Genomic DNA, 140,684 nt, shown 5'->3' with positions numbered 1-140,684 from the left:
GAGAAACCGCACAGACACACTGAGACACTAACATCAGCATACAGGATTAAGAAGCCTGAAGACAGTTTGTTACATAACACTGCTGAGAGCAGTTTGTGTTTCTTTCTCTCTGTGTGTATTGGAGTACAGTATGGCAGAGTGCAACACAGTGAACCCGCCATGAAAAGTCACGCACAAAGCCCTGAAACACATAATGCATAAAACCCCTTTCAGACAGATTTTCTAATAAATTGCTTCATAAAAACGTTTCTTCATGCGTCTTGCCAGCAAGGGTGCACTGAGGAGGGGTTTCCCCACAACCACATGCTGAACACTGTTGGCGAAAGTTACTTTTATGTGTTACAATGTTATGTTATTTTTAATGAAAAGTAGTGTTATATTACGTTACTTTTTCTCACCTGGCTGAGGCTCACTCTTTTCCAGGCCTTGCAGGTTTTTTTTTTTTTTTTTTTTTTTTTTTTGCAATTGTTTAACACAGTAATGCATTCATCAACATAGCCTATATACATACTTCATTTTCTTTTAAAAACACATTTATATTTCCTACCGTACAACTCTGTTTATTGAAAGTAGTAATTTTGTACGTTCCTGCGGACGCATACGTCATGAACAAGAAAGAGAATTTTATTTCAGCAAAAATATTTAAGCAAATGAATTAAAACTGCATTTTAAAAAGTAACTCAATTAATGTATACATTTATAAAGTAATGTGTTACTTTCAAAAATGTATATAAAAAAAGTAATTGACTATGTAACTTGTAATGTATTACTCCCAACTCTCACTCTCTCTCTTTATTAGCATGACTGTGTATCAATGTTGCCAAAGCATTAACATAGTATATATAAATAATTAAAGTCCCACAGTAGTCAATAATTGTATCCCTTAAAACTCATCTTCGATCACCAAAATGAATGGATTTTGAACGAAAATTAACGAAAAAAATCTTCATGCCTTAAAATAGCTTGAATGTAACTCTACACATTTTGCCGGCAGGGAAATGGAGTGAGGCAGGGCTGCAGTCTGAGTCCGACTGAGTCCGAAAATGAATGTAACTCTACACAAACTCTATACTTCATTTAGTATATGTGGTTCTATGAATATGCAAATTAGCCCCGCCTCCACTCACTCACACCAGCTCAGAGATCCACTCGTTGACGATCACACGTTGACCTGATTGGTTACAAGGTAGTTTGTGACACTCAGCATTCAGCAGTGGTGTTGACTTATGAATTTGCACATATATTAATTAATTATTAATAACACCACGTAGACATATAAACAACATTAAAAGCTTGACTTTCACCACAGAGGGACTTTAAAAAACATATATGAGTAGATTATGTCATATATTGTTAATAAATAAATAAATAAAATTGATTTAGTGGTTCTATGTGGGTCAAGTAACATTGGAGTTTATTTTGGAGGTCAACATGTGTTTTTAGTGATTCATCGTGTCTTTTAGATTTGTGTCAATTTCTTCAATAATAGTTTTGGAGTTGGAGTTGGAGTCAGTCAGGAATTGAGTATCACGTTGAAGAGCGAGTGTGTTTAGAGGATGAGATTCTGCTGAGTTTTCATTGGCGAGGAGGGCTTTATATTGGTCTGAATCAGGATCGGACTGATGGCGGTGATGCCACATCTCTTCTGGACCTCAATGTTCAGCGGGTACAAGCCTAATTCAGCCCTGCAGGTGTCATTGGACCCCTCTGCTTCTGTGGACCCCTAAAATGTTTTTGGCAATTTCAAATTGTTTTTCGACAGATGTTTTATCACAATTTTTTACATTTAGTACTGATCCCCAAAGAATAAAAATTTGAACACCATGACTTTGGTTTTGTCCAGATTGAATGTCTGTTACAGCAGGGACAGGTTCAGCTGTGCTCGACAGCAGGACCAGATCATCCGCGTACATCTGACCTCTGACCTCTGTGTAGATTGAGGCCGGGGACAGTAGAGTGTTCCAGCGATGATGCCAGATCATTGATGTAGATGTTAAATAGAGTCGGACTGCAGCCCTGCCTCACTCCACTTCCCTGCTGGAAAACGCTGTTCTGTGATTATTGATTCTCTCTCTCTCTCTCTCTCTCTCTCTCTCTCTCTCTCTCTCTCTCTCTCTCTCTCTCTCTCTCTCTCTCTCTCTCTCTCTCTCTCTCTCTCTCTCTCTCTCTCTCTCTCTCATATATATATATATATATATATATATGGTCAAACTTTAGATAGGGTCCAATTCTCACTATTAACTATGACTTTGCCTCAATAAATTCCTAATTACTGCTTATTAATAGTTAAGGCAGTTGTTAAGTATAGGTATTGAGGATTAAGGGATGTAGAATATGGTCATGCAGAATAAGGCATTAATATGTGCTTTTATTGTACTAATAAACAGTAAATAAATGGCATGCTAATAAGCAACTAGTTAATAGTGAGAATTAGACCCCAAACTAAAGTGTTGCTATTGCCAGAGCAGAAATTTAAAGAGTGTTACAGGTCGAAAAAGGGAAGTAAATTTATGGGGATACTTAAGGGATGTGAAACGATCCATAATGTTAGCTGTTATGATCCCACAGGTAAAAGTGATCACCTTGCAGGAGGGGCTTACTTCCTTCTTGACTATTACTGGTTGTGTGGTCATACTGCATATCCCAGTTTGCCTGCTTCATGGCAAGGTATCTGTGCATTAGTTCAGCTCAGAGCAAGAATTAGAGTTGGCTATGTGGGGAAGCAGAAAAGAGGAAGAAGGGCCTTGGAGAGAAAAGGGGAAGATACTTGGTGGAGACATGACATTTCTGATATCCCTGAAGAAAGCCTTGTAATTGCCAGAACATCTCAGTTTTGGAAGGCTTTTCTTATCCATAATGCTGTAACTGACTCAATGAACTGGATTAATAGAATCCATTATGAATTATACCGATTTGCAAACGACACTCAATTGGAAAAGTGAAGTGGGGGCTCTCAGACAAATGACTCTGGAAAACAGAATGGTATTGGATAGAATTCTTGCAGAGGAGGGGGGTGTCTGTGTGAAACTTGGAAAAGAATGTTGTACTTTCATCCCAGCTTATGACGAGGATGGTAGTTCCGTCTCAAAGGTACTGGACGATATGACAAAGGTGCAGAATGATTTGTGGCAGGATGAACAGCCAAAGAACAAAGCAACAGGATGGGGTTTTGATTGGATTGCTAATGCCTTCCACAATGCTTTTGGTAATATCTTCGGACCCATACTCTTGTTACCAGCAATTGCTGCCTTGCTCATGGCAGTAATTATGATTGGATGTTTGATCAAATGTATCCGAGCTGGTCTGGAAAGGTTTATCAGAAGCATTGTCTGGGGAGGGATTGGAAGGAGAGATAATGTAGAGGAAGAGGAAGAAGAGGAAGACTCTCAATATGAGCGGTTGCACCCGGCCCACCGGGGCCCGTTGCCCCCTGTCGCCAGAGGACCGTTGCCCCCGGTCAACATGGTGCAGATGCGCTTAGCTGAGCGATCAGGTTTAGTGAGCACTTACCGTAATGTTTTTGTACCATATCAGCCAAATACGGTTGCTGCCAATCAGCCGATAAGGGAGTAACTAATGTGATGTTTAAGATTAAACAATTCGAATATTTGGTCGTGAAAGATTTACGACCAGAGTGAGGAATTGCAGTAGAATTAATTAGATAAGATTAATTATGTTACTAACCATGAAAATCTGAACTTAGATTTTCATCTTATGATAAGCTTTTTATTACACTTCCCATTTCTATGTCTGATGGTGACTAACTTTCCATTCCAGATCTAACAATAAAACAGGATAACTTTTACTTCCTTTTATTTAGGATGTAGCCACCAGACGAACTTTCGATATGATCTAACCTTCTAACAAACTTTTGACTCAATGTAACCTGGGTCGAATGGAACTTTTAGAAAGGACTCAATGTTCTGTTTATTTTGACTGTATTGTGAAATGATTGACTGAAATATTAACCCCTTACAATGTTTTTGATATTTTGCTGATGTAGCTAACAAAGGGTAATGACAAGGGGGGGGGGCTTGCTTTAAACAATTCAACCAATCATATTGATAGCGCATGACATGTTAGTCATGATGATTCTATTTTGATATGTCTGGCTTTACCCTATAAAGCCTATTGTATTTTTATGTTGGGCCGAGAATCTCTGAGTATTGCTCGAGAACTCCCGGCCGTTTTGAATAAACCATCTGAGGGACATTTACTGAAGTCTGTCTCATTTGTTTTTATGCTGCGCAGCAAAGAAGTTAGGTTAGTAAACTCAGCCAGTTGTCGATTGAAGACGCAAGAGCTAGAGTATAAAGGGTATTAAGTGTCGATTAGTAGACGCTCTGTGTCGACAGTAGACGCAACAGTTTTATTTTAGATAGTCAGATTTAAGAATTTTCCATCACACTATACACTCTTAAAAACAAAGGTTCTTGATTGGCATTGATGGTTCCCTGAAGAACATCCATGGAACCTTTCCATTGAGGTTCTTTATAATCTAAAATCTATTAAAATGTTCTTCACACTAAGAAAAAAAATGGTTCTTTTAAGAACTATTCACTGTAAAGTTCTTTAAGGAACCCACAAAACCTGCACTGTAAAAAATTATCGTAATTTTAACGGTAAAAGACTGTAAAAATGCTACAGTGAAAAACTGTTAATTGGTTAACAGAAAGTTTCCGTACTATATACGGTAAATAACTGTGATAGATCTAACGGTACATTTAATGTAATTTTACTGTAACATACCGTTAAATTTACAGTTTTTGAAAGTGAAAAAACAACTCATTGTATCATTTACAGTGAAATACTGTAAATTGACATTCCCACAATTCCATGTGACACTTCACATTTGATGTATTTTTGTTGAAATAACTATGTTTGTTTCTTCATAGTTTTCTTCGTTTTTTCTAATCAGTTATGTACATTAGGGGTTTATGTTACATTTAATGTTGTTAAATTAATGTTTATTGCATTTTTAAAATTTCATGTGTTACCATGATGGTGTTTAATGTTTGTGTGAATGACACTGTGCAGCTTCTATATATATTAGTATTAACTCTCTTGTGGAAGAACTGCTTATGTTGAGCTTTGATTGATCATGTGACTCTCATCACTGCTGTGATTGGTGGTTATCAGTGTAAAAAACAGATATTAATACTTCAATAGGATGGTAAATTAACATTATATCATATTACCGAAATCCAATGTTAAATATACAGTTTTTTAATATACAGTTTTTTTCCGTAAAAACAACGGGAAGAAAGACCATTTTTTTTACAGTATTTTTCCGTTTTTTAACAGGAATTTTCTGGCGCCCCAGCTGCCAGAAAATTACCGTTTTTTTACGTTTTTTTTTTTTACAGTGTGACTTTTGGAACCTTTATTTTTTATGAGTGTATAATAATGTTGATTATTTCGTATAGGCCATATTTAACAAATCTTCTTCTTAAACCAAAATTGCTCATTAATATTTGAAAAACTTTTATCCTTAAAATCAGTCATGGTGTGACTTAACCCATAATATATTAAATGTATTAGCCTAATATATGAAAATATATTTTTTAAAAACTTTTTTGAAAATAATAATTAAGATGTGTACACCATTGCCACGTTCATGTTCAGTCAGTGTAACCTATATGGACTTTTAGTTTGTTTGTCTTCAGTCACATGTTTCTTTTGTTCTATTTTCCCGCCACTCATCAGTCACCACGGACACTAATCCTCCACAACAGCTGCTCATCATTCAGTTCGTTTTCTCTGTGTATAGTTCCTCTGTTTTCTGTCTTCTGTTGTCTGTCTGTGTTTGTGTAAGCGTGTGTGTGCATCAACCCCCCCCCCCCCCCCCCCAATTATTTACATACACAGCAAGTACACTTGTATTCACCGTCAATAAGCATTTATAAAAAAAATTCTAAATCTGCCTGACTCAAAAGTCTGAGGAAACGCTGAATGTGCCTGATAATTGTGAGCGTTTGTGTGAAGATGACTGCAGCATGAGCTCTCTGACCTACATTTCTCAAACAGCATTGGTGCGACAAACAGACCTTTAAATTACAGAAGCCGTGAAAACATCCCTCAAGCGCTTTAGATCGGATATTCTATTAATAATTCATTCATTTATCACAGTGTGAAAAAAAAGAAAAGAAGAAGAAGCTGAAAACAGCAGAACATAAAAGGAACTGGGGTATCCCAGATTTAGTTTTGCTGCATAAATCCTCCGCAGTGTTTCAATGTGTGTGTGACGCTCTGGAGCTCTGCTCAGTGAAGAAGAACATCCTTTCCTATCATTTATGACACAGAGCCTAAGTTCAGGAAAGCTTCCCCGGGAAAACTGCAGATGGGGAGGGTGACTGTCAGCTTAACAAAGAGGGAAGAAAATAAAAGACGTGAGCAGTTTGCAGAGGGATCCCAGGGCTTTTCCACATCAGGAGGAAACCCTCAGGCTCATCTTTTATTCTTTCCTCCTTTTACTGTATCCCTGTCTCTCTTCCTTTTTCTCAAACAGAAATGTACACTGCGGAGCAATCTAATCTAGTATTCTCAAACTCGTCTTCAAAGAGATCATTTTTGACAGATTTCAGACATATTAAAGGCATAAAAAACTGAAATAATGAAAGAAGACTGTTCAATGGGGTTGGGAAGATTTTGTAATGTTTTTGAAATAAGTCCTTTATGCTCATCAAGACTGCATTTTTTTAAATCAAAAATACAACAGAAAAATTGTGAAATATTTTTATAATTTAAAATAGGCTACTTGCTTTCGATTATAATATATTTTAAAATGTAATTTATTCCTGTGATGTCAAAGCTGAATTTTCAGCATCATTACTCCATCATTACTCATTAAAAATTACAGATATCCTTCAGAAATCATATGATGATTTGATGCTCAATAAACACTTATTATTATTAGCAATGCTCAAAACAGTTGTGCTGCTTAATATTTTTGTGGAAACAGTAATATTTTTTTTTCAGGATTCTTTGATGGACAGAAAGTGAACAGAATTCATTTATTTAAAGTAGAAATGTAATACAATGTAAAATGTCTTTACTGCCACTTTCACTGTAAAATGTTATCGGTTGAATTGACTTAAAAAAAAAAGTGAGGAAACCCGTTGCCTTAAAATTAAGTAAACAAACCTCATGCCTAATTGTAAAAATTAAGTTATGTGGAATTGTCAAGTTCACATAGCTTAATTTTTTCAATTACGCATCAAGTTTATTACTTAATAATTTTAAAGCAACGGGTTTCCTCACTTTTTTTTTAAGTTAAATCACTTTTTACAAGTGTTTGATCAATTTAATGCATCCTTGCTGATTATTCATTATTAATTTCAGTATTTATAAGTATTAATTCCTTTAAAAAAAATCTTACTGACCTAAACTTTTGAGTGGTAATGTATATGGCAGTGTTTATTGTTCATTCAATTAAAGGGATACTTCACCGATTAGCATTAAGCTTTGTATCAGTAGAAACCCGGAAAGTATTTTCGGATGACCATGCTTCCCTCCCTCATGTCCCCCTGAGACGAGAGATTTCTGTATTGTGTGTCTGGAAAAAAACCTCCAATGATGCAAAAAGGAGGCTTTTTTGTCCAGAGGCTAGAGACTACAGCCAGTAGTAGGAGCTAGTTCTGCATGTTTTCAACATAGGGGGTGGGATCTCACGATAAAACTGCGTTTTTTCAGTTTCGAGTCAACTAGTAGCCTAGTTGTATCATTTCTTCCGATACTGCCCTCTGTAATCGGTAGGCGTGGTTTGGGAGTGGCCTCGTAGGGCAGCGAAGCAAGTGCATTCTGGGAGTTGTTGTCTTTCATCCACATGAGCCAAAAATACATTTTCTGGCTTTTCTCAGTCTAGAAGGCACCAACTTCTAAAATAATTTCACATTTCTACTACATAAATGACCCAATTTAAATACACATTCATCTTTCCAGCGGTGAAATATCCCTTTAATATCAGTGGGTGTTTTTTTGTATGGCCAGATGGCCTTTTTTTACAGTGTAGTTCTATCATGACAACTCTGGGAGAGTTTAGCATGGTAATGGATATGACAATGTTAATGTATTTAGTTTTGGCAGAATAGATCTGCTACACTGCTGCTGCAGAGCAAGTACTTGCTACTGCTAATTTATACACAGACACACTGCTGTAAGCATGTAAGACATACTAATAGCATATATTAAATTACTCATAGCAAATCTATACAGGTGGAGCTGGGGAAGTTGGAGGGTTTCAGAGGAACTTTGAAAGCTCGCTACAAGCTGATACATCAAACACTGACCAACTATTTGAATGTAGAGCAGCAAGCTCACTGACTGCAGATGCAAACAAGAACCAATCAGCTTGTGCCATGTAGTTAACGATGTAATTGACCAGCCTGCCCCCTTTCATGACAGAACTTGTTATTTCACTGTTATATGTGTGGTTTATGCAGTGTGGGGTTGCGGATGTAACATGGGTGTCACGGCTCAAAGAGGAAGTCTGAGTGAGGTGACAGTTATGCCTACTGCTGAGAGAAGGCAAAAAAAAGTACACTGGACAGAAAAGAGACATTGCTGACACTGTGGACGGAGACCACCAGTCTAGGTTTAACTCACAAGTCATGGTGCATTGACCACTGTGGAGGTGAGAATGAGGGATTGCAGCAGCGTCAGCACGCTCAAGAGAAAAAGTGCTGAGCTGGGATCCTCCTGCCAGGGATTTCCTCACTCTGATGTACATCCCCCCCCATCCCGCGCTGTAATCTTGGATTTATGCCACCTGAGCCGGGGAATGCTGGGACACAACGCTGTTCTGCATAACTGACTGCAGAATGAGCATTTGGCTATTAGTGGGAGTGACGGCCAGAGCGGTGAATGCTTTGCAGTGGCGATAAAATGCTAATGTTAAGCAGCGCTCACGTGACATTGTGAGTGAAATGGAGCAGCAAGATATTGCTGTTTATGATGGGGGAGACGGCCAGATGCAATTTCCTACATGTATAGTTATAAACCTGCGGTAACGCAATCAAACCCGAGGGGAATGAAGTATATCAATTTATGTTCACGTCCTGCAGTCTAATTAAACTGAGCGGATTGTGTGAGTCTTTCCGAGAGCTCTTTTATAGGCTTCACAAAAGATTGGCCCATTTTCCTGCCAGTTCCTCTGGTATTGATGGCGTCTGCAGATCTCTGGAGCACTGAGGCATACGGAGCTGACGCTGCCTTTTGATGGAGAGACGACCTGACGCATTTTCTGCAGTGCGAAAGGGAGGAGAAGTTCTTGTGTCTTAATGGCTAAAGGGGATATTTAGACAATGAGTAAACAATGCTGAATGTTCTAATGTTTACTGCTGAGAGATTAAGTTACTTGTTTAAGCTCAGCGATAACCCTACAATTGTGTCCCATGACTTTTTAAGCATTTGAGGTTTAAATCCCAATTTTGTTGTAGGAACTATTGGATGTGTCAGATAAATTATTACATAGTTAACCTAGCATGAAAAGTAACTTTACCATTTTGAATTCATTGTAGAATTGAATTAACTGTAGTAAACTCATTTTAATTATTAACCCTGTGCACTTGTAGTGTACATGCAAGACTTCAGATGCAAAAGCCTCTAAGTGCCATCTGAAATTTTCTTCTAAAATGAGCATTTTTTTCAAGCTCATATATTTAAGGTCAGTAATTTCACTTTAATGACAATTAATAGGTAATTTTCATTGCCATTAAAGTGAAATAAGTGAACATAAACATACAAGCTTGATAAAAATGATCATTCTAGAAGGAAATTTCAGATGGCTCTTCACATCAAAAAACCACTTGAAACATGTGTTGTGTTGAGGTATTCCAATTACTTTTGTTTGATTTGTTCATTGCAAACAGCTGAAAGTCTGTACATTTTGCCAATCAATCTGATTTGCAATGGGGGTTGAATATTTTTGACTGCACCTGTAAATAACATGCACATATGTCTCGAGTTTGTTCTGTTTTGTTCAGTTTTCCTGGTCTGTTCTATTTTGTCGTTTGTTAATTGGTTCCGTTCTCTCAGTTTCCCTGCCTGTTTGTCTCCATGGTTATATATTAATTAGAGTCTTCGGTTCAGGTGTGTCTAGTTAGTTTCTCCCTTTTTTTTGCTCTGTGTATCTCAGCTAGTTCCCTGTCCTGCATTGTTTATCGTCTATGTGTTAAGCTATGTGCTATTTAGCCTCTCCCCAAATTTTCAAGTACAGCTCGCTGCATCCTGCGGTGGATATCCAACCCGGCCCACATCCAAGTGTGACGTCAGAAGCCACGCCCATCCAAGTGTGACGTCGGAAGCCTCGCCCATGTCCAAATGCGGCACGTGACTCGATTTGTTGTTCGCATGCGCAAAATGGCGCTGCTTCCTGTCGGAAATATATTTACGGTTGTTATCATAGTTATTGGTTTATAATAAAGATGAGGTTATTGGTGTAGAGGTGTGATGCAACAGATTATTGGTGCAGTTAAATTGTGACGCTTTGGCAAGCTTGGAATGGTCTAATTCACAATTACTCCCTCAACAGCTGTATTAGACAATACGTTACCTCTGCATTGCCCACTGGTTTTGTAAGTTAATGACATGGTAGTACAAGTAAACAATGTACCTTAAAATGATATTTTTGTATTTCTCTTGTATTTCTGTTACACAAATGGTAATCAATAATCATGGTTTTGCTATAATAAACGTATAAGGGAGCATCTATACTTAAACTAAAACGAGTTTTTGTCACTTTCTTAATTATATGTACTCCAAACTGCACTTATAGTTACCCCTTCTAAATTAAAAAAAATGTGGTTATAGAAATATTGCATTTTTACAACCAAATTAAGAATTCACTTATTAGTTAATGCCTGTTATAGCAAATTACTTTGAAATCAAATAATAGAACAGCAGAATGGAATTTATGTAAACCTTAAGTTAAAGAACCAATATGGTGAAACTCGAAAAATTAGAATATCGTGCAAAAGTTCATTTATTTCAGTAATTCAACTAAAAGCTGATACTAATATATAATATAGTCTCATTACATGCAAAGTGAGATATTTCAAGCCTTTATGTGTTATAAATTTGATGATTATGGCTTACAGCTATGTTGAATTACTGAAATAAATGAACTTTTGCACAATATTCTAATACATAAAACCAGTTAATCTCTCGCTTCCCCTTCTGTACAGGTTTTATGAGTTTAACATATCAAAATATAACATCAGAATATCATCATAGTTCAAAATATCTTGGTCACAAATTAATATTTTAATTTAATATTTTGTGTTAATACATCAAGTTTACACACATGGGTCTAAAATGACCCATCTATGCAAGCATGATAACTTTTTCTTAAAATAACCAATGTCACAGTTGTTCAGAGCAACACATTCACTATACTACTTAAAATCAATAGTATATTCCTGCACAATCGGAGGCTGCAGCTCGTTTATATACTGTCTATGCTGCAGCTTTAAGACCCCGGTAACAGGACCCTAGTTTTTTGTGACAGCGCCACCTACCGAACTGGATGATATAGCAATTTGGGCATGGGCGTGGTGGCTTCTGACGTCACACTTGGATGTGGCCGGGTTGGACGTCCACCGCAGGATGCAGCGAGAGGCTACTCCAAATTTTGGCAACAGGGTTGCAATGCAAGCTCAATAATAATAATAATAATAATAATAATAATAATAATAAAGACTAGAAAATTCAACAGCTCACATATTTTGATCTCCTGAGGCTAACAGTTTTCTTTTTCTGAAGGTTAAGCAGCTCCATGACCAATTGTAAAGCAAAAAGTATTAATTTTCTTAATCTTTTTAGAGTTTCAGGCCCTATTTTGTGACCTGTTCATACCTTTGACATTATATTCCATTGTGGAAACAATGAGGACACACAAACTTTGAAAGGCAAATTCTTCTGCATTGCTAAGGCAAATGGAATGACTTAATTTCCACATGAAAAAGTGGAAACTAAAACTAAGTTGGAGGATTATATTGCAGAAAAGCTTCACCTTAAGTGTGTTGAAACTGGCAAGTTATTAGACAACTTAAGCCCTATTCAGACGGGACTAGTTTTCTAACCGACGTTTGAGTTACAGTTTTATCACTCGACGTCTGTGATTTCATGTACAGATTCGGATGGGACTAACATCTCGGTGTTTATTACAGAGGCAGAGTGTGTGTTTTCTAGACGTGGGCGTTACAGAAGGTCATGTGCTGTGCTTGCGTGTCTCAAGTTTATATTTACTGATATCATTTTTATATATTAACCCTGTTTAAGTAAACTTTACATGTTTATAGAAGTGGCTTTTTATATTAAACCCACATAAGTGAGCAGCGAAATCTAAACGAGCATCTTACTCTTACCTGACACTGATATTAAAATGGATAGTTTTCACTATAAGTTGACCAAAATTTTAACCAAACATGCCTTGGATGAACAAAATCCTTAGTTGCGATAAGCAAACTCTTCCATTTCTCTTCCCGAGAATTTGACTTTTCATTACATTCTACAGCATTTATATTCTCTAACATCACAAATACAGTGCGATTCAGAGCCGAAGTGTTGCAGCTAAATCTCTCCTGCATCCTGATAACTTGCAAAGATATTTGACTTTCAGACAAAGTGGAATGGAAATGTAAAGCAACCCTTTTTGTTCTAGACCTTTGTTTTCGTGCTCAGCTCCTCATTTCAGTAGCTTTGAAACCCCTCTGTTCTCGAAAGCACCTGAACATGCTCTCCGGCTTATAAATAAAAGAAGCCGATGTAGCGGTGGGGCAAGCAACCGAGGGAAAACCCGAGCTAGCAGACTGTAACACACACCACAGTCTAATATTTCTGCTATAGTGTGCTAGTCAGATTTCCTTTAGCCATTCGTCTTTCAAAGTTTACGAGCTACAAATAGATAAGTGACACTGTTCTGTGCTAGGCTGGTATTGGCGCTAATAACCGAATGGCCTCATCAACTAATGAGTCATTGGATCCCAAAAGATACGTTTATAGGTTGCCGGTTGATGCAATCTACTCAATAATGCAGAATTTGGACCTTTAAGCTACAGACGTGTACATTTGAAGAGCTATATTTACAGTGAGTGTACGCTGTATCCCACCTGAGACCACTGAAATGGAAATTAGTGACTCATCTGCTGCTCTTTGACTCACCGTGTAACATTCACTTGATCTGGAGGCTGCATGTTTAGTATGGAAATGGAGAGGGTAAAATGAATATGTTCAACTGCGTCTAGCAATGTGTCATTTCAGAGCAGTGGTCGAGCTTGTGTTTTCAATGTGAGTGCAGGTGAGAAAGTCTCTGCATTTGGTGCTCAAGAAACTGAATAAAGAATATGCTATATGTGCAAGTCATATTTCATATCAACACATATTTCTTGATGTGTACCTGAGTGTTAAGGGGGGTTGTATCACATGGTATTTTGCAATCTAAACTAGTATTGTCATGTTATTGGTTTTTTTGGGGCATGTTTCTGACCAACATTTGACTGATTTTGAGGAGAAGGCTTTTCAAATCAAATTATTTGACTATTTTATTACAAAATTATATCAAAATGAATTTTAATTCAGGAATAAAACATGCTCATCATAGAAGAGGTGTATTCAAGTCATTGTATGTGTGAAATGCATTAATATACTTTATTAATATTCAAGACCGGTCAAGACCACAACTGTGGTCACTAAATTGATTTTATACAAACATTCAAGAAACAAAATTTTAGTTTTAAAACATGAATGTCAACAGTATTACGCAGTTGTAATTGTACCAATTCAGATGCAACTTCTGTGGCACCTCTGCAGTGCAAAGATGAATTTTCTTAGTGATTTCAGTTGATTGTTAACAGCTCTATATAGTGTCTTATTCTAATTGTAATTGATTAAATATAAGATGTTTCTCAGGTAGTAAATGTTGATGTTTTAGATGAATTTAAGTAATGCTGGTCTGTTGTTGGTCTTTACTTAGTCTCGCCACACCTTGGTCTTGTCTTGGTCTCAACCCCTGAATGTCTTGTTTTTGTCTTGGTCTCAACACACACTAGTCTTGGTCTCAACACCTCTAAGTCTTGGTCTCGTCTTGGTCTCAACACCTCAAAGTCTTGGTCTCAACACACACTGGTCTTAGTCTTGACTCGGTCTCGCCATGCCTTGGTCTTGGTCTCAACACCTCTAAGTCTTGGTCTTGTCTTGGTCTTAATCACCTCAAAGTCTTGGTCTCAACACACACTAGTCTTGGTCTCGTCTTGGTCTCAACACCTCTAAGTCTTGGTCTCGTCTTGGTCTCAACACCTCAAAGTCTTGGTCTCAACACACACTAATCTTGGTCTCAACACCTCAAAGTCTTGGTCTCAACACACACTAGTCTTGGTCTCATCTTGGTCTCAACACCTCAAAGTCTTGGTCTCAACACACACTGGCCTTGGTCTTGACTCGTTCTCGCCATGCCTTGGTCTTGGTCTCAACACCTCTAAGTCTTGGTCTTGTCTTGGTCTTAATCACCTCAAAGTCTTGGTCTCAACACACACTGGCCTTGGTCTTGACTCGTTCTCGCCATGCCTTGGTCTTGGTCTCAACACCTCTAAGTCTTGGTCTTGTCTTGGTCTTAATCACCTCAAAGTCTTGGTCTCAACACACACTGGTCTTGGTCTTGACTCGGTCTCGCCATGCCTTGGTCTTGGTCTCAACACCTCTAAGTCTTGGTCTTGTCTTGGTCTTAATCACCTCAAAGTCTTGGTCTCAACACACACTAGTCTTGGTCTCGTCTTGGTCTCAACACCTCTAAGTCTTGGTCTTGTCTTGGTCTCAACACACACTAGTCTTGGTCTCAACACCTCAAAGTCTTGGTCTCAACACACACTAGTCTTGGTCTCGTCTTGGTCTCAACACCTCAAAGTCTTGGTCTCAACACACACTGGCCTTGGTCTTGACTCGTTCTTGCCATGCCTTGGTCTTGGTCTCAACACCTCTAAGTCTTAGAATGAATAGAATAGAATAAGGCATTTATATAGCGCTTTCATATGTACTACTGTACACCCAAAGCGCTTTACAATCATATCAGGGAATCTCTCCTCAACCACCACCAGTGTGTAGCATCCACTTGGATGATGCAACGGCAGCCACAACGGCGCCAGTGCGCTCACCACACACCAGCTATAGGTGGAGAGGAGAGAGAGTGATAGAGCCAATTCAATGGAAGGAGATTATTAGGAGGCCATGATTGGTTAGGGCCAATGGGTGGAATGTGGCCAGGACACCCGGGTTACACCCCTACTCTTTACGAGAAGTGCCATGGGATTTTTAATGACCACAGAGAGTCAGGACCTTGGTTTAACGTCTCATCCGAAGGACGGTGCTCTTTGACAGTATAGTGTCCCCGTCACTACACTGGGGTGTTAGGACCCACACAGACCACAGGGTGAGCACCCCCTGCTGGCCTCACTAACACCTCTTGGTCTTGACTTGGTCTTAATCACCTCAAAGTCTTAGTCTCAACGCACACTGGTCTTGGTCTTGACTCAGTCTTGCCATGCCTTGGTCTCGTCTTGGTCTCAACACCGAAAAGTCTAATAATCCTAATAGTCATAATCCTAAACTACTTCTATATAAACCAGCGCAAAATAACCAATAGAAAAATGCATCCTTAAGTCATATTAAACCCCTAGAGTTGATTTATTTCATTCACAATGTTTACTATATGCTAATACCACCAATACCATCTGATTCCCAGAGGCAAAAGTTACAATAATGTACTTACATTCATCAGCATATCAAAGCAGCCCCATTCCACCATTTTGTTTGAACTATGAAGACTGTTTTAGACAACTTTTTTGAATGTATACTTCATTTCATGAACACATCCAATTTGATAAATATAATATAGATTGGGAAATTCTGAGCCCATAAATAGCCTTTCCAAACTATAAGGCATGCATTAAGTTCCTGGAATATAGAGATATTTCATTCCATTCAATTCAATCCAATTCAGCGTTATGCTTTTACACAACAATTTCTGTCTTCCTGTGAGTCTAACATGGCCTAAAAATGGAATCCGTAAGCATTGCGGCATTCACACCAGTTTCACTCTCTCTAAGCATTTCCCATTCAAAAAAGGGATGTGGAGTTCTTCCTCTATTCAACTGCAGGTTTGAGTAAACACAAAGCTCTGATCCAGCCTGTCTTTGAGCGTGTGCTTCTCGGCGGCAGACTGTGGGCTTCCTCCTGCCCCGGAGGCCAGCCAACACTCAAACAACCAGGTGAAGAAGGAGTTAGCGAGGGATGAGTTTTCTTTATTTCTTGCTTCTTTTCTGTCAGGCTTATGTAAGAGTCTGAGGCACATGCAGGAATGTGCTGATGCTGCCGGGGGGCTTCAGTGGGCTGTATGGGATGGGGGTGGGTGCTGGAACAGTGTAAACAGTTAAACCCCCAGGTTTTTTTTTCCATTTCTATAGAGATAAACAGTAAATGTTAAAATGTTAGACATATACAGTGGGGTCCAAAAGTCATGCTTAATATTTGGGATATATATCATCTAAATTTAACCGAGATATAAACAGAATCTTTTAGGATTAACCAAAAAAGTTATGACATAAAGTGAATAATAAATATTCTGCACTAATTCTAGGTCACTAATCAAAAGTATTAAAGTAGAGAAAATCTAAATGAAAGTATTTTACCATATTTTTTGTAAGATTCATTCTGTGAAGCCGTAAAAAATTAATTACACTTTATTTTAAGGTGTAGTTGTTACAGTATAGTACTGAGAAATAACATGTACTTACTATAGGGTTAGTTAGTCTGAGAGCTCCGACTTGTACCATGTGACCGCTGTACCACCTGACCGCTTTAGATCCATTTAGGTGTTGATAGTGTTGAAAGAAACACATAATTCCCAGTCCAAAGACGTGAACATCTCCAAGTATAACGTCATGTGTTGTCTTCTTGTATGGCAATTACGACATGCCGTGAATGCAGCAACAGCCAGATTTTTCTAATGAACGCTCAGCTTGCACAACCTTGAGGGTGTTTTTTGTTTGTTGCTGCACTAATTAGTTTGCCAACAAGAAGCAACACTTTAAGGGCCAGTTGTTTTTTACAGTCAAAAAGAAACAACTGAACAACAACAACAAACTACCGGAGATGGCAACAACAATAGATGCCCTGGAAACTGAGTGATCAGGAGTTTCGCGTGAAGGCGAAGAAGTTTCCCATGCAGATTTCGCCGTGCCGACCAACAGAAAGTTGCTTGGTTATGAAAGTGATTTCTGTTTGAGCAGTGCTTTATACATCTCTGCATTATTAGCAATGGAAAAGGAACCTTTTTGCCCGTAAATTTTGGCTACATTTCGTTAATGTGACCGCACCTTTAGAGATACTAACGTAGAGTTTAGAGAGAGTTAGTTATATTATATCACATAACTTTTGAAATAAATAAATAAATAGTGCAGACACTGAAAAAGGATATATTTTTCAAGTGCACTTTTGTGTTGAATGCCTGTGTTTGCTGTTTGGCTTCAATCCGGCCACATGGCTGAGGCTAATGTGCTAACTGCAGTTAGCATCTCAACATCATCACTTCCTACTTCACAACACATTGGGCAAATGAATGTGCTTATTAATGTACTGCGGTGTAAACTGAATATATTGAACCAACACATTTCACCCAAAGATCTAGGGTTCTATCAGATGAAGTATACTTTGAAGGGATGTGCGTTTGGCTGTACGCATAATATGGTAAGTACTTTGGGTAATTCTTTTTGTGTGTGTGTGTGTGTGTTTGTTTGTTTACCTCCCTGGTTTGCTCTCTGTTCCAAAAGGTTTGTCAGCAGTATATCTTTATCAGCAGACTGGGGGACTGTCCAAGCGCCGTGGGGTGTACTGTGCCTTCCCTCCGGCAAGATACAGTTTCAACATTTTCAACAAGTTTTATATTGTTCACGGGCCATGGCTCATCTTATCCGGCCTGACTGTTTGACCCTGGGTTAAACTGGAGATTAAATGTTAATTAACTCTCTATTTTGGTATCCCAATGCAGCCTGGCTGAACAATTCAAACCTTTTGGAACAGACGAGGCCGTTTATGAATAATCAATGTGCTGTGCTAGAAAGGGGCAAAGCAGGAATGTCTGAAATCATCTTGAACTTTCAGTCTTTTTTTGCCAGAGAAACCAACCCAGCAGGATGGAAAATGCTAACCGTTTGACTGGCAGGTCTTTTCAGACATACACAATTTTATACATACATAACCTTGTGGGAACTCCCAACATGCATTGTTCTTAATATAAGGTAATTATTATTACCATTTCCTAACCTTGGGGTGTTCAATCTCAAGCTGTGTTCGACTGACAGGGTCCCTACCTACGCTCCGAGCACGTGATATATGTCGAAGACAAAATGCGTTCAATTGGAACAATCTGCAACATCGCTCGACTGGAATCTCTGTAATCTCACTTAAGATGGCAGAATTCTTCAGGGCACTTACGGTTGAATGTAATGTATCTTTGAGATCTTCATTCTTGCCAGTGAGTTCCAAAACACTTTCCTGTATCTTATTGTGACTTGAAGACCTTGATTAGCAGGTTCAGGTTAGAGTGGAACTTCAGGAAGGAAGGTTGAATAGTTTGACCTTACAGTAAACCTTTATGTATATATACACACACACACACACACACTTTTTGTTACATGAACTGCAAAATTGCTCTCTCTGCATTTTCTTCACATTTGTCAATGAGGAAGTGACTCCCGTGTAGATTGCCATCTCTAGTTTAAGTCTGGTTAACATTTCTCATAAAAGATTCTCATCCAGTGTACATTTCCCTCCCGGATTGCTTGCTTTGCATTTGCCCTTGAAGATGTGATGTGTTTAAATGAAGCTGGAACAGACGCAAATGATCTCACTGAGGTCAGGCTGGCAGTATTAGCAATTAGAATTAATGAACAAATATATACCTGCACTGGACAATAATGCCTGAAAATTTGCAAACAATCAATGACATTTTCAGGGCAAGGTAGCAAAACAGGGCAAAGAAGTCAGCAAAACACATCCAAAATGAAACTGAACATGCAAGTGCTTGATCTCACAAAAAAAGTGTCTCAGTCAGTTTTCAAAGTCAAACCACATGAGGTCCCATGAGCTGTATGCATATTTTTTCTCTTCCGGTTGGAACACAAATAAAAAATGTTCAGTCTGGGTCAAGTACACTAAAAGATTATATGATCAATAAGTTATGACAACATATGTTTTTTTCAAGCACTTTTTTTTTTTTAATGTTATACAAGATTAAACTAATTTCAACTAAAGTCAGTCTAATTTAATTATGTTGAAATGACTTAAACATCCAAGTTGATTGTACTTAAAAAAATTAAAGACAGCATTTTTTTTACAGTGTGGAGTAGACTAGACAGAAGTCTGAAAAATGAATCTTTTCCTGGAGCATCTGAACAAGTGATTGGAATGTTAGTAATGTGACATCATTTTCTCTTAAAGACACATTCCTGATAAAACCAAAGAAAGGTGCCTAGTGCAATCTATAGGCTACTTTTGAGGAGCTCTACAAAAGGTTGGCCGTTGATGATTTCAATATCATTTCCATATCAATTTCTCTAAACGGCATAACAGCAGCGACACCTCCACGTCCCTGGCCTGCTTTGAGTCTGATGGATATCAGGTACGAGGACAGGTGTCGCTTTACATACCTCAGTCAACTCGCTGAGAAACCGCCTGCCTCATTTGTGTGGGGAAACTTGACAACAAACCTCAAGTGTCTGCCAAAATTTGAGTCATAATGGTTAGGAACACTGCCTAATATGATTATATTGTAACCTAATGATATTATATTAGGCAATGTTCAGTGATACTAATCGCCTACATTTCTTCCAAGTGCTGTTCATTTTTTAGAACCCTTTTCTCTGAGAGTTTAAACCTGAGTTGAGTGAGTTGATATTTCAGTTACATTATTATTATTATTTGAAGAGTGTGTCGTTTTTTTCGATGTTAAATTATTTGCCTTCTAACTTGATGTACAGAGACTGAAACCACAGGTTTGTGCAACACTTTGGCTTCACATCGCTTTCAGAACTCCAGCTCAGTATGGCAACGTTTACTCAACCAATGCCGTTCGTTTGGGGGCGTGGCTACCTGTTTTTCCGACCAATAAAACACGGGGGGAGTGTTCTGGGAAACCTGTGTGTTACTTTAGCAGTTCTATTTGGTTATGCTAATGAAAGCCAACACTTCAGCTTTAATTATTTTTGTTGCGTTTGCAGGAAGTCGGTTCTGCTCTTGGCTATGGACACTTTGCTGATGTAGTGTTTTTTTTTTTTTTGACCACTTTTTCGACCACATCAGTAGCATCAGTTCAGGCAGTTTTTTTTAAGCTACCATTTCATAAAAGTGTTCTTTGTCTTTTGCTCGAGCTCATTAGTCCTCTGGCCCTCTTGAAGTAGTGTCAGGTTCTTTTGACTTATAAACAATTCATTATGAGTACTACCATTAGTCATGCTGACTGAAGAGAATTTGCTGGCTTTAAAAACTATTAAACATCAGTCGAGAAATATTACAAAGACATTTCACCAGCCACAGATTAAAAAACAAAAAAACAACAACAAAAAAAACATGTTTTCACAGATGAGCGAATGAGATTTTTGAAGAGAGACAGCAGCTGTGGTGCAGCAATACAGTAGATGCTCCACATGCAGAGACAGAGAGAGAGAGAGAGAGAGAGAGAGAGAGAGAGAAAATAAACAACTGTAAGTCTGTACTGCCTCTATATGGTCATAGAGAGACACTGCATTTAAAAATGGTAAATAGGCAATCATGTCTTAAAATATTAGGGCTGTTAAAAATGACTAATCATGATTAATCTCGTTCAGTTGCTTTTTTAGGGAAATAATGGGCCTAATTCATGAAACTTGAGCTGCAGGATCGAATATAAGTTTGTAGATTTCATTCATAAATCTATGTGTGCATAAATGTCCCAAAGTGAACACAAAATAAGATATTTTAAATAATGTTGGTAACAGACAGTTGATGGTAGCCATATCCATTGACTATTAGCCTATAGGCCTAGATTTTTTTTCCTACTATGGAAGTCAATGGCTATAACGTTACCGTCAACTTTTTGATTAGAAAGGTTAATTGGAACAACAAGGATGAGTAAACACAATTTTAATTTTTGGGTGAACTAGCTATTGCTTTAAAAGGAACCCGATTGTGATTTGGTGGTGTCTACGAATAGTCAGCCGTTTTTTATGGGGCGCCGCGTTTGTAAAGCGGCTCACGCTGAAAATAACAGCAACATTTTGTCACATTTACCGGTAGCTTAAAAAAAACGAATTTTTGACGGTCACTTTTTTTTTAGCACATTTACAACAATAGGCTATTTGTCAACTTAGAGATATTTTAAATAGTTAAATCTAAATATTAAATGTTACACCTAAATGTTAAATCTAAATGTTAACTCTAAATATTAAATGTTACACCTAAATGTTAAATGTTTTCTAAATGCTAAATATAAATGTTAAATCTAAATCTTTATCTAAATGTTAAATCTAAATGTTGAATCTTGAAATGTTTCCGGTGAAACTAAATATTTAACTAATATGCAAATTCAAAATGCCGGTAGATTTCGATTCAACATTTAGATTTCGATTTAACATTTAATATTTAGATTTAACTTTTTAAAATATCTCTAAGTTGACAAATATTGTTGTAAATGTGCTAAAAAGTGACTGTTTAAAAAACTGGTATACATTTTTGACGTTGTTTGAAGCTAAATGTGACAAAATGTTGCTGTTATTTTCAGCGTGAGCCGCTTTACAAACGGCGCCCTATAGTTTTTATGGGAGTAGCCTAGTAGGCTAGCTACAAAAATAACTAAGAAAGGTTCGTATTTGGAAACATTACGACTTTTTACATTCTAAAACAGCACAGGATAAATACAAAAACAACACAATACCATGCAAAAGCAGCTTTATATGAGAACATTACATTTCCACTGTAAACTTCTGAACAAAAACTCAGTGTAGAGTAGCCTACAGCAATATTAGCCTACTTGTTCATTCACTCACAGTCCTGTCAGAGCTGCTTCTGAATATCGCAGTAAGATCTTTATCTGCTACAGAAATGATGTTTTTGTGGGTCACATAACACTCAGATTTTACTAACATGAGGAGATTTATTTTAAAGCTGTAAATTTCATTAAGGATGTGTTGGACACGTGACTTCAGGAAGACATGGTTATTTTGGCAAGATCGGTGTAGTGTTTGGTACTGCATCAATTAAAGCATTTTATATCAGTTGTTAATAAAATGAATAAAAGCACTCAGACAATTTCAAATCATGTAACTCAGTACACAATTACAAACCACTCAAGTGCTGTACTCTACTGTACTCAAACACTGTTTCACAAGTTCACATTAACATATAATCAGATAAAGATTATGCCAATATGCTAATTATATGTAAGTGTGAAAGTATATGTAACCCCCCAACAGAGGTACATCAGCTGTATATATACCTCTTATCCTATTAATTGAGCTCCTCCCAAACTTTGCTAACGAAACATCATAAAATGGATGTGAACATGTGATAAATACACAACAAGCAGCATTCAGTACAACTGTATGAACTGTAATAATTTCATAGTCTCTAGCTGATGATTGGGTTCTAAAAATCCAATATGTAACAGAAATAGTTTTTTATATAGCCAGACACGAATCACAAATTTGATCAAAAGCTCAGAATATGCTACATTCAGTTGGCTTCATTGAAAATACTAATGGTTACAAAACAAGAATATGACTCGCACAAGGCCTGTAACATTAATACACCTTTTAGAACCTTTACGAGTGACAAGTTATTGTGTATTATGTTTTGAACACGTACAAAAATAACACTAGCCCAGCGGAGCTTAGTGAACCGTTCTGTTGTTTAAAACATTATGTATCTCACAGGCACAGAACAGGATACATGGCACTAACTTGTTTCAGAACAAAGACATGCTCCATAAATCTACAAATAAAAATACTGACTCTGTATTTAATAAAAAGCATGGAAACTGTCATGTGTTCAGTATCAGCAATACCAATAAGTTGAGCTTCATTGCTCTTCTGCTTTGAACAAGGCTTAACTGGTTTATCCTTGTCATCAAGGCGCACGCGCACACACACACACACACACACACACACGCACACACGCACACACACACGCACGCACACACGCACACACACACACACACAGTTTCCTTGGCAACCAGGTGTTTGTTTAGCAGCTCTAACTTATGAAGTGCAAACATGTGGTACATGCATGTAAGACCCGAGTCCCTCCAGCATGAACGAGCAGTCATGGTGACAAACGGAGAACAGAGTTGAACCAGCGAAGGTTTGGTTTCCACAAGGGAAACGGGGGGCAGGGGGAAGATAAGAACACTACTTATGAGTGTTTCATGGTGTATTTGCCTTTCTGGAGCTGAGAGATGTAAAGCTTTGATTTGCTGCCATCCAGACGTTTGTACCAAACCTCATCTTGGTTAACATTGATTATTGTGGCACTGGAGGGGGAAAAAAGTCAAGCATTAGACATGAAAGACTCAAGTAAAGTAAAATGATCTTAAAATGATTGACCTATTTGATCTTCAAGCTGTCATTGTGCTTCCCTGTGACCAAATATTCACTTCTTCTGATTAACTTGATTAATGTGTTCATTTTCTAACACTTGACATGATCTAGTGATTAGTTATTTTTAATGCTTTATCTTGTTTTTGTTACACATATTACACGTTACTATATGAATATCAAGAACTGTATAATTACAAGTAGCTCGAAAAAAGGCAACACTTTTTTAGTGTCCTTCTATAGTAATTACTATAAATTATGCATAATTACATGCAACTAACTAACCCTAAACCAAATCTAATCTTAACCCTATAGTAATAGTAAATCCTAACCCATGTAATTAATTAGAATTACTCTATAATTATTTATGTAATTACTTGGCAACATACCACTGTAAAGTGTGACCAAATGATAAATTAATTGAAAATATATATTTATTTATTTTTATTAAAAAATGTGCATAGTGGAAAATCCTAAAAATAGACATTCTTGCTAATTTAGAATTTTAACAAATTTAACAAATTTTTATTAGGAACATGCAATTAAAGATGCAATGAAGTATTAGGCTATTATAATACTAGTATAAAATAGAATTAATTATAGTATATAATTAATATAATAATATTATACATACGATTTTTGAAATGATATAAGATCACAAAGGCTATTTGATGTAAAAAACAGCAATATTGTGAAATATTATTACAATTTCAAATAGCTGTTTACTATTTTAAAATATTTTAATATGTAATTTATTCCTGTGATGCAAAGCTGAATTTTCAGTCTCATTACTCCAGTCTTCAGTGTCACATGATCCTTCAGAAATCATTCTAATATGATGATTTGTGCTGCTTAAAACTTTTGTAGAAACCATAATACATTCCCCCCTAGAGTTCTTTGATGAATGGACAGTTATTTATTTATTTTTAACGGAATTTGTAACATTTTAAAAGTCTTTACTGTCACTTTGTGATACATTTTAAGGTGTCCTTGAAAAACAAAAAAATCTAATTTCTTTCTTTAAAAAAAGAAGAAGCTATTTTAAAGATAAATCACCCTCAGGGACAGAAATGTTTATGAAATCACTCATATGAGTAAACACACACACACACACACACACCTGATAGGATATTCGTCCTTCCTGTTGATGCATATGGCCTGACCCCGACTGTACCAATTGTTGTCATAGAACAGACGTCCATCTTCTGATCGGGCAACATGATGGTGTCTTTCTGGCTTCAGAGGGACTGATAAACACATACCGTTAATTCACCTCAGACCTGAATGCTTTTCCACAAATCACTTAAGGAGTCTTTACAGTTGATACACGCCGATATAGAGAGAGTGAACTTTCGGTGCGATGCTTTACATGCAAAAACATGCTCAAAATCCTTCTTACCATCTACTTTTACCCTATGAGGACCCATTGAAGCCATAGCCTACAGAAAACAATGTAGTTGATCAATGCTAGAGATCTTCCAATAGCTCACTTGCAAAAAATAAAACTGATTAAGGTGAAAAATAAAACCTTTCTTATTGCAGTCCAGTCTTCAAGTATATCCAGGTCTTGCAACATGTAAACAATGTATGGTCGTGGGACGGATCAGGAAACTAATGTCTTCTTTTGCATTACAGAATAAGGCTGCTGCCACAAACAAATACCATAAAAAGACGCGCAAACGACTACTTTACAAAGGATATCTGACACAGCGACAGGTTTTTTCTTCTTTCCAGGACTGAGGGGATCCTTCTTTTTATTCTTCTTAGACTGCAGACCATCATTCCACAGTTCTGGAGCAAGAACACATCAATGCAGTGAAAAGGTAAAACGTCACATTTAAATTCACAGATTACACAGTACGAGTTGCAATCTGTACTTTACCTGAAGTTATATCTATACTGTGTCTGTCCTCCTCCAATCGTCTGATCTTCTCTTCCAGTTCGCTCTGAACCGTGTCAAAAAGCAGGAGCTTCTCACTCTGAGGAAAAACATCATGAATGTGGTAAATTATCTAAGTAACAAATTGAACATAAAGGCCCCAATATACTCATGGCGAAGGTCTTTTAAATTCTTTGCTTTGAGGTAAAAAGAATTTCAAAATTCATGAGCAGCGATTTACTGTTAGCGAACATCCCAAAGCCTTCCACGCTGCTGAGAGCGAAGTTTAGATGAATATGTAAATATGTGTGCTTGCTTTTCATTTCATTAATAAAAATAATGACAGCGGTGAGAAAACAGAAGTTAGGCCGTGTGTCCACCAAAGCGTTTTTTCACGTGGCTGGCGTGTTTTTTAAACGCCATGAGCGTAACGAGGCACTGAGCGTTATTTTCACGCAGAAGCGCTCAGCGCTCAGCGTTTTTTACTGGTCGCCGAGAGTTGAAGAATGTTCAACTTTGGGTAAAACGCAGCGCTCATCACTGTCACTTTTTACCCAACCGTCCAATCACAGTGGAGGAGGGGCGGGACTAATACCACACCGACCAACCGCCACATTCTGCTTGTACAACGTCAACAGATGACAACAACAAGCATAATAACGGAACAAGAGCCAGAAAAAATATGTTACATTGTATCAACATTTGTAGAATCAACACAGTAACAAAATATGTGTGAAATGAGATACTAGCAACACTTTCGCGGATATTCCGTATCATAACAAGCAAAGTGTCTCAACTGAAAAAAATGCTGCGCTGCCAAAACGCTCTCAAGCGCCCATAGCTAGGTGTTTTCGGCAGAGCGCCTAGCGTCTAGCGCAGAGCGTTTGTTGGACACACGGCCTTAAGAAAGCATCTGATGAAGTGCTTTGCAATTCAGCACTCCAGTAGTCACGTCACATTTATTTATATACCACTTTATACTATAGATTTTTTAAAATCAAGCAGCTTTACATTATTAAACATGAAAAACAGTGTTAGTGTCTCTAATTAGAATTATAACTTCATTTTCTACTTTAAAGAAGCTCTCCAGGGTGTTCATGTTTTTACTCGTGGACATCCGACCTCGACAGACTCAACAGAAGAAATAAACTGGAGATGATTTCCATGTCAAAGAAGGCGGAGCCTCAGAGCCACACCTACGTATGACATCATCGCCACAGACCAGCAGGAGCGAATCTTTCCAGAACTCCCGAAACGAACAGAAAACGAACTTAATTTTTGCCTTGAAGGATATGGGGGCCTTTAGGCTGTGAGTATATTAGTAGCAGGGCTGTCTTCAAAGGGAAAATAACTGGGAATGTTGTAGTGGTGTAGCCTACTCTTTGTGAATTTAAGCCCATTCCCATGCCTGCATGTTACCTCCCAGTGCTGGCTGGCTGCTTGCATCTCACAGTCATATTTGTTTCTGACAGATTCCAAGCAGAGTTCACGATAGATACCTGCAAAAAATATATATGAGCAAAACGTGACTAAGGCCATCATAATATAAGCATCAGTAAATCAGACCACAAACTGACAATTGTAGGAAGAGAAAGTAATCAAATGCAAGCTCTCTATTGTAGGCTATTAACATTCCTTTATAGCAGAGGTCTTCTATACATTTTTTTATAATATCTAATTTGTAGACATTTATTTATTAGGGCCCAAGCCCCAAAGGATTTTTGATATATTGAACGGTTTGGCCACTGTGACGCAACAAATTTATCAGCTGTATGTTCATTGTAAGAGGCCGATCACATGGATGTGACTATTGTGAGTCAAAGTTATGGCGCCACCAACTGGCAACCGTAAGTGTGTCGCTTTCAAAACGCTTTAAAAAATCACCATCTTATTTTTAGCCAATTTGCAAGGCCTTGTCTTTTTTCTAAGTTTGAATGACAAAATAAAGGCAAGAACTAGTTTATTTGTAGTGCACTGACAACAATATGTACAAATATATATATAAATATAAAAAAAACTTAGGCTAAATACTTCTGGACTTTTGGGAATTTTGAGCTGCAAATGAGAACTTCTCACTCATTTAAAAAGTGACCTACTACATCCTGACATTATATTAATCTAAATTTAAATGATCTCATGGATGTGGCTGTTGTGGTTCATGGTTATAGTGGCACCAGCTGCTGCAGTAAATGTGGCGTATTCAAACGATTTTGACGTAGTTCTTTTACATTTACCTGCTTCAAATGTGCACGTTTCCTAAAGCCACCGGGGCGGCGGTTGCGCCGAGGCTTGGGCCCATCATCGCTGCTTGCAGCTATATTTTATTTTTGAATTTGTAAAAAAAAATATATATATATATACAGTACTGTTCAAAGGTTTAGGAACAGGAAGACTTAAAAAAAAATGGTATATACTTTTATTCAGCAAGGATGCATTAATTTGATCAAAAGTGAGAGTAAAAGACATTTCTAAAGATATTTATAACGTAACAATGCTGTCCTTTTTACATTCTGTTCATAAGAGAATCCAGAAAAAAAGTTATCACCGTTTCCACAAAAATTTCTTATGATACCCAACTGTTTTCAACATTGATAATAATCTGAAATGTTTCTTGAGCATCAAATCATCATATTAGATTAATTTCTAAAGGATCATTCAAATAGAAAACTGTTATTTTAAATTGTAATAATATTTAACAATACTGTATTTACAATCAAATAATACATGCTGCCTCGGTGAGCATAAGAGACTTCTTAATTATTATTATTTCTTTTTTTAAATCCTATCGACCCCAAACTTTTGTTTTGAACGATGAAGAAGTAGATGGAAAATGTAGATGGGAAATGCGTAATCCTTTATTTTTTAATTCTTTTAAAATTTAAATGGTAATAATAGGCCAGGCTTTAAATGCAGTACTCCTGACCTGAAATAGGTTAGACCTTTGCTTTACAGTATAATTGATCAAACATTGGCGTGATGATTGTAATCCCTGTAAACTACATCAGCTGTATCATATGTGCATATATAATATAATCCTAGCATTAACTGACCAGCGACTTTGGTTCGGATCTGCATGTTCTCCTGCAGGTTGGCCAGGGGTTCGAGGTATTCTGCAGCACTGCCAGCCATCACTTCTTGCAATTTAAGATCCATCTGACCGAGCCTCTCCTTATACAACCTACAGAGAGTTCAGAACACACCGGCTGGAGTCTTCACCTGGACATATTTTTAGGCTTAAATGATGTGCTGCTCATCACTTACTGATCCTTCAGGTCTGTGAACTGCTTCTCGAGAGTTGTCATCTCATCTAAACACTCCATTCGCCTTCTTTCACAGTCTTCATCATCCATGTCTGCAAGAAATTGACCATTCTCTTTATCGTCGCACGAAATGATTCTGGTGTTTCTCATAAGTCTCTGTCTGTAACGTTACCTGAAGTGTCTCCATCCTCAGAGACGGACGAGCTCACGGACTCCTCTTCGTCGGAGGTGCTGGCCTCTTGTTCTGGATAGTCCACGTCCATTTCTTCGTGGTTATTCTCTTTTCTATCACGCGGATGCACTGGCATCCTATATTAAATCTTTAATACAGTAAACAACCCACTAAGACGAAGACAACAACACCGGCCAGCGAAGAAAATCCACGTTTCAAACATGGATTCGTGGACGACCAATCAGCAAGCTACTAGACACGTGATCTCACAGAAGCTGCGAATTCATTGGACAGATTTTGTTTACGCATGATGCGGTGGATGGTGGGATCTGTAGTACTCCATTATATTTTCATTTTATGTACTTTATTGGAAATTTGGAATGATTGTTTTGCATACCAAATTGCCATCAGTAATCACATACACACATATATAATTTAATAGAGATATGTGTGGCAGCCAGATTTCCATTTTCCGTCAGGTGACAATGATTTAAACATGTTTAAAACAATAACACAGCAAGCATCCTGATGTGAATGTGGCTTAAAGTCGGCATGAAATGAAGTTGCAATAATGTTTTCTTTCCTATTGGGACCCATGTGTGTATGGCGCCGGCAGCCATTTTGGGCCCTATGAAAGAATATGAGGTTGTGCTCCCTACCGCACCCATTCCATTAATAAAATCGATCTCTGGGGGCCCCAAAAGTGCATGGGCCCTTAGAATCATTCTAACTTTCACCCCCTTAGCGGCGCCAAGTGAAAGCGGCTTCTCGAACAAGAAAAAATGTAGGGCACGACTTGATTTGTTCAAGGAACTGATTGGATGATTGTGGTTTGCTATGGACTATAGCCTACTTGATCTGAGCTTCGTGACACACTTACGTTTTGAAATAGTACATCTCACTTATTTCCGGTTATGTAGCCTATATTTTCAATGTAATGTAGTCATTTAGTTGACTAAACGCCACCTAAAATGAGTGTCCACAAGAAGATTTAAAGATTTGGACATTTTCATAGACAGGAGAAGGGCTATTCTGATGATTATTGTGTACAGAATTTTCCAAAACTCATCGGAACATGAAGTTTTAATCCAACCCAAGCCGATCTGAGAAAGCAGTGGCTGTTTAACATACGCCATTGGCTGATCTCACATGAGTGACCGGTTGTCCCACCCTCACGCCAGTCAACACATCATCAGAGAAGATATGTTGTTACAAGCGGAAGCGGAAGTTGATTTAGGATTATGAGGGCACATGAATAAAAAACAATAATAATAATGATGTGCACGGATAAAGTATTTATAATAAATAGTGCAAAAATCGAAAAAATAAGATTTTTATTTCTTAATAATTTTAATTTCATGGTGGTTTTCAGCGCACCCTGGAGGAAGAAACGTTTGTTTGGAAGAAACTTGATTCTCAACCAACAGAGGGCGCTGTCTGCAAACATATTATATTCATGTTTATTCATTGACATTCCTTACATTGAAACAAATGAGTCTGAGGCACTGATCTATATAATGTCATTATATAGATCAGTGGTCTGAGGGTGGGCCTATCAGTCACCATTAATAGTGCACTGCAGAGTAGGCCTAGACATAAACGGCCATTTTAAAGATCCAATGAAATCCAAAATCACTCACTCATTCAGAATATAGCATATAGATCCCTCTTTCTTTTCTATTACTTGTTTTCATTATAGCTTAAATATATATATATTTTTTTTTCAGAGAAGCCCAACATCATTAATATTCATTTTGAATCTAAAAGTTCAAGAAGATGCTCCAATTATTTGGCCTCCACAATCCCTGAAACATGTTGAGCAATCAAGTTTTATTTGTTAGATCAGTAGCCTATATTTTACCATTGATGAAATGAATCCTGAAAGTGCATCTTTTAAAAGCTATCAAATAGATGCATTTTTGCATCATTAAAAAAAACAAAAAGATTTATTCAATCTCAAAAGACTGTTAGTTTGAAGACTTCAACATCTATCCAACTATACTTTTTGGGGAAAAAAATGTCTTCCCAAAGTGCTTTATCTTCAGGTAAGAAAAATTAAATTAAAGATAGAAGCCTGAAGTTGATAACACACAAATGTATTATAAATATATGTTTAATTTTATAATAGGCTACTTGATTTGAATACATGTAAAGAGACATTTTGACTCCAAGGCCTACCAGTATCATACACAATTATTCAGAGTCAGTCGGCTATGAAATTTCTTCAATTTCTGCTGTCCCTTGCTGAAAACACTGGATGTTTAATATATATATATATATATATATATATATATATATATACATGGTTGAGAAGCACTGATCTAATGTTAAAGATTTATTGGCAATTCTGGTTGTTCCCAGTAGTTGTCACTGGCGTCCCGGTTTACACTGTAGTAAACTCTAGCAAATATCACCTGTCCAGCCATCAGACTGATTCGAGGGCTTCATGCTCACCTGTCATGTTTATGATGAATAACTCAAGCTCTTATGTGTATGTCATCTCAGGTAAGACCTAAGAACTGTACAGCATTCAGTTACTGTCCTTCAGTCCCTTCATACATCATGCTGTATATGCATGATTGTTTATATATTGTTGTTTTCCTCAGACGGGTGCTGCTCTCTTCAGCCTAAGGATCAACCTGTGCCCGAACTGGTTTTCTCATTAGAGAGTGAGAGCGAGTCGATGTGAGCACAAATGCATCAAGCATCCTATAATGTGTATAATGTACTTTTGTGTGTTGAACTTGGCTAGTGAACTGATGTTAATATCATGTCAATGCATCTTCAGCAGCTCAGAGGAGAAACAGATTTCTGAAGAGGGCGGACAAACAGCCTGAGATGTATCGCTGTGTATGACATTCACCTGGATATATCTGTACATGATATTAAAAGTCGAAGCTGAACACATTTTACCTTGCCGACTGCAGATGTTTTTGCAGCAACTGAGTGATAACGCACATTAAATAATATTTACATTAGGCACCTGCATAGGTGTCATGGAGGAAATATAAAATATAGTTAAAATATCTAAAATAATATTTAAAAAAATAAATGTTAACTGAAATCAAATAAAATATCATTTGCAAGGCAACATTTCTAGTTTTAATTGAGTGAACTTGACTTACTTTAACTTGATGAACTTGAAATAACAAACAAAAACTGAAACAAAAATGAATAAAAGGTATATATAGACATATTTTTAAAATATATAGGCCTATATTTAAAGCCTCCCCGTGTTGAAAATCAAGCTTTTAATGTTGTTTATATGTCTACGTGGTGTTTTTAATATGCTTTAAGGCAAATCATGTGCAAATTCAAAAGTCAACACCATTGCTGAGTATTTTCTCTTTAAAACTGCAGTGAACCAAAGACAGTCTCAAAAACGGTTTGAAATCGCTGCTGTTTCTTACGTCACAAACTATACCTTGTAACCAACCAAGACAACTTGTGATCGTCAACGAGTGGATCTCTAAGCTGTTGTGGGTGAGTGGAGGCGGGGGCTAATTTGCATATTCATAGTAGCCTACCGCGTATATTAAATAAGGCAAGGGTGTAGAGTTACATTCAAGCTATTTTAAGGCATGCTAAATTCTTTTCAAGAAAAAAAACAAACATTTAAATATGTAATTTCAGTAATCAAAGATGAGTTTTAAGGGATAAAATGATTGACTAAGGGGGACTTAATGTAGCCTATATTATGACATTGTAAGTATAACCTTGCAAAAATTAGAGAATTTGTAATATACTATAATTCATATATATATTACAGTTTACTTATTTTATTATACACTAAAACCAATTTCATTACCCAAACAGGCTATACAATTATATATGCACACACATTTATTTTTATTGTATTTGTACTCTATATGGTTTTATGTAAATTGTAGAATTACTATAGTAGGCCTATACATCATTTTTTTATACATTTTTATTATGTTGCATGGTGTTGCAACTGAACAAATGTTGTCAAAGGGACTTCTAGAGAAATTCTCAGAAATTCTGTAGGGTGCAGTGAGACCCTGTGAATGGAAACCATCTTCATGATCTTTCCACAATACATCATTTACTGTATAATCATAATAACAGTTGACATATGTGAAGCCTTTTCTATCGTATGGTACGTCAATCATAAGATCTGGTCTTGCTGACTCAAATGTAGACGCATGGCAGGCGTAAAGTGTGGAAAAGGCCACTGGGTTTTGTTGTGTTATGTAACACTGTACAGAGAATACTCAAAAAAACAGAGAGTAGATCAGAACTTGTGACGTCATGAATGGCAGTTGTCAATTTTGCATCATCAGACTATTTACAGGAAACTACTGTCCATTATGAAAGAATGACGAATTGCCTTGAACTGTAAACTGCATAGAATAGAAAAAGAATACACAGTGTCTAAAAATATAAATTGAACAAATAAACAGAAAGGTTTAGGATTTTGAAATACTTTAAACAAAGAAAAGTCAACATAAAAGTTGAATGAAAAATAAATTAAACTGATTTACATTTTCAAATTAAAATTTTAACCCAGTGTATAATAATAATAGCCTAATAGTTACACTTTATTTTAAGGTGTTTATAATAAATAATATTAATAAACTACATGTACTCAACTAGTACTGGGTACTAGGGTTAGGGTTTGGGGTTGCACTTTATTTTACAGTATGTGTACCTACAGTGTACTTACCTAAGAAAGTATTGGGTAATATAAGGTAACTGCATGGGTTAAAGGCAGGGTAAGCTGGTTGAAAGTCTCTTCACATCCTGATAGCAATCACCAATTTATTTAAATGGTGGTCTAAATGTATTTATATGTATATATACACACATCATCTGTGGAAGGCGAAGGACCATAAAAATGTCCGTCCAGTCATTGCATTAGGTCCGAATGCAATGATACGATGTCCTACCTGCCTGTCAACGTATGTACTTCCAAACCCCCGCACACCTGCTCACGCAGACTTCACACGTCATCCGCGCGTTTAATGCTGTACAGAACTAGACAGACGTCAGTCACTGAGCACCGCAAACAAAACAGCAGCGGCCTTTTACAGTTCCTCCTGAACCAAAACAACCAGCTTATGCTGCGTTCACAACATATCTACTGTCATTTAAGAGATGTAAACCTGTGACGTTACACTCGGAGCGGTTCGTGACTCCAGTTTATGTGTTTCAATGGCAACACTATCAACGCCGAAATGAATCTGCAGCAGTCAGGTGGTACATGTTAGAGCTCTTTAAGTTATGTTCATTGTTATTGTAATGTTATGTGCTTTAAGACATGAGGTAGTTTAACGGCGTCTCTCGTGACGCTTTTCTTTGGTCCCTGCTGTGTGCGTTTATGTGTTTTGAAGGTGCATGGCTTTGAAGACGCTCTGAAGGGAGGGTGGGATCTTATGCTTTCAAAGCTAACTTGCTATTGCTAGCCTCTCCGAAAATGACCTACCCTACCTTATTACCCTACCCTACCTTAATAAAGGTTATGGTTTAGGGTTAAGTTCAGGGTTAGTACCTAGTTATTGCAATTACTATAATAACATAGTATGTACATGGGGAACAGGACTGTAAAATAGTTGCATGTAATTATGCATAATTTAGTGTTCAGTAAGTACATGCAAGATATGTAACAAGGACACTAAAATTAAAATGTCACCATCCTTTTTTCACCAACAAACATAAAGTCTCCCTTCCCCTTATGGGAAGAAATAGGGGTGGTTTCCTCTTAACCCACACTGAAATTTATATTTCAGAAACTTGCTAAAATTCCACACAAAAAAAAAAGAAAAAAAAAAGGAGTTAGCTGACAGTGTGAAAGAGCAACATTCTACATTCCTCAAAAATGAATAATGTTACATAATTAGTTACTATTAGTAACACAACATTGTTGGTTGTTAGGAGAAGGCAAACTTGAAATGTGGGAGGATCTTGCAAATCAGGTTCTGGAACAAGTGGTTTAGGGTTTTCCTGGTATGCGTATTCTTAAACATTTGAAGGATTCTTGCTCTTTGTTTATTCGTGGCCTTGCGTAATTTGGAGAGTCTCGGAGACACCCCGAATACCACCGTGAACAGAAGCTGGATCATGACTCACTGTTCAGGCTAAGAGCAGGTCTACCCCAGATTAACACATGCAGCCCACGCTCTGCTCTTTAAAGTCTTGTCAGAGTAAGAATATAGTGGGTCAAACTGTCGTCCCACACAGGGTTACAAATTAGAACCCGGACCTCCCAAAACTCCCTCCATTCAGAACGGAACTGAATCCTCTGCAGCATGAAAAGACAACCAGGTTGAAACAGTAAATAATTCATAGTACCGTACATTCAGTATAGAAGCTACTGGCGGATATAAAAAGGAATGTAGCCAAATTTTCCTCTTGGAACATTATGTGCATTCAAGTTCAAACCTGCATGCGTAACAATTCAGGGAATGTTCTAGTACTTTCTGTGAATGTCCTTTCCCTGAACTCAAACTGAACTTCATACGCATCATTTCAATTGCTTCGTGACAAAGCAGGCGAGACACGACAAGGCGTGATCCTGACATCCATCTTTTACGCATGTCACAGTATCGCCATGGTGACATAAGCGCTGTTGGTAGAAACGGTTGCTATTGTTATGGCTCCTCCTTTATGCAAACAGAGCTTCAGTAGTTTCCAGTGCAAGCGTCAGGTGAAGAAAGGCGCTGTAGCAGGACCACACTAACCTTTATTTACCTGGAGTTTCCTTTTTTTTTTTTTTTTGGGCCTGTCCACCTGTCTTGCTGTTTGAAGAGGTGGATATGAAACCAGACAGATACTACAGTTCATACAGAAGACAAATGCTTGTTTTTAATCATGCAATTGAGGATAAATTAGTCTTATGTGATTTTTTAATTACATTATATTTCACCATAAAAAAAGTTGCTGCCTTAAATTTTTAAGTACAATCAACATGGATGTTTGAGTCATTTCAATTTAAATTAAGCCTATTAAACAGACTTAAAAAATTAGTTTAATCTTGTAGTAAAAGTTGAAATAATAAAAAATAAAATAAAAGTTTAAAATTGCTTAACTCATTTTGAATGAGTTAAATCAATGGAAAAACACATAATTATCATAACTTGTTTTTTGTGTTCTTTTAGGGACACTACATTAATGTTGTCATGGAAAATACTAAAAAGACATAAGAAATAAGATGGTTGCCGCTAGAAAATTTGAAGGGGGAGCCCCGGAAAAAAATGTGCAGGGGAATATCGTGGACCCCCCAAACCTGAATCATGTGGAACATTGAGGGGCCTTCCATGTGGGATGTTTCACTTTGGTTACCTTAAACTGACTCAGCCCTTCTTAACCTCTTCACATTATTAATTCTGAAAAGGTTTCAGCATTTAGTGGAACATGTTGCACTAATAAGAACTTTACATTCTGCAAGCAAAAAACTGATGTCAAAGTTTTTCACAGAATTTAAATACACATTGTTGCAAGTACATTGAGGAACCAAGCCTGCCTTGATCAGAAGACACCTTACATCTGAAAAAAAATTCCAACGTTTCTAAGATAAAGAATTTGTGTCGAGGTGATTTTTAGTGGATATAATAAAGTCAGTTCCCCATGTAAGTTCCCACTTGTGTGCATGTGTGTGTATATATATATATATATAAAGCTTTGCTCAACAAGTTATATTTACATTATGTAACAAATTATAAAACCATATACTTTGTTACATAATCATTTTTGGAGCCACTATAGGCCTTCGTATAGCCTATACAAAAAATAAACAAACAAAAATAATGTAGATATCAAGTGCTATTTCCAGCTGCATATATATTTCCTGCATTATTAATAGACCCCTTCCACATGCCTTTCATTCATGTTCTCTTGTCATTCATTTTACCCGTGCGTTTGGTTTATACTGCGAACCAGGTACATTTGAATGTGTAATAGGAAAATACAGATTTTCATTCTTACTTCGCGGAGTCATCTTGAGGGAAATTCTCTAAATAAAAGCCCGCCACGAGTTCCCCTTTTCAGAGTAAAGTAAAGATAAGTTGCGGATGGAAATCCCCCGATGAGCATGGAAGCGGAGGCGCGGCTATAAATGCGAGTCGCACCGCCCTTCGGCACACTTCACTGCTGACTGAGAGCGAGCGAGCGTCGCGATGGATGTACACAGAGCTGCCAGAATCAACTATATGGATTGTGATCTTAACGAAATGGATACGAAAAACAGGAAAATGCAACACTGCGAGGATCGCGTCGATAGCGGCGTGGATTCGCTAAAGGATGACGAGTATAGGAAAATTGTGGAGGAAATGGAGAATTTGTCATTGCCAAATCCAATTGGAAATCCAAAGGGGATGTGTGAACCTTGGACAGAAGAAGTCACAGAGGACGGAGACACGTAAGTTTAACTTAAAATATTAATAATGCAGTGCCAGCTTTTCTAGCGATAAAAGAGCGTGCATAAATTAACCCATTATATGCAACGACAATTCACCAACATTTACTTCAGTTTGGAGGGTCAAAAATGTATTTCATTAAATAAAACAAAGTTCAATTAAAAACAAAATGCATTTATTATTAAATTCTCTTTGCTTTATGAAAAAAAAAAAAAAAAATCAGCAATTTTGATTCTGCAGTTATAATTGTAAGCAGGCGACAACAAGTTCTAAATAACTTTTTAAAATTTGTTTAAAGAAGTTATGCAAATAGTTTAACTCACGAGATATCGCTAAAGTGCGGAAGTAAACAAATATCGCTTTTTGGAGCAGCGCCCAAAGTGGGCGGAGCTTGAGAAACAAAGTGCGCAGGCAGGAAAGTCCCTGGCGCGCGGCCAAGCGCATAGAATGCATCAGATGTGTGGAGCCACACTGGTTGGAAATAACCTTAAAAACTCCATTCTTGCGAAACGGCCGCCTGCTTTTACTGTGTGTCTTTCTAAACCACATCCTCTCAGAGTGTTCTTAAAATATTTTCTAAAAAAAAACCCTCCCACATTATTTTCCAGGTATCTTCACCTTGCCATCATTCATGAGGCGGACGATTATGCCATCCAGATCATCAAACAGTGTCAGAATGACCCATTCCTGAACAGACAGAACAACCAAAGACAGGTAATTGAACCTCCCTGAAGAAAGACTCGCTTGAACAATTCACCAAAAAAAACTGAAAAAAAAACTAATTCACTTCCAATTACCATCCGCAGACTGCACTGCATCTCGCCGTCATCACAGAACAGCCAGCCATGGTGGACCGACTGCTAAAGGCCGGCTGTGATCCACGACTGGTCGATCAAAGTGGAAACACGGCCCTCCACATCGCCTGCAAAAGAGGGTCGCTGTCTTGCTTCTCAGTACTCACTCAGATTCAGACTCAGCATCTGCGCTCCATTCTCACCTTCCCAAACTACAGCGGTAAGTCAAAGACCCCCCCTGACCATTTGAGCTTGTGACTTTTTGAAGTACAGTTTTTAAAGTATCATCCTTCTTTTTTCATCACAGGACATACATGTATCCACATAGCAGCCGTTCACAATTACCTCTCAATGGTGGAAAGCCTGGTCCAGCTTGGGGCGGATGTAAACGCAAAGGTACGTCACTTGCCATTTCTACACCAATTTTTCTTTTTATAATACGTTCCAGCTACATAAATGACTCGCTTGAATGCTTGTAAAGAGAACTGACCGTGGTTTTTCTCACGTTCAGGAGCAGTGCAGCGGCCGGACATCGCTTCATTTGGCCGTGGACATGCAGAACCTGGAACTGGTGCACACGCTCATTGCTTTGGGAGCTGATGTCAACAGTCTCACCTATGGCGGATACACGCCGTACCACCTGACCTTCGGCCGACACAACAGCGAGATCCAGAGGCAGCTTTACAGCCGGACGGCCCAAGAGCTCAGGCCGATGCCGGAGAGCGAGTCGGAGGAGAGCGAAGAGGAGCTTTCGTCTGATGATGACTGTGTAAGTTTTCTTCCAAAACGCCATTCCATCTTATTGTTGTTATTCATGTGGGATATTGCGTGAAAGTCATTTGAAAAACCCGTATTTATATTTATACATGTATCTTTTTATAGATGTATGACGACATCCAGTTCTGTGGGAGATAGTCTGGCTATCAGGACAACATTTCCCATAATGCAAAGCAGCTAATGCTGTAGGTGCTGTCTCAAGGTCTGTGCCGGGGTGTGCACTATCCCAGGACGCCAGTCCTTTGGTGGGACTCCACAACGTGGAAAAGAGCTGCTCCCCCTGCCCTCGGGGACGTGATCGCGGTGGTGGAAAGAACCCCAGATACAGCTGGACCACAACATTTACTAATGTTTTTGAAGCCAAAGAGTTGGGAAAACATGTATATTTTGTGAATATATAGAGAGATATATTTTTATATTTGTAAATAAGTCAAATGAAACACTTGTCAATAATGTTTATAGTCTATGTATTACACTGTGAAAATATTTTTTACATTAAAAAAGAAAAGAAATGAATTCCGAGTTTGGGTGTTTCTTGTATTGAATGTCCAGAAGGCCTGGAAATTTTCTGAGTTGCGAAACTTGTGAAAGAACATCACATTCCAGCACATAGTGGTAATTCAGAAAAAAAAAAAAAGCCCTCGATGTTGTACTGTAACTGCTATTGTTTCCTTTCTGGAACACATGAGTCACATTAGATGCGTCACTAGTTTGAATAAAATTCCTTGGGTCTGCTGAAATGGAGTCATGTCTAACTGACTCATGCATAGTGTGAAGTTCCCCGCAAGAAAGAGAAATGAACACCTGACCGCTAAAGGTGCGATGCTCAGAATCATTACGTATCCCACACCAGGATTTCATTATGTGACTAAATGAACAGATCATCCATAAAACAAACAACTGATCAGTGCAATTTATGGATTACTCAGACAGCCACCTAATTCAGAGTCATAGCTCTCTATTTATTTAGGCATTAATCATGTTTCAGGAGACGGATAAGCCAGGGATTTAGATTTTAAGGGAGATTCCATTGCTTTGTTCTCCTGATAATGAGTATCACAGGAGCTATTAAAATCATTTGGAAAGATTTCAATATGACATCATAATCATCCACAACACTGTCACATGGTAAATTCCTATTCATATACACACACTTTTTTAACTGTTTTAAAAATACAGTAAAAACAGTAATATTTAGAAATTGTAATTTTAAAATGTAGTTTATTCCTTTGATTGCAACGCAGGGTCTGGATTTTCAGGAGCCATTACTCCAGTCTTCAGTGTCACATGACCCTTATATATATATATATATATATATATATATATATATATATATATTTATAGTTTCATGAACTAACAATGCACAACAATTCATAGGTTAATGCTAATTTATAAATATATTTATTGTTCATTGTTAATTCCTGTTTGTTAATAATACATAAACTATTGTTAATTTCTATTTATAATTTATGATTTCAAATGTTAAAAATATATTAGTACATGTAGAATTTAACATTAACCAGGATTAATGAATGCTGTAAAAGCTTCATGATACCTTTAACACATTTTCTTATCTTCCTTTTTTCAAGCATGTATTTGTGGACAAGATTTACTGTGGGAATTCTATGGAAAGTTACCAAAAAACCTCAAATTTGTTCAAACTTCCAAGTCACGCTGCAAAGTTGAAGCGAGTCAGATGATCAGGAGTGTGAATAAACTCTAAAGCATGTGTTTGACATTCCTTGCGTCATCTTCTTCAGTCAGCCCTAAGCGACTTATAGTACACTTAAGACGCTCAAAGTTCACAAATAATTCCACGAAGCGAGAAGCACGCCTGTAAACGATTTCCCTGCTGTCAAATCAGCCTGGGAAAACACTGGATGCAGCGAAAATGAAAAATGTGCATGTAGGGGATTCCCCTAGCTAAACACTCAAGATACACCAGAAGAAAAAGAGAAAGGAAGCTTACAAATATTTTTCTCAAAATGTGTTTAATGGAACGGGGGAATTTACATAAGAACAAAAGATCTGAATGGGATCCTACGTATCTTGAACACTGTGAGCAGCAGCCTGGAGATCTCAGTCCCTCTCAGACAGACAGACCAAATGAGTGTCCAATTCTGACTCTGACAGAATCCTGAAACAGAGCAAGTCCTTTTAGGTGCCACAACCACCAAAAATATTCTCAGTAGTAGAATATGCATCAGACATATACGAGGCATGTTGCATCACTTGACGAATATCAGTACTGAAGCGAACAACTGCCTTTCTAGAATTGATTTCCTGTAGAACAGAGACTCTCTCAGTGTAAAAGAACACGGTTCTTCCTGCACCCACCTGAATTTCGGATCCTCTGCTGTGACGACGCCTACCTCCAACTCAGAAGGCTTGAAATCGATTGCCAGCACAGTTGATAAACATGTGACCGCCGTCTGTGGATGGAAATGTTTGATTTAAAATAACTGTTTTCTATTTTAATATATTTAAAAATATAATTTATTCCTGCGATCAAAGCTGAATTTTCAGCATTACTCCAGTCTTCAGTGTCACATGATCCTTCAGAAATCATTCTAATTTGATGCTCAAAAAACATTCATTATTATGATCAATGTTGAAAACAGTTGTGTACATATTTTTTTTCAGGATTCTTTGATGAATAGAAAGTTCAAAAGAACAGCATTTATTTTAAATATAATCTTTTGTAACATTATAAATGTCTTTACTGTCACTTTTGATCAAATTCATCCTTGATGAATAAAAGTATTGATTTCTTCCCCTAAAAAAGTAAAATAAAAATTCGTACTGACCCCAAACTTTTGAAGGGTATTATCCTGAAATAAAAATGTAAATAACTGGTTTCAACATTGATAATAAATGAGAAATGTTTCTTGAGCATCAAATCATCATGTTAGAATGATTTCTGAAGGATCATGTGACACTGAAGACTGGAGTAATGATGCTGAAAATACAGCTTTACCATCACATGAATAAATTACACTTTACTACCATATTTACATAGAAAACCACTTTTTTCAATTGTAATAATATTTCACAAAATTACGTTTTTGTGTGTGTATTTTTAATCAAGTAAATGCAGCCTTGGTGAGCAGAAGAGACTTATTTAAAAAAAATCTTACTGATCCAAAACTTTTGACTGGTAGTGTACTACAAAACGTTTCTGGCTTTAGGATGTATACAAGATACATCACAGTACAGCACACTTTATTTAAATATACATTTGAATTGTATTTAATTTTTTAAAGAGCAGATTGTTGATATAACCTTTCCTTTTTTGCATAAATTATACATAAAAGTATATAAAGTACAAAAAAATACCATTATTCCCCTATTTACAAATAAATTGTGTAATAAATCAGGAAGCAAGCATATATAACCAAACCTTTCGGTAATATCTTTAACTACATTATTGAGCAAAGCAAATTTAGAGGAAGTTGATATTTCCATTCCAAAGAAATTGTGCTATAGAGACAAGAGACTAAAAACCACCGTGGGACCAGATGGTTAAATGTAATTACAAAAAAAGTGAAAAAGCTAACTTTTAGCCCCATTGGCTTGCCAATACTACTTGGTTTGTCATCTAATGCACTGACATTAATAAATAAAATAAAAAATCAACTTATGTACATAACTTGATTGTGTCGAGGCTTCCGGTCTCATCCACTTCCAGTTATTTTAGCTGAAAATAAGTTATGGTGCTTGATATTGCAAAACTTGTGAAATATTGACTTGTTATATTATTTTAATTTAGTATCATAATAATTATAACAATGGTTTTTAGCGCAAATTATTTGGCCATTTACTGCATTTTGTTACTCTTACCGTTATTTCACTATAGCGGCAAATGGATCGGAAGTCTCGGCACATTCACAGAAAATAGCTTACTTCCCCACTGAAAAATAAGGTTCAAATTTGTTGTAACCTCATGTTTAAAGCACAAAAATCATTTTTTTACCTGCAGCATACTGCTAAAATTAAATGATAAGCTGGTGTGGGCAATGTTAGCAGCTGGAATCAGTTCTGCTAAAGCTGTATAGAAATCTTCTTGAAAAAGAAAGTCTTCTTGAATTGTAGCCTATTCTGATGTACCTCAACAGTCTGTGCAAAGGTCCAATCGAGTTTCTTCTTGACTTTTTTCTCCAGGAAGCTCGTAGCCTCTGTCTGCTTGACTCCTGCTGCTGTGGCCTTGAACCCACAGTAATAACCTGCTGGGTCACACTTGTACACCTGCGGCCCCAGCTCTTCATCCAGACCAATCACAATCATGCCTGGAACAAAAAACAATACACAAAACTTAAAGGAACTTTGCAGCGTACAAATATGAGCATAAACAGCCAACATGCAATGTTAAAGTCACCATGAAATTGTAAGAATTGAGAAATTGGGAGATGCCGGACAGTCTGGTTGAAGAGCGACCAGACCCTGAGAGGACAAAGGACCTCTCTGGAAATTAACATTTGAACTAGCCCTCGTGCACTATCGAGACGAAAGTCTCACCTCCGAGTCATCCTAATCTACATTTCATTCCCCCTTCTCTCACGCTCAGATCACCTGAATTCACCCAAGAAAATATATGGTTTAATGTGAATGATTAACATTGAGTATTATACATTTTCAGTATCATTTGAAATGTCTCAGTGCAACTGGTACAAATGTATCATTTCCAAATAAGTAAAACAAAAGGTAATAAGGTTTTTAAGAGTTTAGGGATAACTGGCACACAAAGGAAGGTGGTCTACTGGCAAATGGTCTCCTACCCCCAAAAGGTGTAACCTCTGAATGCAAATTTCCATTGTTAGTACATGTTTCCATGTGAAAGAGGTCCTGACTATATAATGAAATGCAGCAGGGGATTAGCCCGTGAGGCTGAGAGTGAGACCTTAATATCTTAATGTTGGGTTTGCATCTTCTCTCTATTCCAGAGCATTTGATGTTTTGTATTGATTATCTTTGAATTGATTATGAAATTGGCATGATACATTTACCTGACATAATAAATTGTTACATTTGATTATTCTAACTGACTTTGACATTATTTTCATTAAAGAGTTAAAAGGAATAGTCAAACATTCGCTCACAATTAATGATCCACAGATATCATTAAAACCTTTTAATTTATGGAGTCAGATGAAATAACGAGAGAATACATATTCAAATGTATTGCATTTAATCAAAAAATACTTTGCCTCGAGAAAAGACAGTAACACGTTAAGACCTTCCGCGCTGGTCGGATGCCTCCATTGGGCCGATCGAGCGCGAGCTTACAAAATCAAAAAGGACCATTCTTGTTTTCTATGGAAAATTACAGTATTTGTTAGGAGTGGGAATCTTTTGGTAGCTCAGAATTCGATTTGAATTGATTCTTGAGGTCACGATTCGATTTAAAATCGATTTTCAATTTCGATTCGATATGTGCATTTTGATTGTAGTTTACTGTTTTGTGGAACTTTTCTTATTTGACTGCGGTAGACAGTTTAATGGGTCTAGAAGAAAAAAAATCCTTCTGAATTAAATGTGAACCTTGAAATTTATTTCGTTTTTCTAATTTTAGTCAACCCAGTATTATAAAACAAATGCCTTTAAAGCTGACTACAATCATAACACACAGTCTTCTGTAATAAAGCAAGGCAGTTAAAAAATTAAATAAACTAAGTTTTTCAGGCACAGTAGCATAGGTTTATTAAACATGTAGTAAGAAATACTACCGAAATTGAATAATCAAATGTAAAAATAAAATACTGTATGAATTAAATATAAACTGATTCATAACAAGGATTAAAAAAAGTGTTTCGGTCAACAGCAGTGAGTTTTTTTATTAACATTAATTAAATGGATGGCAACAGTTTGTGATGCGGCTGTCCCTTTAAGAATGAATGCACGGATATTGTTTTCGTTTGCATAAGACACAACAGACTCTGTTTGAATTGAATAGTCCACAGTCCACACGATGTGCATTTTGACATAATTGTGTGTGTGTAGCAGTGAAAGAGAACTGAATTCGCAATCGCATGCATGTGAGAGGCGGCATCTGTGCGTGTACTTTGGCTGTGTGTCCGTCAGCGCGAGCAAAACGATAGAATCGCGATTTATATATGAATCGATTTAAAAAAAAAGTTTTATATTGGTAGACCAATCACAACAGATTGTGCCATCTGACCAATCAGAGCAGAGTAGACCAATCACAACAGACTGGGCCATCTGACCAATCAGAGCAGAGTAGACCAATCACAACAGACTGGGCCATCTGACCAATCAGAGCAGAGTAGACCAATCACAACAGGGGCATGTTCAAGTTCAAAACGGTGCGCAACGTTTTGCTACGGTTTCCGGGTTGAACGCCATGTTTCCTGGAAACGGCGTGCACCGGTGTGCAACGGGGTTTGAGATACGTTTTCTCTTGTTTGGTGGGTGTGTCAGAACTGCAGTCCAATCAGCAGCAACATGTAGGCTATATAAAGCACGCGATATTAAAGTGAACTCGCACAATGGGTTCAAGAAAAGTAATTTACAAATGTGTTTGATGTATAAGCAAAAACTGAGGACATTAGAAGACATGTTTGTCGAAAGTTTTATTGTAAAAAATATAGGATATCAACATAATGATGTAGTTGTTTATATTTTTAGCTTCATTGCAAGTGTATTGGTATAGAAATAAACAATGGTAATTAAGTGCTTTTCCTAAAAATGAGAAAGAAAATACAGGGTATTAAAACAATGGGCTATGACCTACAAATAAAGTCAGTATGTGAGGCTAAATAGATGTGTTTTAGTCTGAATTAGGTAAGATGTGTGCTTCCATTTCAGTTTCAGCAATCCCTTCACTCGATTGGGATGTTCTCTTTTGTTCTGGGTGGCAAGTGCAGTAACTGTAACATCGGGCATATTTTGTAGTATTAAACACATATTTATACCGACTTCATCAGGCTCAGAAAATTCTTCACAAAGAACACAAAGAATGGCCTTCTCAGCTGCCATAGTTGCAACTCTTGCGTCATCAGAACAGTGTGTTCAACGCATCACCGTTTCTGTTTAGAAAACGTTGTGCAACGTTTTGTCGGGGCTGAACGTAGCCCAGACTGGGCCATCTGACCAATCAGAGCAGAGTAGGCTCTCAGAAAGGAGGGGTTTAGAGAGACTGAATCCTTTATCAACCGTTTCAGACACTGTGGGAAAAGAGTTGATGCTGCAATGTATATTATGAGAAAATTAAAGTGGTTTTTTTGTCCTTGGATCAATGTAAACCTATAGTAGGAGACCTCCAAAACAACATTAGGAACCTTAAAAACAACATAATAGAGGCATTTTAAACTACTTTATAAGTGTGTGTAAATAATTGAGGAAAAAGTGTTAACTTACAGCAGCCGAGCGGCCTCATCTCTGCGTTTTGTGTATAAACCTGAGAGATATCAGCGATCCTTTTACAAAGCATGTCTACTGGAATCTCATAGCCATACTTGTACTTCCAGTTCGCCGCCTCATAGCGAGCTCGCTGCACCTGAGACCTGCTGTCAGCTGAACACAAACACAAGGCAATGATGAGCGCATCAATTCCAGCAGACATCGTGAAAAGTACCATGATGAGATCTGTACCTGTCATTCCTGACATCACGCAGCCAATGCTCTCTGTGATTCTGAATAAATGAGTGACAGTGGAAGAGTCCAGCAGCTTGTCCTGGAAAATAGAGAAAAGCATCACAAGAACATTAATTAAAAGTCCCCTTTCCCACCAAACGTCCTGCACGTTTCCACCACAGAAAAGGCATTCCGGATCAAAACAAACTGAATTAAAAGCAATTCAAATTAATGTTTGAATGTGTTTATTTGTGGGGTGGATATAACACCCCCGCCAAGCCATTTTGGTGGACAAACGGTACATGAAAGCAGACTTACTGGGACTTTTTTCTGTGTGACGACTACAGCACAGTCTTTCCCCCGAACAGCAACTGATGTCAGACCGCCCTGGTTTATGGCCTTGAATGCATATTCTGTAAGAATGAAATTAAGTTATTTAGAAAGTTGTATATGTGATGCATGCGATTTACTAGCAAAGTGAATGAGTCATTTGGTGCATTACAACAAATAAATAAGCACATCAAATAAATCATCTTCTTAAATTGAAAAGAAATATAAAAATGCTTTGACAGTTAAAACGATAACTGTAGTTAATACTGTAACTACAGCATTTTGACGTTTAGGGTATTTCACTCTTATTTATACAAAAGCCCTTAATGTGTTGAAGAATACAAATGCAATACAACTTTTGGTATTAATAGAATAACATGATTTACAAGAAAAGACCTAGAGATTTAAATGTATTTAATTTATTTGTTATTTAATTCATTATTTTTCTTTGTAATGCACCTGATCCTACTGTTCTAATGCAAATATATAAGTTGTTTGCACGAATTGTTCAATAAAATGTACACAACACTCAATATTTATAGAATTAGCCATAAACTAACATACACCTTAACCAACAGATATGTCAAGGCACATCACTGTTGCATTAGAGCAGTTAACACACATTTATAAGACACTGTTAAATTGATATCTGTAAATGTGTTAAATTAAATTATTACATTTAAAAACATCATCGAGCCGATTCTCCATCATTAACTCACTCGCTCGAGCTAACGGTCAAGCTAGTAGACTAAATAATATGATTTAATATAAAAAGAAAAAAACCACACACACACACACATTCAGTTAAAAGAAGTTTTATATGACAGAATAATAATAATAGCATTTCATAATAAGCCGCTGCTGTAAGAGTGAGTGAATGAGCTGAACTGTAGCGACATGACTGTGCACTTACTAGCTGTTTTTCAAGTCAAATAAAGTCTTTCGTACTCACCTACTTGGTAAAGTCTTCCTTCCGGAGAAAAGATAGTGATGTGACGGTCAAACCCCGCGCTAGAACCCCGGGACATGTTTATAAGAAGTTTATCTAACGTAAAATTGCAAAAGTGTTGCAGGCTACACAAAATAGCAACATGCAGAACGAATGACCCGGAAGCAGTGCGCACTGATTGTTTTTCCGGGTCAAAATCGAACGCAAAGGTGCACAGTCATTTTATTATTATTATTATTATTATTATTGATAATTTTACAGTTTTTAACACAAATAAAGGTTGTATAATGTATTAGCTTTCTCTGTTTTATATTAAACTCTACACTGACCCAAATACAAATTAAAAAAAGAAAAGAAAAAAGAAAATAAATAAAACATCAATTAATGTATACTGACATTAGATTCCAGTCATACCAGTTTATTTTTTTTATTTTTTTTTTAATTCTGTATTGTTTTCTAGTGGGTCCTCCCCTGTCAAAAGTAAACAAGCGATCGATCTTAAAGGGATGAGTCACCCCAAAATGAAAATTCTGTCATTAATTACTCCCCTCATGTCGTTCCAAACCCGTACGACTTTCAGTCATTTTCGGAACACAAATTAAGATATTTTTGATGAAATCTGAGAGCCTTCAATCTCTCCACTGACAGCTATGCAACTGACGCTTTGACGCTTCAAAAAGTTCTTAAAGAGATCGTAAAACTAATCCATATGAATTAGCCTAAGCGGTTTAGTCCACATTTTCTGGAGAGACTCGATCCCTTTATGAAGAAAATATTGAATTTAGGCTTTTATTCACATATGCATTGATCAGCGAACAAACAGAAGCTCAACCGAACATATAAAGCGATCGTGTCTCTCCAGAAATGTTGGACTATATGGATTAGTTTTACGTTCTCTTTGTGAAGCGTAAAAGTGTCAGTTGCATGGCTGTCAATGAAGGGACAGAAAGTGCTCAGATTTCATAACAAATAATAATAAATCCTTTAAGTATTCTTTTAAAGTATACTCTTTTTAAAAGTTTGCTAAATTGTTCACCTGACCAGTGTCTTGCAATTCACCTTATTAATTATAACCACAAAATACGTTTTTCCAGCACTCTAAAGGCTTTACAAAAACATAAAATGCCCCTCCATAAAACGTTTAACCTCTTAAACCCTAACCTTATCTAACTTGGTTGCTATATATAATTTGTGGTTGTTTTTCACATACACTTTCTCAGAAGTAGCCAAACATTTTAAAAGGAAACCTTTGGATCCTTGATAATCTCATCAAATATCTACCTCAAAGTTAATGAAAACAAACTTTTATATCTTAAATGCATGTTTAAAATCTAGGTTTCTCAGCCCATCCTTTCAAAGGATAAAATGTATGAATTTTAGGGCGAAATGTTCTTGACCCCAAACCTCTGAGTTACATGTTTGGCTGTTCTGACTTGGCGTTTCAGATGTTACTGACCACACGGTTGTGAATGTTCCCTATCTCATCTCTTAGCATGTTCTGTTTCAGAGAAAATAGTTCAAACTTATCTCATCTCACTTCCTTTATGCTTTGGTATTTGATTCTTAGAAGCATATAGCATTAGTTCATGCAGTTAAATCACATGTTTTAAGGTAAGGAGAAGAGGCAAAAAGATGTGCACAATACATTTTACTGTATGTCTTTTCATATATTTATTTATTTCAGCCCAGTTGTAGTGTGCTGTTGTTAAACCTCACAGAGAGGTAAAATGAGGAAAGAAAACAAACCATTTGACATAACAAAAGTACCTGAAGTGCAAAAAGTGGTGAGAAACGGCCATTTCTATAACACCCACCACACTGAAATCCCTTTGTGATCCAATTCACCTTCGTTAAACGTTAAACTGTGGGAGTGTGTCAGAGCTGTTTCCTGCTCTCTCACAGGTACCACCGCAGATAGAGTTGTGTAATGTGTGAATCTGGAGGCTGGTAAAAACCAGAACACTCATAACGGTCACTGGCCAAAATAAAGCAACTAATGGAAAATTACTATAAATATATATTGAGCGTGAAAATGTATTCATTGAAGGTCAGTGACATTTTTAACAATCAAACTTGACATCTTCTAAAAGAAAAGTCCCTGTCACCACTTCCCATTTGAATACTCTGTAATGAAAGAGTGAATGAAGTCACTTCTATTGCAGCATTTTTATTTTTATTTTTTTTGCAACAATATTGACTGCAACCTATGCAAAAAAGATTAGTACATTTGCTACATAAAACATCCTAATGGTGGATGAATCGTGTGTGTGTGTTTGTGTGTAAACAAACAGTTGCGTCCCCACTGACTATATGGATTTTTTTTTTTTACTATGGAAGTCAGTGGGGACCAGAAACGGTCTGGTTACCAAACATTCTTCAAAATATCTTCTTTTGTGTTCAACAGAAGAAAGAAACCCATGCAGGTTTGGAACAACTTGAGAAAAATGATGTCAGAATATTAATTTTGGGGTGAACTATCCCTTTAAAAAATAATGGTGGTCTGCCAGCTTTCTTCAAACACAAAATAATATGTTCTGTGAATTAATGTTTGTTTTTCTTGTAAATCCAAATTGAATCAGTTTGTATTTTAGGCTAATACCAACACTGATATTACATAGGCTAATATACTTCCTTAGCTTGCATAACTTAATTGTATCAAACTGAAAATGTTATATAGAATTACTTCTATACACCAAATTAAGTGGTGTACGGCACATGGCCAAATGATGTCTGGATGGAATGCTTGTTTTTAATGACACTACAAGTCTGATTCAACCATCAAAATATGAGGAATATAATATAGCCTATATAAGGGGGGCAAAAAAGGCAAAATACAGGTTTTCTTTTACTATACAAAAAATGCATTGAAAAACAAAAGCTCACAGGAAAAAGCATGCATTGACTACAAGATAATCAGTTATCAATATTTAATTCTGTCTTGAAAAGGCAGAACCAATGAACTCACCAGTGAACCAATGGACTCACTTTCATTGGTTTCATCATTTTTGTATGTGTTCATAATTTCATTGTGACAGCCCGGCCAAAAATTTCATTGCGTCATCACAAATTAAACAATTGACTCCAAGCACATACGCAATATGTCTAAAACATTTTCAATAATATCTGAATAAAGGTTAAAGATGTAAATTTTCCTAAGCCGGACATCAATTTTGGCCACTGCTGTATGTGCTGGGATGAAAGAAATCATAATCATAAATCATATTCATCAATTTTACAGCAAAATAAAATCAAAAATCAAAAGAAACAGCTATGTCAAAGCACATCACTGTTGCATTAACACACATTTATGAGACACTGTTAAATTGATTACATTAATAAAATACATCATTAAGCCGACTCGTGATTGTAAGTTCTTGCTGTTGAATATTTTTAAGTTGCTATAGTTTTAAATGGCCCAAACATTTACTTTAGATTTAGAGTTTTACATTCAGTAGTTAAAATAGAGTTTGTCAGACAAAACCAACGTTTTTTTTATTTATTTTTTAACAATATAGGCTTGAAATCTGAACCTCCTCTTTGATTCTCTTTGTTTCTCCCAGGCCATCGAAACACTGTTACTGTCTTTGCTCTATTACGTGATCTTGAATTTCACCTATGAAATATGACAAATGATGTCATGCTTTGGTGGAGTCAAGAAAAACAAACAAAAAAACATTACTGAGTGGACATGCATCTTGACATGTACTGGATGTGGATGAAGCCACAGCGAGTGATTCATGGATATCTCAAAATTCCCCTCACACAGTCAACATGAAGTCATTATTTTGTACATGGATTGAGCCAAAAAATAAATGTGAGGTCAGGAACCACTCCACACATCTCAATATAACACTGCAATATCTACTGCTCATCCTGCAAATAACAAAATAAAATCATATGTTGAAAATATGGCGTACAAACCCTTATCAGGTGTATTTAGTAAGTCTGTGAATGTGTAGTGAGGAACACACCGAATCTCGAATAACATTCACTCTTTTTAAATTTTCATCAGCTTCCCTTAAATAGTTACAGTTCCTCTTCTCTAAAATCCCCTGAACTTTCCCTGTCACGCCTGGCACAGGTGTGTGATAATGCGTATCCCAGAAAAGCAAGGCTGCTGAGGCGCTTCACCAAAACAATAACATTGCAGAAACAGGACTTTTGATTTGATCAAGAGTTTAACTCCACTGTCATTGGTGAAAGTGCAAAGCTGCCAGCTGCTTCCCAGAGCAGTGTGAGGATATATTGTGCGGAGGACATGGAGTGGGGATTTACACATCTGTAATTGATCAGGCTCTCGGGGAATTCCCTCGTGCATGTATCTATTTGCTTTTTATAACCGAGGCGTATCGTATAACATGAACCAAACCTCAGCGGGCAAACGCTTTTCTTATGGTGTCAACATCTGCTACTACTGTTACACCTTCACACTGACAGCAAGGTTTTTTGTTGTTGTAATGGGCCAACTTCAAAACCCGCACGCCTTCAAATAAAAAAAAAAGCCAAAGCTTACAACATGCTGTGCTACGTGTGAAAATGGGTATTTGAGTTATGGGAACGGGGCTTTTAGTTGATGCAGTGCACAATGTAGCAAGAGTATTTACCACAAATCTTTTGATGTGGGTATGTATATTTTCCCCCAAGACATGAAACAAGACTCTCATCTCTTTATGTTCTACATGTGACACTATGTAAAAGGAACCATTCCTCTCTAGGGGCTCTTTTTAAGGGTATTCATCCAGTGGCGTCAGCAGTTGCATATGTAAGGGGAGTTCCTTTCTTTCCTTTTTTTTAATGATAGCTGATTCTGTTCAATAACTTTCCCATGAAAAAAAAGAACAGTAAATTCTCTGAATTAAATCACTTCTCTCTCTCTCTCTCTCTCTCTTTTTTTTTGACATGCAATAATTAAGTTAGAGTGCATGTAAACAAGTTGGTGTAGAGTTGACTTTATATATATTTATACTACGCTTACACTTCGCCAAATGATTTCAGTTATTTCAAAAGTCTTTACAGCCTAAAGCAAAAGAACCAAAACCCACAACGACACTGACAGAGCAAATACATTTAGTAAACAATAGGATAAAAATGACTTTTTTGCCACAAAATTACGTTTTATTATGTATTTTACAATTATTACTATGGAAAAGCACATCCCAGACAGCAACATGTTGGCCCAGATCCGTCCCACATCTGGGCCGTGTGGAATCCACGTGTACCAGATGTGAGCCTGATCTGGGGCGACACTATGTTGCTGTCAGGGATATCTCTTTCTCGTTGTCTCTCCCACTCAAGCGCGCACACACACATACAGTACAGACACACACTCGCACAGAAACGTGTTGTCAGCAGCGCTGCTCTGACGACTTTATCAGTAAAACAGTTTAGCAACTTAAAAACTATGACGTTCCTCACTAGCGAGGTGCAATGCAGATAAAAGTAGTTTTGCTATTATAGACGCTGGTGCAGAACACTGTTGAGAGACGCACAGACTGATGCAATTCACACACTTAATTTCTCTCTTTCTCTCTCTCTAATAACTGCATTAATAACCGCATTAACTGACATATGAACAAACGACCACCAATGTTTAAAAGCAAAAAAAAGTTGGTTTTATAGGGATAATCAACATAAATAATAAGGCCTACTTAATGTTTATAAAATAATTATTTCATAGGAATTATTCAAGATTGCGCATGCGCACATGATCGGAACTCCACGCAGCTCATGGTCATCATGTGTTTTATTGTTGGTCGGAAACATTGAAATGGAGACATTTAGCATGTGTTTTTGACGAAATTAATAAAGTCTGAAAACATGGAGGTGATGAACATTTTATTACAGGCCAGTTTAATTGAATTGAGAATTTTGGGTTTTGGGTTGGGGTATAGCCTAAACGCAGGGGCGGCCTTAAGCATCTGGGGGCCCGTTTCAATAACTAATATGGGGCCCTGCCCACATAAAATGTAAACATGAGCAGAAAAAGCAAGGATTCTTGTTGGTTTGCATCATTATTTTATTACGCACACTTTCAGCTTCATGAACAGGCACCACTGGCATATGTACGTTTCATTTCCTATTCAAATTATTTCCCTGCTCAAAAAAAAAAACGTTTTAACCTTACAGAAAAAAGGCAAAGTATAAACACACAAACTACCGGTATTTATTTACTTCAGATCACCGTTCGCGGGGGCGGTAAACGTCGCCATGGTAACCGCGGCACGACTCTAGTTCGACCAATCAGAGACGTCAGTGTTTTGCTTAGAATTATGGGTAGTGTAGTATTTCTCCAGAAGATCGCAAATAACAAGGTTGATTTTTATACTTTGTGGCTTTTATAGGAGCAGAAACTTTCGTTTCACAGCCTCGTAGCTCGTGGTCAATCTAACTTGGATGGTTTAGGGGTCTCCAACCTTTTTAAAAATGAAAGTGGCCGCAGGGGCGCGGGAAGAGATTTTACGTCACCACTTTTGAATAAGAAACAATATCAAGAAGACTATAAAACTCGTCAAATCTCCGCGAATCACAACAAGCGTATCAGTGAGAACACTTGTTCAAATAGCGCACACTCAAACCTGACTGCACATCACATTTTGACTTTGATTCTGCTTGGACCGGTCAACGGGACATAAATTAATCCTTAAAGGATGGGACTTTATGGGACATTTGCACAAAAATAATAAATAACTTACCGTAGCCTATTTTGTAAGTCGCTCCAGAGTCGCATATCAGTCAAAAAATGCGTCACGAGGAAGAAAAAACATATAGGCCTATAGCTTAAGTCGCACTGGACTAAGTCGCATTTTTTTAGAAATTTATTTCACAAAAAAAATAATAATAATAATAAAAAAGTTACAGACAGTTCTCCGCTATGGACGTGAGCGCTCTAAAGCGGCACTAAACGAATGTTTTAAAACTTTCACAGACACCTCAAACGGAAAGCACAAAGCCTGTCTTTAAATTTAATTTCGTTTTGTATTAATTGTATCTTAATTTTAATCGATGTTTCATAAAAAAAATTGTCTGGGTTTAATAAATAAGAAGGCTATTAGAAAATAGATAATCAGGACACGGAGGCGCTGGCGAACCTGGAGCTCGTCTCATAAACGAACCGAAACTCAGCGTAGGGCTATAAGGTAGCCTATCGCCTCACAGACCTGAGACATAGATAGCTTGAAATGTCTACTTTTAAGCAGAACAATTCAAAACGAAAGAAAACAGACTGCGCTGCTTATGTAGGCCTAATTCGAAATGTGCATTTCTCTCTGGCGCTGCGAAGATCGCGATTCGTCAACTTCGTGGCTATAGCCGACACTGACATAAAAAAATAACTGTTTTATTAGTAAACAATTAAAATGTATCCTGCTATATTTTACATATTTGCCTGTTCCTTACAAAACAATAACAGTGGGGTTTTTGACTGTGTTTTTTATTTATTTTTTGCAGCTGCGGACAAATTCTTTCGACACACACAATAGCCTACACTCTGCGCTTATGTTTTAAAAACATAATTTAACATATATAACAATTTTTAAATAGCCCACTTAAAGTGTTTATTACAAATAAATGACTAAATGCTAAAAAATAATAAATTTTAATGAACTAACATATGCGTTGCATTTAAAATTCTGTGAAAACAGGGGGTGCTCCAGCACCCCCAGCACCCCCACTTCCCGCGTCCCTGAGTGGCCGAGCTATGCAATAATTAAATCTCTTATGTCTCATAACTCTCATATTAACAACTATGCTAACTGTTTTAGAACTAAATAAGTTATTGTAGGCCTATATATGTCACCCTTAATTGACATATAAAAAAATTATTGTACTGTAAAAACACATAATTATTGTTGATTTTATAGTGCATCATAACTATGAAATGGTATGAAAATGTAATTTCATGATTATAGTGACCAAAATGAGCATGGTTATCACATAATCTTGTTCAAAAAGTACTAATACTACACAATAAAATCAATTCACCAAGTTTTATGTCGAAAACCAGCAAATAACAAATAAACCTACCATCAATATGCACTTTTTGTTTGCATAAACATTAAAATAGTAACATTAAAAATGATGGCCAAATTTGAAAGGAGTGTCTTGCAACATGTTATCTACTAACATGTACAAGTTCAAATAAAATTTTGACAAAAAAGTTTTTATAAAAAGATAAACCTCGCATATTTCAGCCTTTAAATCATTTTTATAAAAAGAATGATTCAAAAAAGACAAAATACTGACATTTACAATGCACATTAGCTTATCTTTTATTATTAATAGTAAAATTCGGTCCGATTTTCCCGTGGTGTCTGTCGTTGCTATAGCCTACATGCGCTCTCCACAACGACAGAGAAGTTTTAATAGCTAATGGATTTCCACTACCGATAAACGCTTGCTGTAGCTCTGCTAGAAGATTTATTTACGGAGAAGAAAAAAACACCCGTGGTTTGGGCGCATCGCATCCTTCATATTGACTCGTTGCGCCCATAGTTGCGCCTGGAAAAAATGAGCGCGTCGCTTCAATTATTTGAAATAACGAACTTGAGCGCGCAAAAGACGCGATATGTGAACGGCCCTTGGCGAGCTACCTCCAATCAGGCCACGAGCTACTCTCGCGAGCGACGTGTTGGAGACCACTTTAGACATTATGTCTGAAAATAAATATCCTAGGGAGAAAATGAATGGGATTTTCCTGTTCTGTTGGGGGCCCCCTTGGAGGGCGGGGCCCGTTTCAATTGAAACGGGTGAAACATAGGTAAGGCCGCCTCTGCCTAAACGAAAATGGATGTAGGCTACTACAACCTCCTTTCTTAGCGAATAGGCTAAATAGGCTAAGCGAATCTGTAAGTTAATAATGTAAGTTTGCCAAGTCTCAGTAATTCCTCACTATAATTATAGCAATAATCAGACTACTGGTGTGCATGTTATAACTAGCCTACCTAAAACAGGCAGAACCTGATTTCACAAAGTACAACATGTCCCTGGATCATCATCTCTGTGATCCTGGAACAACATTCCAATCAACAAAACAGATTTGTGGGACAAGTTTAGAGTTTATGTCAAGTTTAGGCTTACAACCAGGGTTAGGTGCTTCCCTCTGATAGGTTGTGATAGATTTCCCTCTGATAAAAAGGATAACTTATGGGTAAGGACTTCATTTTTTGACAGGAATGTTGTTCCAGGATCAACAAAATATGTTGACCCAGGAACGTGTCTAACTCTGCAAAATCAGGACGTGCCTAAAACAGAAGACTTGATCCAATTAGCTGCAATTTAATTTAATTTCTGCATGAGTAGCAAAAATTTGATAGATATTTGTAAAAATAATGACTCAAACCCGCCCCCTGTTTGCTATTGTCCATACAAACACTTAGCCCCCAAACTCACACCAGTGGTTGAGTAAATGTAGCTGTCTTGGCCTGGTCAGGATGTTCAAACAAACACAATACAAATTCTTCCTGTTCTCATAATGCTTGCATGCTGTGCTGGCCTGTTGAAAGCAAATGCTTATGCAGGAAGAGGAAATGCTTGAACTATGCTTAGTACTGGACAAAATGTCCCTAAATTTCCCCAACTTACAGTCCTCTATGAGTGAGCTCATTTATGTCTGGAGTGACCACACCAGCCTGTATTCCTAACCACAACTTAGTAAATAGAGAGTTACGCATTAATTCCTCATGAAGAACAAGCATACACCCAAGATAAAACTGATTACACCCTCATTTATTTATTTTTGTATCAAAATCCATTTAGAAGTGTATGGTGAAGATTATGACCCATTTACACATGCAACGATATGAATCCCTGTGCAATAATAAATACTTATATATGTTAAACTATCTGTTGTGTGCTGACATGCACATATGCACATGATGTCAAAACCACAAACAAAAATACAAGATTGAACTGGTTAGCCAAACTGAAAAATACCAAAAATCTCCCCAATATGTGTTCACTATCAAAGGGACAACTGATTCCTTTTTTTTTTTTGTGGCATGCCTACTCACTCAGACTTTGTGGTTTACACCCTTACAGTGAGGGTAGATCTGACCTCTTGCCTTTGCAAAAGTTTTCGGTCTGCGCTCGTGGAGCAGGCTGGTGGGGACTTTCCACAGCTGAGGGAGTAACAGCGTTTTATCTTCAGTACGTCTTCTCACAGCACGATGTAACAAGTAGCCTATCACTCATATGCTCGTTTGTTGGTTTTGATACCCTTTCATGCGAAACTGTAGATAGATAGCCTTGATTCTGCATGTTGTCCTGCAAGTTGGATGTAAAAATCACTGTGCATGATTGTCAATGTAGAAATTTGTCTAGTAATGATGAAATGGTAGAATTTTACTTGTTCAGGTTCTAACAACATTGCAGTTTGCAGCCAAAATGGTTGGGAAAATTCTGCGGCTCTAGTGTGCTGAAAGAAGAGATCCGGGTTTTTGGGTATAGCAACAGGAAAGAGGATGGGTGTTGGAAATCCCCGTCACAGCGTATCTGTGCGGGCCAGTCGTGCTGCATTTGGAATCCAGCTGCATTTTTGGACAAGTGAAGTCGTCTTTTTCTTTTTTTTTTCTTACCAGTTTTTGTGGTTTCTCCTGTTTGGAATTTGGCAGATTCATTTTCAGTTGCTTACAAAATGTCATCATTTGCCCACATTGCATTATATGTCCTTACGTTTCATGTGCAACAAAGTAAATCCCATTTTAGGTAAAACGGCACTTATCATGAAGTTCATTTGGTTAACATTTAATACCTTATGTAACCTGAACTACCAATAGCTAAGTTTACATTCAACTAAATAATCCTTTAGCAATCAAATTGAAGGCCTTCATGTAAACATGCATGATCTGAATGAAATTTGGTCAGATTGTAGACTTGAAATAATCCATTCAATAGAATGCACAGTACACTGTAAAAACGAACAAGTTCATCCAACTTAAAATAATTTGTAACCTGGCTGCCTTAAAATGTTGTGTTAAGTAAAGCTAAAAAACTTCAGTTGTTTGTACATATATTGGAGTTGCTTAAACCTAGAATTAGTCGTTGGGGTAACAAAGGTGAAGGCGACAAATAGTCTGATCAACTTTAATTTAAGTTTAATGAACTAGTTTTTTAGTTACTCCAACAAGACATTAAAAGTTGTGTAAACCTGAATCCCAGTTGAGACAACATAAAATGAGTGACACCAACAAACTTTTCCGCTATCTTGAGTTGTTTACACTAAGCATCTTGTTGAGTCAATTTATAATTATTAGTTGTGCAAACAATATAAAAATTGTCTAAACTATTAATTTTGTTGAATGTACTTATTTTTTTAAGGCAACCAGGTTACTTTTTCAAGAATAGTTCATTTTAGTTGGAATGTTCTGTGGGGCGCTCTGTGGGGTTTCCCTATGTATTTATACACTTTTTTACAGTGTATCTAGCACACACACGCAATGTTATGGTACACATTTTATGACTTATGTATGTCCGTATGTTTATTTAAGTTTTATGAACTGGTCAGTTGAGGAGACTAAATAGCCTAGGCTATTTACTAATAATTTGTAAAAAAAAGAAAAGAAAAAAAAGATAATCTGACATACATGTCCAGCTTTCTCTGTATATACAGTATGTCAAAACCTTCAATTATGGTGGCTGCATATTCCAGTTTTGCTTGTAATACATGTACATAAATATGTGATTTGGATGGCAAAGTTTAGGGTTCATATAAACATTACTTTAAGAATCTGTAGAAAATTTTGCATAACCAGCAATTTACTTGGTACAGATGGTAGCCTCTATATCATAGAATAATGCTTAGTCATCTTGGATCATGTGTTCCTCACAAGACAATCATATCATAACCCTGATATTATTGAATTGCATTTAAAGTTTTACAATACAGTCATTCTTTGCAGAAATGAGTAGTGCCATACAAATGCATCATACTTTTATCAAAATTATCTGTGACGCCTCTTATAAAATAGCTTTCTATTTTGTGGTTGCTTGCAGGCTCCAAATATAGGTCACTCTAAAACGAATATGCCAATGCTTTTATCGCAGTCAATTTATTATGTGACAAGCATAGACTATGAAATTAAATATTTCTCATTCTTTAACTTCTCAGCATACTACAATATTCCAGCAAAATAAAAACTTGAGGATTTGACATGTCAAAAGCAGTTTAAATGTTTGAAAGTGAAGAATTTAAAACATATTTTTATTGTAACTTGTAGTAGTTGGTACTTGTAAAGAGTGAACCCAAATGTGAGCACCCTTAAAATCAACTATTTCCATAAGCAGTTGAGTCTTTGAGTTCTTTGTCTGTCTGGATGTCCCAGCAGTAGCAATATGGGACATTTTCATATGAAATTAAATATCATATCGCAGTTAAAATTTTAAAATTGAAATAAAACACATTCTAAAAAAAGATTCTATATTTTATCTGTTTTCTTTGAATGTCATGTGACAATGATCATGCATTGGGGTTAATATCTTTAAAATCTCAGGGGGTACTTTAAATAAATACTTCTAAAGGGTACGGCTGACAAATTTTTTTAGGAACCCCTGCCCAGGTCCCAGCACGGATCCATTTGTGCCGATTGTTCCCGACTCCAGCCGTACATTTAGCAGTTTATTCAACTAACTTTAGAGGCTCCCCCTGCGGGTAGAGCTCTGGTATTACAGCACTGGGTTTTTGTTTTCTGATCACTCAACCGAATCACATGCATGCAGAATCAGATATTCAGTACAACAGCAGCTTTGCTTTTGTCATACTAGGCCCTGTCCTACATGGCACACTTCATATGCACTTCATATGGTCTTGTGGACTTACAATGGCTGCCGCGTGCGCGTGTCCGTTAAGTCCGTGAGACCGTAGGGTGTCCCATTTGTCATTTTAGGTCTCAGAAGGGTGCTCGCGAGCCGTCGATTTGTGCCCGCTCGATGATGCGAGCTCCGCATCATACTTCTTCCCGACAGTCAAAGCGGCGTTACGTCACGAAAGTGCGGACTCAGAGGAAGACCGCGAGTGCTTAGGGTGCCATTTGGGACAGGGCCTACTTTGTGACATGAAGGCCAAGTACCCATACTTGTGCCCACTCGACCTGCTCTGAGTGGGACTCAAACCGGGGTCTCCGGCTTAGACATCAGCCGCTAGCGCTTCTTGAGTTCAGAGGAGTGAGGTTTACACGCACAGCTCTTAATGGCCAACGTCTGTTACACTCACCCCCCAAACCTCACTCCCATCCGGGTCACGGCACCAGATATAATCAGTCCTACTTGACCCACTCTGAACGGGATTAGAACCGGGGTCTCTGGAATGGGAGGTGGGCACGCTAACAAGGACGCTAAACACCGCGTGCATCTTGAGGCTAACACGCACAGCTTTTACTGGCCTGTAAGAGCCACACACTGCAAACCCTGGACACACACACCCGGAGCAGTGGGCAGCCATTCGCTGCGGCGCCCGGGGAGCGATTGGGGGATAGGTGCATTGCTCAAGGCATTGAGGGTGGAAGAGAGGGTGTTCATTCATTCCCCTACCTACATTTACCTATTGAGAATCGAACCTGCTACCTTTGGGTTACAGTCCGACTCTCTAACCATTAGGCCACAACTGCTGAAAGTCGACATGAACCGGAAGTTGTGATAGTCTGTTCTTGTTACGTATGTCTGAGTAAAAACGGCTACAAGAAAAATGTAGGGCGGGACTTGATTTTGTTCATCAGGAATTAATTGGATGGTTTTGGTTTGCTATTGGTTGATCCGATATGATTGAGAGGTTTTCCCGCCCTCACACTAGTGAACACATCACCAGAGAAGAGAGTGATTTTGAATAAGGTTATGGGAAGGACACATGAATTAAAAAAAACAATAACAATGATGTGCACGGATAAATCATTTTTAATAAATATTGCAATATTTCATAAAAAAATTAAATGGTCCATTTTGATTTCATAGTGACTTTAAATATCTAGTGGGAGCATTCAGCACCATGACAACATCCAGACAGTTGTTCGATATCATTGTGGGATCAGGACAATGATTTGAATTTAGGGAAGTTGTTCCGAATCATGCAGTGAAGCTAGTGATCTATTTTCAGCCTGGGAGTCTCTACAGAGCTACATTCATGTCTATTTTTTTCCCTGGTAAAAAAAAAAAAAAAAAACCCAGACTCACCCACTTTTTCTGCAGCTGTCTGACGCAAAGCCACGGCGGAAAGGGTGAACAATCTCTGAAGTGTGCAGAGTCTAGACGGATGTACCATATAACACAGAATCCCCCTGCTAGTTTAGAAACAAATCTTTGTGAAGGGTACAATCACAGAGGACCAGAGATGTGGTGTGTGACCTATTTTTGGAAGTCACTGGCTGTGGTGTGATGCATTCAGGGGATTCAATACATGTATGTATAATGAAGTAAACCACAAACTGAAACTCTGAGCTCTATTTAAATATTAAGTGATGGATGACTGTGGTAGAAAGCAGTATTACAATTACTACACAATAGCTGTTAGCCCAGCACTGCCATCAAGTGTTGCTAAACGCTATCATTAAAAGATTTGTGTAATCTGGGGTTTCCCACTGATTATAAAACATCGCCAATAACATGGCAAAATGAATGTTATCTACAATGAATATCGCTCTTAATTTGTGTTTTTCAGGAAGAACACATGCTTTATTTGTCAGTTACATCTGTGTCCCAATCACATTTCTAAATAAATCAACCCCAAATAAAAATGGTCATCGTTTATTCAATGTCATGCCATTCCAAAACCTTATGACTTTTGTTCTTCATTTGAAGCACAAGAGAAAGTGGCTTATCTGTTTCATTAAATAAAAGTGAATGGGGATCTAGCTCCAAAATGTTTATAAAAGAACCATAAAAGTATGTATCCCATAACACATCTGTACTATATGTCGTCTTCTGAAGCCATAATCTGTTTGTATGATAAGCAGAGAGAGACATCATGCTGCTTGAATGTTCAGTAGATGTTTAAATCTGCATATATCTCCATTCATGCATGATGATCAGAGCCAGTGTCTTGCAGTTTTTGTTTTGCATAACAGAATTGCCTAAAACTTTATATTACATCACCTGTGAAGCTGCTTTAAACATTAAAACAGAATGATTTGTAAGTGATGTCTGATCTTGTCTCTTTTTTAAACCAAAGGGTTAACATCGCCATCTACTGGCTCTTTTGAGGAACACATTTAGACTAAAATGTAACTATATCCCAGTTTCAGCTGTTTAGGCTCACTGACTTTTTTCAGTTGAATTAAATATGGTTTGCAGAAAAAGAAAGCTGTTTCTTTGCCATTTCAAGTTTATTTCCTAATACTCTCGTTGTTGAATGTCTTTCAGCCAGCAACAAAGAATCTGGTTGTCATGACAACATGTGCCACCATGATGTCACAGAACTAAGCTAAAGGCTAAAGCATAGAGAAAAAACATGCAGGAACAAACTAAAACTCCTTCTACAACATGTAATAAGCTAGGATTCATAGTCAGACTATGTTTGTTTATCGTGAATAAAGTGGTTAGGGGTTTCTTTCAAGTAATTCAGACTAATTTAGATTTCTAGTAATATTTAATGGCAATCAGATGATTTTCATTTTCAGGTAAGAAAAAGTACCCATTTCTGGGTTGTTAAGAAAACTTATAATTAACACTATTTAAAAAAAAAAAAATTATTGAAACAACAAACTGCAACATTTGAATGAAGGTGGAAAGAGGCCTGAATATTACTTTGGCTGATTTTCATTTTCAGGTAAGAAAAAGTACATATGTCTAGGTTGTTAATAGAACTCATAATTAACTTTAATTTTTTTTTTTTTTTTACTTATTAATTAAAACAACAAACTGCAACATTTGAATGAAGGAGGAAAGAGGCCTGAATATTTCTTGGGCTGATTTTCATTTTCAGGTAAGAAAAAGTAGGCTATGCCTAGTTTGTTAATAGAATTCATAATTAACACTATTTTAGGGTTGAATCTTTCTTCAATTTCAGGCACAAATATAAGATACAGTAAATACAAATGATGTGAGGAATTGTGCAAATGCACTTTAATTATCATGTGATAAAATAGCCAGTGTCGTTTGTACCCTCATAAGACCAGGAATGAGGATGATTTTAAATTTCAGGTAAGAAAAAAAAAAAAATCGCCAATTTATTTGTTTATGCACTTAATTGAACTCATAACTAAGTTTTTGTTTTGTTTTGTCTTTGCTATATTATATTAAAACAAACTTAAACCTGATGAACCTGAAAGGTGGAAAGAGCCCTGAATCCCAATAGGTTTTACACTTAACAGGATTGTTACTGTAAATAAACCTGATGGGGTATATAAGGCTAATTTGGATCATATCATAATAAATGTGTCTCTGTCTGAGCCTTACTCATATGAGCAGGGTTACACTGAGGACATGCTCAACTGGCCTTCAGTACCACACAGACATTGAGTCCTTTGTTGCCTAAGACAAAACAGTATCTATCAGTGGGGAGGACAGTAGAGCATAATCTACCCACACAACACATTCAGATCCATCCAACTTACAGGGTTCATGCTATGTTTAAGAGTAAAGCACTTTACAACCATTGTTGCTATTGCTTGCTATCTAACTCTAGTCAGGTTATTAGACATTGTAATTATGTTTTCATAATGAAATGTAATTATTGGCGAGGCTAAAACTTGCTCGTAAATTACACCCAGTCATCTAATTATTAGCTTAACTGTTCTTTCATATACACAAAAAATGCTATGCATGCATGATAAACACAATATTTGCAAAATAGCTCATCACTCATCTTCCCACATAAAGTCTCTAATTCGTTAAAAGTAATTTAAAGGTGCAGTAAGCGATTTCTGAGAAACACTGTTGATATTTGAAATCAACCCAAACAAACACACCCCTCCCTTCATTTCTCCGCCCCCAAAATGCATGAACACGCAATGCAAGAGTGGATGTGTCTTTATCATAGCAGAAGCGGAGCAAAATAATCTTCATGAAAAATAAAGTGAGACGCCACATGAATGACAAGAACAAAAAATTTACATATAGTACACAAGAGTAAATACAAGCAAGTGTTTGTTGTTAGTCGCCAGCAGCACACCAGCTCCAGACCAACAATGACACTCAAACCTGTCCTGTTATTAGAGCTAACATTACAACAACAGCATATCTTCTTGGTCCTGTGAAAGAGCAAAACCGATGTTACTCACATATGGAGCAGAAACAACTCAACCTCACATGTGTTTTCAGGCCTTCCCGCTTAAGTCTCTCCAGCACTGGAAAGATTTTCTAATATTAACACAGGCCCTAAAGCTCTTTCCTGATCATAACCCTTCTTTGTCCAATGATATTTGACTTTTCTCTTTTGTAATGTCTCTCAGCCATCTCACTTTCTACAGTCTTTCTTCAAATCTTCCTCTTGCTCACTCTCTCTCCTCCCCCATCATGAGTGGACACGCCCCCTACTGCTGATTGGCTCACTCTATCCTCCTCCATCATGAGTGGACACGCCCCCTACTGCTGATTGGCTACAAGTGTGTTGTGCTGCTCGGTTCGATCCACTTTCAACAGTTTCTCAGAAATTGTTTACTGCACCTTTAATGCAAAGAGCCTTGTCTAGCACTAAACGCATTGCCAAGATTACAATACTACACACTTGTCTTTAAAAATAAAATTAAAACTTAACACGTGACTCCATATTGATTGTCAGTAGAAAACCCCTCAGTAGAAATCTTGGACCCTTTCCCCCCAGCTAGCGTGACATCAAAACAAGAGACTCACGCAAGGGACCCACGACTTGATCTTTAATAAAGGTTCATTTTCGCAAATAGCTTTTTTATCTTTTAATCACACTGGATGTTTTTCAGGACGACATTCAAAATTCAAACACCTTGAAAACGTAACGATTAAAATAAAGTATTTTTCAAACTCTGTATGAACCCTGAACTAAACACTCGTATGAAATAATACTGTAGTATTTTATTCATGTTAAACACAAAATGGTAAAAAAAATTACATTTTCTCTTTAAAAAACAAACTGTGACATCACAAATATCAAGCATTAACAGTATATTAAATAAGTACTGAATATTCAGTGTGAGGTATGTGTCTCTGGATTGATGGAGGATAAGTCCATCAAATGCTTCATAACACTAATAATAATAAAACATACATACTGTACAGAGTCAATTAAAAAAACACTTCAGTGTAATCATGTTAGCGGAGAGGCATTTCAGAACAAATTCATTTTTGGTCAGAGGCTGAAGAATTGGCTCATCTCCTCATTAGCACCATGATCAGTATCATATTGTTTCACTGGCCCAGGATCAGTGCATTAAGGCAGTTAAAGTCACAAGTTAACATGGACATCTATTACAGGGCCTGTTTATGTCCCTGTGGTAAGTGCTTTAAAGAATAGAGGCTAGTGTTTATATGACTATACTTGTGTTGGTTAAGTGCTAGTAACAAGTGCAGGGATGTGAACTGTGTTGGGCACTAAAGAAGTCTGACAGTCCAGCTCATTGGTCACCTGTACTGGAGTACTGTTGGTCTCGGGCTGGTTGGTCTTCGGGTCCTCATCTTCATCATTTAGCTGCTCTTCAAACAGGTGCTCTTCCTCTTCAGACAGCTGTGTATCTTCAGCTCTCTCCTCCTTCTGTTAAAAACAACAACAAAAACATTACAATATGCCAATTCTGATACTAGCCTTTTACATTAAGTGAATATAAATGACTGCAGTACCTCCCTCTTTGACCTGCTGTATTCATCTATGGCATACTGGTATTTAGCTGAGGTGATGCCAAAAAGAGATGCCATTCGCTCACCCAGGTAGTCACAAGCTGTACGATGGGAGATGGTTATAGAATATGAATATTTACAAATGTTTGACACTAACTAAATGCAATAACAAACGTGTGAGATAACAAGCGCTTGAACATTCATACAGTGTCTCAATGTTCTGCCTTTACAAGATGCCACATTTTTAAAAGCTTAGTGCATCTCTGTAGCTTTACTAAACGTAAACTATAAAGCAGCATGCAAAAATAATCATGTTGAAGCTCGAACGTGTTTCGGTGTTTTGCATATTTGAATAAAACATCAAAACCGCCATGTCATAATCATTTAACATCATCCACAATGGCCCGAGGAAGATTTCACTGCTATTCCCACAGACACAAACATTAGGCCAGAAAACCCTTTTTAATCCCCAGGCATGATTACTTATGCACATTTCAGTCATTATGCCTGTACATAGAATATGAATATGATTTTTTTCCAAGTTTTAAGATTTGTTGTTAATTTTGTAGAAGCTGATGTGATGTTAAAAAGGCACCATTATGCCCTTTTACAAAGTCTTGATTTAGTTTTTGGGCTCTACTAGAATTAGCCTGGCTCCGCCCTCCTACGTACTTCCTTCAGGACTCCGTCTGGGTTTGCGGTATATTCTTGGGTTTTCTCCGGCCAATTTTTTGGCGGTCCAATCGGCGAACAGAGGGAGTGGCTGAGAATGACGACGTTGAGGTCGTGCGCTAGTTTGAGTTGAGTCTGGTAGGACCAGGCTATACTAGAATAGGCTTTCATGCTTGAATGTTTAAAAACATTATTTTCCCACATATTTTACATTGTTGAGGCTCCTCTCTTCCCAGTCTGTCAGTAACGCTCTATTTAGTTCCTGTCTCAATGAAGCCCCTCCTTCCGAAAAGCGTAATGCGCTCTGATTGGTTGGCTGGACAGTGTGTTTTGATTGGTCAACCAATGAGCGTGTTTCAGTCAGACTTACCAGATATAGTGGATGTAGCTGCTCTCCACATTTGAAACCAGACATACGGACCCCAAGTCAGCTTGGACTTAAAAAAAAAAAGAAGATAAAAATACAGTTATATTTATGTACTGTCATACTCTTATTTTTCACCTCTGGATAGTGCACCCAAAAATGTGCTCATGTTGTCTCAAACCAACTTTCTACTGTGGAACACAAAATATTTTCTGAAGGATGTTTTCTTTTGCATTTCACAGAAGTCATACTAGCTTGGACGGACATGAGGGTGAGTAAATGATGAACTATCCCTTTAAGGGCCATTCAGAGGATTTGTTCAAACACACACATACTGTGTCTATGGAAGACAGAAGTTCTTTCTTTGCGTTCTGTCTTTTGTCCTCCTCCTCCTCATCTGTGCTGTATTCTTCCATGGTTTCCCCACTGGAGAAATGAATAATGCGGCGCGGGGTCTTCTCTTTTCTGTCTAGATCACCAAGCTCCACACACTCGTATTCTTTCTCTTTTCCAGAGCTCTGTCCACAGTCACACACACATCACAGATCATCAATATTAGGAATAAGTCGATTATGTACAATACGATGGGGTTTTAAACTGAAATGAGGGAAGAAAATTACCCTAATGCCATTACAAAAAGAAATGAACAATAGTAGTTTAAAAAACACCACAGTATTGTTGTGTTTGTTGTATTTATTCTAATATCAAATTAAATGCACATGGGTGTGATTAAAAAAAGAGAGAGAAACAAATATGGTTCTGCTTCAAAACTTTCAGACATTCTCATTTCTTTATTGGACGACAGTTAATAGCTATAATACCATATCACTTTTTTTTTTCTTCTAAATTTATATTTGTATTAATGTAGTAACTTTTGGTGGAAAAACATACTGTATCATCTGACAGGTTTTAGTTTCTATGTAAATAAGCATAAGCACTAATCAGTTTAATATGCTTGTTTTATAGCTTTATAGTGATAGAAATGACCAGGACCGTGATTTAATTCCAGGCGCAATGGGAATGCTTCAATTAAAAAATAAGTGATAACAGTAGCCTACAATAAAACTGATACATGCAGTCATGTAACGTTAGGCATGATTTAAATTGGTCAATAATTTACCTTGTCATTGTCCATATCATGTGTCACAGTTATACTGACGCTGGAGAGATAAAGGGATATTTCTGCCATCGCTATTGTGTTGAAACTCAGCTTTCCAGTGCAGTAACACAACCTGTCCTGTCCTGAGCGGGCGGGTCCACCACTACATCACTCCTGACGTCACAGCGGTCCCAGGCCAGCTGGTCCCCGTGCGGAGACAATAATACATCACAACTGCGCCACCTACAGTTTTGGAGCGTCATTTATTTGAGCCTATATTTGTTTGTTTTATTAATAATAAACAACCATTATCATTGTTAAACACACCCAAAATAAATGTAAGCAGCATACACTAAGAGAGAGAGAGAAAGAGAGAGAAGGTAACTCTTTATTTTACAGTGTCGATTGTTACATGTACTATAGTAATAACTATAACTTATGCATGATTACATGCAACTAACCCTATAACAAACCTAATCCTAACCCTATAGTAAGTACATGTAGTTAATTAATATGACTCAGAACTTAAATGTATAATTACAGTGTAACATAGACACTTTAAAATAAAGTGTAACGAAAAAAAAGAATTAAATAACAAATGTTAAAATATATAAAAGAAAATGATAGTAAATTAGATTAAATTTAAGGGGGTTATCAAATATACTATATTTGTAAGGTATAGTAGGCTATATAAATATACTAAATATAGTTAAGGCATTGTTTTTTTCAGCTTTTTTCAGGGTTAAAATAAAGTTTTCTAATCATTTTTAAATGTCACACAACTTAAACTAATCTACATTTGTGTAAATAAAATCAAAATGTTATTACCCCAAAAACGTACGTATAACCAAAATATTATCAACCTCTATACTTTATTAAATTTGATATGCGCCGAGTTTACATCTAAAATATTGAACTGAGATAATATAATTCCTTTCTTGTTCGTGATGTTGCAAACAGTACTTAAAGACACAAAGTGTAAGCATTTGTAGTCATGAATGTTTAATCATATATAACACAAAATAAACATTCAATAACAAATCCAGATACGACATCCACATTGATATTGCTTTAAGTAAAACTAAAATAAATTAAACATCACAACTGAAATACTCAAATAATATATTTCAACTATATTAACAGTCCTGCAGAAATATAAAAATAGTTTAGAATTTAAAATAATAATCGATTAGCGAAAAAAATGCCACATTATTATAATAATAAAAAATAAAAAAACACACAAAAAACATAAATAACATCCAGTATCCAGAAATCACAATGCAAGCCTTTGAATGCAATTTTTAGCCTAGAGGTTAAAAAAAAAAAAAAAAAAAAAAAAAAAAAAAATTTTAATAATAAAGGTTTCCCAGTCATTTGGTTTGAACCACAACTAACTCAGTCGTTAACATTCAATTCAAACTCATCTGCTTATTGAGAAGGTCAAGAAAAAGGATTTTACAATTGTTTCCAACTCCAATGGGTTGTTTGTGCTGAAGGCCCAGTCAAGCTTTAAGACAGAAAAGAACAATACAAACACATGGATATGATTATTCTTTAGATTCATAGATTCATACACGTGCTTTTAAGACATTTACAAAATGAACTCAAATCAAAACCACTCTGTGTACCACTGCTGACAATCCAAAAAAACACTCTACTGACAGGTGTTTAATGTCACACAACATTAGGATAATCATTCAAATATCCCGTAAAAGGCCTTTGCGATATTGACAATAAAAACACGTACCGCTGCTCAGGTCCATCAGAGATGGCAGGATTGAGTCCTCAATCACATTATCCGTGCTTCTGGATCCTCCTGGATTTTCTATTACAACACAAACAAATCTAAAGTTACAAGTATGTATTTATTTATCAATGTCTTTCCACTACATTTCCGATGTTGTTCAATATCATTTACATCCAAATTTACCCAACACAGCTTGTCCATACGCATCAGTCAGCAAGTTGGATCCAGAACTCTTTCTTAATCTAGTGCTTGCTTTGTTGGCCTTGTTTTCATTATAGTGGTGAACAATGTTCCTCATTAGAAACAGATGCGCTGATGACAAAGACATGAAGTAGTTATTTTTCTTCATTTTGGCAAATAGTCGCTCTGCAACTTCACTATTCACTTTGCCGGCCAGCTGAGGCACGAGCGTGAGTTTCCTCAGAACATCTGTGCCGTCTTCTGAGTTGCGTTCATGAAGCACGTAATGATCGGATGAACCGGTCGCCGGGTGTCCGTGAGGATCTGTCATTTCCATTTTTTCACCTAGCCAAGGCAGGGACACTCTCAGCTGTCCACGTTTGGCAAGTTCTATGTTTGCTTGAGTTGGCTCCACCAAGAGTCCTTCAAATGGAGAGATCGGAAGCTTTTCCGGGGCCCTTAGATTGGTGTGCGTAGCAAGACTCTGCGCAGAGTCATAAATCATGACATTCGGCATATGTTGCCATGATAACAGCAAATCGGCAAAGTCTCGAGGGCTCGCAGCTTGGAGATTGCATTTTAGACTGTAGACAATTCCACAGGGGCACATGATGACTCCCCAGCTTCCTAAAAAATGGACAGAAAAAAAGAAGAGAGAAATATGACTTTAGAAAGTAACATTTAATAATAAAAAGAGGGTTAGTGACAAATTGAAAAAAGAAAAGGAAAAATCTTTTAAATATTTAAATGTATATCCTTTATTAATAATAATAATAATAATAATAATAATAATAATAATATATATATATATTTTTTTTTTTTACTTGAAAAATACACGATTTTTATAATGTTAAAAAGTATGTTTCTTTCAATTCATCAAAGAATTCTGGAATGCATCGCGATCTCCACAAAGATATTAAGCAGCAACTGCTTTCAACATTGATGATGATAAGAAATGTTTCTTGAGCATCAAATCATCATATTAGAATGATATCTAAAGGATCATGTGACACTGAAGACTGGAGTAATGGTGCTGAAAATTCAGCTTTGACCACAGGAATAAATTACATTTTAAAATGTATTAAAATAGAAATTTCTAAGTTCTTAGAAATTGCAATATTTCACAATATTACCGTTTTTATTGCATTTATGATCTTTAAACAGTAGTGTATACTTTTCAAGGTAAAAGGTATTTTTACAAATGTAATTAATTATTAATTCATAAATATTTTATGGGGAAGTATTTTTATCACCAACTTTGCCTCGTCTTTAAAATATTAAATTATTTTAGTTACAATTATGGAACTTGTTGACTTTGACAAAACTAGGGTCTGCAGGGATCCTCTCTATGGTATCATTTCCCATTGATTTTTTAAAAAATATTAGAAGCAGTCTTTTGTCATTTTCATATATTGGCAATAATTCCACAAAAACATACATTTACAGGAATGCAGTTACAACAGTAGAGTAAACAGTAATCTCACCAGAGCAATAGATTTTTTCACACGTTTGCCTGGATTTCATTTCACCGGCCAATCTAAGAAGGATATCACCGCGAGATCCGGTGGAGTCCACACCACATTCGTTGCATAAACCTCTAACCACATCATCCTATAAAAGAATATTATTTAAAAAAAATGTTCATTTGAATTTATTCAATAAAAAAGCATTAAAAGGGTTGATCCACTCATAAAGCAAACCTTCTGTTTGAAAAGTTCTTCACTGAGACTATCCTCTGTAACTGTCATTTCTACACCCTCTGACTTTGAAGCTCGAACTTTCTCAAACTCTGTGTTTAGCACAGTGTCTGACTGCCGTGTGTTCTTGCCTATCCAAGGAGCCCAAAAGTGATAATTTGGTGGAGCTGCATATGGATTGTGTCCACCATCTAAAAAAAAAAAAAAAAAAAAAAAAAATTCATAAGATGCATTCTTTTCAATATTTCACAATATAGTGTAATAAGCACTGTATGTGTATGTACTTTCAACAAGTCCTCGACAGATCATCTCTTTGGATAGTGCCTCCCAGAAGTTTTCCAGATTGACCTCCCCTTTAAAATTCTCTGGTGGTTCTTTAATGTCATTTTCTGAAAACATAACAGTATTTCACTATGACAAAAACCACACGTCCAAATAAGTATCAAATAAACAAAATGGAAGATGAAGAACATTATCATTTTTCTACCTGATAAGAGAGAAGTGCTCGGTTTGTGTACACCCAAGATCACCACCGGGGGATGATCGCCGCAGGAGGGGCATGAATACTTGTATTCATGATCTGTGAGGGCTTCAAACTGTAAATATGCATGCAGCATTGTGTCCGGAGGTGGAAACTCCACACCTGTCATGAGCTGTAAATATTCAACTGCTCTGCTCACTGAAGTATGTACCTAAGCAAAAATACAAAAAAAGAAGAAAGTTTCAAACACTTTCAACATTTGAATGTAAAAAAATAGCATACTTAAACACATTCATGGATAAGTGGCATAGATAAGAGTGTTCATGATGAAGAAAAAAAATAATTCTTAGAAATGTACTCTTTGTATCCCTTTTTTTCAGTCCCTACGTCAGTTGCGTAGCTGTCTATGGAGAGTACAGAAATCTCTCAGATTTCATCAAAAAGATTTCGTGTTCCAAAGATGAACAAAACTCATACAGGTGTGGAACGACATGAGGGAAAGTAATTAACGACAGAATTTTGGGTGAACTATCCCTTTAAGTTGCCTATTATTTCATTCATATATTATCCACATGACTTTGAATTGGCCGGAAAAAAAGTTTCAAATATTAACCAGTTTTTTTAAATATACAATTATTCTTTTTTTAAATAATAATAAAATATGATGCCAAACTACGTAATAATGTTTAATGTTAAAGAATTTCCTTCTCTTAATGAGTCTTTTATTATTATGATACAAGAACAGTTGTACCACCAAGACATTTATGACTATATTTTTGAAAGAATTAATAGACAGGACAAAAAAAAGAGCATCATATGAAGATTACCTGTAGAAGGTTCCTGAAGGTTAAGCACAAAGGTATGTCAAGGATGATGTGATCATTGAAGTTATGGAGGCCGTCTTTCCACTCTTGGTAACGATAAAATATCCCACACAGCGGGCACTGCTTACAGTAGGTGGCAACATCTAGCAATTAAAACAAATATCACATTACAGGACAATGTAGCTATAGAATAGAGCACAAGCATAAGGACAATATAGCCTACCTTCAATAATGCACCAATTGGTCAGTATTTTGGCAGTCTGTGTAATTAGCATAGGATCACTGAGAGGGACTTCGCCTGGACATCCCTGACATAAAGTTTCATTCGGACAAAGGTTTCGTGGGTAATCCTTGCGTGCCGATGGTATGCGCATATCTTCTGGAAGAACAGCAGGAATCTTTTTGATCTGAAGAATGTAATTCACCATATACTCCAGTCCCAGACCTTTCGGGGGATACACATGAATGTCGTCTGTGACGCCGTCCTCTTCTGAATGTGGCGTGTTGTGTGGTGATCCATCAGTACTCAATAGCTCACGGTGCGTTTGAAATAGATGCCATTTGGCAACATACTTGTGCAGACATGAGCGTCGCACTTTAGTACAGGGACAGTGCCACGTGTTCATTTGGGTGTTGTAAACAACCATGACACGGCCCAAACAACTATAGGAGGACACACTGGGCTCAAAAACCGAAATAAACATTTTTGTCGTTGAGACACCAATCGAGGTGTGAACGGAAAGTGGTACGTGGCTACTATTGGCGAGCTGTTGCAGAACAAGGCATTCTTTTTTCTTTTTCTCGCTGAACAATTTTCCTCTCACTATCGCCGTTAAAACTTCTTCCTTGAGCGAGACTGGTTCAGCCGAAGACTTGCAAAAGCTCGCTGCACTGATATGCACGCACTGGTACGATGTGATACCACTCCTCTGCGCGATATCTAGGTTAACCTGGCACTCTTTCGATTCGCAGAGAATTCTGTGGTTTTCTCCCATTGTCTTGTACTGTACGTGAAGCGGGACGCTGTGGCCTTTTACAATTTTAAGAACTGTAAATATCCCGTTTGTCTCGTCTATACACTCGCTTGTAAGCTGGAATGTGTCACCAATGTCTAGTTCTGACTGATCGGAGTGTTTCCGTTCAATATGTTTTTGTAGATTGGTTTTATTGATGAGGATACTGCACATTGGGCATCTTTTTTTAATAACAGGCCGCACACGAATCTTGCATGTACTGGTGGGTGACGATCCATCTTTGATCCCCAAAGCAGTCATGTCTACAGTGGTGGCTGAGGGTCCATCTTTGATCCCTAAAGCAGTAACGTCTGTACTGGTGGTTGAGGGTCCATCTTTGATCCCTAAAGCAGTAACGTCTGTACTGGTGGTTGAGGGTCCATCTTTGATCCCTAAAGCAGTAACGTCTGTACTGGTGGTTGACAGTGTGTACATGAATGCAGGAACGGTCCCTGTTGTATTGATGATTGGCGGTGTGTTTATGATTGTAGGAACAGTCCCTGTTGTACTGATGATTGACTGTGTGTTTATGATTGATGGAGCGGTTACTGCCGAACTGGTGCTTGACACCATTTTTGTGGCTGATTCTGAATGTAGCTTATGTTTACAGACTAGTAAATGGTTTTTAAAATCAGGTTTCCTTATAATTGTTGTTGAACAGTATATACAGTGGAAATGTAGGGTTGGTCTACAGCCCAGTCCACACCTGTGAAAATTGAAGTCTAAAAAAAGAAAGAAGATATATGTATATTAGTAAAATATTGAGATACAATATATTTATGCTACTTGTATACACTGATGAGCAAAAACATTATGACCAGTCACAGGTAAAGCGAATATGATCATCTCCTAACAAGGCCACATACTAAGGTCTGGGTAGAATAGATAGTAAGCAAACAATCAGTTTTAATAATCAATGTGATGGATGCAGTTGACTTTGACAAGTGGCAAATTCAAATTCAAAATATCTCTGAAACGGCAAGGCTTGTGGGTTGATCCCAGTCAGCAGTGGTGAGAATTTATTAACAGAGTCCGAGGAGGGACAAACCGGCAACATGGTGTTGGGTGCCCAAGGCTCATCGATGAACGATGGCAACGAATGCTATTCCGTCTGGTCCAAGCCAACAGAAGGTCTACTGAGGCACAAGTCGCACACAGTTTTAATGATGTTTTAGGTGGAATGTGTCACAACACACAGTAACTCACACTCTGCTGCGTATGGAGCTGTGACCACTCAGAGTGCCTATGTTGACCCCTGTCCACCGTTGAAAGCGCCTACAATGGGCATGCGAGCGTTGGATCTGGACCTTGGAGCAGTGGAAGAATGTCACCTTGTATGATGAGTCTCGTTTTCTTTTATATCACGTGGACGGTCGTGTGCACCGTTTAACTGGGGAAACTACGGCACCAAGATGTACTGTGGGATGATGACAAGCCAGTGGAGGGAGTGTGATGCTCTGGGCAATGTTCTGCTGGGAAACCCTGGGTCCGGCCATTCATGTGGATGTATATTTGACAAGTGCCACATACCTAAACATTGTTGCAGACCAGGTACAGCCCTTCATGACACTGGTGTTCCCTGGTGGAAGTGGCCTCTTTCAGCAGGATAATAGACCCTGACACACTGTTCAGGAATGGTTTGAGGAACATGATGAAGAGTTCAAGGTGTTGACCTGGCCTCCAAATTCCCCAGATCACAATCCAATCAAGCATCTGTGGGATGTGCTGGACCAACAAGTTTGATCCATGCAACCTACAGGACTTGAAGAATCTGCTACTAATGCCTTGGTGCCAGATACTACAGAACACCTTCAGTGGTTTTGTAGAGTCCATGCCTTGATGGGTTGGGGCTGTTTTAGCAGTACATGGAGGACAAACAGCATATTAGGCAGGTGGTCATAATGTTTTGGATCATCTGTGTATACACATACTACACACAATATATGCACACTATACGCTATATACTTATACCTCCATGGACAACTGCTTTTTTAGAGTGGATTTTCAGATGTAATTTGAGTTTGTCCAGTCTGCTGGGCTTAAACACACTGGCCATACAAAAGGGACAATGAAAATTGTTGCAGCATTTTGTGCATCTCTGCAACTGAGGGAATGTTTGACCTCTCTGAATTGAAATATGTCTCTGCGAAAAAAAAAAAAAAAAAAAAAACACAGTTAAGAAGACTACATATTTATTTAACCACACACTGCATAGAGTGCGACATAAATGGATTGTTCACCCAAAAATGAAAATTTTGTCTATTTACTTGGCAATAGACGTTCCAAACCCATTAGACTTTCATTCATTTTCGAAACACAAATTAAGATATTTTTTATGCGATTTCTGTTCCATCATTGAAACCAAAATTTTTACACTTCAAAAAAAGACATTGTAAAAGTAATCCATGTGAATTGAATATCAAGAGAAACAATCTCTTTATATGATGAACAGATTTAACTGTGGCAGTTATTCATAAACATTGATCAACTCACATATATGCAAGAACTTCAATGGTTCATGAGGAAGTTAAAACATGCTTCTGACATATTAGATTAGATTAGATTAGATTCAACTTTATGCCAGAACCAACCTCATTGGTTCTTTAGCACATGCATATTTGATGTGCTCTTTAACACACATGGTCTATGTATGTGTGTTGATCAATATATGTGAATAAATCATAAATGAATCTGTTCATCATATAAAGCGACTTTTACAATCTCTTTATGAACTTTTTGAAGCATCAAAGTTTTGGAGGAATTAATGGAATGCATGGAGGGACAAAAAACTCTCAGGTTTCATAAGACATCTTAATTTGAGTTTCAAAGAACGAACAAACGAACGAATATGTTTGGAATGACATGAGGGTGAGTAAATCATGACACCATTTTTGGGTGAAGACCCTCTGCTACACCGGACATAGGTGTAGTGTGTAGACTAAGGAAAATAAGATTCAAAATTCACCGTTTTATTTATTTAATTTGCAGAACTTTATACACACACACCACGCGCACACACACACACACACACAGAGAGAGAGAGGTCCGTGCATTTGCATAGAAAGCGATAGGGAGAATGCAGAACGCAATTCGGAATCAAGAAGCTTTGGAGAATACATTTTACTTCAGGAATTGCGACAGAGAGTTTGTAACGATACAAGTAAATGTAACCAAGAATAATTTACTTCCGTAGTTTTGCACTGGTCGCGTTCACATCAACATGGCACTGCAGACTCCAGACCGCCTTTTTAAGCGGAAGCCAAGCGTGCACCAAAAGTGCTATTGTTAAGCGATCATGTTAAAACAAATAAAACATTACAAAGACACCAACTTACCGAGCACCCCTCCATAATTATTTGCTATTAGCTCTGTTGTAAAACTCTGTCCGGAGACCGCTGGCCTAGTACTGCTGTTCTGAAATTGCTGTGGCATATGGCTGCAGTATCTCGTCGTTTCCGGTGTCGTCATCGTCAGAGGCGCTGGCCTGGCTGCTTGGCAACCAGGATCAACAAGAGATAGGCAACCAGAATCAATAGAGATAGGCTAGGCTAACGTTATACAGGTAAGATTTTAAATGTTACATAGTATGTCTTCTTGAATGTGTCGAGTGCTTAATGATGAAAATGTTTGAAAAATGTTCGTCATTAATTGAATTGTATAACTTTAGACGTGTCCTTTGTGAAAAAGAAGTGTGCTTAATTGTATTGAATGTCTGTGCACTTGCAGTGTAACGTTACTTAAAAATACAAAATATATATATATTTTTTTTTAAACTGTACTTGCAGATAATATAATGTTAATGAAATAAAATGTGTACTTAAAGAGAGTACACTTTCATTACGGTTTCTTATCTTAAATACACTTTTAAAAAGTGCACTGTTTTTCATTCAAGCAGGCCTAACGTTACATGCAAAATCATTGTTTTTAATAATCTTTTGTCATGCTTATTTTTATGTTGACTAACATAAGCACATGCAAATTACTTAATTATAATTTTAACTGTAGTGTGTTTATTTGATATTAAATGTACTAAATTGCAACTTCATTATTACAAATGTGTAGGCTAATTACACATTTAAATACATGACATTTAAATTTGAATAGAAATTATAAGGGAGGTGTGCATTCACTGATCAAGTCATATATATATCAGTGTGTGCATTAACATTTTTTAATTCATAACATAGGCCTAGAGGTAATGAACCTCTGTGATGGAGAGCCCCCTGGTGGCTCTTAAGGGCACTCCAGCTGGTGATCGTGACAACCATTTTGACAACTCCATGTGACAAAATACTGCATTTTTGTTGTGCTGTTGTTCTCCTTCTGCCCCCAGTTATTTTAATTTATTTTTACCAGAGAAGTGAAGACCATGCGTCGCTCAGCTGCCAAATCTCGGGTCGATAAAAGCCACACAGATTCTGGCTCAGTTAATGCTGCTCCTCCACCACACTCGGTCCAGCCCGTCGAGACCGTGGACATTGTGCCGGGCCTCCTGACCGAGTCCACCTGGACCAGCATGCTCACCAAGGAGGAGGGGGAGGAGGTGGTGGTGGACATCATAGCAGAACTAATGGACAGACTGATGGACCGATGTTGTCAGGTGTATTTAAAAAGACAGGTGAGCTGAAACTTCATGTAATTATTGTTAATATGTCTATAGGATTTGCTTTGCAAACATTCATTTCATATACTTGTATGCTATAGTTTTGGGATAGGTTATGCCATGTTAAATATAAGTTATAGAGTGTACAATATGTGATCATTCAGTCAAGCATTTCTGTTTTAGTATCAATGAGATACTATTACAGTTTTTATTAATATTTTAAATTGGTTTTTATATACAGTATATATTTTTTAATTGCATGTTTTTATCATTTTATTATTATTATTATTATTATTATTATTTTAAATGTGTATAGGCTTGTTTTCATTTATTTTTATTTTAGTTTTAGTTATTACATCAAGTACATCAAGTTAAACCAAATAAAAGACAAATTTTGTCTTGGCAAGCTAAAATGAAATCAGTTAACGTTTTTTTTTTGTTTTTTTAAATGATATAATTTTTTTTATTTTTTTAACTATAACAACCCTGCAATAGACCAGGGAAGCACCATATTTAATTTTAAGCACAATAAAAAAAAAATTCCCAGGAATGAAAACAAGGCTAAATCAAGGAACTGTTGTAAGAGCTTTGTCTTATATATTCCTACTCTATACTTTTATTTACTGCATTTGGATTTTGTTTTGCATTGACATGTGTTACAAAAACTGTTACTGTTTAAAAAATGTTTTATATATAAAAAAAAAAAAGAATGAAAACGACGCTGTGAGGAATAAAACTTCAGTGTGTTCAATGGTGTTATTTAGCAACCTACTAATCGTTCAGCTGGCGAAAAACATTTCTTTCAATAAACATAATTCCATAAAACAGCTTTGATAGCTGTGAGTTTTGAAACTTACATGTGATCTAGGACCTTTGGTGCATGCCATTTTAAAGAAAGTCTGTCCCTCACATCCTCGTTTTCATCTGCGTGAAGTTCAATATGTCACCTACCCTGATTAAAGTCTGTATGCTTACTGTATATAAATAGCTTACTTGCAATGAAAAAGTTTTGTGATGCATTCATCTTATACACAAACTTCCTACCCTCCAGTTGATACCCTTCTCGGTTTGGTGGGCGCGAAATAACCTGGTTGAGACGATAGAATGTCTTCTCCTGATGAGAGATGAGGAGGTTGATCCAGAACATGAACCCTTTTGTCAAGAGGACCCAGAACCAGGACCTTGTGCTATTGATGCTTGGGCTGAGGGATGTGTGCCTGTGTTGCATTCTGCTCAGCAATAGCATACTGCTTTACTGCACGTAAGAAAAGGTGGGGTGTGGGCTTTTCGGGGTTGGGGCAGTGAAAATTGCCATTCAAAACAGCCTGAATTGAAAACACTGGTGGACATCTTACTCAAAATCCTACTCACAAATTGCCCTTTGTAAACCTAGACATAAAATATTTATATGTATAATAATATGCAATAATTAGTCATTTTTAATGTCTCTTGTGCTCTCTACTATTTGATCTAAAATTTGATTTTTTTTTTTTTTTTTTTATGTTCATGTGACATTGAAGACTGAAGTAATGATGCTGACATTTCTTTTACTGTATTTTTGATCAAATGAATCCAGCCTTTGTGACCATACATAAAAATAAAATCTTCATAATTCCAAACTTTTGACTGTATGGGAGTGAGAACGTAATTAAAAGAACAAACTTAAAAAGGTTCTAGTATTAGATACTGACTACATAATGTCTTAACAGAACTACGCCACCTTCAACCTGCTATGGCTCAAGATGGCACTAATGATGTTCGACTCCGCCAGTCGGAGATCACTAAAATTAATGTTAAAGAGGTGTGTAAACTCGCAAGTACGATGTTAGGCACTGTAATTTGCTCTGGCCCCCTTCCTGTTCGCAGGAGTGATGAGATATTTAGTAGATTGTCCTCCCTCAATGGCTGGCTGTCTAAGTGATGTCCACAAAATTATATAGAATTCATAGACAATTGGAAAAGTTTTTGGGGCAGACCTGACCTGTTAAAAAGAGATGGTATTCATCCCTCCTGGGATGGTGCTGCTCTTCTCTCTAGTAATATGGTGCATAGTCTTAGAGCTCAAACATGATTTGGGGTTCAGGTCAGGAAGGAAAATTCATATTTTCAGAATTACTAAGAGGTCTAGTTTCAAATATAATTCTTTTGAAGTGTTGGTGCTTAATATAGCAATATATAGTGTAAATGATAAATCACCTTTGAGATTTGTGCTGACTACTGTATACAGGCCACCAGGATACCATACAGACTTTATCAAAGAATTTGCTGGCTTTCTATCAGAGTTAGTACTGGCTGCAGATAAAGTCCTAATTGTTGGTGATTTTAATATACATGTGGATAACGAAAAAGATGCATTGGGATTGGCAGTTCAATACATTCTTAACTCCATTGGAGTTAGACAACACGTGTCAGGACCTACTCATTGTCGTACGGAATCAATGTTGATGCTGTTGAAATTCTCATTTCTCAATCTTTTTCTCTGAAAGTCTGTTAAAAGAGTTTAAAAAGTCAAAAAAGAAAGGAAATGAGTCAACAGCAGAGTAGGCGTTGTGTTCCTTCATGCTCCCGTCCTATGTCTGAGCTGGACACACACGATTACTGCTTTGTTTGTTTGGGGGAGGAGCACGCGGTTCTGGCATTAGAGAAAGGCGAGTGCGAGCATTGTGAACTGTTCACAGTGAACATGCTGCATTCTGGTCTGAACTATTTCCAGACCGCACCCACATTACCATCGTGGGGCTCCCACATGGATCTGTGTGATGAGCAAGATATTTGCTCATCTGAAGCTATAACATCTGGCCGTCCCTTTCGCTTGCTGTATCACCGGATCCACACGTTTCTTCACATGAGCACTCCGGTGCGCTTCAGCTATCTCTCGCCTGCTACAGCATCTTCCATCAAGAGACCTACCCTCCCCACGAAGCCATGTAAAATAACATCAACGCTCGTGGGAAAAGCTTATCAAGCTGCAGGTCTTATCAAGCTGCTTATCAACGCTGCACACTATGGCAGTGTTACAGGCGTACCAGGCTGACCTACTGAAGGACTTGAGTGCGGGCAGCACTATAGACGAGGAGTCTTTCTTGGAGCTGCGGAGAGCCACAGATCTGTCTCTCCATGCGACCAAGCAAACGGCCCGTGCCATCGGCCGTTCGATGTCTGCTTTGGTCAGCACGGAGAGGCACCTGTGGCTGAATCTGACAGGAATAAAAGATAAAGACCGGGTGTTCCTGTTAGATTCCCCAGTTTCACCCTCTGGCCTGTTTGGCGACTCTGTCAACACAGTCGTCAGCAGGTTCAGAGAGGTTAAGAAACACGAGGAAGCATTTGTACAGTTTCTTCCTCGCCGCACTCAAGGGGAGAGGCCATCGGCCACCCAACCTCTCCCCGGTCCTTCAAAAACCCGGGAGGTGAAGAAGCAGAGCGTGGCAAGTCGCGCTCCCCCTCAGAAAGATTGGGGACAGGCTCGTCGCGCTCAGCAACCTCCCAGGCCAGACCTCAGGATTATCTTCAATAAAAAGAGGAAGTCCTGATGGTCTGGCGCCCAGTCTGGTGGGGGTAGCCCCCCGCGGGACGAGGCGCGTACAACATCTGACCACCCCTCCTCGTTACCCCCACGAAACCTCTCCACCTCCGCCGCCTCTGGTGCTTCGGGGGGCAGCGGTTTCCAGCGAAATGTTAGATGTTCCGTTGCCTCCTACTGTCATCCAGGACACGGAACATCTAACACCCCCTCAAAAGGAAGTGTTAAAATTGATACCACTCTCAGAGAGTCTGGCAGCGTGGAACCTTCCGCCAGGCATTTCTGCGTGGGTATTAAGCACAGTACAGCTAGGATACAGAATCCAATTTATTCGTCGTCCTCCGTGTTTCAACGGCGTGGTCTACACTTCTGTGAGACCGGAGCTGATGCATGTACTGTCACAAGAGCTACAAACTCTTCTGAGCAAAGAGGCCATAGAACATGTTCCTCTTCCAGAGAGAGAGTCGGGCTGTTACAGCAGATACTTCCTGGTTCCCAAGAAGGATGGGGGGTTGCGTCCAATCTTAGATCTTCGAGGCTTAAACCGTACAGTCAAAGCGCTCAAGTTCAAGATGTTAACCATCAAGACGGTCGTGTCGCAAATTCAACATCACGATTGGTTTGTCACGATCGATCTGAAGGACGCATATTTTCACATAGAAATATTGCCACAACACAGGAAGTTCCTGAGGTTCGCTTTCGGGGGCGAATCGTACCAATTTCTGGTTCTTCCATTCGGCCTAGCCTTGTCACCCCGCACATACACAAAATGCATGGATGCAGCACTGGCTCCATTACGACTCGCATTCGCATTTGCATTTTGAATTACATCGACGATTGGTTAATACTAGCACAATCGCAAGAGATGGCGCTTCAACATAGAGACATCGTCAGGGCTCGAAATTAACTTTTTTATTTGGTAGCACTGGTGCTCCCAACTTTAAAAAGTTAGGAGCACCAACAAAAACTTAGGAGCACCCACCAAAAATTAAAGAGCACCACAACTACAAATTATATATTAACAGATTTATTTAAAAACAACACCAACAATCACTGGGGCTTTAAACATCCTGAGGCCAGGATTTAAAATTTGGTCTTCTGGCTCTCTGTCCCTCCTCCATCCATCTCTTCACTGAGGCTGAGGCATCGAACGCCTCCAAAGGAGGGCCCTCAACGCTGATTCGTATCAGATCTTCTACTGTTTTAGGGTGTAATGAAGATCTAATGTCTGACTTGATCCGCTTCTGTACAGAGAACCCTCTCTCACACTGTGCCGAAGACACAGGAAGGATGAGCATAATCCTTACCAGATGAAGGATATTCTGAAACAAAAATCATTTAAATTTCATTGTCAGGGTAGAAGCATTCAGCGACAGCATAAAATAATGCAATCTATATAACAATCTAAAATATATTGATCATCAAACTACTTAGACATTATATTACATGGCCTACCTGTAAATCTGAACAATAGGGTTCCTTGGTCAGAAGGACTTCCCATAACCCGTGGTAGCTCTTGTCTTTGAAGGACATGAACACCAGAGTTTTCAAGGCCTGAAACTCCTCCTCAGCAAGGGCAAAGTCACAGCCATTCCTTAATTAGATACAATCCAACTGTAACTGGTTGGCTCTCAAATGATTAAAGCTTTTAACAAAAAGCGATCAAAAGTCTATATTTTCATTATTACCCATGAATTACCTTTCCAGTACAACTTTAAAATGGTCCAATAAGAAGTGGACCTCCTCAATTCCATAGTCAACCAACTCCTCCACTGTCTCTGGCCAAACATCATGGTTGAACACCTGAAAGCATTGGACCGCCTTGGTTGCTGCAGTGTCTGTTCCATGTCCCTCCTGACCTAAAGTAGACGTAAAAAGATATTTCTATAATAATTATAATTTGTTTTTGTTTTTTATTACTAAAGTGCAAACTGAGTGGAATAAGGTTAGTAAATGGCCTTTAGTTTTTTTTAAAGATAGTGATTTATTTTAGTGCAGGTCATCAAAAGTTTGTAATTTACATATAATGTCCTGATCTTAATAACATACAAAGTAGGCTGCTGAACCGGAGACGGAGCTGTTAAACAATTGCATCAACAGTGGTCTCTATCTGCTTCTGCAGTCTGGGAGCAGTCTGACTGATTGGTCCATCCGTAGCCATATTCCCTGCCTCTCCTTTCCTCAAAGGAACTCCCTTGACAATTGAGAATGAGCAATGTACATTACAAATTAATTAAATTATTATTATTAATGAAATTATTCTAAATTCTGTTAGATTAAATTTTTTATATAATTACACTACACTACAAACATTATTTAATGAGTTCATGTTTTAGCCCCCACAAGACACCTACATTCACTGCACACATTCATTAATGTGCAACTGGATTTCCATGTGCAACTGGATTTCCATGTGCAACTGGATTTCCATGTGCAACTGGATTTTCCATGTGCAACTGGATTTTGGACTTCTTGACCAACAGACCCCAGAATGTTCGATCAGGCTCCAACTGCTCCACATCCATCATACTCAACACTGGTGTACCACAGGGCTGTGTGCTAAGCCCGTTCCTCTACTCCCTCTTCACCTCCGACTGCAAGCCTGTGTACGGATCTAATTCCATCGTCAAGTTTGCGGACGACACTACGGTGATTGGTCTCATCAGCAACAACGATGAGACTGCCTATAGGGAGGAGATCAAGCACCTGGCCACATGGTGCACCGAAAATAACCAGCTCCTCAACACCACCAAAACGAAGGAGCTCATCGTGGACTTCAGGAAAGTGTCAAGAGGCACACACGACACCATCCACATCAATGGAATGGCTGTTGAGCGTGTCTCCAGTTTCAAGTTCCTGGGGGTCCACATCTCGGCGGACATGACCTGGACAACCAACACCTCCAGCCTGGTCAAGAAGGCTCACCAGCGCCTTTTCTTCCTGAGGACACTGAGGAAGAATCAGCTTTCCTCCACTATCCTGGTGAACTTCTATCGCTGTGCAATAGAAAGCATCCTGGCCAACTGTGCTACAGTGTGGTATGGGAGCTGTTCTGTTGCAGAGCGCAAGGCACTGCAGCGGGTGGTGAAAACCGCCCAGCGCATCACTGGGACTCCACTACCTGCCATCGAGCACATCCAGAGGAAACGCTGTCTGCATCGAGCTCGCAGCATCCTTAAGGACTCCTCTCACCCAGCCCACAGACTGTTTTCTCTCCTGCCCTCCGGCAGGCGTTTCAGGTGCCTCCGGACCAGGACCAGCAGACTAAAGAACAGTTTTTTCCCCAGAGCTGTCTCTTTATTAAACTCTAACCCTCATTGATCCCACTCCCCTCATATACTGATTGACTCTCCTCTCCCTCCTCACACCTGCCTCCATTTTGTTATTTGCAATACTATAATGTTCATTTGCACTGCTGACTGTTATTACAGTAACAACTGTTTACATATGCATCTTGCACTACTACCTTGACTGGAATATGCTCAATTTGCACTGCCGACTATTTATTTACAGTACCGACTGTTTATATATACATTGCAATATCGTACCTTAACTGTAATATGCAATTACTTTCCACTGCACTTTCACTCGGATAGCTTCTGTCCAAACTTTATTTGCACTACTTTAAATCCATTGTTATACTGCTCATTAGCCTAACTTATACATATATCTATTTGTTAAATTCTGTTTATAGTAATAGCCATCTGTATATTATGCTCACATTCTGTTTATAGTAACAGCCATCTGTATATATATTCATAGTACATATCTATCTGTAAAATTCTGTTTATAGTAACAGCCATCTGTATATTATATTCAGTACATATCTATCTGTAAACATTCTGTTTATAGTAATAGCCATCTGTATATTATTATATTCAGTACATATCTAGCTGTAAACTCTGTTCACAGTAATAGTTATCTGTATATTATATTCATAGGACAATCTATCTGTAAATTTTTGTTTATAATAGTATTCAACTCTATATTTATTCAGTACATATCCATGTTCTGCACTTATGGAACCACTGTATATCCTGCACTTGCTGCTATTGCACTTCTGGTTAGACCTAAACTGCATTTCGTTGCCTTGTACCTGTACTTGTGTAATGACAATAAAGTTGAATCTAATCTAATCTAATCTAATCTAATATTAAAATGGTCAGTAAGGCTTTTCTGTATGAACATCAATTGAATGCTTTCAAAAAGGATTATAAGGGTTGTACCCGAAACATAAATTGAGGCCTCTTTTCCTGCTCCTGCTCCCTATTAGCATCTCTCTGCCTTTTCATGGCTGCATGGAAGGAAGCTAGCCTGCCACTTGGACTTGGCCTCAGAGCCATTGCCTCAATGTTGATGATCAGGTTCCTCAAGCTGCTGACTGCCTGTTAATGTGATTCCATCTAGACATAACTTTGTTGTACTCTTAACATGGCAAAGTATGTCAAAATAATGATGATTTATTATTTGACCACTAATTAAAGCTTACCTGGGGGAGGATCACATCATTTCTTTGCAGTAATAGGCTGTATTTACTGATGGCAGAAAACAAATCTGCCAAGAAATGGCAGAATGCCAGGAATGAGCCATCCTCCATGGTCTCTTTGACCTGCATAGAAGAACACAGCACATTTATACCCTCCCCTCCCATTAACTCACTGTACAGGGGCAATATCCACATTTCCACCTATAGTTTACACTGACATGCTTTGCTCGGCCAGCTATATCCGCATTCGTTGATGATGCAGCCAGGTGGTCCATATGAGCATATACAGCTGTGTACTGCCCAGCATCTTCCAGGGTCCCCTCCTTCCCTTGCTTCAGAAGCACATCCAGTGCCCTGGATACATGTGGTAACCATCGTGTCCCCTTGACTCCACTTGGATTGTTCACCGACACATCCAGTTCAACTCCAAGGCATTTTAACTCCCTTCTGGATTTTGAACTGAAGTGGTAAGTCTTCCAAATTAAGTGGAGCAGGTTGTACACATTGCCTACCCAAGGTGAATCCTTCTGGGCAGACAATAGGGCAAGCTCCAATCTATAATAGTGATAGTGAACAAATCTGACATTCCAGTTTGCAATCAAGACAGAGAGCCTTAGCTTTTTGTTTATTTATTTTTTATCAGAGTTAATGACCATTATCAGCTCACCTATGAGGCATGCAGTGAAATGGGATGATGTGCTTTCCCGCCTCCTCTTGGAGTTTTGTTGATACTCCTCCCTTCCTCCCAAGATTCACGGCTGCACCATCAGCTCCCATGGCCACTGTCTTCTGGAGCCAGTCCTGGCATGACTCTCCAAGACCAGCAAATGCTGACTTGGCGGCTGCATAGATTCCTAAAAGAATTCCAATTAGTTTAAATACTGTTACAGTTCTTTAAACAGCGTTAATAATTTATCAATTACATTTAATGAATATATCCAATTACTAGAACAAAGATTGCAATATAATTCCTAAACAACAACTTTTCGCCTATTAAACATGTCTATTAAACCTTTGACAAAAATCACTGAGTATATTCAACTACACAGTAATTGTTTCTGTGTTACAAATATAATTATTATCACAGAAGAACTTGAATTGGAACTAGAATTATAGATTGGATATAAACACTGACGTCTACAGAAGCTATCAAAATAGAGAAAAGCACCTTTTGAAAGTAACATGGAGCTTTTAAATAACTGTTGTATCATTACATTGTTACACCACTAGGTGGCGACAAGTGACTTAAATGTATTTGTTATTGAATCATTCATTCAAGAGATTCGTAAAAAAATGCTGATTGATCCATTAATGAAACAAGAAAAGTATTTATTATGATATTAATCATATATTGCTATATAATTCTAAATAAGCTATGTATTAATAAACATTAAAAAAAAATCCTCACCATCAGCATTGGCGTGTTCCACCTCAACATGTCCGACAAGGATGTTCGTCGGCTTTCCATCAAGCAGGACGCGGACATACACGATCTCACACTCCTTGACAGACTGGTCGGTATCTCCATCGATAATGAAAGAGATATACTGAGCTGACGATACTTTTACTGCGGTATTCTCGCGGATAGAATCTGCTATCACCCCAATGATATTGGCACATGATTTGTCATTAGCATATGTCATGTTAATCGGGACTCCGTTCTTTTTCATGAGTTGCAACATAGGCTTAAATTTAGTGAAGGCAAGCTCTTCTTTGGCGATGGTGTATGCGGTGTTAAATTTTACGTTTAGCTCTGCCAGTAGAGCGGAACGACCGGCATCATCCTGGCGATTAAAAGCCTGAATAATCGAACCTGATGATGAGCCTGATTTGTTTGGCAAACACTTGTCCCTGCATTTTTTGTGCTTGGCACTCTCTCCGTGTTTAACCAAGCTCTCGCGCTTAAAATGTGTTGATTCAGTTGCGAACGCTGTGTTACCCGCAAACTCTGTCCCACAGGCTTTACAGTGAACGCAGTGCATTGAACCATCAGCATAGCGGAGCCACTCGAAATCTTTCAGCCACTCTCTTCGAAAGCTGTAAGATTTCTTTTCAGCTGGTGGATCCACATTAACCACATCACCAACTCCAGGATTTTTTGTGACTTTAGGATATGTTTTACAAAAGAAATCTGTCAGCGTTCGTTTCATCTTCTCTCTTCATTCATTCATTCATTCATTCAGCCTTTTAAATTTTTCGCGGTAGTCAGCACCCTGTCACGTGACAATGGAGCGCCGCGAAAGATAGTAGGAGTGATTGACAGCTAATATTAACCAATCTAAAATGTGCTTTAAAGTTAAGAACGTTAGACTGAAGTTTGATTGGTTATGTAACGTTGATAGAATGATGGTCCGGCCACCGCGTATTAGCGCACATAAGGTACACATTGTGCAGTAATTTACGAACGTTTTGTAGAGAAATTAAAATAGGTCGCACCACAACCATTATTTGCACTCGCACAAATGCTCCCAGATATATTTTTAGATCGCACGGATTAAATTTCAGGAGCATATGCGACCAAAATGGTCGCAATTTCGAGCCTTGATCGTGTTAGCTCATCTAGTTTCTCTAGGGTTGAGACTCAACACCAATAAAAGTGTTCTTTCTCTTGCCCAGAGAACGACTTATCTCGGGATCGTTTGGGATTAGATCACGATGCGGGCACAACTGTCTCCCGCTTGAATCGAGACCATTCGGCAGACCATGAGCAAAGTCAGGCTAGGCCAAGATCGCACTGTTCGTCAGTACCAAAAAATGTTAGGTTTCATGGCTTCAGCATCCAGGGTGATTCCTCTGGGGCTGTTGCACATGAGACCGTTTCAGTTGTGGCTAAAAGCCAGGGGATTTCATCCAAGGGCCAATCCTATAAAATCCAAATAAAAGTGACGCGCCGCGGGCTTCGTACACTATCTCTGTGGCTCAGACCCCGGTTCCTCGCCTTGGGTCCCACTCTAGGAGCGCCTTGTTGTCGCAGACTGTTAACGACAGACGCCTCCCTGATGGGCTGGGGAGCAGTCTTAAGTGGTCGTCCAGCTCAAGGGGAATGGGAGGGTCATCAGCTCGATTGGCACATCAACTGCCTCGAGCTGATGGCCGTATTTCTGGCCCTGAAATATTTTCTCCTTCAGTTGAGAGGTTGTCATGTCCTAGTGCGGGTGGACAACACAGCAGCAGTCTCTTATATAAATCACCTGGGTGGTCTGCGCTCATGCAATCTGAACAGAATAGCGAGGCAGATTTTTCTCTGGGCCCAGGACAAGTTACTGTCACTCAGGGCAGTGTACATTCCAGGGCATCTGCATGTGTGAGCAGATTTACTGTCCAGACAGAAACTACTGATGGGGGAATGGAAACTCCACCCGGAAGTAGTGAAACAGATTTGGACCAAATTTTACGAGGCGGAGGTGAACCTCTTCGCCTCCCATCAGACAGCGCAATGTCCCCTCTACTTCTCTCTGAGTCACCCAGCCCCCCTGGGTCTGGATGTGATGGCGCATACATGGCCCAAAATGCGCCTGTATGCGTTTCCTCCAGTCTCTCTGCTCCCGGGAGTTCTAGCCAGAGTTCGCCAACAAAGATCTTGCCTCTTACTGATTGCGCCGCGTTGGCCGAACAGAGTATGGTTCTCAGAGATAATGTCTCTCCTCAACGGCTCGCCATGGGCGATTCCGCAGAGGAAGGACCTTCTGTCTCAGGCGCAGGGCACGATATTCCATCCCAGACCCAACCTGTGGAACCTTCATGTTTGGCCCCTGATGGGTACCAACTGAGGGACACTGGGCTTTCGCCTAATGTTATTGACACCATTCTGATTGCTAGGGCCTCCTCCACTAAAAAGAATTATGCCAGTAAATGGGGTGTCTTTGAAAGGTGGTGTACAGCTAGGCCTGTCGCGATAGTCAATAAATCAATTAATCGCACGATAAAAAAAATGAGCTCGATAATTTTTTCGGCCGCGATAATTCCATTTGCATGCTTGTTTGTTTTCCTCGTCTCTCTCTCTCTCTCTACCAAAGAGACTGGATGACCACTCTCGGTTCCTTAGCGTATAGGAGGAGTGAACTCTCTTGTCAGTTGCATGGTCTTTGTGTGGGGAGGCGGCACCGCGGCACCTGTCAGTCACATGGTCTTTGTATGGGAAAGCGCCGGCGGGACTGCTTGCGGCGACTGCCGGGAGACAGAGAAGACGCTAGTTGTGAGTTGGAGGGAAAAAAAGGAAAAGATGGAATTGGTTTCAAAGCCAAATGCGACAGCGAGCCCGATCTCATGAAAATGCGTATCTATACCACGAATGTTATTTCTCGTGCCATTTATACGCCAAAAATAGTTTTTGCGTGCATATGATACGCACTTTATGGCGTGTAATACGCACGCACTCCTCACCCCTAATCCTAACCAAGTATTTTCAGTGCGTAGCATATACACGCAATAAAGTGCGTCTCCGTCTTCCCGACAGTATACAATCACTCGGGCATTTAGTCGACAAAGTAACAGGAGGACAGTGCAAAATGGTGTGATATGGCCTGTTGAGGCTTTTTAAAATTTATTTACAAAGGTCCTAACTGGCAGTTTTGCCTGTTATGGAATGTATCACTATTTATGCCTAATGTCTAAAGCCTAATGTTTAATATTTTTTGAAGTGCAATTTTGTTTACATCCATTTTATTTATTAACAGACATTTATTTTGTTAACAGACACTGAGTATCCATTGCTTTTATTGTTTTTGGTTGTTTTGTTCATTTTTTGTGTATATTTAAAATGTTTTCCGTTTTCAATGTTTAATATTCTTTAGAAATAAAAGTTTATAGATCTTTGAAAAGGTGTACCTGCATTATTATGCCATTATCATTATATTAGATGAAAATGGTCTCAGAACGACAATATTATCGTTTATCGCAATCATTTCTTGGACAATTTATCGTCCAGCAAAATTTGTTATCATGACAGGCCTATGTACAGCACATAATGCAGATCCGGTCAACTGCCAGATTGCTTCAGTTCTGGACTTTCTGTAAGAAAAGTTGTCAACAGGCACATGCCCCTCCACTCTCAGGGTTTATGTGGCCGCTTTCTCGGCTTGCCACGCCTTGGTGGACGGGGTGTCACTAGGGAGGCATCCTCTGCTCGCTCGCTTCATTCGTGGGGCCAGACGACTGAGGCCACCTATAAGAACCAAGATCCCTTCATGGGACTTATCAATAGTCCTAGAGGGTCTGGTTGAGACCACCTTTGAACCTCTAGAGTCAGCATCTGACAAACTTTAAAGATGTTTTTTCTAATGGCTATTCTTTAAAAAGAACTGGGGATATGCAGGCTTTGTCGATCTCTTCATCCTGCTTAGACTTTGCCCCAGGTATGGTGAAAGCGATTTTGCACCCTCATCCTGACTACCTGCCAAAGGTTCCTTTCTCGACTGTACATCCAGTCACTCTTGAGGCCTTCTGCTCTCCTCCGTTTACAACACTGGAACAGGAGAGCTCCCACAGACTGTGTCCAGTCCGTGCTCTTCAGACCTACGTCCACCGCACTAGCCAGTGGCGTAAGTCAGAGCAACTGTTTGTCTGTTATGGGGGCAGTAACAGGGGGGCAGCTGCCACCAAGCAGACCATGTCACATTGGGTCAGGTATGCTATTGCTCTTGCCTATGAGGCGCGCGGTCAAGTACCGCCAACGGGTCTACGGGCTCACTCTCAGGGGGGTTGCCTCCTCTACTGCTTTGGCAAGGGGTGCCCCCTATATTATTATATCATTCATGGATCAGTGTCACTGCATTTCCACAAACATGCATCAGTTAAAATTGAAACATATTGTCATAGTGATTATTTCAAAGTGTTTAATATGTTTTAAATTGCATAATTTTGAGACTGTGATGTGACTTGTTTTAACACAAGCTATGCTAGTTTACCCTAAAAAAGAAAATTCTGTCATAATTGACTTAACCTGAAGTTTTTCCAAACCTATATGAGTTTCTTTGTTCTGTTGAACACAAAATAAGATATTTGGAAGAATGTGGGTGAACAATTAATTTTTTGGGGTGAACTATCCCTTGAATATAGTATCATATGATTAACACAGTGTATGTGTATATATATATATATATATATATATATATATATGTACACACACTCACACAAAATAAAATAAACACAAAGATTTGTTACCAAATAACCACATTCCCAGCATTAGGATCTTTTGGAAGGTAATGTTATTTTAGTCCAGTGAGTGACCCTGTGCTCTTCTCTCTTCTTCATCCCACTAACGCCAGTGGGCTAAGTTGATCTTTTTCTGCAGAGGCGGTCGTTCACTACCTTATTACATCATAAAGAGGCACATTCCAGGATGAGTCGTTCGCTGGGCCTGGTCACAATAAAAGCTGATTTTGGACTAACAAGGATGTTTTCAATTCTGGATAATACGATGACCTCTAATAAGTCAAAACCTCAAGGAAAATTTTATTTCTCAGTTCATGACCCCTTTAAAGTGGACGAGTAATGCAATTGACAGGAACAACAGTTGTCCTGGGAACCTCACTACAACTTAAGGAAAATAAGGTTTCATGTGTTTTCATACAGACTTTCTCTCCCTCACTCCTCCTGTTTGAGTCTGAGTTTCTTGACAATAGGGACTGATGAATTTTCAGTAAACAAAATCATATTACATCCTCACACTGAAACCCTGTTTAAGAAGTGTGGTAAAATGTATATGTGTTATATAAGAAAAAAAAAGAAGTATTTTTAAGTTTGTATCTGAAGTAAACTCAAAATGTGTGTACGTAGATGGAGCCTAGTGCTGTTCCAAAACCAGATGACAAGAAAATTGGTTTAATGGTTTCAAAAGCTTGATTAGCTTGCCTCAGATCTTATTCCAAATTCTCAAACTCAGTTAAAGTTTACACCAGTGAGGTCGATATAATATCAAAAACAATTACAAAATTAATATTGAATACCTGCTTAATTTTGATCAATTCGTTTTGGTTCAGGTAAATATGCAATCATCATTATTTCATTCAAATAGATGAATAGCTTGATTCAACCAGCTCATGTTCGTAAAAGTTGTACTTAGACATTTTTTTTTTTAGACAACACATACACTGTTCAAAATTTGGATGCATGAAATTGATCAGGAGTGACAGTAAATACTTTTACATTGTTACAAACATTCCTGTTTCAAATAAATGCTGTTGTTTTGGACTTTCTGGTCATCAAAGATTCCTGAAAAAAAAGTATCACAGTTTCCACAAAAATATGAAGCAGCACGACTGTTTTCAACATTGATGATGATAAGAAATTTTTCTTGAGCAGCAAATCATCATATTAGAATGATTTCTGAAGGATCATGCGACACTGAAGACTGGAGTAATAATGCTGAAAATCAGCTTATACCATCACAGGAATACATTACATTTTAAAATGTATTAAAATAGAAAACAGTTATTTGAAATTGCAATAATATTTCACAATATTGCTGTTTTTACTGTATTTTAATAAAATGAATGCAGCCTTGGTGAACATAAGATACTTAAAAAAAAAAAAATTTTTATAGTAGTGTATTCACAGTTAAATGAATTAAGGATGTAATATTAATCATTATTTGTAATATAATAAAAAATAGTTTTCTCTTATTTGAGAGATATGAAAATCATTATTTTTCACCTGCAATGGGGGTGGATTTAACATTCTTACTTGTTTAATTAAATCCAGTGCTATTAATGTTTTTATTAATGTTTTTTTTCAGTGTAAACATTGTTGTCACATATATTTATTATTCCATAAGATGTCTATAACAATAATATAAAAGATAATTTTTAGTTTTGGACCCATTAGCAGTAACAAGATCTTAAAGAAATTACAACCACACCAAGCTCACCTTTTACTCAGCTTTATCCACATTTCTTCATCATTTTAACCACAAGATGTCACTGCAAAACCATAAACAGTCCACACATGGCAAAACGATGACATACGCTTTTAAATGGACAGCTTGGAAACTTCTCAATTACAAACTGTACATTTGTTTTGCTGTGAAAAACAACCTCATGATCATTAGCAGGATGATCATTGTATAGTTGACTGAATGACACAGACTGACTGGTTCAAGACGGAGCCAGTTTGTTATAACATTGTACAAAACAAGCACATCAGTATGCCGTAAGCTCATGAATATTCATGCGAGTAAAGGCCTGTGGGGACTGAGCGTTCTTGGAAATGGAAACATTGGGTTTGGAAAACAACCCGCTTTTTCTTTACAGCGATTAAAGACATTCATGTGAACTAAATAAAGAGATGTGTAGGAAAATACAACCATAGCCTCACTGCTAGAAGCTCCTCTTTATGCTGCTGATAGACTTACAAAGATGATAAAAATATTCATCTTGATTCTGGTTTACCACTCAGGCCTACAATTAAATGCTAGAAAAGTTTCAGCCAAAATAAACAAACCAAAATCTGTGAGAGTCGCAGACTCACAGATGCTGGTTCCACTGCAAGGGGAAGGACGATACAATACTAGATGAATTCAGGGTAAAATCATAAAAGATATAGACTGTGATCTCAGCATTGAGACTCTGATCCACGGGCTGCTGTCTTCCTTGTCCCTTCGGCTGCCAAAAATAAGAACGAAGTACAAATGTAAAACGCTTTATTGCTCCTGTGAGAGTAAAATTAGAGCCCACAGGGCTTATTACGGTGAGTTTGCAAAAAGACGTCAATGAGACCTCCTGCTGTTTTATTCTGTTCCCGAAGAATAAAAGAGAAGTTCCAAACAGTCTAAAGAACAAGCGTGGAATACTGATGACTATTTAAAGGCCTGTCTGTGTTCAGACATACCTGCACTGTTCCAATCATTAAACTCTCTCATGACCTATTTTCTAGCCGGTTTCAACTCTCGTTTCATCTCTCAGTCCTCTGCGCTTCCGAAATCGGTCGGAAACGTTTTTTCTGCACTGCAGGGAATATTTATAAAAAACCCTTTTCCTTGTTTTACCCCATCACACTCTCATACATCCGAGTTTACTAACGGTTTTTAATCAGTTTCATTATTTAGTCTCTCAGCGGGAGCTTCAAAGGGCATCAAAAACGTTTTTAGATCACAGCTCAGCTTTGGATGTGTAAATGCCAAACGATAACAATCTCATTTTGATTTGATATTGTGATATTGGCTACACATCACTTATCTATGCTTTTGGGTCACATTCATGTTACAGAGGAGACTTTCGGGAGGTGCTTTCCAAGTGATGGTCCATCTCTGCTCGAAACATTACCGTCAACTCTTGTCGAGGCGAATGACAGGTGCAGGTGGATACGAAGAGTTCTGCTGGTAGTGCGTGACGAGGTGAACGCGATGCTTACAGTGTCTTGTCACTGATACCATAAATACAGTATCATGTCTCTCAGCTGACTCTGTCGAGATTCATGTGCGGCTGTACCACCCTGCCTAGACAACCTGACCTTCACTTCTCCCGCCTGACAAGCACTGTAGGCCCATTTTTTGCCTCCCAAAAACCTGTCCCCACAGACACCCACTGTGTTAGTATTCACTCCCTCACAATTTTGTAGAATAACATATATGTGTATATACAGATGAAAAGCCCAAACAAATCAGTAAAATTGCTCCAGTAAAACTGTCAAGAAAAGTTATGAGGTGTTAAAAGCATTTGACACACAAACAAATAAGCCTTCTTATAAAAATACTTTACACTTCAGCTGCTCTCTTTAATTCGTGCTAACTGTAGTTCATCTTTGCTGGTTGAAAACAACATAATCTCTTTGCAATTCGTTACTTTTTTGTGTTTTGGTGAATTGGTGGCTACCCGGCTAACTTGGGACAATCTCAGAACTTTAGCTATACCACTCTTGCAAGGTTCTCTCAAAGTTATGAACAAACGTTCTTCCAGTAACCTTAATAGAACATCCGTTCAAAGATCTTTATTAATGTTCTTTGAATCAACATTATTTATACATTGTTCATGTCTTGGATTTTTTTTTCTTTTTCTGAAATGCTTTAGGATTAGGATTTTTCGATTTTTAAATCTTGCTACTTGTTTCAGAGAACATTCAAAAGTAACTTTCCCAAAATGTCTGAAGAACGATCAAATGAAATGTTTCCTTAACGTTCGCACAACCAAGAAAAAAACATTATACAAAACATTATAAAAAACTGGACATTTCGAACGTTCGGAGAACTTAATAGAAATATTAGCAAAACGTTCTTATTCAGTTATTCATACAGCCTCTGAAGCTCAAACTTGGACACATCATCAGTGTTGTTTCTAGGCGCCATTGGGTGTTTCGTGTCTTTCAACAGACACCCTCTTCCAGGCGACCCGACCGAGGTTGATCAAGCCTCGGCCTTTGTCCAAGTGGCATTTTGTGGTCCCCCCCCCCCCCCCCTCAACCATAGCCATCTTGATGCCCGCTCTGCAGCCTCCATGCTGTTGCTGATGGCTCTTCTCCGGCTTGCACAAAAATGTATTTAAAAAATACAAAATACTGTGTGAAAAAATTTATTTAAATACAAATACAGTATTTTGTATTTTGAAAATACACAAAATACATGTGAAATTGGCCATCCAGTGCTGGTATAGGTGACAGTGAATGAAGAAACTACATAGGCCTACTGACTTTTCATTCCTAACCTCATCTCTGCCCTTTCTTTCTTTCTTTCTTTCTTTCTTTCTTTCTTTCTTTCTTTCTTTCTTTCTTTCTTTCTGGCAATTACAAATAAACTTAACAAAATAGCACTTAGGCCTATTTCTGGTTACAATGTATTCTATTACTTGTGGTGAACACTATTAAAAAATTCATACTTTATGTAAAACTGTGGGAACCTTTTCTGCTATCTAGCAAAGAATATGGATGGGTGATATGACCAAAATCTCATGGTTTCACAATTCTCAATATCAGTTTTGATTCCGCAGCATAAACTGAATTTCAAACTCTGAGTTTTTTGTTTTGTTTTGTTGTTGCAGGTGTAGTCCAATGCTTTTTAAGTAATATGTTTATTTTTTGTAAAGTTTATTTGTTTCTATAAGTTTATTAAAATTAGAAAGTGTATCTAAAATTTTAAATTAGAATTAATTTAGATTAATTTGACATTATTTACCCCTTTTTTAATAAAACTAAAAGCTGAAGATTTTTGTGGTGTATCATTCATCAGTGTTTGTTTTTCCACTCCAACGTTCCAATAATTCCTGCCCACTAAAAGCTGCACGGATATTTGCTTACCCCACAAATAGGCCTATCTATGTAAACGATTTAGAAAAAGTTCCATCAATTCACACTTTACATCATCACTATGATATGTAGTGTCATATCACCCAGCCCTAACATGCAGTAATGCTTTAAACACATTTGACAAGCTAGTTGATAAAAATCAACAACCGGTCAAGAAGACTGATTGGCTAACGCTATTTTCCCACTTGTCTGTGCTCTTTTATTCTTTCATGTTAACTTAAGTGAATAATGCACTATTTTAACTTTAATCAACAAGTAGAATTGATCATGACATTCTCACCTTATTCCAAAAAAAAAAAAAAATCGCTGATCCAATGCTGAGCTAGTAAATGTCTGAACTAGTTGATGCACAAAATCAATACCCTGATAAAGAGGTTGACTGGCAAAAAGTATTTTATGTATTTTGAAAATACAAAAATACTCATCTTAAATGGGTTTAAATACAAATTTATGGAAGCTTGTTTCCGCCACAAAATAAAAAAATTTAAATGATAATTGCGACTTTTTATCTCACAATTGCGAGTTTACATCTCGCAATTCTGACTTTATTTCTCAGAATTGCGAGATACAAAGTCAGAATTGCGTGAAATAAAGTCGCAATTGCGTGTTATAAAGTCAGAATTGCGAGATATAAAGTCAGAATTGCGTGAAATAAAGTCAGAATTGCGTGTTATAAAGTCAGAATTGCGAGATATAAAGTCAGAATTGCGTGAAATAAAGTCAGAATTGCGAGATATAAACTCGCAATTGCGTGTTATAAAGTCAGAATTGCGAGATATAAAGTCAGAATTGCGTGAAATAAAGTCAGAATTGCGAGATATAAACTCGCAATTGCGTGTTATAAAGTCAGAATTGCGAGATATAAAGTCAGAATTGCGTGAAATAAAGTCAGAATTGCGAGATATAAAGTCGCAATTGCGTGTTATAAAGTCAGAATTCTGACTTTTTTTCTCGCAATTGCGACTTTATATCACGCAATTCTGACTTTATAACACGCAATTGCGAGTTTATATCTCGCAATTCTGACATATTTTCTCAGAATTGTGAGATATAAACTAGCAATTGTGAGATATAAAGTCCAATTCTAAGGGGAAAAAAAGACGGACTTTTTTTTTTTTTTTTTTACCTCAGAATAGTTTATCTCACAATTCTGACTTTATAACACGCAATTGCGACTTTATATCATGCAATTCTGACTTTATATCTCCCAATTGCGTATTATAAAGTCAGAATTGCGTGATATAAAGTCGCAATTGCGAGAAAAAAAGTCAGAATTCTGACTTTATAAGACGCAATTGCGACTTTATTTCACGCAATTCTGACTTTATATCTCGCAATTCTGACTTTATAACACGCAATTGCGACTTTATTTCACGCAATTCTGACTTTATATCTCGCAATTCTGACTTTATATCTTGCAATTCTGACTTTATAACACGCAATTCTGACTTTATATCTCAAAATTCTGAGAAATAAACTCAGAATTGCGAGATGTAAACTCGCAATTGTGAGATAAAAAGTCGCAATTATCTCTTAAAATGTTTTATACTGTGGCGGAAACAAGCTTCCATACAAATTACATTTGATTTTTTCCAAAGGCTTTAAAATACAAAATACAAAATAGTGTTTTGTATTTCAAATACGTATTTTAAATACATGTATCTGAAATACTGCCCATCCCTGACGAGGATGATGTCCGGTCTAAGCGTGGTCTGGAATTTTCAGCTGCCTGTGGTGAACTGTCATCACCCAGTCTCATGCAGTGTAGAGCAAGCCAACAGGGTTGTTTTTCCTCTTGGGCTGCTCTCCCTCCTTTACAAATGCAATCATCCTGGCTGTAGTTTTGGCGCTTCTGCTCTCGCTGATCCTCTTGCTGATTGCCTCAGCTATGGTCTTGAGGACTTGGTCGTGTCTCTAACGGACATCGCCCAGGGCCCGGGAGCAGCTGCTCAAAATGTTTTCTTGGACACACACTCCGCATGCTGGAGTTTCTAGAACATATTTATGTTATCTTGGCAATTCATATGAATTTGTACGATCTCATTCGTATGTTTTCGTACAATGAATACAATACCCCTGGCTTACGTCCCATTGATGGGTGGGGGTGGACCTTCATGCTTACTTGTTTTCTAAAAAAGCCACAAAGATTCACATTGTATAAATTCATACATAAAATAGTGCGTTCTTCTTAGAGAATGTATTTGTTGAAAATCAAATTCTATTGAGTTATTGCAGCTTTCCCCCTTTTATCTTAACTTTTGTTTGTTTTGTACAATCTTTGGATATTTGCTCTTGTCTGTGCAGTGAATATAGCAATTATTTTTGTTACTGCTGCAGTTTTTTCTAAGTTTGAAGAATATTTGAATAATCTAAAGAACATTTTTTCACTATAAAGAATATTTTGTGCAATGGAAAGGTTCTATGGATGTTTATGTTTCTTCATGGACCCAAATATGCCAATGAACAATCTTTATTTTCTGTCATCATTCAACTCAGACTGCGGCAAAACATTTCCTTTATGTGAATGTTGTCAAAGATGTGTGTGTGTGTGTGTGTGTGTGTGTGCCTGAACATTTCCCTGACTGAGTTTTTTTTTTTTTTGACAAACAGCTCCCAACTTCAGTCTATTGCAATTTGCTTGCAAATTGCTTGCTTGTTAACTTTAATAAATGTTAACTGAAATACAATAAGTTGAAGTACTAAAATCACTCAAACTAAAACTGCAATAAAAATAAATGAAATCTAAATAGAAATATTAAAAAACAAAATAATAAAAATGATAAAAGCACATAAAATTACTAAAACTAAAATTAAAACAGAAAATATAAAAATAACAGCTAATTTATTAATTAAATGTATTTATTAAATATTAATAAAAACTATAATAGTAAATAATATTAAAATAAGATTGAGCCAGAATGGTTGGGATGCTCAAAGAAACAGAGCAAAGATCTAAAAGGAACACAGCCAACCAACAGTTACCTTACAATATTGTTGTCTTTGTAGCTTAAAAAAAACAAAAAAACAATCACCTTTATATTCTCTTGTCAAAGAATAGTTTTTATATCCAATTATAATTGCCTTCTAAAGTTCCTTTAGCCATCCAATTGAATTAACTGTCTCAAGAAATATAGTTATGGCACAATATAAACAATCCTTTGCACTGAAATGTCATTATGGTCCTTTTAAGAATAAACCTTTCATGTTTATTTGTGTTGTTTGTTATGCTGGCTAATGTAAGACATGTTAAGGTGTAAAACTACATTATATTTACAGAAAACACATTAATATCCTTGTCAGCAGCAACATTAATCTGCTGGTACAAGACAGCAGTACAGAGGAATTGTTTCAAAACGCCATACCAAGCTACTCATACTATTGCTGCTGTGTATGTGCATAGAACCATCTGTTATTTAAGCATTAGTGAGAAGGTTCTAATTGCATCCATCATCATTGAGCTCTTGACTAAATGAAAGGGATATATCCCCATAAAATGTAATTTCTCTCATGTTGTCCCCTTTATTTCACTGAATAAAAAGTAAAAAGGTATCTCACAATTCTGACTTTTTTTCTTGCAATTACATGTCAAGGACCACTAGAAATAACAGGACCCAAGCACAGAGATGAGCGGTGAATGGTGATTTGTTAACAATAGGGTGTAACAATGTGTAACAGTTGCACAGCCCAGAGACAGTCCACGATAGCGGTCTAAACAGGAGACTCGGGCACAGGATTGAGCAGCCCAGTAACCAGCAGTCTCAGGCAGGGCAGGACAGGACTCGAACACAGATGCACAACACAGGAGAAACAAGACAAAACCAAAACATTAGATAGGTACAAGGCAGGGCAAACACTGTAGTTAAGTAACTAAAAAACTAAACTTTTACATATAAAAGAAGAAAACTAACAAAACACTAAAGTAAATAACTAAAGTAAAACAAGTCCACAACAGGAGAAAGCTAGGTATTAGATAAGTGAAAACCCAGGCTAAATAATAAATCAAAGAGAAAAGCAAAGCAAAGTAACAGTAACAGAAACTAACTCTATAAATCTGAGTGACAGAACCAAACAAAAACTAGAATAACTCAATTAAACCAAAAAAACTAAAGAAGGCTAAATAAAGGGAAGTTAGTCTAAGATAACCCCAAAGCAAAAACTGCAAGGATTCAAGCTACAGAGAGAGCTTTGGACAATCACACCTAGAAATGATTGGGATTGGTCTTGGGATTGGTCTTGGGATTGGTCTTGGGATTGGTCTTGGGATTGGTCTTGGGATTGGTCTTGGGATTGGTCTTGGGATTGGTCTTGGGATTGGTCTTGGGATTGGTCTTGGGATTGGTCTTGGGATTGGTCTTGGTCTTGAAACAAGAATCCAGCAAAGACAAACAGCAAGGAAGCACAATAAAAAGGGAGTGGAGCAAATGAGGACCAGGGGCCGTATGTATAAAGCCACTCAGAGTAAAATTTTAGTCTTAAGTCTCTCAAAATTCTAAGAATGACGTCACTTTACTTTTATTCCTAGACTTAAAAATAAGTGTGATTCATAAAGGTTCCTAAGTGTCAAGACTAGGTCTCAGCTCCTAAATTACTTAAGAGAGCTGAAGAGGTCTCCTAACCTAGTTAGGAGTAACAAGATGGCCACAGAGAGGAGGAGGCCACGTACTTTTCAATGAAAATATGATGTATTGGAGTTACAGTAAATGATGACGGAGTTGATCAAACAATAAAAGTTTGATCATCAAGGGATCCTTTTTCGAACTGACTTTTAAGAAATTTTATAGCAATGAAATTAAAGGAAAGTAGTAATAATTACATTGTTGCTGACTGGAAAAAAGCAGCAGTGCACCAGTGATGACTTGAGCTCATCAGTCCACTGTAAGTAGGGCCTCAATAGCACTATTGTGGCACTGACCACATCAAATACAGTAGTGGCTAAAAGTGATGTGCGGAGTTTTTATTTTTAATTTTTTAATGACCCTACAAGTTTGCTTAAACCATCAAAATATGAGGAAAATGGTGTTTTGTTCTTCCCTCATATTTTACAATATTTGAAATATATATATATAAAAATAAACTTAGTGAAGATATTTATCTGACTAAATTATTTCAAGTCGCTTTTTACAATACAGATTGTTTCAAAGCAGCTTTAAAGTGATAACAGGAAAATAATGCAACAAAGTTAGTTTGGGCTGTACAGCAGCTCTAGAAGAACATTGTGCCATTGTACAGCTTAAGTTCGATGATGATTCATTTCCATTGTAAAAGATCATTAGTCATTAGTTATCTATTTAGTTCATTATACAGTCGCTCTGGAGAAAACAGTGATGTCATCATTCAGCTCAGTTCAGTTCAGAGACAATGGTGTCAATGCAGGCAGATCAATAATATGGTTGAAAAAAGGGCTAACTACAGCTACAGGTAAAAAAAAAAAAAAAAACACTAAAGAGCTCACAGGAGAAAAAAAATCATACATTGTCTGCAACATAGTCAGTTATTAATATTTCATTGTCCTCTCTTGTTCATTTGTTTGACAGCCTGGCTAAAAATTATGTCTGTACAATTTGACATGTTTCATTGTGTTATCACAAATAAACAATTGACTCTAAGCACAACTACACAATACGCGTACAAAATCTTTAACACATTTGTAACCCTATTTGAATAAAGGGTGAATCTGACAATTTTCCTTTTCATTGACTTTGCAAATCTCGCAGCAAAATAAAGCCACTTTAATGAGTATTTCGGGCTTTCCTGAGTTGTTGGATCCATTGATGGAACACATGTTTGCATAATTGTAAATGAGGAGACACACATCAATAGAAAAGGATTCCACAGCATAAATACTAATTTGCAAAAATTTTGCACAATGCAAAGCATTTTTTTAAATAAATTTAAATATTAAAGTGTCTTAATTAAACGATTTTATTATAATAAAATTAAATGATTGGTGTCATGCTGTAGTGACCTCATCCTTGCAGGCTCACTATTGGCTGATTCAGTGGTTGAGGGCGGCCATTTTGGGTTGACATCACTGTAGTCCTTAGTTCACAACACTTAAGTGCCACTTCAGTCAGCACTTAAGAATCAGTCTTATACTTTACTGAAAGTTGCTTTTAGCTGCTTTATAAAAGTCTCCTACTCTTAGAAAAGTCCTACTCTTTACTAAGTATTTTCTAACACTTAAGTCAAAGCTTAAGACTATTCTTAAGAGCATTTCTTAGAACTTTTATACATACGGGCCCAGGTGAACACAATTAGTGAAAGAGGACTAGACGAGGACTAACTAACTAGGGGCGTGGTAAGGGGAAACTAGGAGGCAAGACAAGGGGAGCACATGGCCAACATAAACAAAGACAAAGCTATGTGCTCAAGCACAAAACAAACATGGAAACATTAAACAAAGATACAAGAGACAAGGCTGCCAGGGCAGAACCCGGACAATTTACATCCAACAATTCTGACTTTTTTTTTCTCTCGTAATTCTTACTTTTCCGTTTATATCACGCAATTCTGACTTTTTTCTTGCAATTGAGAATTTATATCTCGGAATTCTGACTTTTTTCTCACAATTGAGTTTATTTCACGCAATTGCGAGTTTATATCATGCAATTCTGACTTTTTTCTCATGATTGCGAGTTTATATCTCACAATTCTTTATAATTTACAATTGCGACTTGTCAGAATTGTGAGATAAAAAGTCACAATTACGTTTTTTATTTTTTATTCTCTGGTGAAACAAGCTTCCATAACAACCGCATCAAGTGTTCTTAACAGTAATCCATACATGTTAGCATGTTGCTGGGTATTGATGTGTTAACATGTTGCTTGGTGTTGTTAGCATGTTACTTGACGTTGCTAGCATGTTCTAAGCATCTTGATAGGGTTGCTATCATGTTTTAGCACAAAGTTAGACTTATAAGAAGGAAAATTGAGGGTCACCAGGACATTTAAAGCTGTGCAATAGTTCCACTTTTTCTTTGAGTCAGATTGATGAGATGATTCTGCGGCCTTAAGTTCCAGATGTCAGAGAGAAGTACATTAACCTGCAGTTTCGCTCAAAAACTCAATACTAGCTTGACAGTATATTCTGCTTGACAAGGATTCAAGGTAGCACAGGGATGTGTAAATGCCCTAAAGTGACTGGGAGACAGAATAGACTTACTGGATTTCACAGCTCCCTCAAGGTCTTCTCCGGTTGTTGTCTTTCCATTCCCTTTGTTCTAGCTCTGGTCAGAAATCATGAGAGCAGATGGTGCCCTCCAAAGTCCCTCTTAATCACGAGCAGGTGGAGAATGTTTTGTGTGTCCGGAGCTGCACTATAGCTGTGGGCTGCTGGGATACATTTTATTACAGGTTTCAACAGCATCTGCACATCCTTACGGTGAAGCTGTTTTATGGAACACTGCTTCTTTCATCTCCCAATAACCTATATTTATTGGATCATAAAATGTTACAGGACGGTAATTTGTGGTTGTAAAGACAGATATACAAAGTGTGTACTAGACACACTTTGGTAGACCAAAAATATACATCAGCAATATATTAAAATAATGGGCTGAACAGAACGTCTCAGCTAATCTTGAAGAATCAGTCAGATATGCAGCCTTTAATGCGGAAGGATTACACTTGTCTCTTTTATTATACTGCGACACTGGTGAATAAATCTGCCTTGATGTTTGTTTTGAATGTTACATATGCATGATTGAACACATAAGCCATCCATTTAAACTTGGCAAGAGTGAGCAATGGGAAAAATGCTCGTATTATTTTATTTGCTGGACTGATTGTTGTGTAACCAATCAAATAAAAGAGAAAAGGCATTTTTGGGACTGGTTAAGAATTATAAATTGTATGTAATAACATAGCATTCTTGGTCTGGGCATGTCTTGGCATATTCAGGAAGAGTACAGAATATGCAAATCAACACTTAAATATTCATAAGAAAAAATGCCCTTTCAGCCCCTTTGAAGGATGTGCAATTTCAAAGTACATCAAAGTAAGACAAAATGGCAGCCAGTATAAAAACAAATATCCTTCACAATCAATACACAATCTGCATGGTGACGGCTACACAATTTTGTATCTCAGCTCATCAAAAGTTAACATTGGCATCCAAGGCACTAGTATCACTGAGAACTGAGGTGATTTTCCTCACATTGTAATGCTGGTAGCATGAAGGGTTTCTTTCATGATAATGAAAGTAATTTTTGCCTCTTCAGGTTTAATGTCCACAATCATGAATATATAGGGCTAATGCCTCCCTTTTATAATGCCACTGGCAAGCAGCTCTGAATGACTTCTTTTTTTTTGTTTAATGTATCAACCCATTAAATAAATAAATAAAGTCTGAATCCCTTTAAAGACTTGTATTACTATATAATGTGACAAGACTATAATGGTTGATGTGCTGAGCAGCCATATTGGATTCTGAAGTCGAGGTTGTTGCACTTTCCTCCCTCCAATCCTACTTGAGGCGACTTTCCAGTTAAAAGTTCCTAATGGTGCGCAGGAATTTCCCACATCCGAGGACAAATGGAATGAACCATTATATCTTGTTGTTTGATTACCTATTTCACTTGGAATATCAACGCTGTAATTGATATTGCACTTTTTAAATTATTGACACATCTCCAAATATATTTGCCATCTAAAAAGGTATTTTCCTGACAAATTGTATCCATCATTTATTGATAATTAAAAGTGCTTCTTACTATTTAACCTGTAGCGGTATCCTCTGAAAAAAAGAAACATTGGTAACACTTTAGAATAATGGTCCATAGTTAACAAGTAGCTATGCAGGAAGTAATAGGTAGTACTGCATTAACACTGAACTTAATACTATTAACTATGCACTGTAAAAAAATTCTAACCTCCCTAACTCAAAATTTTCTAGTGACTGATAACATCTAAATTTTTCAATTGGCCCAAGTGAAATTCTGTAAATTTCAATTGGCCCAAGTGAAAATCTGTAAATTAAATTTTATAATTTACAGAATTTCACTTGGGCCAATTGAAAAATTTAGATGTTATCAGTCACTAGAAAATTTTGAGTTAGGGAGGTTAGAATTTTTTTACAGTGTGGAAGCAATATTAACTAAGCAGTAAGTAATATCTAATTTCACTGTAAAAAGTAAACAGTTGGATCAACTTAAAAAAAATTACCTCAATTGGTAACACCTAAAGAAATTAAGTTTTCTCAACTTAAATTATCACGTTTTTCCACGATAAAATGTGATAATTTAAGTTGAGAAAACTTAATTTCTTTAGGTGTTACCAATTGAAGTAATTTTTTAAAGTTGATCCAACTGTTCACTTTTTACAGTGTTGATTATTACTAAAGAAATATATCCTCATTGAGAACTACTTGTGAACTAAGAAAGAATAACCAATTAATTACTAATCACAAAAGTAACATGTCTAAAAAGTGATCAATTGCGGGTTTTTTTTTTTACTCTTAACATGGTCGTATAACATTTCAGAAGCTTGTGCCTCAAATGGGTTCTTTGTGGAAACCAGTTTATGAATATCATATCCCCCCAAATACATTAGGGGGGATTTGGATTAATAAAATGTGTACATTTCTAAAGGTGCAGTAGCATTATTAAATGATTAATTTATTGTGAAAATTCCGCAAAAAAAGGGTTCATTGTTCAATAGTGTAGAGATGCATGAAGCAAAGCTCACAGAGAAGTCACTTGCAAACCAAGCAATTTTCCGTTGGTCATTGCAGTGAATGTGCATGAGCAACTTGACCACAAGCAAAACCAGCGTGGTGAACTTTTTTGCCCTCATGCAAAAAACTCCTGATCGTAAGGATTCCTGTTAATGGCGTGTGTCCACTGCCATGGAGCAAGTGGAGTAGAGTGGGCATTTTTAATTAATTCCTATTGACTTTCACGCTTGCACAGTGAATTGTGGGAACAGGAGGTTGGAGAAAGCCAACTGAGGCTGCATTGAAGTCCACTTTTTTATGCCCTTCCCTCGCTAACTTCCCTCTGTCTTGTTCACTCGGATGTACGTCATTGCTTACGTTGCATGAGTGCCCACTACAGGAGGAACACTTGCAATGGGTTTAAATGTAACGCCATAAACCCTTGATCACTTTTGGTTAAATTAAGTGTGAGCACTGCAAGTTGCTGTTCTGACGTCACAATCATGTTGCATTGTGGTCATATATATATAATGCAGTTTGGATGATTTTATCATGAAAAGACTGACTTTTTCTTTACTTTGGGCACTAGGAAACAAAGTTTGCATCATTCACTGCAATCACTGCAATCATGTTAATTTATATGATTGTATTGGATGTGTTTTGAAAAAACACCCCAAAGTGGAGGCGTTGTAGTGCTGTCAGCAGCACTGAGAGAAGAGCACTATAAATTGACTGCAGAATTTCAGTAAATGTGGCCACAGCACTAGATGCTGTAAATACATTGAAAATGTACACAACATACAAAATCTACCTACAGTACGGATACTGAGATCACTCTGGACTAAACGATGACACCTAGAGAATGTCCCAATATAAATGCAAGGGGTTTTATTCTTCTTTGTCTGTTAACACTGTAACACCTCTGACTTCCTTCTCTGACATTGAAATAAAAGGCAGCTGGACATGATTTAACCCTCAGGCAGGACTTTAAGCTGTTTGAGAGATTTGAAACAGCTTGATAGAATTGAGTTTCGTTTGAAATGCCACTGAAGATAATTCATTTCATTTTTTTTATTTTTTTTACACAGCAAAGATAATTGCCATCTCTTCTCTTTTAAAGATTGTAGAAAAAGAGCCAGCTTTAAAGATTTTTGAGCATCCTCCAGAAAGAAGTAGGACACTGTCTGGGAGTAAACTGAAGAATAAGGGAGAGAAAAAGAAAGGAATCTTGGTTATTAAGATCACAGATAAAACCATCCTTTCTGAAAAAAAGAAAAAAAGCAGAATGATGCATACTAGGTTCCTAATCAACCATCTGCGAACCAGCAGATTATAACAGTGCTGTGATTGTATTAAAGTCTCCAGGGCTCATAGTTCAGTAGAATCACAGAGAAAGAACATCTGTGACTAAAGCAGAGTGTGAGTGGTAATCCATGAAGACATTCGCTAAAACAAGACGAGTGTTTGTCCTCCCACATACAGTATGCACTCCTCATAAACTTAAGTTCTCCATCTGTCTGGGTTTTCCAGATCAGGCCTCTGGAATTATGTATTAATGGGAACTAGATGAGTCAGAGATGGGTCAGTTATTCTCTGACATTGAACATACCTTGGGAGATTTCCAAAAAGGTTCTTCTAAAAGCACTTTAAATATGATCGCTTTGGTCTGATGTGACACCAGAAGGGAAATGATTCTCAAAATGATTCCTTTCCCATGCTGAGCCCTTTACCAGTGACCAGACTGACAGATGGGCCTTGAAAATGACCTGGTTTTAATTTTCTTAAAGCCTTTCCGATGTGCAACATTACGTTGAAACCAGGTTTTTAGATCAGTAATTTAATGCAAACAATATGGGCTGTAATGCACCACAGAAGTTTGTTTAAAATAAATGGCTTCAAGCATCAATTATGTGATGAGGACAACAAAAATCTTTGTGTCTAATGTTCCATTAGAGATGTACTGAACCATCAGAAATGTTATTACATTTTGGATGTCATTATATCAACCATGAAATGAAGGGTTTAAGTTTAATAACTGAAGAGTTTTAGTGAAATTGCAATCATTATACTAAATGTTTCCTTAGTTACAGTAAATTCTTCTTGGAAAAAGTGATTTGAAGAGTTAGGGCTGGTTCACACAGGTCAAAAACGCGAGATGCAGGTCAATGGTACGAAAAACTCAAAGCATCACGGATTGCGTGACATCGCCAGTTCCTATTGAGTTTTTTTGTTGTTGCGACTAACCACTAATACAATTTTGGTCGACCAAGCCTCTTCTCGTCGATTAAAGTTTAGTCGACTATTAAGGGGGCAGCCCTACACTGTATAAAAAATATTTTCATGATTTTTTATCACAACATTTTTTTTCTTTTGTAAAATCAAATTAATAATTCACGTGGTTCAGATAACACAATATTTTGAGTTTCTGTCAAAACCAATCTCCTTCATTGTATTAACTTCATTGTATTAAAGGGGTGGTATAATGCCATTTTTACAAGATGTAAAATAAGTCTTTGATGTCCCCAGCGTGTGTATGGGAAGTTTTAGCTCAATATACCCCACAGATATTTTTAAATGGCATGTTAAAATTTACACTTTTTGAGGGTGAACAAAAACGCACAGTTTTGTGTCTGTTCCCTTAAATGCAAATGAGCTGCTGCTCCCAGAACAGCGGGCAGAGCTACAACAGCTTATGTCTTGAAATTTTCAAAAACTTTTAGTCTTTTATGTTCAAACCGGAGTCAGACAAAGATGGAGAGACTCAAGAAGAAGTGACAACATGTAGACAACCTTTCTGAATGGTTAGTTGATGAATTTATGTAGCTTATGTGTAGTTATCTTCTAGTCATTGATTAGCATATTCTGTCCTGATAATCTATAAATCACATTCCCAGGGGTGGGGTTTATGTAAATTTTAGGGTTAGTGATGTCACTAACCCGAACGGAATGTTGTGTAGTCCCTACCAGCCGTGTGTTGTAGTCCTTAAAAAGCTATTTCTTTAAAAGAAAATATCTCGCGTTGCTTTGAACTTTAAAGGTACAATATGCAAGAATTTTGCATTAAAATATCCCATAATCTCAAGGCCAGTGTTATATAGTTTGTTAAGTTGATTACTTACAATATCCCAAATGTTTCCAACTATTTTTAAATCGTGAGAAAATTGCGATTTTAACCAAGGAAACGGGGCGTTAGAGCAGGGGGGAGCTGGGAGTCGCCAGTCAATGGCGTCATATCCGCGTTACCCTCAGTTTCCGCTCGTACTGCGTGGAGTCTGGTGGAGTCCTGGACAAATGCGGAAGTTGTAGTTGTAGCGTCTATCAAGCAACAAACGTTAGCTTGTTTCGTGCAGTCGTTATGGAACACAATTATTCTTTACCGATTGCAGCTGGTTCTGTCGACAAAGCATGCTTAATTTTATATTTTCCAAATGTAGCATTCGGTAATAGTTATGTTTATGTAAGGGAAGTATATATTGCTTTAGATTTGTGTTTAGTTTATTGACATTGTTTATCACGTCTGGTGTTTATGGCCATGTAAATAAATATAGCATGTGTTATACATAAAGATTAATCAGTATTTTGGCAAATGATGTGGGTATGTTCGAATGTACTTTTACAACAATTGTTTAGAACACGTAAAACTGCGCCGCGTTATCACAACAATGAATTCGACATACAGTAACATCTATGATAACCAATTTAGTATTAAACCTTACTTTTCTTGCGGTTAATTCATTTTAATGAAATAAAAGTGTGATGAGGTTCAAGAGTCAGGAAGGAAGAAGACAGGGGTCGTCGTGACTGGGACTCGTACTTTATTAAAATAAAGCAAAACAAACAAAAGTCGTGCACAACGCGCATTCACCGTGGCAACCGCGACGGCACAAAACAGTTCAAAAATGAGAGCTCGGATCCACCGGTTTTCTTTCTCTGCATCCAATTTTCTCTTCAGTCTTTCTCTCGTTCCAGCGCGCGGCTTAAAATCACAGCAATAAGACACAGGTGTTCGTCATTTGCACTTGACCTACTTGCTCGTCTCTTCTCTCTCCCATTACAGACCGCTCTGAACCACGCCCCCCTCGCCACAAAAAGCATGTCATTATAAAAAAAGAACTTAGCCTCATCCATGAACATGATTTTTCGATTCCCATCTGACTGATTTACATCCGGTGGAGTTTAAAACGACAGTTCCCATCATTCCACGCTCCTTCACATCGTCATCAAGCTACGCCGTTGTTGTTGTTTGGAATGTAGCGCCCTCTAGCGGCAAAAAATTCTTGCATATTGTAGCTTTAAGTGTTGTGACTTTGCAGATGTTGTTTATTATACTCAAACTAACTAAAGTTAAAAAAGTGAAATCATAATCAGCCACCCCTTTAACTAAAAACATTAAGACAACCAGGTAACTAACTTTAAGTTAAACCAACTTTTTTTTTTTTACAATGTAGAAACTTACAAGTGAACCATATTGAATTTTTTTTTTTCTTCAAAAATATATACTTAAATGCAACACAAATCTGCTATAAATACTTGGGGGCATCTGTATCTTTCCTTCTTCAATGGTTTCTTATAATAAAGGAATTTAAGAGGGGGTGTATTGATTTTTACTCTTCTCTCTTTTTACACCCAGTTGTGGTTGGGTTGAAGGGCAGATCACTTTTGGTCGATAACACATTATCAGCCGCAGGCCTTGTGCTTCTAACATTGACTTGAGATTAAAGTGGTGGTTTTACAGCCTGTTTCCCACTGTGTTTTATGTACATGTCTCCGTCTCCCTCCCTGTGGTATATGTGTCTTCCTGATCGTGGGGGTGTATTAAAGTGTCTCTTGAAGAATTTGTGTATGAAGTAGCTCAGGTTGCAGGGCCCACAGAGTTCATGGAGAATGACTGACACATTGAAGCCTAATGATTTAACCAGGAGTGTAGCTCCACGGTCAGGCCTTATCTCCACATAAGTGGATTTATCCGAGATCTCGCCGCATAAAAAAAGAGAGCGAAAGTGAGAGAGAGAAGTGAAATTGAGAACATGTGAATCTGACAGCTGCCCCTGGTCTGCATTTGCAATTGATAACGGCTTAATATCTTATCTTAATTTTAAAGAATTTATTTTATTAGGTGGGAAGTTAATGGTGGTAACAGGTTACAGCTGCCTGGTGACCCTGTCAAATGGATAGTTCACCCAAAAATGAAAATTCTGTCATCATCTGTTCAGCCTCACATTGTTCTAGAACCTGTTTGACTTTCTTTCTTCTGAAGCACAAAAGGTGGTGTTGTGATGGGGACCAGGTGCTGCCAAGCTCCAAAAATTACTATAAAGCATCAAGGAAAGTGGTTCATCTGATTTTTTTTTTAACTATATTCCAAGTATTCCAAAGCAATATGATAGCTTTTCGTGAGAGACAGACTGATATTTTAGTTGTTAACTTCTTTGTTTGTGTTGTCTGTCATTTAGCCCACAATCCTCACACATGAAGTGGCTGGAGCTCAACTTCCTCTGAAGGTTGGCACCTTCAGAGGAAGTTGAGCTCCAGCCACTTCCTGTGTGTGGCAAGATTATTCAACTTAACACCCAGACAGACTGTCTCAATGCTCCACAATCTGCATAACTATGTCATTGAGCTCTTAAGATTTATTTAGTGTGGACATTAATCCACTTTCACACCAAAAGCTGGTCTGCTGTCATTGCAAAGCTTCCAGACAGAAAATTAAATTGCTTAAATCATTTGTTGTGCTGAAATGAAGGACAATTCTGTTCAAATCAATTCCATTCTATACCTCTGTGTCCTCCACAAAGCTCTGGTATTAGTGTAATACGTTCTACCCAATCAATTACAAAGAAAAGGTTCTGTTAAAACACTTTAACTCAGAAATGTTTATAAAACACAATAAAAAGCATATAATAACTATAATTCTGACAGCTAGAGATGTGATGTGATGTTGACTGCATTAAAGTGATGTTTAAAAGTCTTTTAAAATAAATTTTAAAAATAATGCAACCCCTTCAGGCTGATTCAAGATCCCTCCGCTTCGCGTCAGGGTCCTGATCAGCCTGTCGGGGTTGTATTCGCAATAACAACTGACTCGCTCTACATTATCCCTTACTTATCGTTCGTAGTAAAAAATAGCATATACTAATTCAACCAGATGTGTTTGGATAAAAAACATCTGCTAAATACATGTAAACGAAAAAAGGTAGTACTTTATTTTACAGTCCTGTTCCCCATGTACTTACTATGTACAGTACGTAGTAATCAATAAACTGGGTAATAACTAGGTTCTTACCCTAAACCTAACCTTAAGCCTTTTAAGTACACACGTAAGTGCACATACTGTAAAATAAAGTGCAATAAAAAACAAATAAAAAAATCTTAGGTTACACTTTATTTTAAGGTGTCCATGTTACAGTGTAATTATACATTTAAGTACTGAGTGATGATAATTAATTACATGTACTTACTATAGGGTTAGGATTAGGATTAGGTGTGGTTTAGATTAGTTGCATGTAATTAAGCACAATTTATAGTAATTACTATAGTTACTACATGTAACGTGTAACAAAGACTGTGCTAACAAGTCTGTGTTATGTCTAACAAACATGTGTTACCAAATCTTATCTTAATATTTTTAAATGAATATTATTTACGCGTATTTTGAAGTGTGAACTGGTTCAACATTATCTGTTTTTCTACAGAACTTTCTTACAGTGAAGTTCATACACTTTTAGAGCACTTTATGTGCTGTAAACCTCGCTATCAAGATATTGACATACACCCACTTAGATTTTTCATTTCTGGTTCACATTTGTGTAAAAAAAAAAATCATTTTATTTTGGTCTATTTTAACTTTGTTTTGCTCTGCAGCGATCCTGCAATACCTTACATCAACTAATTAATATTCATAAGCCGGCTTATAAGGTTTATAATGTGTACCCACACTCTTCAGATCATACGCCCCTGCATATAAATCTCTTTATATTTTATGTATGCCTACAGATGCAGCGAGCAGCGTGTTCTTGTATCCTCTACATCTTCTCTCAGAGATTAACGTTGACTGTGTGGATGTACATATGTCAGTAAGTGCTGGTGTCCTCAAGAGAGTCCTGTGTGCTAAACCATCTGTTCTCTGTCATCTGCAGGGGCTTCACCCCTTCCCTTCATCTCACGATAATAAATGTCACATGCTTGAGGGAAGAACTGCTGAATAACAATGAGAAAACGCTAAGATTTATTACATGTATAGAATTACGAAATTCACCCATGAAATTTTGATGTGAGCGATAGATGATTTGTGAAGATGTATTTTTGGATCACACTCACTGGCTTTTTATGAGGTTCTGTGCCATTGCAGAGAGGCTTTTTAATAATAAATGACTGACTATTTTATTCACAACCATCGCAGCCTCATCCATTTTTGTCTTTGAATAATCTTCAGATTTGTTCTTATCAATGCAGATGTTATTAACAGCAGTGCCATTAATCTTTCAGTAGCTTTATCACACTCTGTTATACATTTATTGAGAACATAGCAAAACTTTACATTTTGCTGAAGGTCTGTTCCCTTTCATAAGTTCACTCAATGCTGCATAGCGATGACGCAATGGGAAACGTCCTTGGGCAATGCTGATTGTCTGAACCCGTATAGAATCACACAAATTCATTGGCTGAGGGCGCGGGCGACTCCTCAGCGGCACTACGTCATTCACTCCTAATACAGTGATCTGCTCCTCAGATTTTCTCCATGATTATGTATGCCCAAGTCCAGAGGCACGCGATGATGTTTCCTTTGGGATGGAGGATGTTTTAGTCACAGCAGCAACTGATTCAGAGGATTTTGGGCCCGCAGCCGACGCTCTCCCGTCTAAGCGCAGCCTTCTGCGGCCTACACTGAGCTTGTGGACGTGCTAACTTGTGCTACTGAGAAGCTCAACATTGAGTGGCCTGACGAGCCTCGCGATTGTCAGTCCTCCAAGCTCGACGTGCTCTTTCTGAGTGGCCAATCTAATTTGTGCCCCATTAGAAGGAATCTGTATTTTTCAGTGATCTTCATTGCAAGATCTCAAGGCCCTGGAAGCAGCCTTTTACTACTCATCTGACTAATGCAGAGGCCTCTGACACGCTGGACGCTCACCTTCCCAGATGTGGTTTTCAGTGAAGAGCACCCTGGTGGAGGGGTCCCCGTGGGAAATTCTAATCAGGAGAGATCCGTTGTCTCAGCTCCAGGGCAGGATTTGGCATCCTCACCCTAAGATATGGAGGCTGTGGGTGTGGCCGATCAGTGGCGGTCGGTAATGGCTTCTGGTCTTCCCACTAATGTTCGGGAGACCGTTGATAACGCTTGTGGGCCTTTTACTAGATGGCTGTATTGTTCTAAGTGGAAGGTTTTTGAGTATTGGTGTCTTACTTCTGCAGTGTATACAGTCAGCTGCCAGGTTGATTCAGTGCTGGAATTGGCTGCGACTACTTTAGGGGTTTACGTCGCAGCTATCGCTGCCCGTTGGAGCCAGACGAGATCCCCTTAGGTAGACATCGTCTGGTATCTTTGTTTATGCATGGAGTTAGACACTTGAGGCCTGCACGTAGTATTAGTGTCCCCACCTTGGATTTATCAGTTGTTTTGGAGGGGTTATTGGAACCACCTTTTGAACCTTTGGAGTCAGCTCTTTTTAGAGGAGTTCCTTTGGAGGATGTGTGTGTGGCGGCAGGTTGGTCCTCTCCGCACACTTTTATGAAGCTTTATAATCTGGATTTGGATGTGGCCCTTGGTTCCTGGGTTTTTTCGCATGAACTGGTCACTTTTGTCCTGGTTAAATTTGGTCTGGCCTAAAAAAAAAAGCAAGAAAAAAGAGAGAAGAAAGCTCTTGGGCCAGATCTGGCAGCGCTTAGCTTGGCGTGTGTGGTATATCGTTCCCACTGCGTCATCGCTACGCAACATTGAGTGAACCAATGAAAGAGAATGTCTGGGGTTCCCTGTGTTACCCATGTTCTCTGAATAGGGAACAAGACGCTGCATTCGCAGCCAAGCTCCTCTCGCTGCAGAGGGGGCTTCTTCGATGGAAAATCTGAGGAGCAGATGGGGCTGTCACTTTATTAAGAGTGACTGACGTAGCGCTGCTGAGGAGGCGCCCACGCCATCAGCCAATGAATTGGCTGAATTGACTGATTCTATACGGGTTCAGACAATCAGCACTGCCCATTGGCGTTTCCCATTGCTTCACTACTATATATTATTATTTCGAATAATTTTTACTACTTGTATTTGTTATTTTTTAATTGATCAAAGTAAAGGTGCATTCAGCTTTAATATTCCTTTACAAACTTACCTTTTAAAAGTCCATGATAATGAAACAGAAACAGAACATATACGTGACACTATCAGTCTATGAACTATTTTATGCTAAAACAACTGCAATGTAACTTCTGTACAAACTCAAAATGTAACAATTTTGAGTAACAGTTGTCAAGTTAAAATGAGATTAAAATGTAATTTAAAAAATGAAGAACTTTTTCCATTAGTTATGACTACTTATTGGAATGGCAATTGTTATGACTATTTTTCTCGTGTGCTTTCTGTTCTCATTCATGTACAGCTTTTATGTTTGAGTTCTTGTTGCTATCTTATGTAATCTTTTTGTTCATTGTTTCTCCTTTGATTATTCCCAGGCTTAGATATTTTAATAAGTAGATGCTGCATTCAGAAGCCTCGCTCCTTCTGATTCTCAAGCAACTTTGTTAGTGAAGCTTTTACCAGCTGAAAAAAATCGGCCAGGTTTAATGAGACTTTCCTGGAAGAGTCAATCCATAACATCATTATCTGTTCCTAGACATTATTCCTATTTTCCCCCTTTTGTTATCTGGCACTGGGTTGAATTATGTCTTATGCTGGTACTCTTCCAGACCAAAAAATATACCATTCATACATGATAGGAAACAATTACGATGAGCATTATGAAGTGAATTGACTAAAAAGTCAAATGATGGGTTTCATAAAGTTTGTGCCTTATCTATGATAGATGCAAATATCTGAGAGGTTGAGTATGAATAATAAATGCATAAACATCCACTGGCTCTTCAAAACCAAAGAAACAGCTGTCTGATCTTGAACTATGCGTTCAGCTCAGATCCCTATTCTTAAAATGTGAAAGTGGAATTGAGAAACCTCTGTGAAAGCCAGGATGGGTTGGCCAGGTCTCAGGCTCCTCTTTTATACCTCAATATCACTAAAGATAAAAGATCTTGGCTTTCATCTCCTCTCTTTTTATATTCATTACACATGAAACTACTTCAGTTTTGTTTGCCTTCAGCAGCTTTTGTGATGCAAAAATGGCATAGAAGCCTCCTGTTATCAGAAAATCCTCTTCCATTGTCCAATGGAAATTATTCTGGGCTTGTTTTAGCTCTTTTGCAGAATTACTAGCAAAAGAATCATTACTATCTCTCTTGCTTTTATTTTCATTATGTAGCGGGGGCGTCAGGTACCGGAGGAAATGATAAGAAAGCACCAACAATTAAACTAACGTTCGACTACGCCACCCGGTATGTACCGGGAACTATCATCCCCAAAACAGGGGGCGCACAGGTTCGTTACCAGAAATGGGTGAGCAGAGAGAACTAGGCCAGGGAGTACAAAAAGGAGGCAACTTTAATGTACAACATTTTTAAAACAATCAATACATTAAAGCGGGGCTCAGTAGTTTTGGGATTTCTTCGCTGTATTCTCGCTTTTTGCTCGCAGGTTTCTCTCTAGAGCTCCCCCCACAGCTTCGGAATAGATATTTGACAACACTGTTGTAAAAACTCGTTGGCGATTCTCAGACACCAGAGGCTAGTAGATCAACGACATCAAAGCAGATGGGATATTCTTTAAAACGTCTTCTTCATTCGGGTTCGAACAGCGTGAGGGAGCGCAATAATGACAGCATTTTAGCAGATTTCTTTTGGCCGTAAAGCAATTGTTTACATCGCGAGACCTGATATCACGCGATACTTGCTGACGCGGCGGCCCGCCGGCTCAAAGTTGCAAGTGCGGATTTTCCGCTCACGGGCACCAGGGGGCTGCGAAACGACCACCATTCAACCCGAAATAAGTAATATAACCATTCCAATGACTCCGAAGCTGTTCAGTTAAGCTAAAAAAGTTACTTAGTTCACCTTTAACATTTCAAGGGTACAATTGTCGAAAAGCAACAAAAAAATAAAAACAAAATAAAAACACTTTACAAAACTACAAGATACAAAAATGACACAAAAGAAAGTTTAAAGGGAGGGAGATGGCCTGCCGTGGCCCTCAATTCACACACCACACTTAATACCCACACACACCCACTCTGGTGAGGTCAAGCCAAAGAAGCACTGCACTAAATGTGGACACCATTAAACAGCAGCTAAACCCCTCCCCTATACACCTTCCCCACCCCTCCAAATACAGAGGAGAAAAGGACGAAACAATAAACACTATGACTGGCTGGTACTAACCAGCCCAAATGAAAATCAGTCACAAAACACAAGAAAAATACATAAAACCAATATTCAAATCAATCATACATTGTAACTCAAATAAAATGTTAAACCTACGAAATAAATGACATCACATCCTGTGCACACGAAAACAAACACGAAATAAAGCAAAAAGCAAAATAACAACGATTACAATGCACAACACAAACCAAGAACATTAAACCAAAGAAAATAAACCAAACAGACAGGGCCATAATCGCCCGCACACTTGACGAGCGAGCCGGCCAGAGAACAGCCACGCTTCTCACTTTTGCTCTCACTCCTCGGCGAGCAATTCTCTGGGCCCAAAGTTGTAAACAAGGTTGTCCTTATTCTCTTAATGAGTAATGGGTGTGTTTTGGGATTTACGTGTGTTAAACAAATCAGAGTCTCATCTCCCATTCCCTTTAAATGCCAGTTGCGCTCGTGCCATGGCAGATTCGCCATTTACATGATGGAATTTGATAGTGGAAAGACCAAACACGTCTCCAGAGCACAAATGGAACTGCTCGTATGCGAGGTAAAAGTGCGCAAGCAGAACATCTACGGGACAAGCCGGATTCCACCATATCTTTATGTACACAATAATAATCTTTTACATTGTAATCCTTTTATTTTAAATATTTGGCATGTTTGTGTGCTGCTGTTCCTGTGTGTTAGAAACCATTGTTTATAAGCAGAGTGTACGCGCGTTGTGGACCCGCCTATAGGCGCACATTACTAACGTACTCTTTAAATAACAAAAAATATATACTTCGTCAGTTGGTCAATGGCACAGTCTATTTCTGTTGCCTCAAAATAGCAACATGCCAACAATGCGCCAGAACACACCTCGTTTTCAGACCAGCACGCCCATGGGCGCACAAATGGGCGCAAATGCATTTGCTATTTAAACAACGTGGCGCAGGACGTGAAAATGATAACTGCGTCGGACCGAAACTAGCAAAAAACACTTGTGTCGCACTTGCCGCTGCTTTGCGCTGGGTGTAAGATAGGGCCCTTAATGTTTAATGTTTAATGTAATTTGTTGACGACTTATTACACAGTGCCGTAGAATGCGATTCTGATTGGATTGATTCTGAATAGCGCATTTAAGCAATCACATATTTAATTTGCTATAATGGTGCCACTGTACATATAGGTCTGCTCATCTATTTATTCAAATAAACATACATTTGTGACAAATTTGTCAGACAAAGACAATGACCGACCATGAGCAGAAAAAACTATATTTGTTTTATATTTGTACGTTTATACACAATGTACAACAATGAGCTAAAAACAGAAACGTTTTTCCTTTGCATTTTTCCGCGTACAGACGTCAATGTTGTCAAAACGTTCCCTTTTCACACGGATCCACAAAAACGATTAAAAACGCTGTATTATCATGCCTGACAGTGAATGCATAGGATAATGATCAAGCTAGACAAAAGTGAGGAACATAATCGGGAACCAGGGGAACAAACAAGAGCATACTTTGAAACCATGACAACCAAGTAAACAGGAATTAAGAACATAGGAACCGGAAAATCAAAATAAGAGTTTTATTCAACAGAATAATCAAGACTACCTGTAACAGTTACTAGCAGTTACAAGGCTTTTGAAGTTTTTTTTTTTTTTTGGTGTGTGGTGGACTTTTGTGCTTTTTTATGTTCAAAATTACTTTTACTGTTTATACAACTTGGAATGTTTAACATTTATTTTAGTATATGTAGGCAAAAAATGTATATGGTTCATTATACAATGCAACCTAAATCGGTGCAAAGTGACAGGTGAAAACAGAGAAAAGGCCTGTGCTATTCCCTTTTGGCAAACACTTCAATGCCCATAATGCATTTTGATTTTGGCGCCACCCCCCGTTGATCCGACTGTCCATTGGAAGGAATACAAAAATGCGGAAGTTCGATCTGTACTTTCAACAAAAGCCTTGGTTCTGTCAACAGTGATGCGTTTTCTGGCAGACATACTACCGACACTGATTTTCAAAGCTGGCGGAAAATCTGTGATCTTTTCCTTTAATAACTATATTTCCTTCACATTATGATCATATTATTAAATAAAAATTACCTTGAGTAGCTCTGAAGAATGAGCAGCCTTGGTTTATCTGCCCATGCACAGACCCCAGACATTTATTTTTTTCTGACAGGCAAGAAGCATAAAGGACTCTATTTGATTATTTTAGGCGTCAGATGAGTGCGCAGTGAAATTAGTTTCCCTTGAAGGTCACTATAAGGCATCCCACTGGTCCTTATTGACAGACCAGTTTCCTCCTCTCTCTCCTCCCTTCTCTCTCTTTAGGAACAAGGGTTGCTAAAGCGGTGAGGGTGGGAGCAGGTGATTTGATGAGTGATCTTTTCATTCTGACTGACAAAGAGCCAGAGTTATCAGTGCCCACACACAAGTATTATATCAAATGAAGTTGAAATGCTCTGTTTTTTTCTTTCTCGTTGTCCCTCCTACACAGCTCAGAAGTGCTACAATACAGTTCCTCCAGTCAGGGAAAGACTGTCAGACGATCCACCCACCACACAAATTCACTTATTACAGCCCACACTATCTGAATAAAGCCATTTGTCACATGGGACGTACATGGGCAGTATTATTTGAATACGCACTTATCTGAATAAACAAGCCACAATAGCTAAACTTTATATGTTCCATACCCATATACACTACATTACTGTTTAAAAGTTAAAAATAATAATAAAAAGAAAGCTATTCAGCAATGATGCATTAAATTGATCAAAAGTGACAGTATAGAGTTTTATAATGTTACAAATAGATTTCTATTTGAAATAAATGATGTTTTTTTTATTTTCTATTCATCAAAGAATCATGAAGAACAAATTTATCAGGGTTTCCACAAAAATATTAAGCAGCACAACTGCTTTAACATCTTGAGCAGCAAATCAACATATTACAATGATTTCTGAAGGATCATGTGATACTGAAGACAGGACAAAATAATACATAATTAATACATAATAATACAATTCAGCTTTGCCATCACATAAATAAATGAAAATAGAAAAGTTATTTAAAATATAATAATATTTTATTTAAATAATGCAATAATATTTCACAGTATTAAAATTGTATTGTATTTAATAAATGCAATGATGTTTCAAAAACAGCATAATGTTTCAAAAACATTAAAAACATCTTACCGATCACAAACGTTTCAATGGTAGTCTATAATATTAATGTATCACACTAGTAGTCAGTCACTGTGCTTAATCACTCATAATTTGCCACAATTTGTGATCCCCACTTGTTTTAAGCAGACCATCATACCATCATACACCTGGAGGGAAGAGACACCTGTGTGCTGATGCTGTTTATTGATGAAAGCTCTGCATGTAACAGTCACTTATGTGACTGGATGTTGGACTTCCTGACCGGCAGCCCTCAGGTGGTCAGAATCGGCAGCCGCACATCCTCCTCACTCACACTCAGCACTGGTGCCCCACAGGGACATGTACTCAGCCCTCTCCTGTACTCCCTGTTTACTTACAACTGCTCTGCTAAGCACAGCTCCAACCTCATCTTCAAACTTGCTGATGATACAACCATCCTAGGACTCCTAGGACATCCTATGGCCGATGTCCTAACTTAGTCAGTATGGTGTACTGACAACAGCCTCTCTCTAAACGTCAGCAAGACCAAGATTGTGGACTACAGAAAGTCACAGAGAGGTGGTCACGTTCCCATTCACATCAATGTGGTGGAAGTAGAGAGAGTTAGGAGCTACAAGTTTCTTGGTGTACACAACCTTTCCTGGAGCCTCAACTCCAACACCATAGCGAGAACAGTTCGTCAGCGTCTCAAGGTTTGGCATCTCCTCTGATTTCATGTCAAACTTCTACCACTGCAGCAGCGAGAGCATTCGGACCGGCTGCATCACTGTAAGGCAAGGCAACTGCTCTTCTTTTGACAGCAAAGCTCTTCAGAGTGTGGTGAGAACAGCTGACATAAACTAATGGCCTTACAGGACATCTACCAGACACGCTGACTGAGAAAGACCTGCAGCATCATCAAGGACTGCACTCACTCTGCTCATTACCTGTTTGCTACACTGCCGTCTGGCAGACACTTACGTTCTATCTGATCACAGCCCACCAGACTGAAGAACAGCTTTTATCTTCAAGCCATCAGACTGCTTAACAGCCAGCTGTCCTTCATCTAGCTCTGCATCACTTTACTACTGACACTTTATTACGGTACTTCGGACACTGAGACTTACTACTCTTAATACTTTACTCTTTATTGTATTTGTTACTGCCACTTATCTGTATTTATTGTTCTGCCTACATTTAGTTGTTCTCCCTATGCAAAGCACGTCATTTTAATATCACATTGCCCTCCACTTTGTGTTTAAAGTTGTGTATGGTACTGTTACTGTAAATATGAGCCTCGTCACAAGCATTTCAATGGCCATTTTCCCAGGTGTAATTTGTGCAAATGACAAATAAATGCCTCTTGACTCGTGCTGTAGGTCTTAAATCGGATATTGGCATTAGAAATGTTTGTTCACGAGACACATGAGAACAAATGGCTTAGAAAGCAGCTGTCTGATTCTGAGATGGCAAATGGGAACATGGTTTGTATAACATTAACAACACATTATTAGCTGTTTTATAACATAGTAAAGCCAAAGGCTAATATTAATTATGTTATGTGTCCGACGTTGTAGAGAACGATACATAAAACGCATTACCATTCTGATACATTAGACTTGTACACTGAAAAAAATTTGGAGTAGGATTTACTTGAAAAAAGCTTGCTAAGTTTTTTCACTCAGAAAATGCTAGTAAATTTACAAAGTTTGCTTTAATCAGTAGCTTTAATTAGAAATCTTTAAGTTAAATTTACTTGGAATATGGAATTAAGTAAACTTTACTTAACCTAGTTCAGTGAAAGTAACAAAGAAAATAAGTAATTTTAACTTGCCTAGTAAAAGATTGATTAATATCGATTTAGTTGAAATTTCCTTTGCATTACATTTCACTCATAACATAATATTAAATTATACCAGTCATTTATAGTATGTGTTTTACTTAGATTATCTAAGTAATTTACACTACATTATGTCAGATGTTAAGCCTCATGTGAATGCAAAGACCTCAATACTTGGTAGACAATACACAATGACGGTAACATTTGATGGATCATTTTTGTGTTTGAATGTGTCATTTTGAGCAGAAAATTTACTCGAAATGTCACAAAATGGCAAGTTACTAATCCTGACAACAAAAGCAATGATAAAACAGTGTAAATACAGCTGGAAAACAGTGAAAAATGAACCTCATTAATTATTCAAGGTCCAGTGCATGATGGGAACCCCAGTATCAGAAAAGTTGAGTAATTTTTACTTAATTGTATTGAGTTGATATTTACGCTTTCATTTCTACTCGCTTGAATTAAGTACTGATATGGCATTTACTTAGTTTTTTTTAATTCTTGCCTGAACTAACTTTTTCATGTAAATTACATTGTTTTTTTTCAGTAGTATTTACTTCACCAAAAAATCATTTTTTACAGTGTAGATGACGCTGTATGAGTGAGTGGAGGCGGGGCTTATTTGCATATTCATGGATCCCCGTATACTAAATGAAGCAATGGTTTAAGGCTGATTCAAGGCCCCAATATACTTAAAGCGAAATAGAAAAACAAACTGATGTTATGTCATTTTGAACAAAAACAAGCCTGAAACGAAATTTGTTGGGCGGGCGTTCGAAACAGCTTGCCAAAGTGAACTTTCCGGAAAAGTTCGTTCCGACTGCTAAACACCTTTGTACTACCATTGCAATACTTCTGCATCGTTGTCCATGTCAACGTGCAATTACACATGCAGAGGGAGCATGTGAAACCCAAGGGAGGGGTTCTAGCAGACCAATCACAGTGCTTGAGGTTCGCATAGAATTGACTTACATTTTTAAATTACGTTACATTTTTGGAGAGGTGCACGTCAGGCTACACCATAGGCTACGCATGCTACACACAACCTACGACATAGCTAGGTTCACTGCATAAGTATAAACCAGCCTTTAGAATTACATTCAAGGCATCAATATGTTTTTTTACAGGAAAAAAAACCCTTTAAATATGTCATTTTGGTGATCGAAGATGAGTTTTAAGGGATATAATTACACATCACTGAGGTCAGATAAATCCCATCACATAGAGCCTCTTTCTCCTAGATATCATCATATAGAGACTATGTCTTTTCCCCGAATTAGGAAATACAAAAAACTCCCAAACCCATTAAAGGGTAATAATTTTATTGATGTTCAACAAACAAAAAACAGATATAATACAGATGAACAAATGATAAAGCTCGGGTTGCTGATTATTCGTTCCCTTACTTCAAAAGCACTTATTGTTAATGATATGATTACAGGTTATAACCTAGACGTGTTGTGTTTGACAGAAACCTGGCTAAAACCAAACGATTACATAACTTTAAATGAGTCCACCCCCCAAGATTACTGTTATAAACATGAACCTCGTCTGAAAAGCAAAAGTGGAGGTGTTGCTGTAATTTACAGTAATATCTTCAGAATTACTTAGAAGTCTAGTTTCAAATATAATTCTTATGAAGTGTTGGTGTCTAATGAAACACTATCTAGTGTAAATGATAAATCACGTTTGAGATTTGTGCTGGCCACTGTGTACAGGCCACCAGGGCACCAAACCGACTTTATCAAAGAATTTTCTGACTTTCTATCAAAGTTAGTACTGGCTGCAGGTAAAGTCCTATTTGTTGGTGATTTTAATATACATGTAGAAAACTAAAAAGATACATTGGGATTGGCATTTAAAGACATTCTGAACTCTATTGGAAATATGGCGCTTTTCCACTGCATTGTACGGCTCGGTTCGGTACGGCACGCTTTGGCGCTTTTCCACTGCATGGTATGGTACGGCTCGGTTCGATACGGCTCACTTATGGCGCATTTCCACTGCATGGGATGGTACGGTACGGTATACGGCTCGCTTCTGCTACACATTAGACAACACGTGTCAGGACCTACTCATTTATCGTAATCATACTCTAGATCTAACATTATCACACGGAATCAGTGTTGATGCCGTTGAAATTCTGCAGCAGAGCGAAGACATCTCAGATCATTAACTAGTCTCGTGTAAACTTAATTTAGCCAAGGCTACAAAGCCGACTCCATGTTAGACCTATCACTTCTGCCACTAAAGATTGCTTTATTAATAATCTTCCTGATCAGTTTCATCATCTCAGCATCCCAGATAGCTTAGAAGAACTTGATATTGATATTATAATACTTTTAACTTTCTCTTTTCCAGCACTTTAGACACAGTTGCTCCGTTGCACTTAAAGAAGATTAAAGGAAATAGTCCAATGCCGTGGTACAACAAGCACACTCAGGCCCTTAAGAGAGCAGCCAGAAAAATGGAGCGCAACTGGAAGAAAACAAAACTAGAGGTATTTCGCATTTCATGGAAAGAGAGCTCGATTTCATACAGAGAGGCCTTAAAAACGGCTAGATCTGCTTATTTTTCAACCCTATTAGAAGAAAATAAACAAAACCCTAGGTATTTATTTGAAACAGTGGCTAAACTAACGAAAAATAAAGCTTCAAGCCCAGACGTTTCTAAGCAGCACAGCAGTAATGACTTTATGAACTTCTTTACTTACAAGTTTGATAATATCAGGGAGAAAATGCAACCGTCTACTACTGTATTGCATCAGGCATAGCATTGTAGTCTCCTTGAGGAAAAATTCAATTCATTCATTGCTATAGGAGAGGAAGAATTTACTAAACTCGTTAAATCATCTAAATCCACATGCATGTTAGACCCTGTACCGACTAAGCTATTGAAAAAGATGCTTCCAGAGATCATAGATCCTCTTCTTATTATCATTAATTGATCTTTGTCATTAGGATACGTACCAAAAACTTTTAACCTGGCTATGATTGGAACCGCTTGTTAAAAAAAAACGCAACTTGATCATACAAAATTAGTCAATTACAGGCTGATCTCGAATCTACCTTTTCTGTCTAAGATACTAGAAAAGGCGGTATCCTCACAACTATGTTCCTTTTTAGAAAGAAAAGATATCTGCAAGGATTTCCAGTCAGGATTTAGACCATATCATAGTACTGAGACAGCTCTCATTAAAGTCATAAATTATTTGCTCTTATCATCCGATCGTGGTTGTATCTCTCTATTAGTGTTACTCGATCTTAGTGCTGCATTTGACACTATCGACAACAACATTCTTTTAAATAGACTCAAAAATTATGTTGGCATTAGTGGAATTGCATTAGCATGGTTTAAATCATTATCTGGCCGTTATTGTAACGGTCACCAGCTGGAGTGCACTTGAGAGCCACCAGAGGGCACTCCACACCAGACTCTCATGTTCACTCACAGACTACATCTCCCATCATTCTCTGCCTGGACTCATCAGCAATCATTATCACATTCACCTGTATCTCATCTTCTCGTTTAGTTCACCCCAAATAAGCCTGGTTCACCCCATCACTCACTGTGAAGTTTTGTATGTTGTTGCACTGCACTTCTGAGCGTTTTCCCTGGTTTTCTTGTCTCTTGGTTTTTGAATTTCTTGCCTGTCCCGTGGATTACTCTTGTGCCTCTGACCCCTGTCTGTTATGTTTGTTTGTTTGTTTGTTTGGACTGTCTTCCTGTGCTTGACCCTCTGCTTGTTGGATTACGATTCTGGATAACCCCTTTAATAAAAGCTGCATTTGGATCCTCTACCCTCGTGTCTCAGAGCAGTTCGTAACAGTTATCAGTTTGTTGCAGTAAATGAAGAGATGTCTTATGGTTCAGTTCAGTTCAGTATGGCTTACCACAAGGCTCAGTACTAGGACTGTTGCTGTTCACTCTGTACATATTACCCTTGGGAGATATCATTTGGAAGCATGGTATTAGTTTTCACTGTTATGCTGATGATACTCAGCTCTATATTTCTTCACGCCCTGATGAAACTTACCAATTCACAAAATTAACGGAATGCATAGCTGATATAAAAAACTGGATGACTAGTCATTTCCTACTACTTAATTCAGAAAATTTCTAATTATTGGACAAAAAACTTCCTCACGTAATAACCTAGAATACTGTCTAACACTTGATGGCTGCTCTGTCAAGTCTTTGTCGTCGGTTAGGAACCTGGGTGTGCTCTTTGATACCAATCTTTAATTTGAAAGTCATGTGTCTCTGTAAAACCGCATTTTCCCATCTTACAAATATATCTAAATTATGTCATATGTGATGCGATCTGGGAAAACCCGTCGGATGTCGCGCTGGGCCGTTTTTAGTAAATTCCAAAATAGTTTGAATGTCAGTTTTTTTGTCAATTTTTTTTCCATTAAATTATTATTCTATAACATCTTTTCTCTTATCTCTGAAAATATCTTGGCAAAATTCCCTTGTTTAGTGCAGAAAAACAGCGATTTATAGTGTCAAGCTGAAAATACTCTCTTTCTCTAATGCATTCTATGCGACCATTTTCTCTAACGCCCGTCAGAGGTGAAAAAACAAACAATCGCCGTATATCCCATACACCTGTCCGTCTCTTAACACTACAAAGATAGTTTACCTTTAAAATAAACCACATAACATGTACAGTGTGAATGTGTATAGTGTGCATTTCGCGCCAATCCTGTTTAAACTATAACGTCACACAGTTTTATAACAATCGCGAGATGGACAAGAAGCGTCTCGACGGTGACAGTTAATGAAACCTGTTTTTCTCAAAATTCCGTTCCAGAAAATCATAGCGATCGGCCGACTTCAGATAAACATAACTTTTGCTACCAACAAGCTATGATAAAAATAAAAACAGATTTGGAAAGTGTTTGATACCAGCTTCCATATGATAGCAAAACCTGTAATAGGTAAAATTTCACCATGTGGTGGGTTTTCCCAGATCGCATCACATATGCTCTCAATGACAAATGCGGAACAATTAGTTCATGCGTTGATGACATCAAGGCTAGATTATTGTAATGCTCTTATGGGTGGTTGCCCTGCACGTTTAATAAATAAACTACAGCTGATACAAAACGCAGCAGCTCGAGTTCTTACCAGAACCAGGAAGTATGACCATATTAGCCCGGTTCTGTCAACACTGCATTGGCTCCCTATTAAACATTGTATACATTTTAAAATATTGCTGATTACTTACAAAGCACTAAATGGTTTAGCTCCCCAGTACTTGACCGAGCTCTTAACGCATTATAGTCCTTCACGTCTATTGCGATCTCAAAATTCCGGCCAGTTGATAATACCTAGAATATCAAAATCGACTGCTGGCGGTAGATCCTTTTTCTATTTAGCACCAAAACTCTGGAACAGTTTTCCTAACATTGTCTGGGAAGCAGACACACTCTGTCAGTTCAAGACTATATCTAGACTAAAAACACATCTCTTTGACCTAGCATAAACATAACACATTATAAACTTCTATAATTCAATGTTAGGCTGCATAGTTTAGGTCAGTCGGAACCGGGAACACTTCCCATAAATCCTGATGTACTTGTTACATCATAAGAAGGATGGCGTCTACGTTAATATTAGTCTCTCTGTTTATCCCGAGGTTAACCGCAGTCCGCCGGATCCAGGCCATATCCAGATCTGATGAAGGACCTGCGCCTGGACACGATGACAACGCAGTCCTGAAGTGTCAACTAGTCTCTCCCCTGTGAAGGCCCCCTTCTCCTTCCCTTTACCTCAGAGTCACCACGTGGCTACACCGACGCAATAAATAATTCTGTATTATACATTTTTAAGGCCAGACAAGTAGTTTGTTGAGGGTTGATTTGTAAAAAAGGACCACACGCCTGCACACATATATATTAAAACGCGCATACCTATGGACTGAAACATGTGATGCGCATGTTCCCGACGTCAGTGTTGCGCAGAGGTTGTGTAGGTTTGCGCAGAGATAACTGATAATCATTTGCACCTTGGAACCTATTTCCGGGAGTGCGTTCTCGAGCCACCAGGCACTGTTTTGTGCGGATGGGCGGCCGGAGCGCGTTAAGGGTTTTCTGTTAGAACGGTGTCATGTTAGCGAACAAAGTTAATAACTAATGATCTTCGCAACGGAAGTGAATCAATCAATCAAAACTAACTTTAGCTGGACAATAACTTTATCCTAGAGCTTCTGTAAAGCCAAAACAATGTATGTTACTGTAATTTCCTATTATCACTGTAAAGCTGCTTTGAAACAATTCATATTGTTAAAAGCTCTATCTAAATGAAGGTGATTTGACTTGACTTGACTACAAGGGGACTTTAACCAACCTTTGTCAATATTTAAAAAAACATTTCTAGTCCTTTTTTCATACAATGAAAGTCATTGGGGTCCAATGTTATTTTGGACCGAATTGATTATCACTGTATATGGACAAAAACAGTTTAAACATTGTTAAAATAAAACAAAAACAAAAATATACAGGTTTGGAATGACATGAGGATGAGTAAATGAAACGCATTAAAGTTCAACAAGATCCTAACCGGTTATGGATTCAGTTGATTTTAAAGATGCATTAGATGAAAATGCACAGCTGACTGGGTCTTTTTGCCCCTCTAACGTGTCTGAGGTGTGAGAGTGAGAAGGCACTGCCAACTAAAATAATGGTGTGAACACTTTCAAAAGTGCACATGCTCACAGCAATTCCAAAGCTTTTAAATGGAGTACAGTCACAATTCGCCATCTGCCTGCCTGATCTCGTGGGCATGTAGACCTACTGCCGTCATCTGTTTGATCATGTTCTCCTCAGTCTGCTCACCTGCTGCTGACAGTCCTCTTCAAATAGACTGTAATAACATAGCATAATTAGAATGTGTCTTACAATGAGCCATGCAGACCATGTCACATTTCAAAAGCTTCAACAAAGCAGCTTGGTTGTCTAACATGCTGTGTGTACATCTTGAGCAGTGCATGGATCCATAATACCATACAGCAGTATTAAATAACAAGATAAATAGTAAAAAAACAACAAGATAAATCAAAGACATAGGTCAGTTTAAACATTGGTAGGGGCACTTTTTCTTCTTCACCTTTTTAGCATTTTAGAACTTGACAATGCCAGTCCTCATATATAATGTGGAAAAGAGTGGCCAGGATATTCTTCAAAATGTTTTGTATTCCACTGAAAAATGTTTCTTTTACGGGTTAGGAACAACACGAGTTAGTAAACAATTACTTAACTTTTATTAATGGATGCACTATTGCTTTAACCTTTCATAGTTAACCCAAAGGATAATTTTAAAGTGCTCTCAAATTTTCCCTCAGCAGAGCTCTTCCAAAAAAATACAAATATATGATGTGAATATGAAATGGCTTTCACTAGCCAAAAGCGAACATCGTACACTTTGAGAATTCCACTGGTCCAACCAAAACTCTCAGCATTTTTCATTTGGTGATTCGTGAAGACAGTAATGGGCCAGCATTTTGCTAAAATGAGAGCTGACGTATATGGAGTCCACTCTAATGTGTTTTACAACAGTCTCTAAATTTAATTAAGGTATTTAAGTTTAATTTACTGAATGTGTCATGATCACCAGTGAGAGTGCCCGTCATTACCACCAGAGGGCACTCCACCTACGGACTATTGTCATTCCCTCATTAAACTACATTTCCCATAACTCACTGCCCGGACTCATCATCCCTCATTGCAACCACCTGTGTCTCATTACCTTGTCAGTCTCAGCCTATTTAAACCATGTACACTCATTAATTTCTGAGCATTACCACTGTTTTCCATGTTCTTGGTTTTTGATATCTGCCTGTGTCCTGATTTTCCTATTCCTGTCTCATCCTCTGGATTTGTTTGATTGGACTGGTTTACTGTGCTCTGACCTTTTGCCTGTCTTTTATTACAATTGTGGATTACCCTTTCATTAAAACACTGCATTTGGATGCTCAACCTTCGTGTCTCGGAGCAGTTTGTTACAGTGTGAAATCTAGGTAAAAGTTGACAGTTTGTTGTAAAATGTTTTAAATGATGACTGGTTATGGAGCCATTATGTGCAAAAGCCATTTATGAACAAAAATATATAGGTTACTTGAAGTTCCCTTTGAGATTTTAAGGTATATTTTAAATTTTCAGTTAACTTAATTAATAAATTAAATGTAAATAGACTTTTTACTAAATAGGATTACTAGGATTTACATTAAAACATTTGTATTTTTATAAATTTGTTTCTATTTCAGTTTCACAACCCCCCTACAATATCCATTGTGAATCCCCAGTTGGGAAACCCTTCCTCAGAGTAGAGAAACCCTACTTTAGTGAGTTCTCACTTATGTGTGATTAGATTTAACTACATGAATCAACTTTATAAACGTGCAATTCTAACTTTTCCTCAGAATTGTGAAATATAAACATGTAACTGTGCATTACAGTCTTAATGGTGATATATATATATATATATATATATATAAAAAGTCTGAAATGTGAGATTTTTTTATTCTGTGACGGAAACAAACTTCCATAGTCTATAATTCAAACACTGTTTCTAAAATTTCTTTAACAGACAAATTAACACACATTTCATTTGTCGCAACTGAAAATACACAATCTCTAAGGCAAACTCAGGCTTGAACTGAAGCGTTGAAGACCTTTGATCCATGCCATTGATGCCCCATTGCTGTTTTGACATGGGGTGGGATTGGTACGTTTAATATGATGTCTAACCGCATGAATCTCATTTTCATCTAAAACAGCTGTGTATTTATTTGCACATCATTCAACAAAACGCCCATATTTCTGTGGTTTGATTTTGTGCAATAATCCATGCTTTATTTATGTGTTGTGTTACTATAATTCTACATGTTATTTTGGAGCTCAACAGGCCAGATCACCATTCATTTTCATCATAAATTCATCAACATTTCTTCTTTTGTGTTCCATTAATGTAGAGTTGGAACGAGATGAAGGCTAGTAAATGATGATATTACTCTACAATCATCCTGATTATCATGCTTCAGTACCCTCATGTGAGTGTGGTTAACCTTGAGGCCTCAATACTAATGTTCTCAGTAACACTGAATGTAACTGCTTATTAAAAACAGCCATGACAAGCCAACCTGGAGCCAAAGTCCCTGATCTCACGTCCAGGCTCAATGCACCACAGTCAGATCCTGCAATCTATCACCTGTCACAAGGAATTTCTGGCCTCTTGGATGGCCTTCTGGATTGCAGCTTGAATCTCATGCTGGTGGCGACCGACCTTCCCTCCCTTCCGCCTCATGCAGGAATAATGCGACCAGGAACCAACAGCACTGAGATCTGATGAATAGTTCTACATATAATTGTATATACAAGTAACTTGTTACGTAATCAGATTACTTTTTCAAGTAACTAGTAAAGTAACACATTACCTTTTCAATTTACAACAATATCTAAGTTACTTTGTCAAATAAGTAACACTATTACTTTTCACATTTATTGACTGACAGCTCTCCTGTCCCCATGTTGAGAGAAACAAAGTGAGGAGGTGTTGTGTGCGCTGTGTAAACATGATGGTTATTTTAGTTCTAGACTAATTATGAACATGCATTTACTCATCTCACTTGCACGAAAACAGTATTCCTCAAAATGAATAAAAACAGTAAAATGCAATCTCAGAATTTTATGGAAAACTTTTATAATTAACTATATTAAATTACACAAATATATGTATTTAATCTCACTTTGTTAACCAATGTCTTTGCTGCAGACCTTCAATGCTCCAATTTAACCATACTATAAGCAAAAATTACTTTAAACTAGATTTAGAAATAAGAGTGTTGAACTTCCTTCTCCTGTATCCTATTGTTCTTTAATCCAAAATGGCAGCACATCTGAAAGGTTTGTTTGAGCTGCGCCCTCTACTGTACAGATGTAAAAATTAGTTTCCTTCAGCCTGAGGCTTATTCATTTAAAGGTTGTATCAGCGATTTCAGGCCCAAAAAAGGCCCAAACATAAATGATCACATTCATCTAATCTTTCCTAACGATCCGCTAGCTGCCGCCCCATAAGCAGGCCGTCAAAAAAACGCGTCTCTGTAGGCAGCCTAGGCTCTGAGATCTGCACACAAAAACAATTGGTTTCACCAACCACTCAAAACCAAAATAAATAGTGTTCCAACCAATCACCGACAGGGGGTGGGTGTTGTGTTGTGAACCCCCTGTTGGTGATTTTTGACCGCCTGCTTATGGGGCGGGCAGCTAGCGGATCGTTAGGAAAGATTAGATGAATGTGATCATTTATGTTTGGGCCTTTTTTGGGCCTGAAATCGCTGATACAACCTTTAACTTTTGGTGTGAAAGGGCCTTAACATTTTCCAAAAATATAACTTTTTTTTTTGTTATTAAAAACAAACAAACAAACAAACAAGCAAGCCCAGTCCAGGTGAGAAAAAGTAACGCAAAAGTAATGTAACGCACTACTTCAGATTTTCATAAAAAGTAGCTAAGTAACACAATTAGTTTTTTGGGGGAGTAAAGCATTATTGTAATGCATTACTTTTAAAAGTAACTTTCCCAATATTGCCTATGAGTGGCCCAGCAACACTGCACCATTAAAAAAGAAAATAATTATTGTATAATTGTGTTTATACTACTCAAACATTTAAGTCTTCCATAAACTTTTAGAAAATAACACAAACCTTGACAATATGAAAATATGACGGACAGAATAGTTGCTTGAAAGATCAATTAGAGATGTTAAGTTAAAGGACATTTTTGACCTCAGGCCAAAAACACGTGGGAATCACTGTCTTCTGAGAATCTGAGCTCTGAGAATGAAAGTTTAATCAAGTCAAGTAATAAACCTAGACAGATTAAAAACAATGGCAAAGAGAAAAACAAGACATCCTTGCAAATAGATCAAATGCCATGAGCAGCATGAGATTTATTAAGTTTCCTTTTATAACTCAGCAAATATTCAGAAGGTGTCAGTTATGACACAAACCGCTAATGAGTTTATCCCAAGAGTACACACAGACTCAATTTTGCAGCTACTTGCAGCCTTTTTCTTGTCATTTAGGCTGGAAAAGAAACAGAAGACTCATTAATGGGAATGGATCCACAGCTCCTACTGATATTTTGAATCACCATGCATTATCTACAGTAAGTGGTGAGGGTCAGGCCAATGGCAGGAATGCATTAACAGTGATTACTCATTTAACCCAGAGATCACCTATTGACCTATGTTTGGTACTCCTCAAAGATTTGCTTTTAAGAATTGCTTGAGTATGCGTGTGTTTCTGCTTATGTTTGTCTCTATGATTTTGTGATGATACATTCTTTAGATATGAGATACAGATGCTCAAGTGCATTAACCTATATTACCTCCACCCTGTGTCTGCTCTTCAGTGATGGAAAGGCCATATTGACCTACTCGGCCTTGGCAAAGTGGATGTATGTGCCTTTTCTTCTGTCTATATTGATTCAGTCTGCCTATCTCTCTTCTTTCCATTTACATTTTGGCAGATGTTATGGCTGCAGATGGACAATAAAGACCTAAGAGCTGTGACTGTATATTAGACTGGAAAACAGGCTAAAAATAGACTCATGCAATAATCTGTAGGCAAAAAATACATAAATAAAAAACAAAAAAGTGTTAACCAGTGTTTTTTTTGGTTGTTTTAGCTCTACACATTTATTTAAAGTAGGCATGAAACGGAAGCTGCAATATTTTTTTTTTTCCCATTGTGACATATCTAATTATATTGGATTCTGGATGGTTGGAATTGATTGGATGGTTGTGGTTCGCTATTGCTATTTTGCTATTATCTCATGTGAGTGACAGGTTGCCCCGCCATGAAATAAAAAATATATATTCCATAAAAAAAATTTTTTTTTTTATTTCATGGTGACTAAAATGTAAAAATGTTTATTTATTTAATTTAGCATTGACATCTCTGTATTTTTGTTGTAAACCCCAGTTGTTTTTAGGGACAGGCCCTGTTTTCACCTGGTACAAAGATGCATTTTTGGTGATTTTTGGTATTCAAACTTTGTTGTGTTAAATTAATTAAAGGGGCATTTCACCCATTTGAACATTGTTTTTTATTTAAAGTGGGTCATATATGTAGTCGAAATGTAAAAGAAATTTTGAATTTGGTGCCTTTGTGACCGAGAAAAGACAAAAAATAACTTCAGGACGCATTTGTATGAAAGACAACAACTCCCACAATGCTCCACATTGCACAGCTCCGCAAGCCACTCCCACTAATCCAGAAAGCGCATATCTGCCTATAAGAGAAATCACTCTTCCGTCTACAAGTCTAGCTACCACCAGAGCTTGAAATTCATTTCACATTCACACAAAATGTCTAGTTAGTTGGCGAACTCAGTGCATTACTCCTCGTTTGTATTTCTTTCGAAAAGGTGAATTATTGCATGGTACCTGGATGTTCAGTCAGAACATATGCGGTGCGAAACTAGGAAACTAGTTCACAACACAAACGTCCGTGTCCTCGTCTGATTCAGAGATTTCGTCCAGGAGAAATTGTCATCGTTGAAAATCTTTGCCACAGACGGACTCTATCTCTGTGTTCGTAGTGGTTCGTAGTTGCATAGTGAGATCACCGGCGCCACCAGTCCGTCCTAACCCGAGCCAGTCCGGGCTCCTCGTCCGCGGCAGGCAGGTCTTCTGCCTCGGCTGCTCTTCGCTATAATGCGGCTTGTAAAGGTAGCCACAAACACCTGATTCAAGCATCAGACTTCCAAAATCCTCTTCCTCTAGTCTATATCATATTGAGTACTCTCCTCCGCTATTGTCATAACTTTACATCTGTCTCCACAGCGCCTGTTAGCTTAGCTTCAAACAAGATGGAGGATATTGCTTTCAGTTTCAGAGAGTAAAGTCCCACCCACTGATCTGTAATAGGTCTGTAGCGTGAGCGGGTCCCGCCCCCTGGGAAAGATGAGGAACGAGTGCTTGTAGTCTCAACAGAAATCCCCCCCTCTTACACTTCCTCCTACAATGACGCAAAATGACGATTTTTGCGTCATTGTAGGAGGAAGTGTAAGAGGTAAATAACGGATTTCTCCCGTCTCAGGGGAAAATGAGAGAGTGTTGCACAACCATTCAATAGTATGACTGGGTTTCTAACAATGCAAAGTTTAATGCAAATGGGTGAAGTGTCCCTTTAAATGGATTGCGGAATCACAGCTGTTATCCGTATCCTTTTCAATCTGTGCAACATGGGTTTGTATTTGTATTTTTTGTTCTGGATACGGCACTCCTGTGAAAGAGATGTATGATGTGACAAAACAAGTGAGGAGGGCCTGGGCCTCAACAAAATCTGAACACAAGTAGTGACAGTAGACAGATTTGAAAAGCATGTCAGTTACCAAATAATTGTTTACTGTAGCCTACAATAAGGCAGGTATTGGCACAATGTCACATGTAGTAAGTCAGTCTGGTCACTAGGAACGAACTACATCCTTTGGAACATGAAAAAAATCCTTTTGGTGAATACAGTAATTTAGTCCTGAAAATAATTTGAACATGTCTGTTTTTAAATGTTACAAGTAATTTTAATTAATACAAATTATACGTTTTAACCACTTGGTGGAAATGGCAGACGTTCCCTTAAGCATCATGCACCGTGGTAGTGCGTCAAAGCATTCTCGAGTATAAATATGCGGCTATAACGCATATAGGTGATTTTGAATGAATATTTGATGTCGATATACAATGCTGTTAAAACTAATCGTGGTATTGATATCTTTGTAAGACTGCTGACTCAATAGAACAGTGGAAAGGAAAACTAACTTCTAGTGATCGGGAAAATTTCCATTGTGTTGTGGCCTGATTTCATTGTGTTGTGGCTTGATTTCGTTGTGTTGTGGCTTGTATTCGTTGTGTTGTGGCTTGTTTTCGTTGTGCTGTGGCTTATTTCCGTTGTGTTGTGGCTTGTTTTCGTTGTATTGTGATATGTTTCCATTGTATTGTGGCTTGTTTTCGTTGTGTTGTGGCTTATTTCCGTTGTGTTGTAGCTTGTTTTCGTTGTGTTGTGGCTTATTTCCGTTGTGTTGTAGCTTGTTTTCGTTGTGTTGTGACTTGTTTTCGTTGTGTTGTGGCTTGTTTTCATTGTATTGTGGCTTGTTTTTTGTTGTGTTGTGGCTTGTTTTCGTTCTGTTGTGGCTTGTTTCCATTGAATTGTGGCTTGTTTTCGTTGTGTTGTGACTTGTTTTCATTGTGTTGTGGCTTGTTTTCATTGTATTGTGGCTTGTTTTCTTTGTGTTGTGGCTTGTTTTCGTTCTGTTGTGGCTTGTTTTCGTTCTGTTGTGGCTTGTTTCCATTGAATTGTGGCTTGTTTTCGTTGTGTTGTGGCTTGTTTTCGTTCTGTTGTGGCTTGTTTCCATTGAATTGTGGCTTGTTTTCGTTGTGTTGTGGCTTGATTTTGTTGTGCTGTGGCTTATTTCCGTTGTGTTGTGGCCTGATTTCGTTGTGTTGTGGCTTGTTTCCATTGAATTGTGGCTTGTTTTCGCTGTGTTGTGGCTTGATTTCGTTCCAAATTCCGCTGTTGTGCACTACTGGGCGACTTCGGTCTCTCATCTGAATTTCTGCATTTGATAATTTATAATTGTAGTGAATTCTAGAGAAGTACACTAGATTCTCTTCTTCTGTTCTTTTTCCTGTTGTGGTGGTTAACAAAGAGCGTTGCGTTGCCTGTGACTGACTGTATTCATCGTCTGACAGTATGCTCTGAACCGTGACATCCGTATGTCCGTACCTTTACATATATGTATATACACATTTTGTCAACATAAAGGTTCATATTTTTCAGACCTCACATTTGCAATGCTTTACTGTAAGGGATTCTCTCATTTCTATTTTAGGATCAGTTCAAGAATGTCTTTTACAATCAAAAGGACTTTGAATTTACTTTGGTTCAGATGCTTGCTTTATTTATTACCTTTCCTGTGATGTAAGTCCATGTAAGGCTCCTCCAGGCTTGAATCTAAAGCCCAAGGATACAGTGGAGGAAACTATTGTTTTTTTAGTCTTTCTTTCCCTCCTGCCATATTTTCAATGGTGGAGATTGCTTGTTCAGATTGAAATCTAGCCAAATTAAAGTCCCAACTGCTTTGCTCTATATTTGGTGCAGATGTTCTCCAGTGTACAACATCAGATCTTTCTCTATCTAATACTAGAGCGGAAATCAAATCAAATTCGTGCTATTGTGGAAACGCTTTTCATTTTATTTGCAAATTATTTATGTGTGCCAGCAGCGTTTACCATTTTGCATGCATATATTAGTACTTAGTAGTCTATAATATAACAATATATGATGTCATATATATAGGGGAACATAATCACTACTGCAGATTTTGTTTTGAATCTCTTGTTGTTACTGTAGCTGTATTCTTTTGTTTCTTGGGAATTTAAGCCAATCCAAGCCAGTCAGATGCACATATGATCCTGTCATGAGGAGAGGCAGGGAAGTTCTTTTGACAGTTAGGATGCTGAATCTCGCCTTCTACATGAATACAGAACAGTGCAATACACAAAGCGACCATGTTTTTTTTTATGGGTGTGCTGCACCCAAGGTGGGTCACATGGAGCCCATGGTTCTGCTAGACAGAGGTGTAATGTGTACTTTACTCGAGTACTATTGAAACTGAATGCTTGTATTCATACTCAATTTCGTTTCCAAGGCAAAATCATATTTTTACATATTAGCTATACTGAGTACATGCAATACTGTTCTGACATTTGGAGTCAGGAAGATATAATCCCTAACATTGTGAATGAGTATTACAATTTAAAACAACTGTTTTCCATTTTAATACATTTCCAAATGTATTGATGGCAAAGTTTAATTTTCAGCATCTTTACTCTAGTCTTCAGTGTCACATGATCCTTCAGAAATCATTCTAATATGATGATTTGTTGCTCAATAAACATTTCTGATTATTGTCATGTTATTTTTGTGACTTTTGTGAAATTTAAATTTGTATAATTTGCAGAATAAGCATTTTCATTAGGTTGCACTGCATTTACTAACAATGAAAGATGTGTTTAGTGTAGGATGTCATAAATTGAATGCAAATGGCTTGTCATATCAATAATTTCCACTCCAGTATGCTCAACATATGCTCCTATTTTCCCTTTCTTTTAAAATAATGAG

At 37.7% G+C, this 140,684-nt stretch overlaps 6 protein-coding genes across 8 annotated transcripts; 2 read left to right on the top strand and 4 right to left on the bottom strand.

The window, feature by feature from the left end:
• Positions 1-22,818: 22,818 nt before the first annotated feature.
• On the bottom strand, positions 22,819-29,196 carry brms1lb (BRMS1 like transcriptional repressor b). The gene is made up of 10 exons (XM_084432256.1): positions 28,927-29,196; positions 28,756-28,846; positions 28,545-28,672; positions 26,914-26,993; positions 25,498-25,594; positions 25,317-25,406; positions 25,144-25,208; positions 25,015-25,054; positions 24,736-24,862; positions 22,819-23,551 (listed from the first exon to the last, which is right to left on the bottom strand). The coding sequence occupies exons 1-10, from the start codon at positions 29,060-29,062 to the stop codon at positions 23,434-23,436; spliced, it is 972 nt and encodes a 323-aa protein (XP_084288382.1). The 5' UTR covers positions 29,063-29,196; the 3' UTR covers positions 22,819-23,433.
• Positions 29,197-37,020: 7,824 nt separating this feature from the next.
• nfkbiaa (nuclear factor of kappa light polypeptide gene enhancer in B-cells inhibitor, alpha a) lies at positions 37,021-39,388 on the top strand. The gene is made up of 6 exons (XM_084431484.1): positions 37,021-37,303; positions 37,910-38,015; positions 38,108-38,315; positions 38,403-38,491; positions 38,607-38,864; positions 38,978-39,388. Exons 1-6 carry the CDS (start codon positions 37,062-37,064, stop codon positions 39,008-39,010), a joined length of 936 nt encoding a protein of 311 aa, XP_084287610.1. The 5' UTR covers positions 37,021-37,061; the 3' UTR covers positions 39,011-39,388.
• A 1,456-nt stretch (positions 39,389-40,844) lies between these two features.
• On the bottom strand, positions 40,845-47,934 carry psma6b (proteasome 20S subunit alpha 6b). The gene is made up of 7 exons (XM_084431369.1): positions 47,745-47,934; positions 46,781-46,875; positions 46,481-46,562; positions 46,247-46,402; positions 42,980-43,158; positions 41,210-41,304; positions 40,845-41,009 (listed from the first exon to the last, which is right to left on the bottom strand). Exons 1-7 carry the CDS (start codon positions 47,818-47,820, stop codon positions 40,952-40,954), a joined length of 741 nt encoding a protein of 246 aa, XP_084287495.1. The 5' UTR covers positions 47,821-47,934; the 3' UTR covers positions 40,845-40,951.
• Positions 47,935-65,519: 17,585 nt separating this feature from the next.
• Positions 65,520-68,758, bottom strand: LOC311305588 (protein FAM177A1). Its single transcript, XM_084433394.1, has 5 exons — positions 68,627-68,758; positions 67,842-68,024; positions 67,513-67,579; positions 66,474-66,571; positions 65,520-66,387 (listed from the first exon to the last, which is right to left on the bottom strand). The coding sequence occupies exons 1-5, from the start codon at positions 68,693-68,695 to the stop codon at positions 66,184-66,186; spliced, it is 621 nt and encodes a 206-aa protein (XP_084289520.1). The 5' UTR covers positions 68,696-68,758; the 3' UTR covers positions 65,520-66,183.
• Positions 68,759-69,372: 614 nt separating this feature from the next.
• Positions 69,373-78,017, bottom strand: LOC311304728 (uncharacterized protein). Of its 2 annotated transcripts, none has more exons than XR_014629943.1 (11): positions 77,883-78,017; positions 76,519-76,690; positions 73,758-75,269; positions 73,538-73,677; positions 72,717-72,921; positions 72,514-72,618; positions 72,233-72,420; positions 72,017-72,143; positions 70,524-71,159; positions 70,353-70,430; positions 69,373-70,112 (listed from the first exon to the last, which is right to left on the bottom strand). XR_014629943.1 is itself a non-coding variant. In XM_084431941.1 (11 exons), the coding sequence occupies exons 1-11, from the start codon at positions 77,895-77,897 to the stop codon at positions 70,108-70,110; spliced, it is 3,171 nt and encodes a 1,056-aa protein (XP_084288067.1). In that variant the 5' UTR covers positions 77,898-78,017; the 3' UTR covers positions 69,375-70,107. The 2 variants fall into 2 exon arrangements, 1 of the variants encoding a protein (XP_084288067.1); XM_084431941.1 differs by having other exon boundaries at positions 69,375-70,112; positions 70,536-71,159.
• On the top strand, positions 77,341-81,054 carry c20h2orf81 (chromosome 20 C2orf81 homolog). 2 transcript variants are annotated; one of them, XM_084431943.1, is made up of 3 exons: positions 77,341-77,415; positions 78,904-79,165; positions 80,202-81,054. In XM_084431943.1, exons 2-3 carry the CDS (start codon positions 78,917-78,919, stop codon positions 80,391-80,393), a joined length of 441 nt encoding a protein of 146 aa, XP_084288069.1. In that variant the 5' UTR covers positions 77,341-77,415; positions 78,904-78,916; the 3' UTR covers positions 80,394-81,054. The 2 variants fall into 2 exon arrangements, with proteins under 2 accessions (XP_084288069.1, XP_084288068.1); XM_084431942.1 differs by lacking the exon at positions 77,341-77,415 and adding an exon at positions 78,034-78,109.
• The last annotated feature ends 59,630 nt before the right edge of the window (positions 81,055-140,684 follow it).

Source organism: Rutilus rutilus, assembly GCF_951802725.1.
Source record: "Rutilus rutilus genome assembly, chromosome: 15".
Lineage (NCBI taxonomy): Eukaryota > Metazoa > Chordata > Actinopteri > Cypriniformes > Leuciscidae > Rutilus > Rutilus rutilus.
The sequence above is the reverse complement of the archived record's forward strand: the minus strand, read 5'-3'. Positions and strand labels throughout refer to the sequence as shown.

Excerpts from the sequence above, each read along its gene's own strand:
- brms1lb (XM_084432256.1), bottom strand. The coding sequence starts at position 29,062 with ATGCCAGTGCATCCGCGTGATAGAAAAGAGAATAACCACGAAGAAATG. Across the intron at positions 28,847-28,926 it reads TGAGGATGGAGACACTTCAG|ACATGGATGATGAAGACTGT; the intron begins GTAACGTTACAG and ends AATTTCTTGCAG. Across the intron at positions 28,673-28,755 it reads TTCACAGACCTGAAGGATCA|GTTGTATAAGGAGAGGCTCG; the intron begins GTAAGTGATGAG and ends AACTCTCTGTAG.
- LOC311304728 (XM_084431941.1), bottom strand. Across the intron at positions 72,922-73,537 it reads CCTTCAGGAACCTTCTACAG|GTACATACTTCAGTGAGCAG; the intron begins GTAATCTTCATA and ends ATTTTTGCTTAG. Across the intron at positions 70,431-70,535 it reads GTATGGACAAGCTGTGTTGG|AAAATCCAGGAGGATCCAGA; the intron begins GTAAATTTGGAT and ends GTGTTGTAATAG.
- psma6b (XM_084431369.1), bottom strand. The coding sequence starts at position 47,820 with ATGTCCCGGGGTTCTAGCGCGGGGTTTGACCGTCACATCACTATCTTT. Across the intron at positions 46,876-47,744 it reads AGGAAGACTTTACCAAGTAG|AATATGCATTCAAGGCCATA; the intron begins GTGAGTACGAAA and ends TCATTCTTACAG. Across the intron at positions 43,159-46,246 it reads GATGAGGCCGCTCGGCTGCT|GCATGATTGTGATTGGTCTG; the intron begins GTAAGTTAACAC and ends TTTTTGTTCCAG.
- LOC311305588 (XM_084433394.1), bottom strand. The coding sequence starts at position 68,695 with ATGGCAGAAATATCCCTTTATCTCTCCAGCGTCAGTATAACTGTGACA. Across the intron at positions 66,572-67,512 it reads AGCTACATCCACTATATCTG|CTTGTGACTACCTGGGTGAG; the intron begins GTAAGTCTGACT and ends CCCATCGTACAG. Across the intron at positions 66,388-66,473 it reads ACAGCAGGTCAAAGAGGGAG|AAGGAGGAGAGAGCTGAAGA; the intron begins GTACTGCAGTCA and ends TGTTTTTAACAG.
- nfkbiaa (XM_084431484.1), top strand. The coding sequence starts at position 37,062 with ATGGATGTACACAGAGCTGCCAGAATCAACTATATGGATTGTGATCTT. Across the intron at positions 37,304-37,909 it reads GTCACAGAGGACGGAGACAC|GTATCTTCACCTTGCCATCA; the intron begins GTAAGTTTAACT and ends ATTATTTTCCAG. Across the intron at positions 38,016-38,107 it reads GACAGAACAACCAAAGACAG|ACTGCACTGCATCTCGCCGT; the intron begins GTAATTGAACCT and ends TACCATCCGCAG.
- c20h2orf81 (XM_084431943.1), top strand. The coding sequence starts at position 78,917 with ATGCGTCGCTCAGCTGCCAAATCTCGGGTCGATAAAAGCCACACAGAT. Across the intron at positions 79,166-80,201 it reads AGGTGTATTTAAAAAGACAG|TTGATACCCTTCTCGGTTTG; the intron begins GTGAGCTGAAAC and ends CCTACCCTCCAG.